Here is a 109347-nt window from a genome sequence, read left to right on the forward strand (position 1 = left end):
GTAAAAGAAATATATAAATAAACCTCACTTACTGTGTCATTCGACAACTCAACCAAGCTCAACACAACGATGAAAAGTGTAGGAAAATACTTCACTACTTTTATTCATTGATCTACATTAGCATATATATGGATGCAGAAGAAATATTACAACTAAACTTGGAAATTAAATCTCCACACAATTTATGAGAAAAACCACAATTCAACTTGAAAATCCGAGAAATGCAATTTGGAAATGTAGAAACTTAGTCCAAGTATCCAAAAAACAACTTGAATAACAAAATTTCAGTTCTATATTGGTCAAAACTATACTATATTAGCATATATTAGCTCTGAATTGCACTGTTTCAACCAGTATAGGCTTGAAACCAGCCTATATCGGGTTTTTATTGAGTTTGTATTGGCTGGTAATGGTTTTTATCAGGTATCGGCCAAAACCTACTTCAACCTATACTCAAAACTAGATTAGGTTATCCTCAATGAGTATAATTGGTCTGGGAATTACATTATCCTTGTTACCAAACAGACTTTATTCCAGATTAAGAACAAGCTCTTACTCTAAGTTGGGGTTATCCGCACTTGAGGATGGGATTGGTTGTCCTTGCAACCAAACACTACATCTCTTTGATGTTGTCAGCAATAGGTAGCACTTCTGGCAAGTGCTGAGGACGGGGAACATGCTAGAATGCACAAACAACGACGAGGAACTCATCCCTGATGTCCAATATTGGAGACGACATCGGAAACTTGCAGAAAACGACTTCTGTTGTCCAGATGACTAACATAAGAGGGAGGTGAATTAAGTTGTATTAACAAAAATAACAATTATAAATCAAATATACAATATAAAATATAAACAAAATACGAAATAACAATAAATATAAAGAGTAAGGGTAAGAGAGAAGTAAATTCAGTATGTTAACGAGGTTTGGCCCCACTGCCTACGTCCTCGTCTCAAGTTACCCCTTGAGGATTCTCAAATTCACTATTCAACCTCCTTCAAGTGGAGATAGAAACTTATTACACCTTTGAACAACACCGCTACAAAGGATTCGTGTAGAACACCCTCTACACTTACAATCACCTTACACGTGGTGATTCAACTATTCCCTGTGTAGAACACTTTCTACATGCACAAGAGTTATACACAGCCTTTTACCGATACAAGAGCTGATAGTGGGTAGGTTATCAGAAAACACTCCTCAATGAGTGGAATAAGAACAATACAGCACAAACTATATCTCTCAAAATGAACAAGAATTCAGGCTCAATACTTAGAGAAGAGAGAATGAAAGTTTTGAATGAATATTGTATGCTCTGGATGTTGTAAATGTGAAGCTCTCAAATGATCTATTTATAGGCATATGAGACCTCATATTCAAATTTAAAAAGATTTACATGTCAAAAATAACATCATTCACTTTTTCAAAAAATTCAAATAAAAGGTTCTTCTTTTTCAATTGTCAAAGACAACATCATTCATTTTTCAAAAATTTCAAACTTAATCTTTTACTTTTGGCATATAACAAAAGGAACACACTTTTACTTTTCAAATATTTCAAACAAAATCTATTTTTTACATAAGTAAAAAAAAACATCAATCACTTTTGAAAATATTTAAATAAAACATGCACATGTGAAAGATGACAATCAATCATATTTAATATTTTCAAAATTCAACCCTTTAATCAAGGCATGCACATGTAAAAGATGACAATCAATCATCTTTCAAAATTTTTCAAATTTAATTTTCAAAATATTCATGCACATGTGGAAAATGAATTTTAATGCTTTATGATAAAATATTAATTTTGATCCTTAATCCTAATTTCGAATTTTTAAGAGATTTACAACATTACTCTATAATTTTAATGTGAACTTGTTCCCTTCTTGCTAATGCTTGTTTCCTTGATTTGCTTGACTCCATTGTGTAGACAACTTGAGTTTGAGACTTCTTTATTCTTTGAATTCATTTGTTATCATCAAAATCCATGTGTAGATATATAATTATATAAAACTTGAAACCTTGGGTTCAACAATCTCCCACTTTTTGATGATGACAAATAATTGATAGAGCCTGAAACCTGTATTAATACTTAAGCTCTCCCTGAGAATGTTTGTTAGTTTTTCAAGCAAAAGTATAAATATAATTCCAAGCATATATAACAAGTTTAGCAATTCAAACAATGTTAATGTTCTAGTCTAACACTTCTCCCTCTTTTGGCATCATTAAAAAATGATCCGCAACAAGTAAATGGACTGAAGAAAACGGTGCGTTAGTAGACACTGTAGATAGTTGAAAAGAAATTGGATTCGTCCGTGACCCGACAAGTGCGGCTGGAGATTTGAAAAAATCATCTGATGTTATTGACAAACGAGATTGAAGGCTCCGAGTTTCTAAAAAATGTCATTTTCACCGATCGGGAAAAAATCACATTGCTCTTTGACTTGGATGATAGCTCGTCTGGTTCTTTATGCTATCTCTATAAAATCAGTCTTAAAGTTCATCCAATCCGCATCAAGTTTTCTTCTCATCTCTATAACTCATCTGCATTCTTTCAACATTCTCGTTTTAAGCCTTCTATTATATTCTCAATGGCTCATTCTTCTAACATTTCTCTAGATCCATCCATGAGGCATTCTGCATCTCAACCTCCTGTCCTTTCTGCAGCTGCCATTGGTGTCATGTTACAGTAAGAAAATAATAATCTGACTAATAAGTCAGATTCTGATGCTATCTATGACTTGGTGAGTCTTGGGACTCGCTACTCTTTCTCTATTGTTGCTTTTTTCCAGCGGCTACAAGCCAGAAATCATGAAGTTTAAAAGCTTAAAGAACAAATTGTTGTACTTCAACGAATTGTTCAAGAGTTTCACACAAGGGAATGAATCATTCTGCAAAAGAATAAACAGTTGAAATCTTTATTAGATTCTTCATTCTGCTTGTCGGCTCCCATGGATAAGAATGACATGATATTGTATGAAGAGAATGAGCGTCTCAAACATGAGGTTAAGAATCTCAAGTTTATGTAAAAGTATTTAAAAAATTTATCTCTATTTTTATTGACTCTGGTCTATCTTTTAAGAGATATCCATAACATGCATCATATCTATTTCTCTTCTGATCATACATAATCTATCTTCTGGTAAAGGTTTTGTGAAAATATCTGCTAACTGATCGTGTATGTCTGTGAACTTTAGTACTATATCGCCTTTTTGCACATGATCTCGAAAAAAATGATATCTTATTTCAATATGTTTAGTTCTAGAATGTTGTATTGGGTTCTTTGAAAGATTTATAGCACTTGTATTATCACATTTGATTGGAATGTGATTATAAATGAGTTTAAAATCTTCAAGTTGTAGCTTCATGTAGAGAACTTTAGCACAACAACTACCCGCAATAACATATTCTGCCTCAACAGTAGATAATGCAATAGAATTTTATTTTTTACTAAGCCAGGAAACTAGTGCATGACCTAAAAAATGGCATGCTCCACTAGTACTTTTTCGATCTATTTTACAGCCAGCATAATCTGCATCTGTGTAGTTGATTAGATCGAAAGATGTGTGCTTAGGGTACCATAACCCTAGGTTAATTGTACCACTAAGATATCTAAGAATGTGCTTAACTGCAATTAAATGTGATTCTTTTGAAGATGATTGAAAGTGTGCACATAAGCACACACTAAACATAATATCTGGTCTACTGGCTATTAAATATAATAAGCTACAAATCATACCTCGATATATTTTCGAGTCAACTGGCTTACCGGATTCATCTTTATTAAGTTTAGTTTATGGGCTCATTGGTGTTCCAATTTCCTTAACACTTTCCATCCCAAACTTCTTTAGTAATTCCTTAATATATTTTGATTGATTGATGAATGTCCCACTTTTTGCTTGCTTAATTTGCAATCCGAAAAATAATGTAAGTTCTCCCATCATGCTCATTTCAAATTCTTCCTGCATAGTCTTAGCAAAAACTTGACACATATTTTCATTAGTAACACCGAATATTATATCATCAATATAAATCTGAATCAAAAGAATATCATTATTTTCATATTTAATGAAAAGAATTGTGTCGATTTTTCCTCTTGAAAAACCTTTTTCAATCAAGAAACCACTGAGTCTCTCGTACCAAGCTCTAGGAGTTTGTTTGAGTCTATATAGTGCTTTTGTGAGTTTGAAAACATGATTTGGAGAAATATGATTTTCAAAACCTGGAGGTTGTTCAACATATACCTCTTCATTTATAAAACCATTTAAGAAAGTACTTTTAACATCTATTTGAAAAAGTTTGAAATCTTTATAACAAACATATGCAAGTAGCATTCGAATAGCTTCTAATCTTGTGACTGGTACATATGTCTCATCATAATCGATTCCTTCTTCTTGATTACAACCTTGGGCTACAAGTCGAGCCTTATTTCTAGTAATGACTCCAGACTCATCTTTCTTATTTTTAAAAACCCATTTTGTTCTAATAATAGTAAGATTTTTGGGTCTAGGAACAAATGTCTAAACATCATTTCTTTCAAATTGATTTGACTCTTCTTGTATAGCCAGAATCCAAGATTCATTCGAGAAGTGCGTCATCAATATTTTTGGATTCAATCTGAGATAGAAAAGCAGTATGATTGTAAATATTTCTAAAAGATGATCGAGTACTTACACCTTGTGAAGGTTCTCTCAAAATTTGTTCTAATGGATGATCTTTTACAAATTTCCACTGTTTGGTTGCATCTTGTATTAAATTTTGATGATCTTTCCTGATGGTTCTATGTTGAACTTCTTCTATTGTGTTCTCTTTGTTGAAATTGAGACTTTCCGTGTTATTTATACCTCCTGTTTCTTCATCAATAGATTTCTTGGAGAGTGGAGAATTAGATTCATCAAATACTATATGCATAGATTCTTGTACAATCAAAGTCTTTTTATTGAATACTCTATAAGCTTTACTATTAGTAGAATACTCGAGAAAAATACCTTGATCAAATTGTGCATCAAACTTGCCTAAATTATCCCTGTCATTCAAAATAAAACATTTGCATCCAAATACATGAAAGTAACCAATGTTGAAATTTTTCTCATTCCAAAGCTCATAGGGGGTTTTATCTAATTTAAACCTTAGCATAACTCTATTTATAACATAACATGCAGTACTTACCGCTTCGGCCCAAAAGTAACTAGGCAAGTTGTTCTCATTGAGCATTGTTCTTGCCATCTCTTGAAGAGATCTATTTTTCCTCTCTACTACCCCATTTTGTTGAGGAGTTCGAGGAGCAGAAAAATTATGTACAAAACCATTTTCATCACAAAATGTTTCAATATTTTTATTAACAAACTCTTTTCCCCTATCACTTCGGATACTTGAAATAGTATAACCCTTTTCATTTTGAATTCTCTTGCATAACTTGGTAAAGTCATTATGTGCCTCATCTTTATGAGTAAGAAAGATGACCCAAGTATATCTAGAGAAATCATCAACAATAACAAATGCATAATATTTTCCTCCTAAATTTGCAACTCTATTTGGTCCAAAAAGATCCATGTGTATCAGTTGCAATGGTCTAGTAGTGGAAATATGTTTCTTGGTTTTAAAAGAAGTTTTTGTTTATTTACTAAATTGGCATGCATCACAAATTTTGTCTTTAAGAAAATATGTTTTTGGTAAATCTCTCACAAGATCATTTTTTGAAAGTTTGGAAATAAGTTCTATGTTGGCATAACCTAGTCTTCTATGCCATAACCAACTAGTTTCATTTTGAACTAAAAAATAAATTGCATCTTGTGAGGTAATTTCTTCAAAATCGATTGTATAAATATTGTTGCTTCTAAAAGCAATAAAACAAATATTACAATCATGATCATTCAAAATAATGCATTTATCCATTTTAAAAGTAACTATAAATCATTTATCACATAATTGACTTATGCTCAAAAGATTATATTTTAAACTTTCAACAAGTAGAACATCTTCAATTATGAGAGAAGATTCATTACCAATTTTACTTATTCCCATGATCTTCCATTTCGAGTTGTCTCCAAATGTCACGTGTCCTTCTTTAGATCTAAAATCAAATAACTTAGTTTTGTCTCCCGTCATGTGTCTTGAACATCCACTATCTAAAAACCATTTGCTTTTGCTTGTGGATGACTTTATGCATACCTATAAAAACAATTAAAATGATTTTTCTTGGTACCCAAGTTCTTTGGATCCTTTATTTATTAGTATTAGAAGAAACAAGATTTTTAGGTACCCATATGGCCCTAATAGTCATTGTATGATTTCTTCTAATAGGACAAGTATGATAATTATGACCATTTCTATTACAGAAATTGCAAATAGCATGTGACATATATGAAAAACTTGAATGATTATAATAATATCTCTTTTTGACAAAATTATTTTTATGAAAAGAATTTTAAATATTGGTCTTTGATATAGAAGGATTATCAAAGAAATTTTTATAAGGTTTGTATTTTTGTTTTGGCATATATCCCAAACCTGCATTGTCAAAAACACATTTTTGACTACCAAGAAGTTTTTCAAAATTTCTTTTTCCATTCGTAAAGTTTTCAACAATATTTTCTAAATCAATTTTCTTCTTATTCAACTCAAAATTTTCATCTTTCAAAATGATACTTTCTTTTCTTAAAATATCAATTTCGTTTGTTAAAGAAGAATTTTTCTTTTTCAAAGCAGTATACTTAATACCAAATTTTTCAAATTCCTCATATACATCTTCTAAAACATTTTACAATTTTTCATATGAAGGATCTTCAATATTATCAAGATTTGTTACCTCAATGTCATCTTTAGCCATAAGACAAAGATTTGCTGATTCTGCATTACTTGCTTCACTATCTGAGCTACTTGAATCATCATCCCATGTAGCTTTCATTGTCTTCTTGCCCTTGTTTCGATTTTTCTTTAGGAGAGGACAATCTGGCTTGATATGACCAGACTTATTGCATTTATAACAAATTAAAGTGTCATTTTTACTTGAATCTTTCTTGAAAAACTTTTTGAAGGATTTCCTCGGAGGAATTTTATTTTTCTTTAAGAACTTCTGAATTCTTCTCGTTATCATCGCAACTTCTTCATCTTTGTCTTCATTTTCCTCATCTTCATCACTTTCACTTTCATGAGGAACAGCTTTAAGTGCCAAGCTCTTCTTTAACTTTCCTTCTTATTCTCCTCTTTTCAATGTGTACTCATGGGTGATAAGTGACCCGATGAGTTCATTCACTTTGAGCTTCTTGAGATCTCTAGCTTCAAGAATCGCTGTCACTTTTGATTCCCAGCGTTTTTTTTCTTATTATCTCCACCTTGTAATAAATTTTGCCAAGAGCTGTCAAGCTGTTTATGATATTAGTAAAACGAGTGTGCATACTAGAAATAGATTCATCATCATTCATCTTAAACATTTCATATTCATGAGTAAGAATATAAATTTTTGATTACTTGACTTGCGAAGTTCCTTCATAAGTAACTTCCAAGTTATGCTAAATTTCTTTTGCCGTAGCACAAGTCATTATTCTATTAAACTCATCTCCATTTAGAGCATTAAATAATAAATTCATAGCAGTTAAATTCAAAGTATAAAGTCTATCGTCTTTACGATCAAACTCTTCTTCTTCCTTTTTGACCTTTACTCCATCAATCACTTTTGTTGGAATATAAGGTCCATTTACAATGCATTTCTAGATTTCTCGACCTTGAGTCTGAAAGAATATTCTCATTCTACCTTTCCAGAATGAGTAATTATCTCTACAAAATAGTGGAGGCCGACTGCTAGATTGACCTTCACCAAATGAAGTTGCAATGTTAGCCATAAGATTTTAACTCAAAAGATAGTTAATCATATAATAGAGCTCTTAACTCTGATACGAATTGTTGCCCAGATGACTAACACAAGAGGGGGGGTGAATTGAGTTGTATTAACAAAAATAACAATTATAAATCAAATATACAATATAAAATATAAACAAAATACGAAATAGCAATAAATATAAAGAGTAAGGGTAAGAGAGAAGCAAACTCAGTATCTTAAAGAGGTTCGACCCCATTGCCTACGTTCTCGTCTCAAGCTACCCCTTGAGGATTCCCAAATTCACTATTCAACCTCCTTCAAGTGGAGATAGAAACCTATTACACATTTGAACAACACCGCTACAAAGGATTCGTGTAGAACACCCTCTACACTTACAATCACCTTACACGTGGTGATTCAACTATTCCCTGTGTAGAACACTTTCTACACGCACAAGGATTATACACACCTTTTTACTGATATAAGAGCTGATAGTGGGTAGGTTATTAGAAAACACTCCTCAATGAGTGGAATAAGAACAATACAGTACAAACTATATCTCTCAAAATGAACAAGAATTAAGGCTCAATGCTTAGAGAAGAGAGAATGAAAGTTTTGAATGAATGTTGTATGCTCTGAATGTTGTAAATGTGAAGCTCTCAAATGATCTATTTATAGGCATATGAGACATCATATTCAAATTTAAAAAGATTTACATGTCAAAGATAACATCATTCATTTTTTCAAAAAATTCAAATAAAAGGTTCTTCTTTTTCAATTGTCAAAGACAACATCATTCATTTTTCAAAAATTTCAAACCTAATCTTTTACTTTTGGCATATGACAAAAGGAGCACACGTTTACTTTTCAAATATTTCAAACAAAATCATCTACTTTTTGCATAAGTCAAAAAAAGCATCAATTATTTTTGAAAATATTCAAATAAAACATGCACATGTGAAAGATGACAATCAATCATCTTTAATATTTTCAAAATTCAACCCTTTAATCAAGTCATGCACATGTAAAAAATAACAATCAATCATCTTTCAAAATTTTTCAAATTTAATTTTCAAAATATTCATGCACATGTGGAAAATGAATTTTAATGCTTTATGATAAAATATTAATTTTGAGCCTTAATCCTAATTTCGAATTTTTAAGAGATTTACAACGTTACTCTATAATTTTAATGTGAACTTGTTCCCTTCTTGCTCATGCTTGTTTCCTTGATGTACTTGACTCCATTATGTAGACAACTTGAGTTTGAAACTTCTTTATTCTTTGAATTCATTTGTTATCATCAAAATCTATGTGTAGATATATAATTACACAAAACTTGAAACCTTAGGTTCAACAACTTCAAACACCTACGAGCCGCTGATGACAAAGAGAAAAGCCAGTGGGATGGACGGAAGACGACAACAAACTCAAATTTGGTAGCACCGTCTGACAACTGTGAGCTCTGATACCATGTAGAAACTTATGGAAGGAAAATACTTCACTACTTTTATTCATTGATGTACAATAGCATATATATAAACTACATACAATTGACGATTATACCCTCACAAGTTACACTTATTACAACCATATCCTCTAACAATAACAAAAGCAAATTCTTTGGACTTTCAAAAAGAAATGATCCAACCAATTAGTTTGAGAGAGAGAGAGAGAGAGAGAGAGAGAGAGAGAGAGAGAGAGCTCATTAGCTCATTGATATTAAATGTGGCTATAATACACTATACAGGGTGTGATAGCTGAAGAATTACCCAGACCTATGTATCTGAATGGGGCTGCACTAGGAAATTAGAACACAACACCAAATACAAATATAATCCTTTCTCTTGCGTCCTCATGCCACCATGCCTGTAACATGCGGGGGAGAAAGAGGACACCAAACAAGACCCGGGCCGGGCATATCTAAGACCTTCCCACTAGCCTCTCCTGCAAGATCTCCCCAAGCTTTATGTATAGATCTTGCTGCTCCTTGAAAGTGAGGCTCATCATTATCTAAAAAACATTTTCTTATCAGCTTACAAATTCATACATATTGATTCATGCTATCTAAATGGATAGGCAAATTTTTATGCACAAGCATGTAAATGCAGTACCTGGTTCAAGATTGTATCAACTGAGAGGTTTTGTTGCACAACAAATGACTGCTGATAGATGTAAGCAAATACGGCCATCACCATCTACGGTAGCAGACCTCATTAGTCACAGAATAATGCACGACAGCCAAATTTTATTTAATTGATGAATCAACAGACTTATGGTTCAAGTCTACAATTTACAAACAAGGTATCAAGGATATCCAGCAAAACTCAACAAGGTTAAGAGTGAAATATTAATTTGTAAATTTACCATCATAATGCCTAAATTACCTAGCTGGCCCTCAAAATAAAGCAGATGCAATTTCAAGCAGCAGTTAAGGTACAGGTAAGGTAAGTCTTTTTTAGCACTTAACACAATAAAAAGAAAGGAAAATGCAGACAAAAAATAGATAACCACCAAAAATTTTAGACTGAGAAAAAGAGAGGCTTTTGTAATTGCCAGCTTTTAAGTAGCAATAGCATGACCAAAAGTGACATTTGAAGGAACCAAGAAGCCAGTACTCAAATCACGACACTATAACAACATTGAACAAGAGAGGAACAAGCTTATGCTTACAAGCAGCATCAGGAATCCTGCTCAATATGGAAGAATGCAATGTTATGCATCGAGAATCCTAACAGAGAAAGAATGCACCTAATGTGGAGGCCATCACTCTTTACAGTTTACACTGATTATACTAGTTAGCAAAAGCTGAACTTTCAGCATGTTAAAGCAGGCTCATGTAACTTTCAGCATTCATGGTTAAACTTTTAATCTGGGTTATTTCTCCCTTTGCTCAAGCAAGTAATCAATGTCTCCTACCTGGATTTGAAAAGTGCCATGGTCGAAATGCAACTGAGAAATTCAGATATATACTTCCAATTTCAAATCCATTACAGACATGATATCTTAATCAAAAGCACCTCAGTATATTCTTCACCACTGTTGTCACTAGGTTATCAATATGCTCTACTCCTGGCTTCTAAAGTATTCTGTGTATCTAGCCTTATTCATACGGCATTTTTATGTAGAGTTTCAGGCTCATCCTGGTAAACTCGTCTTTATCTCTTTTTAGGTTTTCAATAGAAGTTGCTAAGAGTAAAACATAATTTATGGTTACAAACAGCAATTAAACAAGCAAGGCATCATGATTTCCTGCCAGAAATGACATTATGAATAATCACACATACGTTAGGCATGGTAATCAACTTTATCTTGAGTAGAACAATTTACATAAACCAGGAAAGTAGAACAAGAAAGATTATGAGAAGCCATAATAACAAATCTTACAATTAGTAGTTATCGAAAATATATTACAATTAGTAGTTCATAGGAACATGCTGGATCCAAACTTCATCAAAGCTTACCTGGCAGTCCATTCTATCTGTAATTCCACCATGCCCAGGTATACTATCACCAAAATCCTGCAGGAAAAGGGGGAAATATAGGAAATAGTGTGTAACAACATCTTGGAAGCTTGATTGAATCACATAAATTTAGAATGTATAAGGGGCAGACCTTGATTTTAAAAGCTCTTTTGAAACCACTTGCAAAGAAGCCTCCAAAAGGTGCTATTATAGATGCAAACAAGCCAAGACAGAGAGCATGCCATTGAACTGGCAAAATCGAGACCTCTTTCCAAGGAAACTGTGTATGAGAAAACTTATGATGCATTAGATTTAGGTTCCATAATTTTCTAGAGACACAAGATCTACATCTCACTTACTACAACAGGAGTTCAGTACTTGGGTAAGCTTTTTGTAACTTGAGTTCTGTACAGATATTGAACTAATTCTTAACATCTCTTACCGTCAATTAAATTTTTGAAATGATGATTTAACATGATATCAGAGCAGCAGTTCTGAAATTGAATTTTGACTACCCTTTTTACCTTTTATTCTAATTAACAATATTCTACGTGTTGAACCTACTGAGAGTCTAACCTGCAAGTGAGAGGAAGTATTTGAGCATTTAATTAAATGATTAAGCTCAACTCTTCTCTCCAGTTTAAGTTTTTGGGACAATTGGTGATATAACAAGTTCCATAGTTTCAAATAGCTTGAGAGGTGGACGTGAGCCATGTTTTCAACTTCTAATAGCTGGAAAAAGCAGATTCACTAACATTGCGAGTTGGAACTTCAGCACAAATAAACCAAAATGCAGAAGTAAGACAGTATTAAGTTAAAACTAACATGCTTACACATGAAAGTAGATATATCTCACTCCTGTGAGTTGTAAGTGATATTTTCGGCCCTGCTTACTAACCAAGTCCAACATATGTACACCACACATGGAACGAATGCACAGGCCAGGGATGCATTACGATATACAGGTTGACTGTTAACTGTGTTTGTTCACAAAATGTGCAGAAGTGCAATGCTATTCTTGTGGATAGAACTAACAGCATTACAAATAATTTCCAGCAGGGAAAAGTCTGAGAAGAGATAGCACAAAACACACAGAGAAACAATCTTGAGTAGAAGAACAGCATTCCGGCAGTTATGGTTATGGTTTAGTTCCATAAAAGAAAAATCAAATTTGACAAGAACTAGATGCAGCATGGCCAGTCAAATTCAGATATTTGGAAGAGTGAAACAACCCCTTTTCTAGGCTCAGAAAGGATAAATTTATAAAGTCAACTAAATCATATCATACATATTATATGCCTACGGAGGACACTTTTCTCTTTGATAGTTAAAATAAGGATTACAGATAATACTATCAGAAACTTAGGACAATTTATGATTTACTTACTGCACGAGTAAAAATGCATGCTTCCAACTTACATAGAAGCAGATTCAATTGAATGCCACAACTCACCCATTGAGAAACCCATCCTGGTAAAGTGAAATGCTGAGGTTTAAATAATGGGCCCGGATCACAGTGAAGCCAACCGGATGATAAATCCTGCATGTCATCAACTTCATAAAAATAAGAATATAGTTTTTTTTTTCCCAAGACTAATGCATCTTCAAAGATCAATGACTCATGCTCCATCAAATTACCTTCCTTGGACATGTTAACCACGGAAAACGGCCCATGACGTTTGCAAGCTGCATAAACCAAGTGAACATATAAATGTTTATAGATATCCATTGGCCCTAATTTTTTGATAGGTAAAAGACATTTTATTAATAAGAATGAAAGAATAGGCATAGTCAAAGTACACGGGACGTATACAAGCGAAAGACACCTAGCAAGAGCTATAAACAGATACAAGAAAATCTTTTTTTTTATAGGTACAGATACAAGAAGATCAAGGAAGTTGCATCAAATTTTTGTAAAACTAGTAAACATCACTAACTAAAAGCTAACCCACAATTACTTTCCTGGTAACCAAACATGAATTTAAGAAACATGGTCAGAAGTTTAAAAACATGAATAGGAACAATTTAATGGTGAAATGTTTTACGAAGTGAAAATTCCATTTGAAGCGCAAAAAACACACTTCAGCCTTGCTAGAAGAATGAAAAGCTTTTCATATGCATATTTCTGTGAGTAGAGACAGTTCCATCAAATGAAGGGATGAGTATCCTCATCAACAGTTAGGTCCAAGGAGCAAGTTGCAATTTTATAAATTCATTTAAAAAATAAAAGCGGTAAGGTTGTGAGAAACAGGACACTATTATCAAATTCTGCCAAGTATAGGGTGAAATTGAGTAACCAAGAAAATACACACATTAGGCATAGGAGATAACCAAAACAAAGGAAAGACATAATTAAAGGAGACTAATCACTAATGTCTTATGACCATTTTGATAACATTATTGGCAAAGTAATCACTAATGCAAAAAAATCAAACCTACAAAACCTAAGCAGGATACATCATTCAACTTGACACCGATTTTTTTTCTTTTTCTTTTTTGATAAATCAGGTTATTATCGTGTTAAACCCCATGTTTCAGTCATAAGTGGATAAATGGTGACTTGACTTTAATAGAAGTAATGAATATCCTATCTATTTATACTCATAAAAAAGAATATCCTATCTGCTCATGCTATAGGAAACCTACACTTGGAAAAAACTACTATGACCATTATGTTGCACTCAGAACCCACTATAATGATTAATTAAATTGCAAGATCAGTGCAAGCCATATTGAGAGAACTGGTGGCCATTCACTGAAACGTATGTTTACTAATTGGATTTTTTTGTTAATAAGTACGCTATGTTTTTGCATGAGCAAAAATGGGTAGGAGAGGGCAACCAGAAATGGCCTCCGTAACACCATTTGAAATGCCTCCCAAAGTGGCTCAGCAATCGATATAAACATAATAGAACAGAAATGTGTTTACCATGACCAAGGGAAAAAAAAAACCTGTGCTTACCATAAATGCAGAGATGATAGTCGTAACAGACGCTCCAATGAATCCCTCCCAAGTTTTCTTTGGAGATAACTTGATTAAAGGAGTTCTTCCGAAAAAGAAACCAAAGAAATAAGCAGCAATATCATTGATGACTATAAGAGTTGCTGGAAGAAGAAACCTGCATAAGTAGCTGATGTGTAAAAACTCAAACGGAACATCAAAATTTAAAAAGTTGACTATCAGCCAGATGAACCAAGATAAAGAGCATAGAAGTCTTTGCATATCAATGCAATTAGTTATACATGAAAAATTGTGGTATGAGTTCCATTGCAGTGCACAAATTAAGGACTAAGTCCGTAACTGATAGCCCTTCAATTTATATTCTCAAAGTCGTCATATTAAAATCTAGGCTAGCTATTTAGGATGTGGGCATCATGAGATTTACCATTTCCATGAGCTTCTAAATTTTATTGATAGGAAATAAAAAAATAAGGTAAAGACACAATCCCTTCAAAGAAAAAAAAAACAAATAAAAACACCAGGTTGGAAATGTCCAAAAGCAAGTAAAGAATTACAATTATCCATGCACACTGTCCAGGGCACGAATTTTTTTTATAAGCAAGCACTTACCTTTTCAATCTGCCAAGCCAGATGGGAGAGTTGCGACAGAACAGAACAAAAGGACAGAAATAGACCTAGAAAATGCCTTCAAAGTACAAGCTTTCCTCCAGTAAAATATAATATCTACTGATAAAATACATCAGTAGATATTAGTCCTGTGTACTTGGGCCATGCCTATTTTCATTTCTATTAATAAATTTTCTTTTAACTACAAAAAAAATATATCAGTAGATATTTACTAATGAAACATGATAACATCTACTAATAAAATAGAAACTACAAGCCTTTTTAACTATTCATTCTACTCTAAAAAAAATATATAATTTTGATAAGTCCGTCTTAAAAAAGATGATAATATTTACTTATAAAAAAAGAGACGATAATATTTCCTTTTCGAATTCTCTCTAGACATTGAAATTTTCCAAAAGAAAATTATATGCTTCCTCAATTCCTATAACCCTCACCTTTTTTCAAAAAGTAAATGAGATTCTTATCACCTCTAAAAAAATTAAAGACATTCTAACAATTATACTTTTAACTTTTCATTATTTACCATATAATTTCATACCACCTTTCATGTTAGTTATCCACTTGCTGGAGGGAATGCAGACACCAATAATGCAACAAGCAATTAGGATTCTCAAGAGATCTAACAAGCAGAACAGAGACTCATTAGTCCTGCCGGACAAGTTTCAAATGAATTTATCACTAAAATCCAGTAAAAGTAACCCACTAAAATGCAAGTATCACAAAAGAGGTGAAAAAAGCCCCAAAAGGAGTCTACCAAAGAAAGGGGATAAAAGTAGCTCAATGGCACAAACGTCATCAACTTAGAATATATAGTTTGTCAACAAGATCCAAAATCAATAATTTATCACTCTAAAGAAAGTTACCAGAAAATTCCCTCAAAAATGCTAGCAACGGTGAAGGAGGACTGCGTAAACACGACAATTAGTATCATGTGTGTCCATGCGTACTGGCCAAACTGATACTTGTACATCTTCTTCTTTAAGGTAAGAATGAACCACATAAATCCTGACAAAACAAGAAACAAAACACCAATCAGCAATATCCCAGAAAGAAAAGCCACATGTATACGAAATATAATATTTTGAATTAATACGAGATATAAAATCATTTTATGATAATCACATCTCAAATGTTAGACAATCATTAAAGGGGTGTTTGATATCAAGATTGCTCAAAACCATTGTAAGATAACATGTATAACCAACCTGCAATATATAAGAAATAACAGATAGCCATATGATACTTGAAAAGGCTGCTCACAAGCTGATATAAAAATCTGTCTGTTGTTATGGTATTGACAAGCCGTTGACTGAGAAGGCGGCCATATACAAATAACATTGCAGTGAAGAAAAAGTGCCTGAGCACAGAAATTGGAAATACATAAATATTTATAATACGTAAAAAATGAAATCTTAATTTCAAATAACATCAGTTGACTCCCCTCCTAGAAATAAAAATCAGTTGACAGTGTCAATGAAATGCCATTCATACCAATTTAACAGCCGAAATCCTGGGAGACGTTTATCTTCATGAGCTTTCCTGAGTAGGTTGAACAGCTCTCTAGCCATAAATATTTGAATAACCACCACCATGGCCATTATGTAAAGATGACCCATGTAGACAACAAATGCAAAGCCCCCAATCATCCAAATAGATGAGTATGCACGGATCAACATTGACCTGTATTTATTATGATCATTAACAAGTAAATGGCTTCCATTTGCTTTGCCATCCTCTGGAATAACCTGACAGCCCAAGAAGAAAAAGAAATCAAATATATGTCATACTCACTTTTTAGTTATGATTTTTCACAAAATTGTTTATATTAACTTTCCAAATAGATTACTACTGATGGTTGCCAAAAGAGGTGAAATTGATATTAAAATTAACTTGTTCACACAGATTACAGAGGCCATATCATTGCTAAGCCCCCAACTATAAATTTAAGGAATTATTATTAAATAAAAACAAAAGGGCCTCATGATATGTAACAGATAATAAAATCTTGGGTTGTCTCCATTAGTAGTACAAGATGATTGCCATTTTGTCTGCCAATTTTATCAGAGCAAATAACACACACACACACACACACACACACACACACACACACACACACAAGACCCAATTTAGGCCAGATGCATATTCATTATGCAAACAACCTCATTTGAACGTCTACGGTGTCGAAGACGAGCAGGAGCTGGAGTGCCAGAACTATTATCTTTCTGCATGGCTCTTCTAACCAATTTTTACTCAGAAATAACAACAGCAATGTTGGTGATGCAGAAAACAGCCTCCTGAAACATCAAATGAGCAATACAATAATTAGGGAATAGATAGAAAATAGAGTTGCAGAGAAGAGAGAGGAATTTGATAAAGAATTGAACATTATCATAAAGGTAACTGATAAATAAAGTGGAATTAACAAACAGTGGGAATTAAATACTGCACCAGGCATGGGATCAGAAGCCATATTATTCAATAAACTAGGTTTTTTGTTTTAACGCAAAACACAAATTTTCAATGCAAAAGCCTTATCAGCTTCATCGAAAATTGTGCACCTCTCAAAGCAGTCAAACTTCACATGGAAAAGCCCTATTGATCCATTTGAATGAATGACTGAGAGAATCAGGCAACCACTTAAACATTGCACGACAACAACAAAATAGAAGGGACAAACTACAGAATTCTCAGGAGCCCCAACACAAAGGTCAACAAGGACATGTAACATAGAGTGTTTCCTAGCTAATTATGGTTGTAAGAGTCTCTAACATGTCAAAATATGTCATCACCAATTGATGTGGTCCATCACATGGCCAAACTACCTAAGAGCCTAGCCTAGTTGTTATTCTCAATTGACCATGAACTAACTATCTTAACAGACTGTCCCTATTTTTTTCTTCGATATAGATGACATAAACATCATATACACAAGGGAAGAGTTCCTTTCTCCATAGATCATTGATCAAATATACCACATATGAGCAAGAGCCTCATCTTCCAGGGATGCATGTGATTCTAGTTCACAAAGAAATAGGCAGTGATCCAGGAGTGCACCTATAAAAAAAGCTCTAATAGTCTATAACCAAAATTTTAACTAGGACTAATATCCATGGATTTTTCTGACAAAGTGTAACTTAATTTCCATAATTCAAGCATGCCTGTCACATGCCATGGTGACGTAAGAGTCATTTCCATGAGAAAAGGATGCCTAAGCAAGCAAACATAACTTTTAAAACATAATTAAAGGGGTGATCGGAGCTTCAAATCCTAATTTAGGCGATAGCATGATGAGAATCAACCCTTAGGCCAACAAACAGTCGGAGCGGCCTACACGGTTCCACAAGGACAGCAACACTATCTTAAGCAGGCGAGTTGTAGGCTGACCTAAACACCCAACACGGTCATAGTGGTGAGAAAGGATAATATGTATAAATCTCAAGCAGCTTAACCACCGCTGAGAGACTCAAACCACACTCTTTCTCTTCTTTATCATAAGATTCACCTCCAATTCAACCTGAGTGGGAGTAAGCTTTGTCACTAGAGGTCTAGAAGCAAGACCTCCAATTCACCAATCCACAGGAGAGTAAGCTTTATGACCTTTATGACTATTATTTCAGCTGGTCTAGCGCATACTCTGATTAAAACCCATTTTTTATGGAACTAATAACTTCTTTGCCGAACTACTCTAATTTCCGCTCACATTTACGTACACATGTTTAGCTACAAAAGAACAATAAAGTGTCAAACTGCATACAGCATGCATTTCCACTTTATTGATAATGAAGCAATATTTCACAAATAGAAAATCAATGAAACAAAACTCAGGACGACCGAATAATTTTCCATCAAACAAATTCTCAAAACAAGGAGACTGATCAAACCCACCAAAACAAATCTATAAAAAAAATGGCTAAAAAAACAGCTCGGCAATTCTAATTCCAGAACTAATATTACAGCGGAGTCAAAACAAAACGCTGAGAATCAAAATAAGCCAAATCAAATCGCAGCAGACCTTGCCGAAAGCGAAATTTGAACATAAAAATCGTTGCCAAAATAACATCAACGCATGCATGCATATGAGAGTGAGCGAGAGAGAGAGAGAGAGGAGATTGATACCTGGTTTGGTTTCACTGAGAGAGAGAAGGAAAAGGGAGGCGAATACGAATAATAGAGGAAGTGAAGCGAGGGAAGGTATCGTTAATTCGTCGGTTGTTGCTCTCTCGTTACTATCTTTGTGCGAAAAAGTAGAGAAATAAAAGATCGAAGTACAAATTCTTTAATTATTTCGGAATTCGGTTCGGTTCCCCCAAAATAATCGATATGCATATGCTAGAGCAACTGCTGACTCCAGTCTCCAGTCTCTAGATTGGCAGTTCGGATTTACACGTGGTGCGGAGATAACACTTGCCCGCACGAAATATATTTGAAACTCATTATTACTAGTGTGCCTTAAAAATAAAAAATAAAAAAAAAATAAAAAAAAGAAAGGAAAATACTAATTCAATCGATGTATTTGATCGATTAAATTTTTCATTTTATTTTTATTTTTTAATTTTACTTAATAATTAAAGAAATGAATATTAACAAATAATATACTTTTTGTATTTTTTAAAAATATTTAAAATTGTGTAAAAAATGATTAAAATAAAAGAAGAAAAAAAAAATTTACACTACATCGATCATTTCATCAGTACTTCATCGGTCTTAATAGCATCGTCCCTTTAAAAAGAGCACAAAATTTAAGCACTTAAAAATTATATTTAATATTATTTATTTTACACCTTCAAATTATCAATGATTTATACTTTATGGTAAAATTATGATTCTTTCGATTTATTGTATCAATCTAGTAGTCATTGAACTTACACAAGAAGACGAACAAAAATGAAGAAAATAATGCATTCTTCAAATTGTAATGACAACAACACAAGTGATGATGAGGAGAAACTGCAAATTAATAGTGCCAGTTTATATTTAAACGGATCCAACTTTAATTGGTTCTTTTTGACAATTGTATTCTCCTATTAGTTATACAAACCATCTCATATTATTATTATAATTTTTTTTAAATTTTTATATAAAATATAAAAAATAATTTAATTTTTTAAAATTTAAAATAAAAATAATATTTTATTTAATTTTTAATTTTTATTAACGTTATATTTTAAATGCACTTTGATCTTTGCAACATAATAATGATATTATTATTATTATTATTATTTTGATAAATGCAACATATTATTATGACCAAAGAATTTGACTCAGATTTTGAAAATCAGAACCCGATTATATCAAAATTGCGATCTAATCAATTAGCAATTCCGGTACCCTTTATTCAAAGTTGAAATCCAATCAAGCCTTAATATCCATCACAGGGCTAACATGATAAGCTGATAAGGGTATACGGCCAACACGTCTCAATTAAGTAGTCCGTATATATTCAATATTCCTTTCTTTCTTCTTTTGTGTGGACAGTGTATACGCACTGTTCAATATCTAGATTCCATATATATATATAAATTATTTTTATATATTTTTTACACACTTTATTGATATAATTAATTAAAGTAGTTATTTTATATTAAAAAAATAATGTAATCAATCACATTAACATAATACATAAATAAATATACAAAAATAATTACATATAAAATTTTTATTTCCATAACCTATATATATAGTTTATGCCAATTTTATTAGGAATAATTATTAAAATTCCGTGCATATGAGATGGAAAGAACCAGAAAGCGAAGAGTAGCTACGACTCTTGTTTTGATTTGGATTATTATAGATGCCAATATACTATTATACCTCTTAATTTATATTATTCATTTTGTCTTGGCACTGCCATGTGATTTATTAAAAAAAAAAATTTAAAAATATATAAAAAAAATAGCATCCGAAAATATATATAAAAAAAAGAGAGACTAAACTAGATTATCTCTAGCCTTTTATGTTTATATTTTTAATTTATAAATAAAACATGTGGTATATGAGAAGCAAGAAACAAAATGAATTATAAATTAAAGTGATATATATAATAGCAATTCTCATTCCTGATATACGAGAAGCTAGTCAGCTATAATATTCGACGTTGACAAAAGGAGTATTGAATAGGGTGCAATAAGGGCAAGCTAGCAAGATAGGTGATGAACGGAGACAAAAGTGATATAGGCCGCAAGCAGCTCCAAGCTAGTTAGAGGAAATGGAATCGAGCCAAATGGATTGCTGGACCATGAGATCAAAGGTCGTTTAATTGGTGTTAATTATAGCGTTTGATTATAGCGTTAAATCAGGTGATCGACAGAAAATGAATATTTGTAACGATTTCTTTATCATGAAAATGACTATATTGACGAGAATAACTCTATTTTAATATGAAATAGTTATTTTCAGTGTTTCGCAGAAAATAACTTACAATAAATAAATAGTTTTTTTGTAAGGTGAGCGGGAAAGTAAAGATACAAGTGAAATGAACTATAAGATATTAATATCGATACAAGGAATTATATTCCTCTAACAACAATATTGAAAACTACTTCTGAAACTTACCTTTTATATATATATATATATATATATATATAAAGCGCGCAAAAGACAGCTTCTGCTTGAAGAGAAGGGTGCTGCACAGTACTGGTAAAGCAAATGAAGGAGAATCAGAATCTTCTTTGATTATAAGCACAAACCAAAGTGGGAAGTTGAAAAAGAAGGTCAGTTTTAGATTGCCTGTGGAGGGTGACATTATCGTATTTCAGTCTAGTCCAGACAGTCATGATCGAGAATATTGTTCGAGATCATGATGTCCGTGAATTCGACTTTAATTTGAAACAAGTTGTTTTGTTTCATGCATGCATGTTGTTAATTAATGGGTTTTCTAGCTGGAAAATGATATATCTATGTTTATTCCGTTTCGAAGGTACTAAAATTTCTCTGCCATTTTCTTCACTTCAGATGGAATATTAATATTTTGGAGACATAGTTAAATTATTATAATCTGGTGATTATGAAATAATTTTTGCAAGCATAATCATTGTGACGATCGACGCAACTTTGTTAATCACTTAAAAACGCAAAGAACAAAACTACAACGGTTTTATAATTAATATGCATGCAGTCATGTGTGTCTTAATTATGAGTCATGTAACCGGTTTGGTTTAGTACTGTTTTGAATAAAATTTGAAACCGAACCGGTATGAACCTATTTTGTATTTTTAAGAATCGATTTCACAATACCGATTACCCTCCTAAATCGGTTCTTCCAATTTTACCAATTTCGATCCCTTTTTTGAGTTTTAATTTACTATATTATATATAATATTATAGTGATAATATATTGTAGTATATTATAATATATAATGATTTAGTATTAGTATAACTATTAATATGCATTATATAATATTAGTTTAACTATTAATACAACAAACTATAGTGATATAAGATTTTAAAATTTAATATTATATTAATTATTAATTTATCATATAATACAAAATTATTTTATATATAATTATATATAAAAATTATATACAGTATAAAATATATATATATATATATATATATATGAAGTGATCCGGTTCGATCTGGTTTACCAGTATATCGGTTTTTTTTACACTTCTAAAGTTAATCATTCCTTTTTTAAATAAAATTGGCAAATGGCCAATAACTGAGCAAAAATAAAAAATAAAAGTTTCAGAAGAGTATTATGTTAAAACTAATTAAGGTGACAATTAACTAGCCATAATAATGGAACAGGCGACACCACCCCCAACAAAATAATTCTGTAATTATTATAGACGTGTTTCACTGCCACTTACGCACACTCACCTGCAACTAAAGAATAGAGTGGGCTTGAGGGTTCGCAGGAACGCCTCCAATGTTAAAATCAGATATTTCAACAAGGAAGTTTTTTTTAATACCAATGAATTAGATAAAATCTCAATGTACTTGGGTTTTTTGTATATATAAAGCCCACAACTCATCTATTATTATCAGATGGCGGGCTTATCTACTGTTTGAGATTCAAATTCACTGATAACGGGTTTATCCATATTCAAATGATAGATTCCCCTCCCCGATAGGTTCTCAGGCGGTTAATTTCCCAATGATTGGGATAAATTAGATCCTGGAGATGGGTCGGGCTCTTAGTGGGCTGTGAGTTGGTGGTTTGATTCGGTTTCCCAAGTCTATTGGTAAGCCAACGGGCCCCAAAAGACATCGAGCCCTTTCCAATTACCCCGCGAAGTCTCATCATAAGTAGTATGATGGGACTTGAACTCATGTCGTCGTTTCTTCAACCGTGCCTGGCTGTTAGATTGCTGCTTTATCTTCACAAGGTCTCTAAATGCTCTACCAAGTCTTTAGAGCCGCCATACAAGTCTATAGAGGGGACTTTAAATTTTGGCGGCAACGACACTGGCATTATTTCTGTGCAAAACAGCAGATTGGTGTTGGATAATAATTGATCAATTGAGGAAGACGTCCTTATCTTCTTAGTCATCTCCTCATATTTGTCCATCAAGATACACAAATCGTAATCCATCTTCTTCGTTTCTTCATTCTCCTGGGGGGGCTTCCTGCCCTAGTATTGTGTGCCTCCATCTCCACTCTTTCCCCCTGACTGGGCGTTACATCCTTTCCTGATGTGTTGCCCAAATGACTAACACAAGAGGGGGGGTGAATTGAGTTGTATTAAAAAAAATAACAATTATAAATCAAATATATAATATAAAATATAAACAAAATATGAAATAACAATAAATATAAAGAGTAAGGGTAAGAGAGAAGCAAACTCAGTATGTTAACGAGGTTCGGCCCCACTGCCTACGTCCTCGCCTCAAGCTACCCCTTGAGGATTCCCAAATTCACTATTCAACCTCCTTTAGGTGGAGATGGAAACCTATTACACCTTTGAACAACACTGTTACAAAGGATCCGTGTAGAACACCCTCTACACTTGCAATCACCTTACAAGTGGTGATTCAACTATTCCCCGTATAGAATACTTTCTACACGTACAAGGGTTATACACACCATTTTTCTGATACAAAAGCTGATAGTTGGTAGATTATCAGAAAACACTCCTTAATGAGTGAAATAAGAACAATACAGCACAAACTATATCTCTCAAAATGAATGAGGATTAAGGCTCAATGCTTAGAGAAGAGAGAATGAAAGTTTTGAATAAATGTTGTATGCTCTGGATGTTGTAAATGTGAAGCTCTCAAATGATCTATTTATAGGCATATGAGACTTCATATTCAAATTTAAAAAGATTCACATGTCAAAGACAACATCATTCATTTTTTTTCAAAAAATTCAAATAAAAGGTTCTTCTTTTTCAATTGTCAAAGACAACATCATTCACTTTTTCAAAAAAATCAAACCTAATCTTTTACTTTTAGCATATGACAAAATGAGCACACTTTCCTTTTCAAAAAATTTAAACCTAATCTTTTACTTTTTGCATATGACAAAAGGAGAACACTTTCCTTTTCAAAAAATTCAAACCTAATCTTTTACTTTTTGTATAAGTCTAAAAAAGCATCAATCACTTTTGAAAATATTCAAATAAAACATGCACATGTGAAATATGACAATCAATCATCTTTAATATTTTCAAAGTTCAACCCTTTAATCAAGGCATGCACATGCAAAAGATGACAATCAATCATCTTTCAAAATTTTCAAATTTAATTTTCAAAAATATTCATGCACATGTGGAAAATGTATTTTAATGCTTTATGATAAAATATTAATTTTGAGCATAAATCTTAATTTCAAATTTTGAAGAGATTTACAATATTACTCTATAATTTTAATGTGAACTTGTTCCCTTCTTGCTCATGCTTGTTTCTTTAATGTGTTTGACTCCATTGTGTAGACAACTTGAACTTGACACTTCTTTATTCTTTGAATTCATTTGTTATCATCAAAATCTATGTGTAAATATATAATTACACAAAACTTGAAATCTTGGATTCAACATGATGGACCGTTCTTTGTCCTAAGGACTTCATTCTTTTTTCGAATGGACTCTAGTTCAGCGATAATTTTCCTTATTATCTTCTCTATCTCTGCAAGCCTTCCATCCATGTTTCTTGACGATACATCTTGGTCTCTAGTTACTTGTGATCGAGTAGTGGTGAGCATGTGAAAAGCATATTGGTTGTAGCATGTGAAAATGGATTGATGTCCTTTGGGGCCCATTGGACTGACCAACGGGCCTGGAAAACCAAATCGGCCCGAGAACTCATCAAGAAAGTAATCACCCGAGAACCCATCAAGGAGGGGGATCTATCATTTGAATATGGATAAACCCATTATCAGTGAGTTTGAATCTCAAACAGCAAATAAGCCCACCATATGATAATAACGGATGATGTATGAGCTTATATCTATATAGAAAACTCAGATACATTAAGATTTTATCTGCAGATTCATTGGTATTCAAAAGACTTCCTTATAGAGATATCTGACTTTGGCATTGGAGGCATTCCTGCAAACCCCCCAAGCCCACTCTATTCTTTGATTGCAGGTGCTTGTATGTGAGTAGCAGTGAAACACATCCACAACAGTAGCATGAATTTGTCAAGGCATACCTAATGAGAAAACATCCTATTAATACCACCTCTTAATCATTTCTTTGTTAAACAACTATAGAGGCCAGTATTTATCTTGAATTATTGATTACAATACTCTTTTTATCATGTCCTTGATTGCTTGCTTCAGTAAAGAGATATAATGGGTCTCGAGTCAAGTTGGGTGTCATTTCATAGATTGACTTTATGCTAGATAGAAAAGAATTCGAGCATCCAATCAATCTAACAAGGGAGAGATTAGCAACCAGATAGGTGAGTTTGTTTATTTTATACCCACCAATAATCACATTACACATATAGATTCTAGCAAAATATTGAATAGGACTTTATGCAGAGGATTCAATTAGTTTCATCCCCCCCCCCCCCCCAACCCATTTTTCACCTCCTCCCTCTCTCTCCTTCCTCCCCCACCCATCTCTCTCTCTCTCTCTCTCTCTCTCTCTCTCTCTCTCTCTCTCTCTCTCTCTCTCTCTCTCTCTCTCCCCTCCAATTCCCATGCCCCCCTCTATGTCTCTCTAACTAAAATATTCTCTCTCTTGTTTTGATGTTTTGATAGCTAAGGAGAAAGGCTAATGGTAGGAAAATATATGGGATTCTAATGTTTTGATAGCTAAGGAGAAAAGTTTACTCGAGGTTGTAGAAAAATAAAAGAGAGGAGAGATTGATTGAATAGGAGAAGGGGCTAGGGAGAGAGGAGAGATAGAGGTAGAACGGAGAGATAAGAAAGAATAGATAAATGATTGAATGAAATACACTCTACAGTAAAATAAGTAAATCTTCCACGTGTCTATTTCCTATTAAAGGGTGTAAAATGTAAAATGACATCCGTCCAGTTTGAAACTTTTCTCAATATCCAACAATGTTCCAACAAAAAGAGAAATCATGTGGGAATCGAGTGGTGATCCATCAGCTGGACCATTTGCAATTCTATAGAGTTCTAATATGTGCAAGGCTACTCACAAAATGGATAAAATCACTGGTCATGTGAGTATCCGTTTTCATTTTCTATCTCATAAAACGTAAATGATCATATGGACATGGTATACGACCCCTCATATAAGCAGTATTTTATTATTTATATGAAGAAAAATTCTATTATCAAGTCGGTATGTAAATCAGATTTAGTAAAATGCTTATATGATATAATTTAATTTAAAAAATAAATTTCAAAATTTAAATCTTACAAATTAAATTTTACTATTTAGATAATATGAAGTATGTAGTATGTACATGAACAACTCGAGAAAATAAGAACTCTCGGTATAAATAGTAAAAAGGCTCTTTGAATGATGCACTCTCATGTCCACCAAACCGTGTCCTAGCATTCCTCATCGTAAAAATTGGGACAATTTGTGAGATTAATGTACTCACTCATTAAAAACTGCATGAATAGGGTCCTACGCATACGAAACAAAGTGAACCAGATTAAACGGAGGATCCGTGGTTTTGAATTTGAGATGAGATGAGAGAGCAATAGAATTAGCTATAAAAATCAAAGCAAAATAATTTGTAATAAAAGAAATTAACATAATTTAAAAAATATAAAAAAAAAATTAATTTTTTATTATACTCTATTTATTTTATAAAAAAATTATCTATTTAGGTCTTATATTTAATGTTAGTCCATATATATCAAATATATCAAACAAGGAACTTCTTGAAGATAATGTCCTCTAAATAAAAAGGGTAGTGATAGGGTTACTTATTACTTACAATATATTTAGAATTTTTTATATTTTTATCATTTTTTTTAAAGTATTTTTTTAACATACTTAATTATTAAAAAAAATTAAAAAAATATATAATTTTATTAATACTTACTTTCTTAGTTATTAAGTAAAATAATTTTTTTTTTAAAAATTAAATATATATAAATAAATAATAGGAGAGCAGTTACCATCATTTTTCAAGTGAATAAAACCGTGAGACGAGGTCACCATCACGTACAATCCTCCATGATTAAAGGCAGATGAAAGCTTCTCAAATAAAAGGCAGCCCAAATACGACAAAAGATGGTACGTACCGTGGCTTGAAACCCATGCATGACGGAAAAGTACTTTCATGATCGAAAATTGACTAGGGAAAGAGCGGGCTCCCTTTCTTCAACCAGGATTTGTTTTGTTCTTACTAGCTAGAATGGAGTATCAGCATGGCTGCTGCCATGCACGTACCTTAAAAGACTGTAGTATGGCGTACCTTAAAAGACTGTAGTTACAACCCCTTCCAACCTCAAGTAACTGACCAAATGTCTCAACCAAATTGCATGCCTCTTGTAGCTGTTACAGTTCTTCAATGAAGGAATTAGCTAGCTAGCTAGCTAGTTTGTCCCTCAAAGTACAACCAATTATGGCTAATGCTTTCTGTTCTTTTCCCAAGTTGTTTTTTCAATTCTTAAACATCCTCGTCCTATTCTTCATCTCCATCCTTATAATTTAATTCAAAATCACTTTTCTTCAAAATTTTTCTTAAATTTTATTCATCTTTCAAAAATCTCCTACATCCCATTCTCCATCCCTATCTCTATTCTATTAAATAATATTTTTCTATTCTTTTTTTATTATTTTTTCTTTCACTTCTATTTACAAATTTAACTACTCAATATTTTTTCTTATTTTTTGAACTATTACTCTAGTGAATATTTTAAACAAAAATTTAAATTATTTTTTTGTGAATATAATAATATTTTTAAAATTAATTTTTTTATTTTTTCGTAATTAATTAAATTATTTTTAACATTATTATTTAAAACTATAAAAAATATGAGTATAAAAGAAAGTGTAGATGATTGAAAATTTTTTTATTTTATATATTAGAATAAAATATTAATAAAAATAATTTAGGGAATGAATAGTGAGTCTCCAAATATGGAGACTTACTATTTATTTCCTAAACTTTTTTTCTAAAATAGAGATCTGGATGTAGGGGATATTTCGATCAAAATTTCAAAATAAATTCTAAATTATGGAAAATATAGAGTTTTGGAAAAGCGGATGGGAATGCTGTAAGGTTTCAAATCTGAATGAAATTTGGACGATCGACAAACTCGATCCAGAGTTAACCCACCCGTACATGCCATCTACTCACAAGGGTACAAGAAAGTAAACAATGAATGTACGTTCCGTGAGAAACTCTCCGACTTGTATGATTGAAGTCATGTACTGCATGCATTGTACGTACTGACGAGAGGATCATGTGTTCTCAACAAATTTTAATTAAAATTTAATTAAAAAATTTATTTTTATAAATTTTAACTAATCATTTTATAACATTAAATAATAGCCTCTTCAAATCTATCACTATTCTATTAAAATTTTAATTTTAATTTTTTTAATTTTAATTGTAATTATTAATATTTATGTAATTGTAACAAACACTACAATTAATGGCAGAGGTTATAATTTTATCATACAGTTGGTAGGCGATCTTGCATTGAGATTAAATCTTCATACAGAAATCATCTATGAACACGAAGAACTCTCCTATCAACGAAAGTAGCATTTTCATGGTTTCACTGAAAGACTAGGAAGAAAAAACAAACAAAAGAATGTGCTTGAGCTTACTAGACCAGCTTCAAAGACATCTCAACAAGTCTATAGGGCAAAAGACATTTGATCAACGAGCAGTTTAACAAAACCCAATGGAATATACTTTGTTGGAATTGATACTCCGTTGATCCATAAATGATGGAAACAGAACCCGGCCAGTGGAATAATCATTGTGAAAGTGCAAAATGAGCTTCGTCTTTCTCTTCTTGCGCGGGTGTTTGTGGTATTTTCACAATGTTCTTCTTGCGCGGGAAAGCAGCAAACAGTAAGAAATGAATTTTTTAATCTCAAAATAATATTTAGTTGGGTTGGCCAAATTTGGCCAGCCAAATAATCTTTGGCTATATTCACTGTTAATTTAGTGAGTCTATTACAATGCATTAGTTGTACATCCTAGCTATTCTTTGACCAAAATTTAATTTTATTGAGTCCACTACTAATATTCTGAAAGTGAGATTCGAGCTGTATGGTTAATTAGGGACAATATCTCTAAAATAAAAGAGATTATATAGATATACCAAGTAAGTTTTATAACGTTTATATATAATTAATTAACCATGATATCATGAGTATTTCAAACAGCTTAGGTTTTTAATAAATTTTAAAAATTCACTTAACGTATTTACTTTCTTTTTTAGTAAGTCCTAATTAAATTGTTGTCTTTAAGGGATCTTTATATGAAAAATATTATTAATACTCCCATCTTATAATATCACAATATATCTAGTTGGTAGCCATGCATGATAGGTTAACCCCATGAAAAAAATATGCACAAATATTGCAATTGTTTTTAGATGTGGTGCGCGCATGATCTCTTGAAGTTCCTCTCGAGCGAGTGAGAACAAGACACATGAATGAACCTACAAAATCTATTAAACATGTAGTAAAAGGAAAAATCAATAGAACAATAATAAAACTATTTGATTTTAAGACTCAAAATTCATGCAAGAATTTGATAAGATGTTTAATTCCTTACTCTTAAGGTTATGTTTGGTTTGTGTGATGTGAAACTACCTCATTACTATTTATAAATTATTTATTATTTTTTTATTACTATTCACAAATTATTTGAGACCACTTCAAAATTCAAACGTAACTTTAACTGCACAGTCAAAATGCAACAAAGGTACACTTCTACACTATCTCATTACAAAAAAACTGTTTATTTGTGGTCAACTATTTCTTGTTAAAATTATTATTTCTTGTTAAAATGAGTTTGTTTTAATCAAAAATAGTTATTCTCAAATAATCCGTCACAAATAATCTTTTTTTTTATTGTTGCTGAACCAGAAAAATAGGGATCGATGACTAGTGGTAGGTTTAAGAGAGACTTAACTCTGTTTTTATTTTGTTTTTTCACCTTTTTTGATTTTCTCATTATTTAGTTTGAAATGTCGTAACTGTTGTTGACTGGGCGGGAGGGTTCTATTCGCATGGAAGATACATGTGGCCTTCTGGTACAGTGAGAAGCAATCAAGGGCATGCAGGTCATTGGGAACTTTTTCGTTCGGACGAAATCGAAAATAATAGAAGTGTATGTGTGCAGGAATAAAGCCAACGAATGCTCTAAGGAGTGGTTGAAATGAATACGCGTGTGGGCTCACACTCATCAGTCTCTTCTTCATGTAGGTTTGGGAAAGGAAGCTGCCTGGAAACCGTACGTTCCATATAGTGAGCTAGCTGAAAGTGCATCCTCTGCTTTTCCCCTTGCTTACTTCCCTCACCCACGAGTTTTAAAAGCTAAGAGAGAGGGAACGCTGTTTAGGGTGGTAGGTGTGCTAATTATGGCTGCGTTAATGAAGATGGTGGATGTTGCTCTGGTTCTCCTGATCTCCCTGAGCCTTGGAGGGAACTGGGTCGAAGCCCAAGTGCACCATGTGGTCGGAGACGACCGCGGCTGGGACCCATCTTCCGGCGTCTCTTCTTGGTCCTCCGCAAGAAACTTCAGGGTCGGAGACAAAATCTGTAAGCTCTCTCTCTCTCTCTCTCTCTCTCTCTCTCACAGCGCTTAATTAGGAACTAAATCACATGCATGCAGGGCTGGTAAGTAAGTAAAGGGAGGACACCAACGAAAAAGGACTTGCTAATCTTCATGAGCTATCTGTTCTACTGTCATTTAATTACACTTGTTCCTATGAAACAATCATCTAAAGCTAAACACTCTCTAGATTTAGTAAGCTGTGACCAGCACTGCTAGGTTTTGGTTGAAGAAAAAACTGCACGGCAATAATTAACTTATTCCAATTTTCCACCCCACCCCCTACAGCACTAGTATTGGTTTTTTCATATGCATTTTTAAAATTAGTCTTTTGAAAATTGATTTTGTATATCAAGAAAAACTCTCACATTAAATTATACATCTTTGAATCAAATAATAATAAAATATTATTTTTTTAATTTTTTTAAAATTATTATTTTTTATATATTTTACGATTAGTACCATGTGTTCAAAAATAGCAATTTCATATATCTAAATATTACTAATTTCATGTATCAAAATGATCAATTTTATCAATAAATATTAATATGTACTAAAAAATAATTTGTATCATCAACTTAATACAAATTTCATATATCAAAATCATCTTAATACAAATTCCACAAAGTTGATTTTAATGGGTAGAAAAGAGAAAAAAAATTAAAAATAATATTTGGAGAGTGAAAAGTGATTCTTCAAATTTGAAGAATCACTATTCATAACTATATATGCAAAAATTTAGAGATGCATAAGTCAATATAGATGAATTTAAATATATATTATTCAAATTTGAAGATAAAGATAAATATGAATAAGCCAATGGTTGTGCTCTAAGAACTTTAAAATTACATAGAAAAACATAAATTGTTCTATCTTCTCTTTTTCATGATTTTTTTATTATTTTATTTATGGGCTTTTGCAGCCGCAAAATATAAGCTTTGATTTGATTACTTATTATTTCATGCATCCATGAATATTTCATTTCTACATGATATGGACGTTGTGAATGGGCAGGGTTTACGTACTCTTCATCACGGGAAAGCATCGCTGAGCTGAAAAACAAGGAAGAATTCGAGAAGTGCGATGTAAGCAACCCTATCAGAATGTACACGGACGGCTTGGATAGCATCTCACTGGATGAGAAAGGGTTCCGTTACTTCGCGAGCAGTAACCCCGAGAGTTGCAAGAACGGGCTGAAGTTACACGTTGAGGTGCTGCCTCAGGAAGAACCTGAAATCCCAAAAGTAGCTACATCGGAGGGCTCCGTTCTAGATGTAGCTGATGGGCCCACAATCCCTTCTAGCTCGGCCCATCTTGTTGGAAGCTTTATCCTCTTGGCCTTCGGATTTCTTTGCTGCTATGTTGTTTGATGGGGGGACACCCTAAAATGTGAAAATAGAAAAGAAATGACTATTTGTCGTTTCGGTATGTTTTAACTTTTAAAATTAGGACTACTTCGGAGTTTCTATCTACAGTCAGTTTGATTCTTGCTTTATTATGGATTAAGGAAATTATAAGAACTTTGAGCTTTAAGAGCTTGCAATTGTTGTTAATGCCTTTGAATCTTGCAAAATATTATGGAATAAGCCATAATCTCTTGTTTAGGTAGGACATCTCTCTTCTATATCATCGCTTGGGTGTACGGTGTACCCAAAACATATATTGGATACATATTGGATCCAATCAAAGTCATGAAGAGGAAAAAGTATATTGGGAATGAGTAGTACAAGAGGTAAAAAAAAAAAAAAAAAAGAAAGAAGAACAGCTATTCTTGAGATTGAATTCGCTTAATTCAGATCCAAAAGAGAATTGATCCATTCTCCATAGAGTAACAGGAAGAAATGCTCCAGAAAAATAAATATACAGAATGCGATTAGTGCCCAACCACCGCAGAATAATACAGTTACACAGTAAATGCATAGACATGAGTAGAATTCATCAATCGGAAGAAAGAAACCCATGCTTATCATCCATAACCATAAAGTGACACAGCTCTTAGTCGGAAATACAAAACAAACTCTTTCTAATACCACCTTTTAGGGTGGGGAAGAGTTACTGGAAATGATCGAGATGGTTGGACTAAGCGGATGGACACCAACTGCAAATAAAAAGCAGATGTACTGGGATCCAATCATCGCTCTCTCAAAACAACATAATTAGATCCATTTGTCCTCTGTATCTTGGAAATTTTTCTCAGGATGTCTGCAAAAGCTTTCTTGTCCTGCACCATCAGCAGAAGCAATAAATAACACATCACACAATCCATAAACGAATATTTGTATAAGGGATCAAGCATGATTAAAGTGAGATGCCATAACTACTACATCATTCAGAAAATAATAGATATGGTGCCATTACATTGATTTTGAATTGAATTTATTAATCTGCGGATATGACAAAATGTACAGTGGCATCAAAATGTTGAGCATTCCATATCTTTGGTACTTGGTGTAAAAATGTGTGCATATGTGTGCGCATGCGCATGCACGCAAAATGTCTAGTCACTAATTGTGCTGAATTCAGGACAAAAAAAGTCTAAAAAATATGGTACATGTAACAATACTATTAAACAAGAAGTGCGGTGGCTTGTGTGCTCATTTTCCACCCACTGCAACTTCTAACACTTTTTTTTTCTCAAACAAAGAGGCAACCAAGTTGACTGGGCTGATTATAGAACCATCCATGTGTTCATGATTGGGAAATCTGACCATTTGAAACAGCCCAAGATAGGTTTAACTTGTTATGGTAAAGGATGTTACCCAGACCAGGAAAAAAGCAGGTTATGATTGACTGATTGCAGTGTTCAGTTCAAGTCTTAAGACACTGAAATAGCATACCTCTGGGGATCTTAGTCTTGCTTTAAAATTAGCAACAAGATCCTGTGTTGTCACAGGTGTCTTCTGTATTAAAACAGCTCTGATTTCTTCTTCAGTGACAGGCCCAGCAGATGATGTTGGCCCAGTTTTCGATGATGGTGTAGCTTTTGAAGGCACGCTGCTTTTAGGAGGAGGCACGGTTTCTTCTTTTAAAGAAGGTTTTAATTCCTAATCAAGAAAACACAAGTCAAATTAAAATGACAAAATAATTCAAATAAAACATTATCATCTTTCGGGAGCCTTAAAATAGAGGATAAACGCATCATATAGAAGAAAAACTTTACGCAAAATAAAAGGCATTCATCAAATATAGTCGTACATTTTCTGTTTTCACCTTCTTTGGAGGTGCAGCATTAGACACTTTCGCATCGTCGCCATTTAATTTTCTCTTCGCCTTTGCAGACTTAGAGGTAGATGGGGTTCCCCGAGCAGGTCCAGAAGGTATCGTTTTTACAGGACTGTTTTCAGCAGGTTCCTCTTTAGGTGCATCCTTCTGCTTTGGAGCCAGCACAGGATTAACACCAATCTCATCATCCATCTGGACAAAACAATACAAAAGCTCCATCAATGGAGGAAAACGAGTGCAAGCAAATTTAGAATACATTTTACATTGCTCGCACATCGAGGACACCTAGAAAAAGTGCATGCAGTTTAGATAAACAGTCTTTTCTTTTTCTTTTTTCTTTTTGTTTTGGTTTTTTTGGGGAAGGGGGGGGGGGGTGTTAAGGCCGTACATGGCAACTCTTATGAATCTCCGTGTACAAAACTAAATCAATGACTTCAACGTTGCTAAAGAAGGGGAAAAATGCCTCCCCATAATTCGACAAAATGCATTAAATGGAGGATCGTGAAAAATTAAATAAAACCATTGCCATAGTTTCACATCATCTCCTGCAAAGTAATAATAATGTACCCAAGGTGTTAATATAGCGAGTACTAGAATTAAGCATCAACTTACATCTTCCTCATCATCATCATCATCCTCTGCATCTGAATCGTTAAGTCCACCAGTTCGCCCAAGCAGCTTCTTCAACTCTTTTCCAGATTTGCTCAGTCCACCCTCCTCTCCATTATCTTCATCCTCATCATCTTCATCCTGCAAGAACAGGCAAAAAAATTATTTTCTTGGCATTTTTTAATGTCCAAAAAGGAGGGATTTTGTTGGTTCAGGATTTAGACTTGGTCCAAAAATAAACAGACAGATCTAATCAGACAATATATATATATATATATTTTTATATGTAAATGATTGTGTTAATAATGATAGGCATAGCATGAGTACACAAGATGATATACAAGAGATAAGCCTATCTAGGGCAAAGCAATGGAAACAAGAAAGTCATGAAAATCAAGGCCATTAAAGTCTACAGCTAGGGCCCATAGGTATAAAGTTCTAAAAAAGAAATATCTAAGTTCCTCTATTGAGCGCTCCTTGTCTTCAAACGTCCAGTCGTTGCGCTCCTACCACAAACACCACATAATGCAGATAGGAACCATCTTCCACACCGCTTTGATTTGGGGGATACCTCCTAGAGTCTTCCAGCTGGCCAATATTTTAAAAGAGTCTTCCAACATCAGACAATATTTTAAAAGAGATGCATATTTAGTTAGTTCAGGATTTCAACTTTGTTAAGTTATAGATCCATCCATAACTGAAAGTTTATTTAATTGTCTTCATGTCTTCTTTTACAAGTAAGATAAGCTTATGATCAGGAAAAAGGAAACAAAGGCATATCTTTTTTTGATAAGTATTTCACTTATCAAGGTACACAAGGAGTCTACTTCAGATAAACCTAATGAGGGAAAAAAAACAGAGAAAAAAAAAAAATTTAAAAAATCCTGGAAGCTAAAGCTAGGAAGACATAGGTGGGCTGCCATCCAATTGCAGAGTGATTAAAAAACAACACCTTCTAAAAAAAATAGTTTTCCAGACCATGTAACTGTGTATCGTAATACATCTTCAGCAACAAAAATTTTCCAGAAGGGTTGACCCAATAAGGAAGTCACAGAGTGTCCAGACAGACCTGCTTAATTTCTGGAGGAGCAGGAACTTCAGGGGCCAGTTCTTCCCTTTCTTCGGGATCATTACCAACGGCTTCATCATCATCAGTGAAAATTTCTTCATGCTCCCAATCATCACCTGGTACATTCAAGAGGGAACAGATCCACCATAAGCATGGATATGACTAACAGAGGAAGTCATCAGGTATGCTCAATTATTACTATGACAGGAACATTCTTAACACAAACAGTTGCTTAACATAGACACTATGGTAAAATCCATATCGTAATGCCTTTCCTTCATTCCACATTCAAATTGAATTTACTTGGGCTAGAAATAGGAAAAAATTGGTGCAGTACAAAAAAAGCAACCAACCAAAGACATGCAATTTTTTCAAGGATAGAAGTACGATGGTATAAATAATATGAACTGTGAAAGTATAAATTATACTGGGTTGAATCCAAAACAGATTCACGTTAAACACCTCCCAAAGCAGACCTCAGGAAATTGGATGAAAGGGGGCTTCAATTATGCTTTATAACATTTTTTTTTTTTTTTTTTTAATGACAGGGGAACCACCCCACAGCAGAGCCTTTAGGACTCACCCATGGAACCTAAACCCCTAGGGAGATGAGCACAGCAACCCACCACCATCCACCTACTTAAATCGCAGTTTTGATCCCAGGGGGAATTGAACCTGTGACATGGGGCTCATGCACACAAGTTTGCCCTTACCACATGGGCTACCCACAGGTAGGTGTTTTATAACATTAAAAGTACAATTAATCCTCTAAAACCAAATCACTGCATAAAAAGAGCAACCACCCTCCAAAGTCCAAGCTGCAACCCCCTTGAAAAGATTCCTTTCCAACAAGCATATGCCTAGCTCACATTCCTAGGAATCCACCACTGCATCCATAATAATGTGAGCCCAACTCCCACGCCATTATACAATCTAGAAGGAGATGGTCAACTGCTTTTTCACTCTTCTTGCACATGCAGGGCCCATCCACAGCTATCTCACTCCTCTGCTTAAGGATGTTGACTGTCAAGATTTCTCCCAAAGCAGTTGTGCAATGGAAAAATGGTACGTTCAATTATTCCTTTTTTTATAGGTAAAAGATTTTATTAGTATTAAGTAACAAGGCATTATCCTAGTACATGAGACATATACAAGAGAGTCATATAACATAAATGCCATCTAGAGTCATATCTTGAAATCATAGACAGCAACAAATACTCAGAAATCAAGTGACATCATAAAACATATGGCTAATAGAGATACACTTCAAGAAAGTGACACATAACAATTCCCTCAGCATCATTTAATTGTTTAACGGGAATGAAGACTCTTAACATCTCCACTCATTTATGTTATAGATTTTCCTTGAGGATAGAACCAAACTGATCTGAATGGTACTTTTGTGTATTTTGGCATGGAATTTCGTCACTTAAGGTGGCCCAACAGAAAATTGACCAGAAATGAGGAAAATAATCCATGGAGCTTCTTCTTTAGATGAAAAACAAGGTACAGTAAGGAAAAATGCTTACCCTTCTCAATATCATCATCATCTAAATCAAGATCACCACCTCTCGGACCTTCCTCGTCATCATCACCACTTCTTTTGTTGAGTCCCAATCTATTCTTCCTTGCGACCTCTTCCTCTTCATCCTCCTCCCCTTTATCTGAAACATTACCTTCTTCATCATCACCAGTCATCTTTTTACGTGCCCTACCACCAGCCACACCACTATCTTTGTCATCAGACCTCTCCACTCCACCAAATGCAGCAGATCCATTATTTGCAGCTTTCATCATCCATCTTTCATATCCATCGGCAGTCCTTTTCCGGTTATTCATCTTTTCTTCTGCTTCCTCCAGTGTAAGTTGCTTATATTGTGCAACTTTGTTGAAGTTATACCTAAAGATTTGATGGGTCAAACCACCATTACAAAAATAAATAAGAGTAACATTTAAGTTCACATTAAAATACCAACTTTCCAACATATGGAACACAATGCTTTATACTGAATGATTTAAGTATACATTTTCAACTAATATATCAACAGAACAATAAAACAAAAATAAAAAAGATCTTTTAACAATCACCCTTAAAAAAGGTAAAACAAAAACCATTATATTCATATTGACAAGAACTCTTGTATACATTGGGTCGTACATACCAAGAACCAGCAGGAATAGCAGCAAACTCCTTTCCTTGCATCATTAGTAAGTAGTAAGTAGCGGATGGTGCACCTTCCATCTGACCTTGGAACTGAAATTGCCCTGTTTCATCCTCCAATAACCATGGTTTATTCTTGTACTTCTCCTACGTGATGCAATAACAAATTAATAAGAATGAGTGAGTGAGAAGCCAATGAGTTGCAAGAGAGGTAGCATTTTGATCTGTCTATTAAACGGGAGCAAGGAAACTTCATGTGGTATCTGCTTTGCAATCAAGGTCTGGATGCAATTTGAGAATGGCACATTTTTCCTCCAATTATCACACAATGCTATGTTACTAGCCATATTAGATGCAAATTAGCATTCCTCTCATTTTAGATAATGGTGCAATTAAGGGCAAAATGAAAAAATAAATGCACACAAATGGCTTCTTTCACTTAAAACCCTGAACTTTTAACCTATGCAACACTCCGCCACCAGTTAAAACCAAATAATAGACCAAAACCAGCTTTATAATGGAATGAGAGATTTATGTATATTGTTTCAACTTTTAAACCATGAAGAATTAAACTAGACTAGACCGGGCACAACCACAACAGCAACATCATTACTGTCCAACTATTATAATTCTAAGAAGTCCAATTCCCAATATGAAGTGCTGGGATTCCCAATAGTACAAATGCAGGTATAGATGAGCAAAAAATGCCCAATAGGTCTGGATGAACTCAGTACCCGTAAAGCATCAGTAAGTTGCCGTCCTTGTAGACCTTCTTTCTGGAGAGACCATTTATTTTCCGCACTTCTCTTCTTTGAAAAATTTGGCAACCCGGTCACAAATCTACCAATAAAGTAATTCTTGTCGCTGCTAGAACTCGCACGAACATTATACTCCTATAATGAAAATAAGTAGATGAGCACATAATCCTTCAGATTACAACAAAATACATGTAATCTATAAGGTACTCAAAATCAGTAACGGAAGAAAACTGGAAACACCACCAATATGTGCTGGTCTACATGTAACTATATTACTGTTAAAAAATATAGCTACATTAAACGCTAAAAACTTATTAGGTTCAAATATAGCACGAGTCTCTTCACCTATTGTTCTGTCCTTATACCGACCTTTTCACAACTTAAACAAGAACTTGGGCAAACTCTCCACCGAGTAAAAGTTAATATCATATAAAATCAAAGCACTCACACGGCAAAAGAAAAAAGTTCCTCACTAGCATCAAAATTCAGAATTCTGTTTCAGAGAGCAAAACCTAATTATAATTGAATCATAGAAATTACGAACTTTCTTTTTGCCAATAGTAACAGCTTATATTGAACATTATAATGTAAGGGAGAAAAAAAACGCATGTAGACACTTAACAACAAAACCTATGGTGTGTGTTTGTGCGCGCGCGTGCGTGCTGTGTATCAGAGAGAGAGAGAGAGAGAGAGAGAGAGAACTCGAATCAAACGCGTCACTGTGGCACCACAGTCGTAGCATTTTTCATGGTTCTCGGCCTTGGTTTTGCCACAGCTCAAGCACAAAGTCATGTGCTTGCAATTGCTTCCGTACAAGTCCGTGGTCGATCCACACCCACTACACGACGGCTTCAACAGCAGATCGAACGACATGCTTCCTCCTTCGAAAGGACAACGACAACTTGTTTTCCAATGAAACAAACAGATATTCAGAGATGATCAGACACTACGAAAGAGGAGAGCATGAATGAATGATCAATAACCTAGCGTACGATCAACAATCAATTCAACCAAGAAATTTCATTACCTTTGGATCGATTGATACGAGAATTCAAGGAGAGTTTTAATTTTGGTGATAACGGGAATTAGTTGGCTTTGATTACTGAGAGTTGATTTATGATTCGGTTCGCTTAAGACTTAAAGAGGCCTTGTTCATGTTGATGGAGAATAGCCTGTGCTCAAGTGGGAGGGGAAGGATAATTAGAGAAAAAATGTTATTCCGTCGATATATATATAGGTTGACAAAAAAATAAATCATAATAAATTTAAACAGATTTAAAATACGTCATCAATTTACAAAACTTGAACAAAACCTATTAAAAAGAAAGAAAAAAAAAATGGACTTTCTATACAAATCGAGATTATAATCTTTCAGCCAAGTCTCATCGAACTCAAATTCCTCTGCATTATAATCTATGACTTCGCCCTCCCCATTGTTATTACAAATAAATGACGGACAAGTTCAAGTGCAAATCAACAATCCATAAACTCAATTTATTAATTTAAAGGATAATTTGTGATTACTAGAATCAATATTTTATCATTCTTTTTTATTTTTATCATTTTTTTTTTTAAAAGACGATGTTATCCCAATTTTATTTATGCCATCACTTGTGATAGAGAAAAACCGTAGTTATAACCAAATACTTAAGGGATACAAAGAAACGATAAAACCAAGATCTAAGCATCAAAGAAACTAAACCATCCAGAATCAAAGCACGATTACAATCAAGTACATGGAAAAACAAAAACCGAACCTAGACAATAAGAAAGAACCCTTCAAAAGAGACAAGCAAATCAAGATAACAATGACAAATAAAACAAATGCAACTTACCAGAGAAACCATTAAGAAGTCCACAAATAAGGAATGTTAATTATATCTATGTAGAAAAGACCTCTTAATATACTAGACAGTTCACCAGACCAGTAAGAATTTAAACCACTAGCTCCCATCTTGGCTAGGTAATCCACCATAGCATTACCTTCACGGAAAACATGATTCACTTTATATTTCATACAATTAAGATAACAATGTAATTCCTCCCAAAAATCTTCTAAATACCAGATATTACAACCACCCTTGATAAACCAGTTAACCAACAGCTGAGAATTAGTCTCAATTTCAACTTGAAAAAAACATAAGTGATAGCACCAACGAACACCTTCCAACAAACTTTTAAATTCAGTAGAATTATTATAGCCCTGGTCCAAGAAAATAGAATAAGCATCAAGTAACCTACCACTATCATCTCGAATGACATCCTAGCACTTGAAGGTCCAAGATTACCAAAGCTACTCCTATCAATATTAATCTTAACCCAACCCTGAGGAGGCCTAGTCTACCTCAACACATGAACCTTCTTAGGTCTAGGATATAAAATCACAATATCTAGTATTTGTAAAATAGCAACATCCTTGTTAGGAAGACTAGTAACTTTATCATTCCCTTTGCTAATACAAATGGAGAAAACATGTTAACTAAGTCACAACTCTCTTTGCTAATATTATATTTGTCAACCATTCGTCAATATTTTTTTTTTCACTTTTCTTAATTTTCTTACAACCATGTAACCCTAAACATGATTTTTCAATTCCTAGACATAATTTTCATCTAATCATTAGTAGACCCAATCACTTCAATAAAATTTTTTCCACTAAATTGGATAGTTCAATCTGTCACTTTCCGATCAACAAGATACCACATGCGCCCCACCATTGTGTTCGCTAGCTGCCGATCTTCAAAATTCCGATAAAGGAGCCGCCAAACGACCGCTATGTGGTCCGCACGGGCCACCAAAGTTATATGACTTTTCGACGCACCGGTGCGTTTTCCAACCTCCTATTACCACATGCACGACACAACTGGACTCCCCACTTTGAATCCTTTCGACCCCAATCTCTAGATTTCGTTTGCACCAGCGCTTGTAGAACAGCTGTCGACTTCGCTGCACATCCTCCAAAAGCTTGCCAGCGACCCTGATTGACCGATTCTAACTATTTGACTATATTACTGCCTTCCCTAACCGAGAATCTGGAGGAAAAGGATGTGAAGACCTTCGTCAACAACTTTGGATCATATGGTTGCATTGCTGCTTTCATGGATGTGGATCTCAACCGCATTCGAGAAATCCACCAATTGAATTTTAAAACCGCTATTGTAGCAGTCTCTTGGGTTTGGGTCCATTATTGGTCTCATCATCCATTTTTATTTTATTTTCTATTGTATGCATTGTAACTTCTGTTAAGGGATTTTTGTCAAGATCTTCCGCCCTCTCCTCTTGCATTCTCATTATTACTTGAATGTAAGTTTGATGAAAAAAAATAAAACATAAAACTCATCTTAAGAAACTACGATTGCACTTGCCCAAGATTTTTTTTTTCAATTTTTCTTTAAGTTTTCAATACAAACATGTTTTAAACTATAAAAATATTTTGACAAAATCTATTTATAAGTCTTTTTTACACACTCGATACATCGTTAATGTGAAAGCTTTCCACATTAGTTATGCTAAAAATTGATTGGTGTTTTGATTTTTTTTTAAATTATAATGAGTTATTTTAAGTGGTGTGTTAGCACATTGATTTATGTATAGCAAAACTCATATATAGATATATAAATATATATATATTTTATCTCTTCAACATAATGTGATCTAATCATGTGTAGAGCCCATCACTTTTACAACACGTAAGCAAACACTCTATCAACCTTTTTCTTAATTTTAAGTGGACATCACCAATGGTTACCAAAAGATTTACTTACTGGATAATTTTTTATTATTGAATTATGGTAAATATGTCACATTTTAGATAGTATGATGAATATTAGATTAAAGTATAGTGTATAAGATTACTATTTTTTCAAATAGACTGCACGAATCTACCGTACTCTAAGACTATAATTATTTTCCATAAATTTATTTGCAAATACATCTGTTATGATCAATGGCCATGTAACTTAAAACATCATCAGTGGCCTTTAATTCCAACAATTGCCATCACTCCAAAATTAGTATATAGAGCACGTTTAATAAAGTTTTTATATGTCATGATTTGATTCAAAAAATAAATTTTAAATTTTAAATTTTATAAATCAAATTTACTATTTAAATGATATAGATGATATGCAAGAGTGATTTTAAATTATTTGATCATAAACAATATACTTATTAATAACATTTTATGTATTTAAATGCCGATAAGAAACTAAAAAACAAAAAAAATAAGGAAAATGCTAGAATGCACTCCACTTATAAAACACAAATTGCACACCTTCAACATCAGCACATGAGAAAATGTCAAATTTACCCTCCTTTAAAACACAATCTTAGGTTTTTTCAGATCCTCCACACCTACGAGCATCAGCCACATTTCTCACCCACGAGCATCAGACCCTTCTCGGTCACAAGCATCACTCACATATGTTCAGTTGTTCAATGAAAACCATCCTCCCTTCCCTTCTCCTTCAGCTGTTCCCGCCATATGTTAGTATTTCATATTTCAACCTATGTCCCCCCCCCCCCCCCCCCCCGCGCCCTTACTCCAACTCTCATTAACCTCCCCCTACTAGCTCCCCTAATTCTTGAGGTTATTGAAGATATGTCAAGTTTTTGAAAGTGTTGTATATGACATTGTCGTTTTTCCATTTCTATATATTTAAGTTAATAGCATTTTTTTTTTAATATTGGTTAAATGGCAAACTTGTAAATCCCTGGATTTGTACATAAAGGCAAGTGCGCCTTCCTCGTGTAAATCAAAGAGAGCAAAAAGTCACTTTATCTTTCTTGAAGCCGCATTCATCCTAGAGAGAAACAAAATGGGTTTTTTCAAATTCTAATTTTTTCAAGATCAAATTGGAGCTTGAGAAGACGATCAAGTATGTTTATGATGTGGTTTCGTTAGAGAATAATACGAGGAAACCAATCCATATTTTGTATGGTGATAAATTGTTATAAGTGATTGTAAACTCAAGTTTTGATATTCTTCAATAATAAAGACTTTTAGACTGTTCATGCCGTGAATGTAGACCATTAGGGTTGAATCACGTAATTTCTTGTATTGATTTCGGATTTCTTTTATTATTCTTGCTTTTATTTTGATCTTACATGAGTATATACTGTGATTTCGAGTTTCTAAAGTGTTTAAAATAGAAAACTAAACTGATCACGTTAATCATATATTTTCTTAGAGTTTTGGTTGTCTCTTGTTCAATATTAATTGTATATTACAACCAGTTACATTAATTTGGTTCTTTAAGTATTTGTTTGTGAGAGATCTAAAAATATAACAAGTGGTATCAAGAGCTCGGTTCGATGGGGACTACAAGGTTCGATATCGAAAAGTTTGATGGAAAAAATGACTTTAGGTTGTGGAGGATCAAGATGAAAGCCCTCCTCACTCAACAAGGTCTCCAAGAAGCTATTATTGGATAAAAGAAAATGGAATCAAAGCCTCTACATGATAAAATCTCTGACCAACCGACTGTACAAGAAAAGAAAGCTCTACACATTGAAGATGTCCGCAGATATATCGATTTATGACCATCTCGATGGTTTTAATAAAATTATTTCAGATTTGGCTAATATTGATATTAAAATTGATGGAAGATCAAGAAATTTTATTGTTGAGTTCTCTGGATAATTCTGATGCTAGTTTGAAAGATACCATGATGTATGAGAGGGAAACACTGACCTTAGATGAGGTTCAGATTGTATTACACTTCAGGGAATTACAAGTCATGTCTAAAATAAAATCTGAAGTTGAGGAGGGCCTGAATGTGAGGGGGAAAGCTAAAAAAAGAGGTCAAAAGGGAAAGAACAGTAAAATCAACGCAAGGGGTAGGTCTAAGTCTAAAGGGAAGCAATTAAAATTCTTCTTATGTCACAAAAAGAGGCATTTCAAAAGAGATTACCTTGATAAGAGATCTAACAAAGGAAATGAGCTTAAGGAGAAGGGGAATGCCTCGGTTATGAGTGATGGGTATGAAAGTAACAAGGTTCTAAATGTGTCCGAAGTTGATTCAGGAAAAGAATAGATCCTTGATTTAGGATGTTCTTTTCACATATGTCCTAATAAAACATGGTTTAAAACTTTCACCAGTTTAGATTGGGGGTTTGTGATGCTTGGCAACAATAAGTCTTGTAAAATCTAAGATATAGGGTCGATGAAACTAAGGCTCCATGATGGTATTGAAAGACTATACATACCTGAATTAAAAAGGAACCTAATCTCACTAGGTGTGTTAGACCAATCCATGTACACTTTTAAATCTGAATCTGGATCTTTGAGGGTTGTTAAGGGTACACCTATCATGATGAAATGAGTCATTAATAATGGCTTGTATATCCTCATTGGAAAAACTGTTATAGGTGAGGTTTCTTCTATCCTAGAGAAGGGTGGGGATAGGATTGTTCTATGGCACAAAATGTTAGGTCACATGAGTCACAAGGGACTATTAGAATTTCATAAATAGGGGTTGTTAGGTGAGAAAAAAATTTGAAAATTTTACCTTTTTGTGAGGATTGCAACCTTGGAAAATCAAAAAAGGTAAGTTTTAAAACAACCACTCATACTACAAAACAAACCTTGGACTATGTGCACTCGGACCTTTGGGGTCCATCTCAGGTCAACTCACATGGAGGGAGAAGTTATTTCCTCTTTATAATTGATGACTATTCCAGAAAAGTGTGGCTGTACATTCTTAAAAATAAAAGTGACACTTTTGAGAAATTCAAGGAATGAAAGAAATTGGTAGAAACTCAAGTACGAAGGAATGTTACAAAATTAAGAACTGATAATGGGCTTGAATATCTCTCAAGTGAATCCAATCAGTTCTGTAAGAAGAAGGGTATGGCTAGGTATAAAACAGTAAGGGAGACTCCTCAACAAAATGGTCTAGTCGAGAGGATGAATAGGCCCATGGAGGGGGTTAGATGCTTACTGTCAAACTCGGGACTTCCCAAGTCTTTTTAGGTTGAAACTGCCACAACTGCAGTCCATTTAATTAATAGGAGTCCTTTAGCCATAGGGTTTAAGACTCCTCAAGAAATGTGGATTGAAAAACTTTCTAACTAAGACTACTTGAGGGTGTTTTGGTGTGTTGCATATGCTCACACCTGAACTAACAAACTGGAACCAAGGGTTATGAAATGTATCTTTGTAGGGTACCATGAGGGAGTAAAATGTTACAAGTTATGGTTTGATGATCCAGGGATACAAAAATGTATCATTAGTAGATATGTAGTCTTTAATGAATATGAAATGGCTCGAGTTAAAACTAAAAAACTTGAACACACTCAGGATACTAACCCTGAGAAGATACATCTTGAGGTGGAGCAACCTAACAATAATTTGAGAAAATTAGAAGGTCAGGATGCTGAGACTCAAACTTTCACTTTAGGTGATGAGGGCCAAGGTGGAATTAGTTCATACAACTTGGTCAGGAATAGAAAAAGGAGGGTTATAAAACCTCCAAAGAGGTATGGTCAAGTTGAGCTGATTGCTTTTGCTTTAACTGTAGCAGATGAGGTTGTAGAAAGGGATCCTAGATCCTATAAGGAAGCTATGAAAGGTATTGAATCTCATAAATGGGTACAAGCCATGGATGAGAAAATAGATTCTTTGAAAAAGAATCATACTTGGGAAATGGTTGTTAAGCCTGAAAATGCTACACTGGTAGGGTCTAAATAGATCTACAAAAGGAAAGAGAGCATACCAGGAGTTGAGGGTCCTAAGTATAAGGCTAGGTTGGTAGCAAAGGGATTCACTCAATGGGAATGGATAGATTTTAATGAAAATTTTCACCTATTGTTAAACACAGTTCAATAAGGTTAATTCTATCATATATTGCTTATGAAGATTTACACTTAGAGCAATTAGATGTAAAAACAAATTTTTTGCACGGTGAACTAGATGAGACTATTTATATGCAACCCCCTGAGGATTATGTAGATGAGTCCAATATTGATCATGTCTGTTTACTTAAAAAAATTATTGTATAGACTTAAACAATTCTCAAGGCAATGGTATAAAATATTTGACTCTCATATGTTGGAAAATGGGTTTAAAAAGAGTTATCATGATAGCTGTGTGTATTTTAGGCATTCTGGAGACCACATTATCTACCTACTCTTGTATATAGATGACATGCTTGTAGCATGTAGGGATGCTGATCTAATTGAGGAAGTCAAATGTATACTGAAAACAAAATTTGAGATGAAGGAATTTAGGCCAGCTAATATGATATTAAGTAAGGAAATAGTTAGAGATAGGTAAAGAATACTTCCCTATCTATCTCAGAAAAACTATATCACCAAGATCCTTAATAGGTTTGGTATATCTAATTTAAAACCTGTTAGCACACCAATAGGATAGCATTTAAAACTGTCCATAAGCCAAGTGTGACGCCCCCAAATTCCGTTTGGAATCGGACGGACATTTGAAACGTCGAGACATGCAACACAAGGTTACATGCCCCCGTTCATGACATATAAGATGCAATAATCCTAACATGCATCTAACATTATGCAATATTCGCAACGGATAATTTTTTTCTTTAGCAATACTATGCACCAAACTGAAAATATACCAATACTGAAAACTTACTTCATACATAAAGATCCATTGAATAACTAAGATCACAGCACTATTCCAAAATAGTTATGATCCAACAGTACTGGAGATGCAACTCCATCGTACAAGTAGTAATTTAACTACTATATTAACATTAACGACGCACCGTCGTTCAGTCGACTGTGTCTAGTTGGTTAGCTCCTGATCCTCCTTCAGGTCCTGTAACAAGATCTACCATTCGGGGAGAATGGTAGTTGGGACTACCACAGTGAGATTTGATTACAAATCTCAGCAAGTTAACAAAAAACTTCCATACAGACTAATGATGCATGGATGACAGTAAAAGCATAAATGCATAATCAAATTCATAAGTAATTAAAGCATAACTTAGTGTACAACATAGCATAATTGACATAGCTTAAATTGAATCATGAAGTGAACTTGACTTAGCATGAACTTGCTCTGAAACTTGAATTAACATGAAAAATACATACTCCACAGTTGTTGTGGCCCCATGTATTCTACGTGTAAATACATACTCCACAGTTGTTGTGGCCCCATGTATTCTTCACAAACTTGACTTAACATTAAAAATATATACTCCACAGTTGTTGTAGCCCCATGTATTCTACACAAACTTGACTTAACATGAAAAATACATACTCCACAGTTGTTGTGGCCCCATGTATTTTACGCATCATATTTGTAGTTAAATACATACTCCACAGTTGTTGTGGCCCCATGTATTCTACACAACTTGACTTAACATTTAAAAATACATACTCCACAATTGTTGTGGCCCCATGTATTCTACACATCACAATTGTAGTTAAATACATACTCCACAGTTGTTGTGGCCCCATGTATTCTATACATCACTATGCAGTTAAATACATACTCCACAGTTGTTGTGGCCCCATGTATTCTACATAAATTGAATATACTCAAGATGAAACGTGACTGGAATATGAAAGGACTGAAGCCCTGACGTAACATATCGTGACTTGAACATAATTTGAAATACATAACCAACTTGAGATAGTAACATTTCGTAACATGGCATAACATATAATAGACAACATATTTAACATGACATACTTGCAACAGTGAATATTACATGACTTGACTTACATGTAATAGATGACATACTTAGCATGACATACTTGTAATGTACAGTAATACATAACAGAATATATTGTGTAACAGATAAAAATTGATGACAAAATAAATTCTGTATAATAGACAATTACATGATATCTTGGCATGGCATGACATATATGATAACATACATACATACACTGTAATTCTTTTACTTAGCACACATACACAGTAGACTGCTAGTAAGTTAAAAGCTAACTTACCTCGATCTCCGCGTTTCTTATAAAACTTCAAGTGCGATCACGAGGAACTGTAATTAGTGATTCTAAAAGTTAGAACTAAATCACTAATAATTTGAAATATGGAAAATACTAACTTAAAGAGTAAAATTTTCATTTTACTCTCTACATGTGGGAAAATGACCGTTTTACCCATAACTTAAGGATTTTGCATACTAACTCCAAAAGTTTCCAAAATTTACATTCCTCATGTAAATTTTGTCCTAAACTTAAATATCAACTCAGAAAAATTTAAAACAAAACACAACTATGAAGAACACATTATGGCCGAAACATCCATAGGCCATTTCCCTTGATTTTTGTTGCAATTCCTTCTAATTTCAAAACTCATGCTTAAACCAAAATTTTGCAACAAACATCTTCCAATCCTAAGTTCAAAATCATACTTAAAACATCCATTTAGAAAAAGCTAATAATTAACACCAAACTTTTTTGTAAAAAGATCCAAGCACTTGAATCACAAGTTTTGACCTTAAATCAAAACATCTCCAAGAATTTCAAAAATCAAATCTTACTTCTAACATATTCATAATATCATCCTAACATCAACCATGCTTTAAATCATCAAACTAAAGTCACCAAAATCACAAAATAACATTTGGAGTTTTTGGTTTTATACTTAGTCCAAAAACAGAAACTTTTTCCTCAACTAGTTTTGATAAATCTCTTGATCTATGACTTATAAATATATGATCTTCAAACCAAACCATTACATGGTTTAAAAAGATGTCCGAAAACATATACAAGCTTCTAATTCAAGATCACATGGTTAGAAATTAATCAAAACATAAATTTAGCCAAGAATATCCACACTTTGGCTTATCTGAATATCTCTTTGCATAAAATTTCATATCTTTGAAACTAACATCAAATATCTTCAAAATAATAATATAACATGTATATAAGATGTTTAGGATCCTCCAATAAAATTATTAAAGTCATTAGAATAGGTTTAGACCACCAAAGAGTTAAACTTTCTCAAAACAGAAACTGTTTTTCCTCTTCCAGTTTCTAAGTTTCTAAATCTAAGAAAATCTTTCATCAAAACCTTTAATCATGCAAAAATCCTCAACCAATAGTCATATATACATGTTAAAAATACTCCATAAAAATTTCGGACCAATATCTATCCATTAGCTTGGTCAAAAACTCCAAACTATAACATACTCTCCAGATTCACGCCCAGAATGACCTTTCTATGGTTAAAAATACTTTTGACCGACCAAATGACCATGGAATGATACGAAAAATATATATACGGAAACTAGACTCAAAGAGGAACAACTTATATGAAGGAGACTTTATGATAAAACACTTACAAAAGCTTCGAAATGGGTGTGCAAAAGAACTCCTAAAAGCTGTCCGAGAGAGAGTGTTTGGTATTCTTTCAATGGAAAGCATAAATGAAGATAATTTCGTGGGGAGGGATGGCTGGAGATATTTTTGGATAAGATATGGAAGAGATGAGGCTGGAGTGAGAGTTAAGTGTAGGACTCTCTTACCCGAAGTGAGAGTTAAGTGTAGGACTCTCTTACCGGAGTGAGAGTGGAGTGTAGGACTCTCTTACCTAATAATATCTACAAAAATCAACTCAAGATATTTTTACCCAATAATATCCACGAAAATTACCTCAAGATATTTCTTTTTATCCAATAATATCTACAGTTTTAAACAGACGTTTTGACCGAAAATATGAAAAAATGTTATTGCGCCATAAGACTTTAAATAACCCTCCGAGTCTAATGGCACAAACCATAATACATTTTGACACTTCTAACTATCTCCAATAATCAAAAACACACTTCTGATACCATAGTAAATAATAACACTAACTATGTAGTTAGACAAAAACCTATATGATTAATGGATTCGTGAAAACTTATGGGGTTTTCACTAGATTCTTAAAGTTAATAGAAATTTCACAATTGAATTTCTAGCGGGCTGTTACACCAAGCCCCTAAAACCGAGAAAGACATTAGATTTATGCAAGGTATACGCTATGCAAGCATGGTGGGAAGCATCATATATGCTATGGTGTGCTCTAGACCTGACTTAACCTATGCTATTAGCATGGTAAGTAGGTTTGGGAAGCCACATTGGCATGCTATAAAGTGGGTATTACAGTACTTAGTTGAAATACAGTGTCTAAGTTTGAGGTTTAGAGGGGATGTGCAACAGGGGAGTGAGTTAGAGGGATTTTTGGATTTTGACTATGTCGCTAACTTGTTACAGAAAGTCATGACTTGGTATGTATTAACAGCATTTGGAGGGGCTATTGGTTGGAAAGCTAATTTACAATCTGTAGTTGCTTTATCAACAACTAAAATTGAATATATTGCTATGACAGAAGCAATACAAGAGGCTATGTGGTTAAATGGTTTTTCACATGAGTTAGACATATTTAAAGGGTTATCCCAAACCACTATACATCTTGCCAAGAATTCTATATACCACGAAAGGTCTAAACACATAGACATTCGACTTCATTTTGTGAGGGAAGTAATAACTTCAGGAGAGGTTAAAGTAGAAAAGGTTCCAACTGAGGAAAACCCTTCTGATATGATGACAAAATCCCTACCAGCTACCAAGTTTAGGCATTACCTAAATTTGATTAATATGGGGAGCTATTAGAGCTCAGATTACTTTGCTAATACAGTCTAGAGGAAGAAGAAGATCACTTTGCAAGGATACAAGACTCATCAAGGTGGAGATTTGTTGAAGATATGTCAAGCTTTTAAAAGTGTTGTATATGACGTTGCCATTTTTCCATTTCTATGCATTTAAGTTAATGACATTTTTTGTAATATTGGTTAAATGACAAAGTTGTAAATCCCTGGATTTGTACATAAAGGCAAGTGTGCCTTCCTTGTGTAAAGCAGAGAGAGCAAAAAGTCACTTTACCTATCTTGAAGCCGCGATCATCTTAGAGAGAAATGGAATGAGTTTTTCAAACCCTAGTTTTTCCAAGATCAAATTAGAGCTTGAGGAGATGATCAAGTGTGTTTTATGGTGTGGTTTCGTTAGAAGATAATACGAGAAAGTCAATCTATATTTTGTACGGTGATCAATGGTTGTAAGTAATTATAAACTCAAGTTTTGATGCATTCTTCAATAATAAAGACTCCTAGATTGTTCCAACTATGGATGTAGACCATTAGGGTCGAACCACGTAATTGCTTGTGTTGATTTCACATTTCTTTTATTATTCTTGCTTCTTCTTTTTTATCTTGCATGAGTATATACTGTGATTTCATATTTCTAAAGTGTTTAAAATAGAAAAATAAACTAATCACGTTAATCATATATTTTTTTGAAGTTTTGGTTATCTCTTGTTCAATATTAATTACATATTACAACCAGTTATATTAATTTGATTTTTTGAGTATTTGTTTGTGAGAGGTCTAAAAAATATAACATAGGTACTTCAATCTTCCCCATCTTTTACCGCTTTATGCATTTGTGTGTGTGCGCCGAATCCTCTCATTTTTTGCTCATCTATTTGATTCTAAAATTTTCTCTGATCTCTACGTCCGTTGTGTACACGTATACATGCATGTGATTTCAACAAACATTTCCGTAGAGAATCAAGCGACCTTGGAGAAATTGGGGGAAAATTTTAGCTTTAACCTAGTTTTTTTTTTTTAATCTAGATTTGAATTTGATAGGGGTGTGTAAATAAATAAGTTAACGATAAAATTGATGCTACAAGTCGATCATGTCCTTTTTTTTTCCTTTTTTTTTTTTTGAAGGATTCTTTAGATGAGACGTGTATCTTGCTGGTTTATTTTTTCTTGTTTTGTTTAATTTTGTAAATTTGGCGAATTGATTTTTTTTTTTTTTTTAGCTATAGGTTTTGTCGTTTTAGTCTTTAAATTATTGAGTAGAAAAAGCTCGCTTTTAAGGATATAAATGTCGGTTTGAATGTCTTTCTAATTTTTGTTTTATTGGGACCATGTACTGGTTCATTTGATGTTTGGTTAGTTTTCTGCATAATACATCATTGTCACTACTGTGTTTGTTTGTGGTGGCTCTGTTTGGATTATTTGCTTCAATCTTGAAAAATATATCTTTTTGCCTTTGAAAAAAATGAGTTTTATAAAGGATTTTTTTTTTCTTTTTTTTTTTTTTTCTACATTCTGATTTGTGGAGTTTTCTGACCATGAAGGGTCCAATTTTGAACGTTCCGTGAAGTTTTTTTCCACGATGCTTGTCTGAATTCTTGTTTAAACTGAAAGAGAGGGGTTCCAATAAAATGTTTATAATTTTAAAAATGCGTTATTGCCACAAGTTACGTTGGTTTGGAGGAGAAACAGAGTGCAGGTAATACATGGTACATGCATGCCAGGAAAGTGAAATCATGCTAATGTAATTTTGGTCATATAAGAATAATGAAATCATACTAATATTGTGGCCGGACGGAGCAAGACATTAAAAGTTGTGTTTGGATATTGAGCTGAGTTGAGATAAGTTAAGTTTTTTTATGAATAGTAATAAGTTGATAGGGTGGAGTGAGTTTTGTGGGATCTAATTAAGATGAGTTTAGATATGTTTGAATATTAAGATAAATTTAGAAATATTTATGGGAAGTTAAAAAAGGTTATAGGTCCCATGTATAAAGAGATGTTGAGTTGAAAAATGTTATGAGTCCCACTTGTAAAGAGGTTTTGAATTGAAATGACTTTGGTAATTTAAGAGTTGTGTGTTTGAATGTTAGACTTAACTTAAAATTAGATTGAATTAAGTTGATCTCAGTTGAATCTAACAATCAAATGGGGCCTAAGTCTCTTAAACCTAGTTTTGGCTATTAAATATATATGGAAAAATCTAGTTACAAGCACAAATGTGTACTAATATGTACACCAATCTAATGTGATTAGTCAAAAAGTAGATTTTATTGAAAATAGTGCTAATTTAAATTTTAAATATAACGGAATCAGTATTAATACGCAGATTAGTACACGACTTTACTTGTACGTAACAAAACTATATATATACTGGCTAAACTTTATTTGACATGATGAGAGTTCTTGTTTGTTTTTTATTTTTTTGTTCATACCAGTATCACATAAGCATATCAAACTCCTAAGTAACAATGACAAAATTACCTTTATTTGACACACTAGGCTTGTGGATTTAGTTTATTTTTTATGAACCTGCGAATGTATATATGTTAAGAAAATAAAATTCAGTTCATACCTTCATTTTATTCTTTATCTTTGAGCAACTCCTTCAAAACTCCAAAGTGAATTTTGTACTTGGCTGGGATTGTCATGAGCTACCCATTGAGTTGAAAGGCGAAGAGAGAGCCTCAATTTCATAAAAAGGATGATAAAAGTCTTGAAAAGATAAGTAGAAAATGCTAATTAATGTATTGTATTAGGCATATTTTGTACAAATAAGTTTCAGACTGAGGACTCATGATCATTCTCATCACTGTAGAAAGCTCTAATTAATGTATGGAAAAATATAGGTACAAGCACAATTGTGCATTAATCTGTGTATCAATATGATGTGATTGGTCAAAAAATAAATTTTATCGAAAACAGTGTTGATTTAAATTTTAAGTATAAATAAATCAGTATTAGTACACAGATTAGTGCGCGACTGTACTTGTACGTAGTAAAACTCTTAATGTATTGTATTAGGCGTATTTTGTACTAATCAGTTTCAAACTGAGGACTCATTAGTTTTAGACAATCATTGTACTTTTGTAATTCACCTTTGTAGCGCAAGCAAACCAGCTGTTCATGTTACAACAGACTTTCAAAAATTGTTTCCTCACAACCCATCATGCTTAAATAACAGTTCAATAAAAGTTTCAATTCTAAAAACACATCAAATAACAAACTTTTTATTGTTCAATACAAATTCCAGTGAGACAACCAAAAACCATCCAAGTGATGGAAACATATACGGGCGATCTCTGCTAGGCACCTGTGGGTGTTGAATCAGTCTCTGCGAGCCTGCGCTTAATATCCCTTGCTATTGAGAAGAAAACCTCCTCCACTTCTTGACAGCTTGTTGCCATTTACAGTTTCAAAAGCTTGACGCTTTACTCATCAGCAAGAGCTTGACCCTTAGAGGTGGGCACAACCTAAGAAAACAAAGAAAATTTCTTCCGAGTCAACAATATAGAACACATTTGCTTTAATCCATGTAGCGATCCATGCAGTTCTATGCTCAATTTATGAACTCAAAATCCAGCCCAACAGGTAAAAAAGAAGCATTTTTTTGCTAATTGAAGGAAAACATATAAAAAAAAGGGTCTTTGTCCAAAATCATTTATTTCATAAAAGCAACAATTAGATAACCAACAACAGAGACCAATCCATAAAACACATTTTCTCAGTCCAAAATCAAACTAAAACCAGATCTGTTTTTACCTAATCCATTGGTCTAAGATCTATTTTTAACACTTCCTTCCAATTTCACATCAAATCCACAACCAAAAACTATCAAGTCAACTTTAAACTTCGAGGATGTACATAAAAAGGATTTCTTTAAGAAAAAAAAAATACTGCAAATCTTGGTCATGGCTGCTGCTCTGCATTTTTCTTTCAATTTTTTTTTTTTTTAGCTGCAGAAGGTGAAAGTATACACATACAAATAAAGATAAAATGGATGCTATCAATTTTGTTAAAATGACTAAGTACAAATGAAGAAGATTACCCAAAAAAAATATGTTTACAGATCTCTTACACACGTATTTTAGCCAGAAAAATATGTTTATAGATCCCTTCTCTTACACACGTATTACACAAATCAGGGTGAGAGAGAGGTGATTACCTTCCCTTGAGCGCGCACAATGCTACTGTGAGGATGGGCGAATCAGTAGAGCGTGAGAAACTTTTATTTGATTTATTTTCGCGAACCTGGGCGGGAGAGGATGGTAGAAGTTGTTCAGGAGGAGGGAGACGTGAGAAGTTGTACAATAAGTTTCCGTTTTGACCTTTTTTTTGTTTTTTTGTTTTCTTTGGAAAATGATTCTTTTGTGCACGAGCGTATCATGTTCCTTAGTATCACTCTCAAATATATATATTCTATATTTTAAAAAAAAAAATTATGAGTAAGAAAGTAACTATTACTAAAATGTATTCTTTTCTTAAAAATTAAAGATATTTTAAAAATACTTTTAAAAAGGAAAAAAAAAAAAAAACCTATATTGATGTGCATACTTAGATTTTAGAGTACTGTTCAAATTTGGTGCGCATCATTATCCCTTTTCTCTTGTTTTTATGCACTTATCCCGCCTCGGCACCATTCGTGCGTTTTCGACTTTCGGTGCAATACAGGGGGCTTCCCTGTAGCAGGATAATAAGCCCAAACCTTGCTGCGAGCCGTGGTTACTCATCCAAACTCCAGAAGGTAACCTTCACCCTCCAGCCGTGGTTACTCATCCGAGCGTCGAAGGTTTTTTCTGGGCCAGAATGGCTTTGAAAATCTTTCATCAAAGTCCATCCCGACTCCCACTTCCCATCCAAAACCTCCCCTACGGAGTGTTCAAGCCACAACCCGCTTCGGCGGCTTGACCGGGCGTGGCGATCGGGGACTACGTTCTGGATTTGTCCGTGATCGCCTCTTCCGGGCTCTTCGACGCCCCAATCCTGAAGAACCCCGATTGCTTCTCTCAGGTTCGTATTGCCAGTGTATCAGTGCTCATGCATGCATGTTATTGTGGAATAAAGTTTTCGAGAGATGAAGTTTTGTACAATTTCTGGTGACATGAACGTCGGTACAACTCTTTTTGTTGCTCCGAAACCGGAGGATAAGAAACGAAAGCAAACATCTACTAGTTAGTGCTTTTTAGAGCTATTTAATTTAGTTTGAAGTTTCCAATTCATTAAGAGATTGGCCGGGGATTTTAAGAGCCTTCTGAATTTTTTATTTAATTATTAAAATTTTTTCGATTGCGGTGTTAAACTTGGTGCTAGAAAAGGGAAAACTCACTGCAAGAACAACATAGACGACGGCTATAGCTAGCTGATGATTGCCCGTATCACCACATTTTTGTTGCATTACCATGAATTGCAAATATTCGGTGCAGAATATATGCTCTTTATCTCCTGCTATGTAGAAAAGTTAACTAGACTGTTTGGACAGAAAGTGTTTACGAATTGTTTGCAATTTGCCACGTTCTTATTTCCAGCCTGATTTAAACAAGTTCCTGGCTATGGGACGTCCTGCTTGGAAGGAAGCTCGTGCTTTGCTTCAGAGACTATTGTCATGCATGCCAACTATCAGTTAGTGGTATTAATACCCTTTGGTGCTTCATTTCAGTGGTCTTCTTTGTCTGATATTTGATGCTATATTGATAAGAGGTTGGTTTTGACAGCTACAGACATTAAGGCATGGGAATATGTGCCTCTCGTCCCTTTTCTTGGAAACAGTTTTGGTAAAAAGATGAAATTTTATTACTCCAATCTTCAAAATTCATCTGGCAAACTTGAAGGTCAGGATACACACACTATGCCTACCTGCTGTCTCACTAAGGATTGCACGTGTACTTTGCTTACCAGTGATTCTTTAGTCTATGGAGAACTGAATCAATTTAGTTTACATACTCTTTTTAGGTACTGCAATATCCTCATGGATTGTAACGTTAGATGCTCTTGAACCTTTTGCTTGTGATGCTCCTAAACAGGTAATTTTTAGTTCATTCTATTTTCTCCTAATTTCTTGCGCTGAATGTCTTCTGGTGTGGCAACATGCTATATGACGTGTGCTTTAAATTGCAGGACCCTCCTCCTTTGCCATATCTGGCTGAAAAATATCCAAGAACTATGACATTGCATTGGAGGTAGTATATACTTCAATGCTCTCGTTTTGCAGATTGTCTGCCTTCTATATCATGATACAGTGTTCCTCTGTTTCAAGTTATCAATTTTCTGTTCCAAAAATGATTGCATTCTCAAGAGAATGATCAAACTGTACTTTTGCTGCAAGGTTCAAATTAAACCTGCTGGACACAAAGATTCATGTGTGGTCACAAAAAGCAATTTCAAAAATTTGTAAGGAGTTACATTACATTCATCCTCTCTTACAATCAACAGAATGTTCATAACTTCCCAGTAAATAGAAAGCTTTAGATAGTTCCTTTTTGGTATTCTATATACACATATTTTTGCAGTTGTGTATATTATGAGTTGGTGCTTCTGTTAGGCATCTTGAATTATTTTTACTTGTATTTAGTTATTGGACATTAACTCAACAGCTTGCTCACCACACCATTAATGGTTGCAACTGAAGGCCTGGCAATCTCCTTGGAACTGGGACCATCAGAGGACCTGTATGGTTTCATCTTATCTGTTATATTTAATTTTACTTTCGTACAGTCATAATGCTGAAGTTTTTTTAATTTTGTATTCAAATGACTGTAACTTAACTTTGAAGCCTGCAATTCCTGGTTTGTACAAAAGATAAGTTCAGCCACTACTTGTGCCTCCCATGACAGGAGCCAGAATCTCTTGGATGCTTGCTAGAGTTAACGTGGAATGGACAGAAACCACTATCCTTGAATGGGACACCTCGAAAATTCCTAGAAGATGGAGATGAAGTCATTTTTACTGGATTTTGCAAGGTTCTTAAAATCATACAGTTTCTCTAGTCCTCTTAATTCTGACTATCATACTCTTTAGAATTCATGCATCATGTTCTTTAAAGCATACTAAATTTAAAAATTTGTAGAACTAAATGCTTGAACTTTACATCATTTCAGGGAAATGGTTATAATGTTGGGTTCGGTAAAATCTCTCATCACCTCAATGTGAATTGGATTTGCCGGAGCTGGAATAGATTTGATGCCATTTTGTCACTGGTCATGTAATCTTTGTTTACTCTACTTGATGAATCATGAAACAGTTAAACTGTTTGATGAAGATGCCTTTTAGTGGCGTGCCATAAATCATGCATTCTTTGGCTTTAGGTTTTTACTGGAATTGTTAGGATTTGGTTTTGATTTTGACTCGTGGAATATACTACATCTCATCGCAGGCGCATTCTACTAATTGTTAGCATCGTGTCAACATATTGTGGATGAGAGGGATGATATTAGAGTGGTTAGCATTTCTCTTTTACTAATAATATGGAGAAAGTTAATAATATGTATACTATCGTCCAGACAAAACATACCGTTTAGAAAGAGGCTAATGGGATGTATTAGCCGCAAAAGAAAGTGAACTTTGCATGTGATAAAAGCAAGTTCATTGTCCATTGGTCAAAAAGAAGAAGAACGCGGGTCCCGTTTCCAAACGGACGGTCGTCACGCCACTGATTCGTGTTACGCGCCAACAGAGTTCAATAAGCTTTTACTACCGTTACAGTAACAATACATTCACTTTTATTTTTTTCGTTTTTTTTTTTTTTTTTGCAAAAATAAAAAAATATATATTATATTATATTAGATCCTTATATTTATAATACTTAAATTCGATCGCACCCACGCTTCAATATCTGTCACTTTCCCTTCAACTTCAGATAATCCTTTGGCAAGAAATGAAATCCTCTCGCAAGGGCAGCTTCTTCTCATCCTCTTCTACCACTGTAACCTTTGCCTTCCATAATGAGGACCACTCTACTTCTCCACCCCATCACACTGTCACTGAGATTCCCATCCAGTTCTCCGAAGCCGCTCAAATCCCCGTCACCGTCCATCTTCCCCACCAATTCCAATCCAACGCCGCCGCCAAGATACAATCTACCTACCGTGCCCACACCATCCGCAAACTGTACAAAAAAATCTCGGCCGTAAACTCCGAAGCCGACCAGCTACAACGCTCGATTCAACTGCAGGAGACTGTGGACGCCGTCAGGAGCGACGAACGCGCGAGGCTGAGGATGAACGAGGCGCTGATGGCGCTGTTACTGAGGCTGGACTCGGTGCCCGGTATTGATCCGACGTTAAGGGACGCGAGGAGGAAGGTGAGCCGTCGGATCGTGGGGTTGCAGGAGATACTGGACGCGATTTCGGAAGCGAAGGTGCCGGGCGATGATCACTATTGTCATGCGTGGGGTACACCTTGGGGTTATGGATACGATGGCTTGATGAGGAATTGGGACGACCTTGTGGCGGAGATGGAGGAGGAGGTTTGCAGGGAAAAAGGTGGTGACGAGATGGAGAGGTTTTGTGCGCAGCATTTGGGGTTTCGGTGCTTGCAGAGGTTTCTGAATGAGCCCTGAATCCATCCTTTGGTTCGGTTTCCGTCGGGTACAGCTTTTACCATGTGTAAATGCATATATACATAATATATATATAAGCTTTGTGTTCTGGAGGTGAATTGTTATTGTGGTGGATGGCATATATATGGGTTCTAAGAAAATTAAAATTAACAGAGCAACAAGTGGTAGGAAATTCATCTCTCTCTCTCCCTGCCTCTCTCTTACTCAATTACTGCGCCGAAGGAAGAAAATGCTAATGCGAAAAAGAATCTAATTAAAAACGAGAAGGAGATGTTTCTACAGATTGGAAATACATATGATTAAGGATATGGTTATACATGATCTAATTAAACCCCAGAGAGACCGGTGGTCTAAGCGACACAGCTGCACTTGCAGCGTGACATGCATCTCTTGCAATCGGAGAGTTTTGGGCTCCCACCGTTGCAATCACACCTCTTCACACAGTTGGACCTGGAGCTACCACCCCACAAACACCGTGCCATGCAGCGTATTAGTGGCACGCATGATGGGCAACCATACTTCATCTGGCTAATAATACAGTCTTTGCATTCACCGCCGTTTGGTGGGCAGGCCGGCATCCCCACCGGCGAGATCACCAGCAATATCATCAACAGCATCAATGGCACCGGCACCTCCATTTCTTTCAGGCTGGGTATTTATTTCTTTTTGCCATTCTCTTCGTAGATTCTTCATTTATAGACCACCATTTTCTATATAAAAATAAAGTTATGGGCCTCTTCGAGACTCATCTTTGGGATATGCATGTAAGAAAGATATTCAATGCTTCATATCAGCACCCAACTCTGCTGTGGAAATTCTTACAATTGTTCGATGATGATCCAAGGGTCATGAATGTGAGAGAAACGCATTTATTTTTTGAGCTGGTTTGGGTTGGGTTGCTTGCTCTAGGCCTCGGTAACCACTGAATCAACTCATTTACTGTCATTAAATGTCTGCCATTTCTTGGTTTGCACAAAATGCCTTTCTCATCCTTTACCTCTATAGATACCTCTTTCTTTACTGTAAGACAGACTTACTCAGAAGCCACCGCCCTGATAGTACCTCAAAAGTAATCATCTTTGGCATGCCACCGATTTTTACATTGAATATTCGTGTATCTTACAGTCATTATTTGCGGGGCACGTTTGAAATGTAGAGTTGCGAGACCCAACAATTGATTTTAAGTACTAAACTGCATGCATGAGGAAGCCCTAGCAATCACGTGTCCAAGTTCTTGATCGAGTTTCCTTTTTAGTGATTGAACTCCCAAGGTCCTTTAGAAATCAAAATTATATGAAAAATGACTTTGTAAGTTTAAGGTGTCCAAATTCTGTATATACCTTTCGAAAAAAAAAAAAAATTAGGATTCCCTTGAAGAAATTCTCTCTCTTTTTTTTTAATGATATATACTTTTTTATTTTTTCATATGCCTTACAGAAGATTTGTGCACCCTGAATTGGCATATACCATTATTCAAATTAAATACGCGTGGCTCCCCCACCTTGCCATCTGGAATTTCAAGCAATTGACCATTTGCTTCATTGAAATCGGAGCTGTGCCGCACTACTTTCTGTCTCGCACCTTACTCCCCTTTCTCATAATTACTAGTTGAGGTACAACGTGCGATGCACGTTTGCTTCGTTGTATTGTTAATCTGTTTAGTTAAGTTATAAAAATTTGTCAGCAAAAATATTACACAGATATAAATAACAAAATAAGTTATAGATTTGTTTTTTTTTTTTTTTTTGTGTCATTCTAGTGCAGGCCCATATTGGACAGGACCGATGGAGATAATATTAAAGTTTTTGTACCTCTATTGGTTGAATATTTATAGGTCTACAGCAAGTTGAATCATCTCATTCTGTAACTAAATTGAGTTTTATAAATTTTAATATTCTTGTAAATTTTTATTCTTGTTTTTTTATTTTAAGTTTATTTGTCCATCAATCCTAAAATTTATTGTAATGCATTTTTTTTTTGTAAATTAGTTTGTAACAATTAAATATTATGTATAAGGAAATAACTAAATAAATAAATAACTGAATAAATTGTCATAAATCTTTAATTCAAAAGAACTAATATTAAAAAAGATTACCTGTTCAAGTTGAAACCCAAAATGCAAATTGAGATGTCAAAACTGAAGCAGGAAATTTCAAAAAGTTAAAACAACAGGGAAAAATAATTTTACTTAATAGTAAATAGTACAAAATGAAGAAAATAAATATGAAATCAATCTTATACTAACATATAGGCATTGCAAATGATGAAACAAGAAACCAGAATCTGATAAAAAATAAAATAAACAAATTTGAGAAAGTAACAAAAAAATAATATTATAAAAGTATTGAGATTAGATTTCTTGTAAAATTCTATTTAATTTAGCTAAAAAAGACATTATATCAAAATTTTTCCCAAAATTTACTTATTTTTTAAAAATCTCAAACATTTCATTTGTTATTTTTTACCTATTCTATTAAAATGATATTTTTCTATTCCTTTTTTATTATTATTTTTTTTTACTTCTGTTTACAAATTTAAGAACTTAATATTTTTTCTTATTTTTTTAATTGTTACTTTAGTGAATATTTTAAACAAAAAATTAAATCATTTTTCGTGGCTATGATAATATTTTTATAATTAAATTTTTTATATTTCCATAATTATTTAAATTATTTTTAAAATTATTATTTAAAAATATAATAAATATGAGTATAATAAAAAGTGTAGATATTCCTTTTTTTTTATTATTTTTTTACTTTTGTTTACAAATTTAACAACTTAATATTTTTTCTTATTTTTTTAATTGTTACTTTAGTGAATATTTTAAACAAAAAATTAAATCATTTTTCGTGGGTATGATAATATTTATGTAATTAAATTTTTTATATTTCCATAATTATTTAAAATATTATTAAAATTATTATTTAAAACTATAATAAATATGAGTATAATAAAAAGTGTAGATAATTGAAAGTAAATAAATATAATAAAAAGTTTCAATGATTAGAAGAAATATTAATAAAAAAATAATATTCAAAATTAATTTTATACTATGTATAAACGGTGTAAATGATGAAAAAAAAGAAACCAAAATCCTATAAAAAGCAAAATAAAAAAATTTGAGAAAATAACAAAAAAGTAATCTTATAAAGGCATTCACATTAAGTTTTCCAGAATTTTTTTTATAATTTAGCTAAAAATGAGATTTCCTAAAATTTTTCTCTAAATTTTACTTATTTTTTAAAAACTTGTAACATTTCATTCCGTATTTTTTATCTATTATATTAAAATAATATTTCTCTATTCTTTTTTTATTATTATTTTTTAACCTCAATTTACAAATTTACCAACTCAATATTTTTTCTTATTTTTTAAATTGTTACTTTAGTGAATACTTTAAACAAGAAATTAAATCATTTTTTGTGGGTATGATAATATTTTTATAATTAAATTTAATTTTTATATTTCCATAATTATTTAAATTATTTTTAAAATTATTATTTAAAACAATAATAAATATGAATATGATAAAAAATATAGATAATTGTAAGTAAATAAATATAATAGAAAGTTTAAATGATTAGAAGAAAATATTAATAAAAAAGTAATATTCAAAATTAATCTTATATTAACATATAAACGGTTTAAGTGATGAATAAACAAATGAAAATCTTAAAAAAAGCAAAATAGACAAATTTGGAAAAAAAAAAAAAAAAAAAAAGTAATGTTATAAGGGCATTCAACATTAAATTTGTCATAAAATTCTTTATAATTTAGGAAAAAATGACATTTTTGAAAATTTTTCTCTAAATTTTACTCATTTTTCAAAAACCTCCAATATCTCGTTATCTATCTTTTCTCTATTATATTAAAATAATATTTCTTTATTATTTTTCAGTAAATATTTTTTACTTCTATTTACAAATTTAATTATTCAATATTTTTTCTTATTTTTTGAAATATTACTCTAGTGAATATTTTAAACAAAAATTTACATAATTTTTTTGTGGGTATGATAATATTTTTATAATTAATTTTTTTTTATATTTCCATAACTATTTAAATTATTTTTAAAATTATTATTTAAAATTATAAAAAATATAAGTATGACTAAAAGTCTAGATAATTGAAAGTAAATAAATCTAATAAAAGTTTAAATGATTATAATTATATAAATATTTATATAATATAACTATAAATATATAAATATTTATATATATAATATAATTGAAACGTCTGTATATAAATAAATGTACATATATCTAGATATATAAGTAAATAAATCTAAATCCTAATCCGGTAATAAACAAAACACAATAGGGGCAGAAAAGTAATTTTTACTCTAACCCTAGACAATCCTATATAAGCATCTTTAACACCAATTCTCTCATTTTTCCCCCTTTCCGTTTCAGCTGCCGTCCTCTCTCTCTCTCTTTCTCTCTCTCTCTCTCTCTCTCTCTTAAAGCTTTCATCTTCTCTTTTGATCTCTATTTGTATTTTCTTCTCCTTTTAATCTTTTGCACTTTCGTCCTCATTACTCATATCTTGCGTTTATTTGATTTATTTTTTGTTCATTTTTATTGGTTTAGATTTAGATTGTTCTTTACAGTATAATAATTTTTTTTTAAGCTTTCAGATGTGAACCGTTTATTTCACATATTTTTTGTTGCTTTTTTATACATCTAGATCAAGATTATTCTTTACGATTTTTAATTTTTTTTGTTTTTATTTTCAGATCTGAACAAATATATTTTTGTTTGATTTTCTTTGTCGTTTTTTGTTTTTGTTTTTGTCTCTTCTCTTATCTTGTTCTTGTTATGTCTTATTTTGTTGTTTGATGTTTGGATTTTTCAGATCTGTACAACAACTTATCCCTCACGGCCTCTCTCTGTATATTTCGGCATCTCGTGTCTATTAAGGCACTGTGTTTGGGTCTTTTTTTTTTCCGATGGATATTTTCGGATTTTTTGGTTGGATTTGTTCTTTGTTGGTTCTTTCTTGCATCGTGGCTAAGATCCGCTACCTATGGCCGCGCGTAGCAGCCCACGACCACGACGGAAGGTGAGATCTTTCTCACTTGTGTATTATTTCACCATTGTGTGTATTAAAGCACTCTGTTTGGGTTTTTTATTTTTTTTTTATTTTTAAATTTTTTATCTGATCGATATTTTTGGTTTGTTGGTTGGATCTGTTGTTTGTTGGACAAACTTTTTGTTTTTCCTGATGGATATTTTTGGGTTTCTCGGTTGGATCTATTGTTTGTTGCATCTCCCTCGCATCACAGTTCACATCCGCTGCAAATGGCCACCCGTGGCAGCCCACGACCATGCCAGAAGGTGAAATATTTTTCATTTGTGCATTATTTTGGAGTATTGATATATATTATCAGTATAAATATTTTTCACATCTAAGAGGGAATTTTTTAAATCCGAGTTTTTTTTTTTTCAAAAATTTTGGAATCGAGTTTTAATTTTTTACTCTTAACTGCGGTTTTTTATTTTTGTGTTCTCAGTACATACGAAGAAATCAGAAGATGAAATTTCAAAAGATCGAATTTGTTTGATGGGTTTAATTTTTTTTGTTGGCTCTACTCTATGTAAAAACATATGTAAATATGCAAATATAGTTTTTATCTTTCAATTTTTTTTTGCTGTAATACATATGCATATCATGTAATTACATAATGTAACAAATTCATTCACACAATACAGTTAATTTTTAGAATACTAAGAAAAACAATAAAAACGTACCTACAATTCCTGAACGAGAGAGCAGAACGCACAGGAGAACTCAACAGATGAAATGAAACAAATTCTAATATTTAAACTACAGTTCGATTCACTTTCTCAGATCAAGAGATAAACATTAAGGGTAAAAACAATAAAAACGTACCTACAATTCCTGAATCAGAGAACAGAACGCACGAGAGAACTCAACAGACGAAATGAAACAAATGCTGATATTTAAACTACAGTTCGATTCACTTTCTCGGATCAAGAGATAAACATTAAGGGTAAAAAGACAAAAACATCAAGCCAGCAAAACAAAACGACACTAAGGAGAAAGAAGTAAACAATAAAATTAAGGGCAAAATCGGAAATACAATAATAAAAACCAAACTGTCGGTGGGAAGGCAGAAAGACCAAAAAAAATGTCGGTGAAATAAAAGTAAAATGCAAACTACTGTAATTGCCAAATAAAACTAAGGGTAAAATGAGAAATAAAATATTTACTGTTCCTAACACTGTAGCTTTCGGATTGCCGCTTATATTATCACTATAGATAACACCCGAACCCGATATCAAGAACTAGGAAAATGTTTCGGATTCTCATCCAAAATCTAGTTGCCATATCCAAGACATTGCTCAACCACATTTCCAGCAAGTATCCTCAAGGAGGAAGACAATCAAATAGACAATTCTACTGAAAGCATTTCCTACCAACTGTAAAAACGAATAAAGATTGTCCACTTCTTGCAAGGACGTTTCAAACAAATCCTCTCCAAACAATGATAGATACTCGTACAGGACTGCCGAAAATTCCAACACAACAATATTTTGCCTTCAGAATTCTTTTGAATCATGCTAGCCTCAATTTCTAGAGAACCAAATGACTTTTTCCTTCTGTCAGGAAGCTTCCTAAATATAGACACATCGCCCACTTCAGAAGGTCAATTACATCTATCTCTCCCATCATGTATCTGTCCGTAAAATTTACAATACCATTGCTTAAACTTAATAAATAACCGATGCGCATCCCACACTGGAAACTTGAGCCCCTATATTACTGCTGCCGTTCATAAATCTGCATATAAGCCTCAGAGAGCGCAATCATTTGAGGAAATGTTTCTGAAACATGCAGCTCCTGCATTTCATACCTGAAAATATTGAAGGTCACAAGTGTTGGTTGCAGTATTTGTTATGTGTACGTTCATATTTACGCAAATATACTAAATATGCAGTTACCATAGTTCTTCTGAGTTCCATTGTACAAATACCCTGTAGAACCCTTCCTCAGGTTTACCATCATGAACAATATTGGCAATCAAATTATACTTTGACGTAATTTTTCACTCTCTTTGGGTGTTGGCAAAGGAATGTAATCCTTCAACTCCAGGTTCTTCACAGGAAAGTTGACTGAGTTAAACATAACATCAGTTAGCACAAGGTACATGAGCTGGACAAGTTCCACATATTCTGATAACCATAGATTCAGCGTACATCTCTGATATATATTTATGAAATCTTACCTAATGTAGGGTTCTTTTCCACGAAAAAAGTTGTTCTTTGTAAATCGATGCATGCGGAGAATTACATACTGGGGCAATCTAGTAACACAATATCTCATTCATGCAATACGAGGTTGGACAACTTCAGTGACAGTTTCGCCATCAAACTTCTTCAGGATGTTGAAGAGTGGAACCTATAACAAAATCAAATGAAAATTTTGGTCCTCGAGAAACACTACTAAATGCACATAAACCTGCAAAAGTTTTCTCTAAGGTACAATAGAAAGAAGGCCACATTGATCGAGGAATAAAAATAATGACGCAGATGCTAGTGTTTCAGTCAATACTTTTTTAAAATTCATATTTTTTATGGGAAAGTTATAAAAACATTGATGAATCTTGAGCCCATGTACTCACTTTCCACCCCTTGTGAGAGAAGGCAGCTCACTTCAAGCCAAATTAATTCAGTGTGACAATAATATAACTCCAATTAGTTCTCAGAATATAAAAGAAAACAAAATGGAAAATGCTTCAAAATTCTGTTCTTATTCCTAAAAGATGATTGCATTGTTTAAATAGGGCCATAATAGGATTGGCCAATCTTGAGCAATTTTTAAACAGAGCCAAAGCAGTGCAGAATGCAGCATATGTAAATCATGAGAAAAGAACCCAAGTTAACCCTCTCTCTCTCTTCCCTTCTCTGTTTGTGTTATTTTCTGAGAACTGAACAGGGCCTTAAAAGAACTCATCGATTCCAAGTCACCCTAGAGCACTATTATTGCCTCTCTAAATTTTACCCACCAATCAAAGTCGCTCTAAATACTGCTTAAAAGACAGAAAGCATTATTTAAACCCCTCTCTGCCCTTCACCCCATGACTATAATCAACCTTTTTCAATATATATATACACAAACACACGCACACGCTATGCGAGCAGAAAATATATCCCATTAATGTTGCAATCATACTAACAAAGAAATCAAAATCTACCTGGGGTAATATGTTTTTCTCCATGACGTCTTTGAAAAGAGGAGGTGGGGGCAAATCCAGTCCCAACATTAAGAATGGCATTCTGGAAGTTTCAGTCACAACCACTTCATGTTTGGTTCCACCATCGGTGAAGTTGGAAACAAAATTCTGGTAGTCACCATTTTCATTCTTCTCAGTGACAGCTTTGTTTTGCATCTCTTTCACTACCTCCAATTTGCCCTATCAAGTATATTGTACATTTTGGATAAGCACTGGTGAAATCCAGCGAATCCAACCACAAACAACAAAGTGAACAACAAGAAAAGAAGGATAACATAGACAACCTGAAAGCAATCATAGATAATGCTTTTATTTTTCTTTGTTTTAAGATCGTTATGAAAAGTGTTAAGAAACCATGACATGAATTCAACCGGGTCTGACTTTGCACCTATCCGAAATCGTTTTTTACCGGCTTTCATTACTGCCTGCAGAAACTAATGTGGGCTCACCTTTAAACATTAAAAAAAAGATTAAGATGAATCTCGTGTCAGGAAGAATTAATTCATTGTGGAAATCACTGGAAACAAACCTGTCCTTTGAAGTTCCGTCTATGCCAAATCTTTCGTGTGAGTTCTCCAAATCAATGAACAAGTAGAAATTTGCGTTGTCTATAATTTTCAGGGATAAGGAAAATTTTTCTTAAAGGAGTAACTCTCATCAAAGATTGTATTATGACATTCACAAAATCTGTATCTTTAATGTTGTTAAGACCCACCTGAAATTTGCCAAACTCATGATTAACACTTCAAAGAGTCCAATTAACATCTTTACAACAAAATATTCTTTTTCCATACAATAAATCTCTAAAACAGAACATAAATGCAATTTTGTACGAAACCAAAGATAGGTATCATTCCTGGGAGGTAATCAGAACCATCAAGTGCCCTGGACCATTGCTTGTTCTTGTCAAGTTGTTCAACTTGTTCCCTAGTAAACCTGCATATATGGTAGCCGGAAAATAATAATAGAAAATGAAATCAATAAGTTATAGGCAATAGAGTGTGACTGAAAACATTACATATCCTTACCACAAATATCACTGAGAAACTTAATGGACACACATGCAGTAGAATTGCAAAGGATGAGTGGGGGACAATGTAAAATAGAGAAGGTATAAATTTCTTTTTGATAAACTAATTCATAGCACACCTTGGACTCAGTACACATCGAATGTCATCCAACGAGAGGTCGTCAATTTCATATCCATTGGGAAGGCAATAAACCTGCTCGGTTCAAAGATTGATGTAAACATGATGGCCTGCTTCGAGGCTGTGAGTATATATTTTTTCTTTATAAGTAATAAGAAATTTTATTGATAGGCTGTGAGTATATGTGTGATACATTTGCACTCTTCCTTGATAGTACTTCCCACAGACCAAACATGCGAACACATTCAAGTTTGACAGAGAAACAGAGCGGAACTTCTCAAAATCAAAATCCAAAACGTGCAAAACATAGAAGAACAAATGAAAATAATTTTTTAAAATGCTACTATGTAATTGAGAAATGACACACACACACAGAGACAGACTAGAAATGCATTTAAATGGATATGTGCCAATTGCTAATATGCATTGAAAAGAAATCCAAGACACTTGCACACATCAAGATATAAAGAAGCATTTTACATAGAAATACCCCCATAGAGTTGTTAAATTTTTTAGTATCCAAGACGGGTAGCATACGTGGCAATTCACAGTATCAAGATAAGGACAGTCCCTCCGGCGCTCAACCTCCCGGCTTCACTTTCCTTGACTGTATTCTTGCTCATTTTGATCAGCATCATCTTCATCAGCTTGTTGATCACTTCAATTGCCAATTTGCTCAGCCAGTTGCCTATACTCTTTCTTTCTGTCTCCATTTAGATCAGCCTTCTCCATTGCCTTTCGTCGTCATCCTCCTCATCATCATCGTCATAATTTGCTAGTCCAGCAAGAGGATTCGCAATGGGATGAGAGGCAGTGATGGAGACGACTCCTCCACCACTCTTCGCATCTTCAATTCTGATGTGAACACTTCCTCATTCCCCAGCAAACTATCATGTTCCCTCTTCGGTTTCATTTCTGTTACAGTTTCACTAAGCTTAAATGGTGTATTCACTCAGTTTTCTCAAATGTATTAAATCTAAAAATAGTATTAAATCATAAAAAAAAAAAATATAACAAAAAAATTGCTGAAGACGAAGAAATAATTCTTCCAAGTTTTAAGCGCAAAACTAACTCCGCTTGATTGCAAAGAAAAGCTATAAGTTTTCTACGCATTTGTTTTCCTAACCTTTCCTGGAAACTAAGCTAGAGTGTTTCAAGGTTATAGGGTTTTCACGACAGAAATACCAATGCAAATGGAGCAACCAAAACAACTCAAACAAGTGATTCATAAACCAAAGATAACTCTTTGACAAACCTGAAAGCGATGCTGGAAAGCTGAATGAAGTGAGAAGCTCAGAAGCAGCGGTATCTCACCGCAATTCGGTCACCGGACACTCGGAACGAGTAGCGAGTCAGGAATCGGAAACGGTCCAGGTGGCGCTCGAGAATGTGCTGCTAAGATCGGTCCGTAAGACGGAGGGGCATTGAGTGGGCTTTAACTCGGGCGTTTATCTGTAGGAAACGGCCCGTTAGTGCCTTTCTAAAGATCGAGGGGTTTGGATTCTTATTCAGTGCTTCTAGAAGACGGCCCATTATATATTTATTTTCCAATTATCTATTTTTCTACATATTTGAAATGAGAAAATATTTTAGTCATAAGAGGTTATATAAAAATAAACCCACAAACTTATGTGACTTGATGTGGTACGTCAGATTATAAAGTTACTTTTATTATAAAACAGATCTAACAGATTCCATGAAGTCACATTAGTTTGTAGGTTTATTTTGTATAATCCATTTATATCTGTAGCAGTTTTTTATGAAATATTTCTAATCTCATCTTATCATATAATTAGAAATTCATTGTATAGAGAGTGAGAGAAAATTGGATGGTATTTTGAGAGGAATTTGTGTATTTTTCTTGCATTCTAAAGTTTTTTTGGATTGTGTTTTAATTAATTGAGCGCATTTAGAAAAATCAGGCAAATTGAAGAACATACGTACTACTTTGGGTGTAACTTGAAAGTTTTTAGAAATTACAATCTAAAGTGAAAAATAAGGGAGAGTTTATGGATAATAAGAGTAATTCTCAAATTTTTTTTATTTTTATTTTTACTTTTAATACGAAAGAATTTAGGACAAGCAAGAGCAGCAAAACTGTTTGAATTTGAAAAGTAGCCTTAGAGCCATACGGCTTCAAAAGAACTCTGTAACGGCAGTTAGACTGGTACATAAAAAGCTCTTAGGTAAGTTTTTTTATTTTATATTTTATTTTATACATGTGGAGGAGGGGGTTTCAAAATTCGACTTTTATTTTGGAAGCTGACAGTTATGCCAATCAGACCACGTAATTTTAACTTTTGGATTAATTTAAAATTACTTTAATATAATTAGGAAAGAAAATATTTTCCGATCGAGTTGGAACACAGTTTGCCTCTAATAAAAGAACATAATGAGTCATTGAAAATATAGTAAATGATATTTTTTGTCAAGTAAATTTTAAAAAGTCTAGTAGTATTAATTATAAGTTTTAAATAGATAAATTTTATATAAAAAATTTTTTTACTAAAAAGTAAGTCTTATTAATATAAAATAATTTTTTTGTACATTTTCTAAAGGGGGAAATACTTTTTACAAGAGTTTAAATATAATTTTTGACTTTTACAGATCATTTCTCGTAGGATACAGGAGGTCACGCCATTATTACTTTGTAATCACATCTCCTACAGTCACGTGATCAGTAGATATCAAGCTTAAAATCGTCCACATGGTACCAGCTGGCAGCTGCTGTGGTCCTCCTACCTTCTCTTCATTGCATCAGGGGCTGCGTTTGTCCTATGTTTTCACACTCGCTGTCTAATTCAAAACTAAAAGCTTGGCATCCTCTGTTACGGAGATAAGAAGTCTTAAATCTCATTTCAAAAGTCATTATTCGAATCCGATTATCTTATTCATTCTTTTTTTTTTTTTTTTGGCTAAGATATCAATGATTATTACTTTTTTATTATTATTATCAAAGCACAAAGACAATGATCAAAGTCCCAGGTGAGATAACAAGACTGCAATCAAGATGAAAATAACAGGACAAAGAAGAAAGGAAAAAGTTACGTGCTTTGGCGAACTTTAGCAGCTGGGAATTCACAGAGAATAAAGAAATAACAAAAAAAGTACAACTATGAGATAGCCTTTTCTGCAATTTGAAATCCAAAAGCCCCCTAATGAGGAATTGTTAACAAGTACATGAATAAAAGCTTAACATAACCCGAACTAATGACAATTTAAAAGACCAGGAGGGGGAGAGAAGGAGATAGAGACAAGAGACATTGCCCTCAAAAGCTCAACTTTATTAACAAATTGCCTACCAAATTAACAGGTAACAAGCAATAACACTGAGACAAGAGTTCTCAGTTTAAGCTCCCTGCCATTCCTTGCGGATATCGAATGTGTAATTGATCTCCAAGTAGCACTTGTCATCATCGTCAACAAACTGAAAACAGAGAAGGAAAAGAAAAAGGATATGAAGGATATCAGAGAGACAAGCCCAACTGAGTAAGAAAAGTGGTCCATGGTGTTCAATTTTCCAACACTGGATGGCCCACAATTTCGAATTTCACATGTATATTTATGATGCAGTCAAAACCTTCATTCTTTTCTCGAGCACTAATTTGGAGTAAACAAATTCGTATAGGCCAAAAAGTAAACCACTTTTATAGCAGAATTCTCACAGATAATTTCACAGAATAACCAAAGGTAAAAGGCACCATTGAACATTATTTGGTTGAACCAACCTTACTTCTAGCAGAGTACGACCCTCTGGCAAACATTCCTGATGGTGTAGTCTCTTCATGCATCTCATGTGTGTAAGGCTCTGCCTGAGGACTGAAGGTTCCAATCATTTCTTTTGCGCTGTCCACTGGAGCAAGAATTTCAAAACACAGAACAAGTTGAATCCAGTGATTATAAGTACCAATTATTAGCACAAAGTCCAATTACTTGTGGGGAAGAGAGAGAAGAGTAGAGAGAATTACCCTTCAGACCAGCTTTCCACACAGTGTTAGTGTATCTGAGACCCGAAACGATGTTATTGCTGACCTGGAAGGTGAACTGCAGGCTGTACTGGCTTCCTTCTTTCAAAGTAAACCACAAACCCTTGGGTTTCCCACTCTCGGGAATCGGAAGAATGATATCAGGTCTACCAGTCGACTTAATAGCAAGGCTCAGGATCTTAACATCTGGCTCTAGAGTCTCTATATCAACAGAAAAAAATAAAAAAACAAAGCAAAAACCAAAAATAAAAATAAAAATAAAAAAGCCAAAAAAAACGTCAATCACAAACAAACTAGAAACGTTCGTTTAGTCAATGTATAACGTTTCTCACTGACACACATGCACTCAGGATTCATAAAAAACAACGTCCTAATTGTTGGACATTGAGGAAGAAACTACAGATTCGGAAGCAAAAAATTGTCTCGAGATTCTGTACCATTCTGGAAATCTTGTATTATTTCCCACTCTTCTCTGGGTTGATCTCTATTAACTTAGAGCTTATGGGTAAGTTATGAATTCTGGTTTGAAGGGGGAAAAAGAAAGAGGAAAAGACAAAAAAAAATTGGGACCTCACAATAATGAAAAAACTCCAAATTTGTATTTTTCTCACTCCATTTTTATTGCAACCACACAAAGTTCCCGTGTGGTTCAAGGCAGGCAATTTGGAGAAAAACAAAATGATTACCTCCAACAGAATTGAAGTCTACACTCCCAAGAAGTTGTTCCTTCCATCTCCTCAAGCTCTCGTCATCCTGTATGACCACGAAACAATGAGAAGGCTTATACACAATTTATAATTAAAAGGCTAAAATAAAGGAGTATTTAATTCATGTAAATGCATGCAGAAATAAACCTTATCCTTTTCGATTTGTTCCTTCAGAGTGTATTGAGGACCCAACTCTATCTTCTTTCCTTCCTCATCTTCCTCATCCTCAGTTGCATAAATAGAACTCTCACTCATTTTCCGTACCAGCTCTGCGGATTCGACAGTATTTCCTTCATCTGTAGCCGCTTTTCCAGTTATCTTTGTTTTTGAAGCTTCACTGTTTTCCTCACCCTCGTTGCTTTTCTCGTCATAACCCATGCTTTTGGAACTTGAAACCGCTTCGGCGGCTAAAGACATTAACAACCCATAAACAGTGACAAAAAGAACAAAATGGCACAGGGACGAGAGTCGCCAAATGAAAGAGCAACTCAAAACATAACGAAAATGCTTACAAAGCTAGAAAACACAAAGTGAAAGCCAAACAAAATCCCACTAGGAAAAATCTCTAATGAAAACCAAAAAAAAAAAAAAATAGGGAACCCCAATAGAAAATGGATAATAATGATAACTGTTTAGAAGGTTGGTTGGGTCAGAGAATCCCAGAAAGGTCAGTTGCAAAAAATAAAAAATAAAAAATAAAACCCACAACAGGATAACCCTTGTAGCAAGAAAAGAAGCCAAGAAAAAGAAGGTGAAGGGAGAGAGAAACTATTCGGGAAAGTTGAGGCAGAGAAGGAAATGGTCATGTGGTGATCCGAAATTCCGAACTTTCTCAGTGAAAAAAATACGTGTGCGAGAGAGAGAGACAGAGAGAGGTGGGAGAGATCGTGAGGGTCACTCCTGCACAAGGTTCCACGAAGACCAAGATTCGAGGAGAGCTTTTCAATTAGTTAAATTCCACACACTCAGACATAAAGAGATGAGACAGCCTAGCCTAGGATTGGGGATTGGATGGACTGAAGATGCCCCTTTGACCCTTTCCCTCACGGCTCATTTAGGCTACTTGGGATTTTTTTATATGATTATAATTATTATTTTGGGTAAGTGGGTATTATTATCATGAAATTAGTATAGTTATAGAGTTCATAATCATCATTTAATTGTTTTAAAAAATAATAAAATTTATTATTAAAAATTAATTTTTTATATATATTTCATATTTATTTATTTTTTAAAAAAATTATATGATATTTATACATTTTATGATTGTAAATATAATTTATTATTAAAAAATTTATAATTTGGAACATGCCTCAACTCATACTTCCTTTTTAACCTTCCAAGGGAGAAATCTGGTTTGTGATGCAGATGGTTGTTTGTAGTGCCTACTTCTGATCCTGCTGTCCTCCTCACCTAATATAGTAATGAATTGTACAAATTTGAATCTCAAAGCTTAAAAGGATTCAAATTTGAATCTCAAGTTATTAAATCTTCTTAAATGAGAATATAATGCGTGCATGGTCTATAAATAGAAAAACTATTTTATCAAGTTCTTTTTTGTATTCCTTTTAAAAAGAGAAGTTATATATATATATACACGCGCGCTAAATTTATAAGCTACATACAAGCGGATGTGTTGTCACATTATTTATTATAGGATCCATTATAAATTTAAAAAATTAAAATATTAATCATTTTTTAACGTTATAGCTCATGTAAAAAACTTTCAAATCAGCAATGTGTTATATATGCTAAAAAAGAGTTTTGTAAATAGAATTTTTTTATATACTATTTTGTAAGATGTTATATGACATCTATAATCTCATTATAATACAATTGCATGCCACGTATTTTTCTCTCTTCTTTCATCACTCATCTTTTCGTAACACATACGAATAATTCCTTGCATCAATAAGCTAGTAAATATAAAATTTTCAATTTAAAATAGTTCCAAAGCATAATTGAGGTGATATTTTTAAAAATCACGTGTTTGAAAATTACATGATCATTGCACTAATTTCAATTGATAATATAATATCCACATTGTAGTGTGCAACAAACGCCTGGTGAAGGCCCACATGAGCGCCATTAAATTCTGTACCAATTGATGGAGTAAGCATGGTTTTCGGTTGATTGAAATGATGGTCAGGGGTCCACACCTGCTCGTGCAAACCTTCCAAAGAGTGGCTGAGTCCTCAGAATGATTAAGTTTTGGGGTACATTCATGAATTTGCTCCAGCATTGCTGCAGCAATTCATGACATAAATAATGTCTGCCAGATCAACTCTGCCATGCATTTCCATATTTCTATAAAATATATATCAGCAGAACATTGTACAGACTCATTTTCTTCAATTTCCCTGAATGATTCTCGAGGGTCGCGAGGATATGTTGGAGTTTACTATACCTTTATATTAGCTAATGTTACAGAAGCGAGTGATTAGAAAGCACGCAACTACGTGAAATCAAATCCTGATTCCTGGATGCAGATACAAAAGGAGATCATCATAAAACTTTACCATAAACAGCACCTTTTCTACAACCAAATCCATGCATAGGGGGACACTATCACCATGGGGATTGAGCTGTGATGGCATAAGTGTTGCATCCTTGTTGCATAATTATTGTCCTATTAAGGGCGAGATTCTTTGGAGATTGTATGAATTGGGTAAATTTTTTTTTTTGAAAACCAGATATGTTACATTGCCATTACAGTTTCATTTCCAGTGGCAATTAAGGGATGGAAATAAATTTATTTAGGTCTTTCACAGACATATTGTTCAACTCCCATGTTAACTACGTAAGATTGTCATGCATTATGCAGGAATCACACGAAACAGGATAGCTGAGAATGAAAAGAATTTGAAATGACAGCACAGTTGAAATCCAGTGAATCTGTAAATGAATTTGCTTCTATATGGCATAAACCGAGCCCATTGTATTTTTCTTAAATAAAAATGAAATGTTTAAATGGAGCCTTCAAAGCCTTAAAAGGAGTATTATAGAACTCCCTTTATAAAGCAAAAATGTCATTGAGAGAAATACAAATTATTTGATATATTTTCATTGAATTGCCCCCAGTTTTGTTCTCACAGAAGCTAATGTCTAACTGGTCCAAGTATTTGGGCCATTTTATAGAGGAACTTCATATATCAATGTAATGAGAGCCATCACGATTCACAACAGTGGGCCTTCCAAACAAACTCATGTTAAAAGAGAGAGAATAACCACTGACCAACTCGGATGGAAAGGACTGACCGAATTGGATAAAAAGGGAATACCCAAAAAACGAAACTCATAATAGGGGTAAATAACTTTGCTTTGTTCAAAATTCAAAAGTCATGGTGTACAAAACAATTGCCACACATGAAATGCATGGGGGGCTGAACTGGTGTAAAAAATGAAATAACATTATCACTGGCTCCCCCATTTTCTCAAAACTCTCTCTTTAGCAGAGATTTGGCTGTAGTCACCCTTCTTTGATGTAACAAAATCAACACGACTATCTGGAGATGTCTTTCCCAAGATTCTTGATGTTATGAAAGCGAGTGCATTTCTTGGTCCTCGTAAAGCATACAGCAATGGGTTGATGATGACAGCAAGCAGCACTTCACCCTTTGCAACTATAAGATACTGTGAAAACATACAACAACATTAAGTGTGAGAGAGAGAGAGTGAGTACATGCTCAATACTCGTATTCTTGACAAAACATCATTTTGAAAAAATTTAGAAGGCAGAAGAAGGAAACTTCTTACCATTACTATGATACCCAACACAGTAAGAATTGCTGCTCGTGCTTCTTGCCAGAAATGGTCATCATTGGACCAACCAAATCGTCTGCCCCATCCAAACCAACCACCTCCACCACCATCACTAGCTCCACCCACCTCCTCTCTCCGTTTAATTTCCTTGTTCCATTGCTCAAATTCATCTCTCTTTCCACCAAGTGCACTGTCTAATGCTTTCCTAGCTTGTTCCTGCAACCATAGATACAGCAAAGCTAAATTGATCCTAGAACAAACCTTAATTTTAAGTTCTCAAGCTTTTTTGTCCACCAAGAGATGGACCACCAGCCAGTTTAATGCAGACATTATCATAAGGAACAAGCTCCAATGAGATCTACACAATGACAGGAGACCCAAATGGTCTCTTAATGTATATCTAATACCACTTCCTCATCATGTACTGATCTTTGACAACCCCACCCAAGTGGTGAAGTCCTTGGTCTTGGGGTATCTCTCCCCTCGAGGTCTAAGGTTCAACACTTCATGGGTGCAAACAATCCTTGAGGCCACACCCCCTGGTGAAAAGCTAGCGATTTAACCAGTTCTGTGTAGGGAAACTTCCAAGTGTGTGGTGCATGGGACCGGGGTTTACTTTGCAAGGGTGGGTCCGAAGGGCCCTGCCTTGGAGAGGTTCTCCGACATAAAAAATAAAATAATAATTAAAAAAAAAAAGAAAGAAAGAAAAAGTACTGATCTTTGACAAAACCAAAGAAACCTCGTTCCAACTACTTTGGGTTGGCTACATGTTGACCGTTCAATCCTATCTAAAACCATATTTTGTGTAACAACCTAAGGAAAAATTAAACTGGGCTCATACTTCCAAAGGAATATTTGAGCTTACAATTGGAGCACCTTGAATCATTATAATCCCAATTGCACCTAGTAAAGAACCAATGTATGAATTGACACTCAATGCACCTTTATCATACTCATTATCTTCTATCATACTTCTCCTACTCAATGTGAGACTTAGTATGACATTACAACCTCTCCCACTCAAATCCCTGATGTGCTCATCATGGCCCGTGTCCAACTGAGTGTCCAATGTCACATAGTATTATTAACTCGTCTCTTCTACCATTTGAAATGACCTAAGAAAAGCCCAAGATGCATCTGGACTGATACTCTAAAATGACTGGAAAAGGTTATAATTAGAGTCCCTCGAATCATTGTAAACCATTAATAGTTGTTATAAGAGGTCCAAAATAAATTTTGAGCAATCAAGAGAAAACTGATGGAGATTATTCTGGAGTTGGTTGGGGTAATTGATGATTTGAGTGGCGACCACTATTTTGTATGTCAAAATCATGATCATTATATATCATGTTTAGAACTTTATCCACTGCCTTAAAACCCGAAGGGCAATATCCAAGGAGTCAAGCAGTTCGTGTGCAAGGGAACCACTAGATAGGGCTTGATCCAAGTTCTAACCAGTTCACGCACAAGGCAAGAACCAGCACAGACATTACAAAGCAGGCCAAAATTCTCATCAGGATTTGCCATTTAGACTTCTTTGCTTTAAAAAAATACCCAGTTGGGTTTACGTAGCTCAAATTGTCTCTCTTTTCCAAAATCACACTTCAATAATCCCAAAAAGGAACCAGGGTTCTCATTTCCAAGTGAAATAAACGCTTGATTTTTCGACTTCTTTTATTGGAGAAATAAATAACCACTTTGGCTTATATAGCTCACTTTTTTTCCATTTTTCAAAACCACAATTCAAGAAGCCCCAAACGGGACCAGGGCAATCATTTCCAAGCGAAATGAACAACTTCACAAAACCCTACTGAACTTACAACCAACATCTTTCAAGCTTTCGCATTATCAAATATGCCAAGAGATTCCATTAAATATACAAAACTTAAGTACCTCTTTCCGGCTGTCAGAAAAAATGCAAGAAACTCTGCCGTTACAATGAAGTTCCTTTTGTAAAGAGCTCCAGCTCCGGCTTGTATTCTCGTGGCGAGTCGACAAGGTGTGTCGGGTACGAGGTAACCCTGAACGAGTCGACGATGAGACGGTTGGATTTGGTGCGCTAAGGCTCAGAAACTGCGCCATGGTTTTCGCGTTCCACAACGTTAGAACTTAGGGAATACCATTTGTTCGGGTTCAAATCCGCGTGTATTATCCTGCACTCTGCAGTGTGCTTTCTGTTGTCGTTACTCTGAATCGCCCAATGGTCTACATCCCGAGCCCTCTAATTGAGTAAGATTACGTGTGTAATTTTTTTACTAATTATGTTATTATCAATTAATATAATCAGTTTATTTTTTAAAAATAAAAAATAACCTCATGTATAAACTTCAAATAGATAAATCTCGCACGAGTTTTTTTATTAAAAAGTTGGTCTTATTAATAAAAAATTATTTTTTATAAAAGATTTTCAAGATAAAATTTAATTTTTTACAAAGATTTACATAAAATTTATCTATTTAAAACTTAGTTTCAAATGATTATTTTCCTTTATAAATTTTTAAAAAATGATTTAATTAATTATTTTACAACTATAATTTTATAATAATAAAATTTATTTTTGATAAAATGACATAATTGCATTGATTGATTGAAGATTAATTATAAACTAATTATAAGTGTATCATTACTAATTTTCTTCTCTAACTTATGTTTTCAAATTGAATTCTAATTATCTCAATCTCACAAAAACAAATATTGGAACTTCTAATTTATTATACCAAATAAAATCATAAGACTAGACTTAGGTTTTAGTTCTACTTTCATTTCATTGGATGGAAATATATCCTTTTTCTTGGGTTTGTTTGGATATAAGAAGTATTTCATTTTATCTCATTAGCTTTTTTAAATATTTATACAAAATACAATAAATAATTTAATTTTTTCAAATCTTAAAATAATAATAATATTAAAAAATAATATTATAATATTTTATTTAACTTTTAATTTTTATTTCAACTCATCTTATCTGAACTCACTATTTAAACTGCATCATAAACTTTAAAGTTAAATAAAGTTTCAAAAACTTTAAAGGATCAAAATTTGTCATTTTCCGCCTCAATCGTATGCTTAGTCATTTTATAATGGACTTGCAATGGTTGTAAATATTCTTTTTTTAAAAAAGTGTTACAATTATAAAGTGATTGTAAATTTATAAATGAGAAATGATATTTGCAGTCGTGGTTGTGCAAGCGGCATGCAGTCGCTTTAAAAAAAATGAATTAATATGGGACCCACATGAAAAAAAAAAACTAACTTTTTAATCGTGGACTCCACTCTTTTTCAAAGCGATTGTGCGACGTTTACAATTCCACAACTGTATGTAATATTACTCTTTATAAATTGATATATTATATCAATTTAAAATTTATTTTTATAAAATTTCTATATAACTAAACATTTCTCATTCAAAAAAAGATTCATGCCAAACTTTCATCTTTTCGGTTCGGCAATGGTTTTGGCAGCCTTCACACGCGGCCGTGAGTTCATGCTCATAACGATCCAGTGGGCTCTTGTTGGGCCTTTGTTTAGATGGTTAAACGCGGATGGATTTGCCGAACAAAAGCGACAATCTTAAATTGAAAGATAAGCATATTAAATTAAAAGAATATTAATTGAAACTTATAAAAGATTTTACACAACATCTATAATCTCAATTTTTTTTTAATGGAAACAGACTTAATTTCATTTAATGAATCTGAAGTTACATCTGTGACTAATCAATATAATAAAAATTCAAATTATCAGTCAAACTACTCATTTGTTAGGGGCTCATCCGTCCACAAATTTCTTTGTGACGGACATTATCTTAATTTCTATAAACTCTCTCCTGAAAAATGTCAAAATAAAAATACTTTGTAAAAGCAAAAATAAACGATCCCCCGCCTTCAAATGAGGCAAGGTACTATCACCCTTCTTCCTCCAAATGAGGCGATGTACTATCACCCTCCTTCCAAAGGAGGTAAGGTAACCCTATGTCCTCCAAAGAAGGCAAGGTACTCTACTTCTATGGATACCAAATTTAATAGCCAATTTCTTTTTATTTTTAACTAAGACAGAACAGAAACTGCATAACAAAAACTAAAAAAAAAAAAAACTACAAACAAAATAAAACATTGGACTAAACAAAAACACTGGGCAAAGGGCTGAAAGTGGCATGTGAAGGACATGCACCACTCTAGGAGTCAGCCCAACGATCGATCTTGAAATTCCGACGTCGCTGACCCTAGAAAAGATGTGCGTGGCATCTGCAAAAAGCCTATGAGTGGCGTGTGGAAGTCACGCACTCATTTTCAACCCACGCGTGCGTGCTACGCTCTATTCCTCCTACCGCCGCATTCAGCAAACTGGAAGATCTGCAGCTGAAGAACCCTTTGGTAGGGTGCGTGTAGTCTATTGGTAGCTAGAAAATATCATATTAGCATTTCTCCCTTATTTGACGTTAAAAAAAAAAAAAAAACACAAAATAAAACAAACACATAAAAATAGCCACTGGGAAGGGAGGAAGGGAGGGGCTCTCACCCCCCTCAAACTGGCTTCATTTTTTGATGATGAGTTTTGCTATTTATATCCTCGCACACTACACTTATTTTTATTATTTTTGGTTTTATTCTTCATAAACTAATTAATTTCTTTTGCTCATTATGTAGACACTACACATGTAGTACTAGAAAAAAATAAAAATAAAATAAAATTTGAAAACTCTATGTGCTGTCACTTTTGCGTACTCATTGCACATTCCGTTAATGTGATTGGTTGCATTACTTTTTTTTAATAAAAAAACTCTATGTACAATCACTTTTGTATACTCTTTGTTCACTCCACTAATGTCTATTTTTTTAATATAAAATAATTATTTTGATCAATCACATCAGAAAAAGTGCATAAAGAATACACAAAAGTTACTGTATATAACAAAAATTTTTTTAATATAAAATAAATACTAAGTTCCATCACATTAGTTAAGTGTGTAAAAAATATGTAAAAATGATTGTATATAATAAAATTATTAAAAATTATGTGTGAGGTGTGATGTAAGGATAATGAGTAGAAGAATATTCTCTAAATGAATTGGTTATATATTTCTCCAACCATATTCGCGGTGGTTATATCACTCTGAATTTGTTAATCACAATTTCTCCCCTCTATTACTGCAAAAGATTACTTGTCATGACTATATTAGACATAATGTCTCTAATAATTAATTCCATGATGTATTTGTCTCAATTAATTCTACAAAAAAAGGAAAAAAAAAATGGATGTACCAACTGAGAACTGAGATCAGATAGAAAGCGAAGAGAGAGATTGACTAGTTTGGTAGGTAAGGGTAGAGGGAGGTTGGACGAATTTTTTAACTAAGCAAAGCCAAATCCATTATCAGCCGTTGGATAAATCCACTCTCATCCCTCACCCTCCCTCACCCTCACACTACCAGCACCAATCTCTCCAGTTGTTGACCAAATCGCCCCACTAATCCTTTTACTAATCCTTTATCCAACGGTTCAAAGTCAAAACAAACCAAAATCTATCTATTTATACTGACCAATATGCCCATCTTCCCTTCTTGTGACGGGGCGGTTTCATTTCAGTTCCACGTCTTTATCTTTTCCCCTTTTTTATTTTTAAAGAAAATCTCGTCCATATCCCTTTATCTTTACTCTTTATTTAAAAAAGAGATGCCACCCTGCAACTTTTCGATTTACATCTATGCCCTTATTCTTCCCTATTTTGGGCTTGCCTCATTTCTTCAATGCATTGTGAACAGGCTACGTATAGAAGGGGTTGTTTCGTCATTTTATGATTTCAAAGAGATTTTTATGATAAAAGATATACTTCATTCATACTTGAATAATCAAGAATAAGTTACATATGTACAATGACAATTAAAATGAAAAAAGAATTAGTGATAAGCTTCCCACTACACTCTATTTAATACAATATCAGGAGAGGTATGCCATATTTGAGCTGTATCATCAACTTTGTGGACATTTCTAGCTACGAATGTGCTACTTCATCACTCTGTCTAACAACATGGCAAATGTCACAAGAAGTGTTGAAGAAGCTGCTGTATTTCCATAATAAGAGGCTCTTGTGCAGTAAAATTTGATTCCCAAGATTTAATAGTATCAATTGAATGTAAAGAATCTCCTTCCAAGATAATCTCATAAAAACCCATATGGAGTATCATTTGTAACCCTCTCAAAGCTGTCAAAACTTTAACTTCATCAACATAAAAAAACACCTGTTTCCTTTCTACTTAGAGCAAACAAAACCAACCTAGCACAATTCTTTGGAATAACTAAGATTGTTCATCCAGGCTGGATTTTACCTGACCCGGTCTGGAACTCGGATAACCCGGATTCCGGTTATGGTTTTTAGTCTGGACAGGCTGAAACTCATATTATAAAAATTGGATATATCCGGTCCGAACCTGGGTATGAAATCCGGGTTTTGTATTCATAACTTGGTATAATCGGATTTGTATAAAAGACAAAAAAAAAAAAAAAAAAAAAATCTCATTCCTGATTCGGGATCCCCGTGACCCCATTTCCGCCTGGACCCTCTCTCTCTCAAACCTAGCTACGAAACCCTAACTGCCACCATGATGATCTCGATGGTTACTTGATGGAGAGGAGTAGCAGATTCGAGTACACTCTCTCAGCGATGGCCTATGGAAGCTCAGCTTTGAGAATCATCTCTTGATTGACCAAACTAGCCAACCTAAGATCACAATACACCTCTTCGCCCACCAACACACTCATACCCATCAAGCTCTCAAATCCATCTCTCACTGACATCCATTCGAGCCTTCTAGACCGGTAATTAGTTCTCACTTGTTCGGAAATTTTTGTGCTACAAAATCAGAGTTTTTGGTTGGATTCTATCTAACCCTTTTGGTTTTGTCTCCCTTTTGCAGCCAAAGTCTAGTAACTTCACGTGTACAAGTTCAACAAGCATGATCATGGAAGCCTTGCCTACCTACAATTGAGCCATAAATCGGTTAATGCCCTTAGCGATCAACAAGGTAATTTTGATGACCTAGCTTTTGGGTATGTTTTGTTCTCTCTTCATTGATTTTGGATTTATTTTGATGTGAATGTTTGAATGGAATAATTTTTTAGGAGTGTTTTTATGGGTTAGATATGAATTTGTGAGACCTAGATGGGAGAATAATGAAAATAGCCATAACCACAGTTTCTTTGTGAGATTTGGATCTAGATTTACTATTAATAAATGGTATTAATAGTTTGACTGTTTTTATAAAAGGGTCTCCTAATAAGATTGGTTAGCAAAGAAGTAGTTTCAACAATGTACACATGCTAAGTGCAGTAAATTGTATAAAGCTTTTGCTTGAATTCATCACCCTTTACAATTTTTTGGGTGCCATTTCCTGATTCAAATTGTCAGGTTCTTTCTCTAAAGTTTTATGCATTGAGATATGCTTTATCTAGATTCATTGTTGGATGATTGTGTTTCTAACTTTCTACTAAAGAAAAGATAGCACTTGGGAATTTAGGATGTCCAAATTTTAAGCTTTGCTTACATGCCATTTTTTCATATTTAATTATCTGGTTTAGTAATGGAGTCTTCCATGTAGTCAACAAATTGCAGAAGGAAAAGAGAAAAATTGGAAGCAAGATAATGAAAAATAAGAAAAATAAAATAAAAAGGAAGAAGGTTTAGTCGTTGCCTCACTACATTCCTTCATCATATTGGATAAGGCGGATCTAAGAGGTATGGGAGAAATTTCTTCTGCCCTTCCAACCACAGCCAAAACAAAACCTTCAATTTACTGTAACATAGAGAGAGGGGGAAGGGAGGGGGGTTTGTTGTTTCTTACAAGAGCTCTAATAACTACTTCTCTCTGCAATGTTGTGTTAACTTCGAGTGTTCCCATTTCTTTAGATAAAATCTCTCCACATCCCTCATCATCTCTGCCATTGACATGAATATGTTATGAATTAGAAAGCATGGAAGCACTAGGTTTTTGATTGATTTTTCTGTACTTATTCTGAATGGAAGCACTAGGACTACCAGTACTTGAGACTGTAGGTTCATCTCCTAGCTCAAATAGAAGATGTCAGGTAATACATTGACCTTAATGTGGTTGAGTAAGAAAAGATGAAGGGTCCTAGTTTTTTCTTAAACCATGTGTGCAGTGGGCGAATGTATATTTGTGTTCATATATGTTTCCAATTTCTTTGATAGAAAAGAAAATAAATTAACATGCTCATTTAATTTGCATGCTAACAAACATTGCCAAAAAATTTGCTCTTACAAAATATATATATATTTTCCTTGCTAAGTAATATGGTTTTGTGATTTTAGGAGATTAAAAAAATTGTGGTCTTTGAAGGTGCATTCGAGAAGATTTTCAGCATAATCAAAGAGGAAGGAGGTTCAAAGGAATGAGGCCTAAAAGATTTTTTAAAGTTGTGTTTTGTAATTCATATATTGTAATTTTATGTTTTGTAATGTAATGTAATGTATAAATACTAAATATTCTAATATGTAGTGAATTGCATTGTATGTTGCATGTAATGTGGATATAGTTTCTTTAACATACATTTAGTTAAAAAGGAACTTTAGTTTCTTTTACATGATTTTTTGAAATATATGCTTTTAGACAAACAAATGTCCTTTTTTTTTTTTTTTGTAAAAAAATTTAACAATGTTCAATGTTATTATGCTTTTCAGCATAATTTCTTGAAATATAGACTTTTATGTAAAAAAAAAAAATGTTTTCGACATTATTTTTTTATTTAATAAAAATTTAACCAAAGGTTTGAGGTTTCTGTTATTAAAAAAGAAAAAAAAAATGGTTGAACTCAAAACCTGAAATACGGGTTTTAAAAAACCAAGATCCATTAGGGTTTTGGACCTGGTCTGACTTGGGTTCTGGTCCGGATTTGACACTTAAGTTTCATTCCAGGTATACCCAAATTCCTAAGTTGAAACCCGGATGAACAGTTCTAAGAATAACTCCAATTCCAACAAAATCTGTACCATGATATAATGCTTCATTAAAATTCAATTTTATCTTACCACATGGTGGAGGTTTCCATTGTTAATACCTTTTCCTTCCAAATGATCAATTGGGCCGTTTTGATAGAAATAAAATTGGCTACATAATCAATCTAATTATCAATGAGTTTTGCTACATATAATTATTTTACTTACTCTTTGAACACTCTATTTATGTGATTACTTAAAATAATTCTTTTATATTAAAAAAATAATGCAACTAATCACATTAGTGAAGTGCGTAAAGAATATGTAAAAATAACTGAATATAAAAATTTTTATTATAAAAAATGTGCAGTTATTTTTACACTCTTTTATATATTTCACTGATATGATTGATTGCTTATTAAAAAAATAAATATAAATAATTATATTAATAGAGTATATAAAAAACATGTAAAAGCTACGGTATATAATATTACTCTTTTCATTATTCAATAACTTGCAAAATTGGCTCCAAGGTTCTGCTTGGTAAATGAGATGAAAATTTTAAGTTTAAGATAAAATATTAAAATATTATATTTTAATGTTATTATTGTTTTGGGATTTGAAAAAGTTAAGAAAAAGTTAAATAATTTATTATATTTTGTATAGAGATTTGAAAAAGTTGTAATGATGAGATGAGAATTTTAAATTTGAGATAAAAATTCTTATTTGCCAAACCGAACCTAGTCAAACGTGTTGAGATTTCTATACTTTCAAATTTCTCAAGAGAGAGCGGAGGGGGGAGAGGAAATTTTTTCAGATTACGCATTTATACATCCACTCTCGTATAGACCCTGTTTCGAAACAAGGGTGATGCCGTCTTTTGAGCCTGCGTACCTTAAGGGCACTATAGTCTTTTCGATATTATAAAGAGAGTAGACGTAGAGAGAGACAGAGAGAAAGACAGGGAGAGAGAGATAGGCGAGGAGAGAGAAAGAGAGAGAGAGCAGAGAGAAGAGAACCGTTTGAGTCCGTTTTTTCGGTTATTATATGAAGGTGAAACCATGGTGTCCGACCAAGAAATAGCAAAAGGGGTGGAGTCTGTACTCCTTCAATCCGACCGTAACACTGTTAACACAGTAGATGGCGTCATCCAGCAGCTGGAAGCCAAGCTAGGGCTAGACCTATCCCACAAGGCCGGCTTCATCCGGGACCAGATCGACCACCTCATCCGTTCCCACTCTCAGCCACACCCGCAGCCACCGCCCCAGCGACAGTCCCACCACCTCCAGCCCCCCAAAGACCATTTTGCCCTCCGAAACCACCCTCAGTACCCCTCCACCCACCCCCAACAATTTCCTCCCCATTTTGCCCTCCAGCCCCATTCTCACCACCGCCCAGACGAGCTCACATTCCGGCAGCCCCAACCTCCGCCACCTCAGCCCCGTCCACTGCCTGCACAGGTTCCGCCTCAGCCGCCGCCTCCGCTGGTGACCAAGCCCGAGGCTTTCGCTCCAAATGCCACCCCTGAGACCCCGAAGCAAAGGTTCTCTTTTTTGCTTTGGTTGAGGGTTTTAGGGTTTTTTTTTTGTTCAATTTCTGGGATGGTGTTATGGGAGGTTCCAAATTTAGCGTTTTCTGGGGTAGTTTTTTATTGGTATTTCTTTGTGATAATTATGTTTCTTTTGCCCAATCTAGCATCCATAAGTTGCATATTTTTAATTATATGCCAACGACGCTCATCTTATTATTTTGAATTGCTATGTTTGCCTTTTCTTAATATAATATGTATTGTGAATAATAGAGAATTGTAAGTGTCCTGCCACAGTTTTTTGGGCTGTCATTAATTGTGATCGCCATTGCTGCACGAGGTGACATGAAAGCTTTTGATGTAGGAGAAAACAAATAGGCTCAGGTTCCATCTACTGACATGTTTTAATTTCAAGAGTCATTTTCAAAATCATGCACCACTTTTTTACGCACACCTCTGGGTTCGGTCTTCCATTGGTTAGGACGAGAGTTATGAGTAAGGTTCAAAGCAAAATGAGCATCACTCTCCCATATGTGGGATTTTTTTAAAAATTTCTTTTGATAAGTAAAAAGAAAAAAGAAAAAACAAGTTTTCTTAAAAACAGTTTGATAAGTAAAAAGAAAACAAGTTTTTAAAATTTTTTTCTACCTAGCAAAATGCCAGTCAAACTACTATCTTCTGTATTTGAATGTAAAAACAGTAATTCTTTGAGTGCATGCTTTGGCATATTAGAGGAAAAACTTCTAATAAGTTACGACAACAACTAAAGTTTCTTCCCAAAATGGAGGCCTTATTGGGGTTAGGAATGGCTTGCTTCTGCTTTGTGCTAGTAAAAGTTTGGAAGATTAAAGGTTTTCTCTTCCCCCCACCCCGCCTGAAAATGTGTAAGTACTTATGAAAGTTATGTTTATATACATATAGATATATTTTTATAAGTTACATATATATATATCATCTTGCATTCTGTGGTTTGAGTAATCTATCTGATTTCCATGCCAAGGGAATGTACTTTGTACTCTCTTTTCTTTTTTGGTTTTGAGAGAGAGAGAGACGTCCATATGTTGTCTATTTTGGAAAATTTAAACTTTCTTGTGATTACAGTTTTGTGATCCATGTGCAACATTTATCTATTTGATGGATGGCCTGCAGACATGCATAAATAGGAGTGTGCAACTCCGCTTGCCTTTGCAGACATGTGTAACTCCAATCCTGCTTCACTTGTATCTACACATGTATGTCTGCAAGCACTTTATGTCACATCCCTCATAGGAAGAATAGCTTTCATGGTGACCCGAAGTGTTGTGTGCATTGTGTTTCATTTTATTTCAGTGCCCTGTTACTTCTAAAATGTAAATGTATTTTGTTGCAGTGCTCCGGTGGGAGCCAAAAGAAGAGGTGGCCCAGGGGGTTTAAACAAAGTTTGTGGGGTCACTCCTGAACTTCAGGCAATCGTTGGTGAGCCAGCATTGCCAAGGACTGAGGTTGTCATCTCCTGATCTGTCATAATCCTCTTTATTTGGCTTTTTTATTATCAGTTTGCTGAAGTATTGGGGTTTATGATATAATCTTGACATAGATACCTAAGAAGCTCTGGTTTGCTTGATTCAGATTGTGAAGCAGCTGTGGGCATACATAAGGAAGAATAACCTCCAAGATCCAAGTAACAAACGAAAGATTATTTGTAATGATGCTCTGCGCTTGGTATTTGAGACGGACTGTACTGACATGTTCAAGATGAATAAGCTGCTAGCCAAACATATTATCCCACTTGAACCTACAAGTATGTAATGTGGCACAAAACATAAATTATTTTCTCTTATGATGTTTTTTATTTCTCAGTCTTGCCTGTTTGTTCTTGATGTATAGTTTTTTTAAGAGCTCTTGAGGCCTGAGATGGAGATCCTCTATCTCTGGATCTTTTTTCTCTTGGCAAAAGTTCTGAGTAAGGCTTGAGAAGAATATTTTAAGATGCAAATTATTTTGGCTTATGATGCTTTTGATTTAGTGACTTTTCTCCCACATGATGTTTGCAGAGGAGTCAGGCCAAGCTAAACGATTGAAGGTAGATGTTGAGTCTACAACTGAAAGTACCGAACCGGGTTCATCTCCTGTCATTATATCTGAAGCACTTGCCAAGTTTTTGGGCATTGGAGGAAGGGAGATGCTTCAATCTGAGGTTTTAAGGCGTGTTTGGGAGTACATTAAGGTTAACCATTTGGAGGTAGGTAGCCTGGTGCAAAAATTCGCCCTACCCCCCACCTCTGAAGTATAAAATTTACATTTTAAGTTAGCCTCTCTTCTCCGTCTTCACTCTCCAACCAGCAGCATACATATGAGAAGATTGTTCTGATAGATTGATTTTGTTTCTCAATTTTTATACACATTATGATTTTATCTGTTCCCTATAATTAACATCCTGTTCTCACCCAGCTGGCCTTTTCCACTACTTAAAATTATTGTGTTTTGTTTTTGGTAGTTTTCCCATTTGGAAATTAAATCTTAGTGGCTTTACTTGTATGGTTGTAGGATCCTTTAAATTCAATGGTGATATTATGTGATGCAAACCTTCATGAGCTCCTCGGATGTGAAAGCATTTCTGCACTTGGGATAACGGAGATGTTAGCACGCCATCATTTATTCAAACGGTCATGATGCCTGGTAGTTGTATTAACTAACTCCATGCCATTCTGCCTTTTACGTCCAATTTATTTATCTGCAGAATTTCTGTAATTCTCCCTCATGCACTTTTATATGCGAATATTTCACATTCAGAATGCCTGATGCCACGCCTGTTGACTCTCTGTTTCACTTTGGATTTCTCTATTACAGCATTTTTTTCTCTTTATTGAGAACTATTTTGATGAGGCGTTCAGCCCCATCAATCCTTTAGCATTTGTGAGTTTCAAATAAAAAGATCTGATCATTTTTTACTGACACCGAGTGCCCGAGAACAGAGTCCCGACTAATCTCGGAGTGCATAGGCTCTCGACAAGGAGTTTCCCGCAAGTGTACCTCGGGTAACTTAAGGGAAAAATCCCCCAGTCCGAGGGGCCCTAGAGGTTGTTTGCACCTAAGGGGATTTGAATCTTAGACCTAGCCCAATGCCTTTACCACTTGAGCCAACCCTTTTGATGACGAGGTATCTGAGAACTTTCATTGCCCTAGATAAGGCTCTAGTTCTCGACTAATCCCTAAGGTAAAAGATGTCTCTGCCAGCAAATTTGAGCCAACTCTTAGGGGTTTTAACCTCAAATATCTCAACCCTCAATGAATATTTTGCATAAAAGGGGGCTTATTTTTGCAGTTATTGTGCAGCTATGGCTGTCTCTATTGACCAATGTATCCATTATGGTGGTTAACCAATATATATCTTGCTTGCTGTCTACTTATAAAAAAAAAAAAAAAAATATCTTGCTTACCGTCCGTTTTGTGCCAAAAAACTGATGGAAAAGTTTATTTTTCTTTTATAGGTGACCTATGGCATGTGGCCTCTTGTGATGGAAGCACAAATAGTGAAGACTCGTTATCTTTATCCTTCTTTTTTTTTTTTGTTGGGTGCTATGACATGGTTAGATGACATGTTTTGTTTTACTTCGTAATTTCTGAGAATGAATGTGCCGTGGGTTAGTGGCAAGTAGTATCTTGTAGTTATGCCATTGCCATGGAGTTAGGTTTTTCTATCTCATTGTATGGTCTTTTCTTTCCATTCGACGCTAACCTCTGAACTGACTGAAGGAGACTGTTTAGAATGGTAAATACTATGTACATCCTTAAGGATCACTGTATATCGTGTTAGATGGCAGAAATGATTGTTGCATTTGACTTTTAACTTTTGTTATCTTGTTAAGGCATCGCTTTTTCACTGCAGTCTCTTGTGATTTGAGTGGACAACTAGCTAAGAAGATGATTGCAAATGGTCTTTTGGATCATGAGTTAATGTAAAGATAAAAGTTATTTACCCCTGGTTTCTTCTTTAGTTGTGATGTCAATGTTCAATTTCAACTACTACAAAAATCACATCACTTTGATCCGTACCTAATGGCTTTTAGAATTTAAATGAGAACAGAAAGGCACCAATGAGGAACACATTTGAGTAAAATATATACAACTATCTTGGACCCTTTGTGAATGTGCATCAAGTCCAATACCGTCATCACATATGCCATCAATTTCTGGTGAGGAAACAAAATAAAAGGAAATGAGAAGAAGGAAAGAGAGGCAAGCAAACAAAAACACGATTTCAATGTTATATACCCAGACTCCCAGTAATCAAAGAAAGAGTAAACAAGAAGGTCCAGCCACCGAGTCTCGTACCAGTCTTAACGGTTCAATATGAAGAAGCTGCTCCGTGAACAACTCTACATTTCGGTATTGTTGAAAACTATGGTATTAACATAACGTCATAAACAGTAAAAGTGGGACTATAAACAGTTCTAATGTAGAATAATGACAGTGTCTATGACAAGGTTGGACATAATGCAGAACAATAATCATGTGACAATTCCATATCTCACAATTTATTAAAAAAAAAAAAAACTCTATATTATCATTAGTCACAATGTAGAATATTGATGATAATGGTATTACATTTTATAATAACTCGTATAAATTCTTATTGTAATATCTTATTTTATTTTGTCCTTACATGTAATTACACTCATTTTCACTTTACCCTTTGTAGTATAAATACCTTGTAATATTTTACAATATGAATATTTGGAATATACACAGGAGTATTTCTTTCATGTGTTTTACATTTAATATGGTATCAGTTTTCTAGAGTCTTCTTTTACTTCCGCACGTCTCTTTCACGATTTTCACTTTTCTCTTCTCATGGCTCCAAAATCTTCTTCTTCCATGGACGAAGCATCTAGTCCTTTCTTCCTTCATCCAGGAGATAGTCTTGGTATTGTTCTTGTTACGCAATCTCTAATTGGAGATAACTATCACTCATGGTGTCGATCGATGCATATGGTGCTCTCCGCGAAGAATAAGTTAGGGTTTGTCGATGGATCCATTCTCAAACCTTCATACCCTGTCAATACAATGCTTCCTTCTTGGTTGTGCTGTAATAATATGGTAATTTCATGGATTCTTAACTCTATTTCGTTTGAGATTTCTGCTAGTATTCTCTACATTAATACGGCACATGAGATCTGGAATGATCTCAAGGAGCGATTCTCTCAGAAGAATGGCCCCGTATTTTTCAATTGCAAAAGTCAATTTCGACTCTTTCTCAAGGCCAGTTGACTGTTAGTGCCTATTTTACTAAGTTGAAAGATCTTTGAGACGAATTAATCAATTACAAACCGATTCCGGTTTGTTCTTGTGGAGCTGTTCACACACTTAATTCCTATGTTCAACAAGAGCGCATACTTTAGTTTCTTTTTGGTTTGAATGAGTCCTATACCTCTGTTAGGGCTAAGGTCCTCTTAATGGATCCTTTGCCTTCTCTTAACAAGGTTTTCAGCCTTGTCTTACAAGAGGAATAGCAACATGTGATTTTTATATCTCCTGCATCTTCACATGACAATCATGTTTTTACTGTTAAATATGATACTAATCGATCTATGAAGCTTGTGTTCAAGAAAGAACATCCTGTGTGCAAGCATTGTGGCCTTGTTGGTCATGTTATTGAGAAATGCTTCAAACTACACGGTTTTCCACTTGGATACAAATTCAAGCCACGGCAGCAGTCCATGGTCAATCAAGTTGTCTCTGACAATACTTCTTTGGCTTCATCTCCATTTTCATTAACTGAGTCTCAATATTAGCAATTACTGGCTATGCTTCAGCCATCTAATCTGTTACCTCCTCTGTCAACCACACATTGCTAATGCAGTTTCCTCTATTTCAATTGCTGGTATAGACGCTTATTATATTCCATCTATTTTTTCTTCCAATTGTATTGTACCTACTAATCTTTGTTTATCTTCTTGGATTCTTGATTCGGAAGCCACAGATTATATGGTTCCATTAACATCTTTTTTTTTTCTTCCTTTATGCCAGTTATTAACACTACTGTCTAGCTTCCAAATGGCCAAAGTGTATCTGTTACACATATCGGCACTGTTCACATTTCTAAGGATCTGATACTTAGAGATGTTCTTTGCATTCCAGCTTTTTCATTCAAATTGATATATGTTAGCAAGTTAACCTTGACTCTGACTTACTATTTGTTTTTGTTCTTTAATTTCATTTTTATACAGGATCTGAATCAATGGAAGCTGATTGGAGTGGGTAGATACAAGGGAGGCCTTTACTTTCCGCAACAATCAAGCTCTTCTACTAGTGATTTATTTCAAACTCCTTCTTTACCTGTAATAGCATCCAATTTAGCTAAACAGTTGTTTGTTTGTTCCAAATCCTCGAAACATGCCTTATTTGAACTGTGGCATAATAGATTAGGTCATCCTTCTGTTTCTAGGATGAAACTTTTACATAAATTTGTGCCTAATATGTTAGATACTGACTCTCTATGCCTTGTTTGTCATTTGGCCAAACAAAAGAAATTATCATTTCCTCATAATTCTCATATGTCTACATTTCCTTTTGATTTGGTTCATTGTGATATATAGGGACCTTTTTCTACCCCCACTGTTGAAGGTCATAATTTGTTTTCAACAATTGTTGATGATTGTACACGGGCCACATGGATTTATCTTTTAAAATGCAAGTCTGAAGTTTCTTCTCTTGTTCCTCAATTTCTCAAACTTGTTAAAACACAATTCCATACAAAAATTTAAAAAATTCGTACTAATCATGGTACTGAATTTTCCTTAAAATCTTTTCTTTAGTCTAAAGGTGTTATCCATAATTTCAATTGTGTTGAAACTCATCAACAGAATTCTGTTGTTGAGCGTAAACATCAACACCTTTTAAACACTGCTTGACCCTTAATTTTTCTATCCAATTTACCTATTCATTTATTGGGTGATGCCATTCTTACAGCCACTCATCTTATAAACAAATTACCTACACCTTTGTTAGGTAATAAATCACCTTGGGAACTACTCTTTCAATCACGTCCCACTTATGATCATCTTAGAACCTTTGGATGTCTCTGTTTTGCATCCTCTCTACTTTGATCAAGGTCTAAGTTTGATCCTAGAGCACGACTGTATATTTCTTGGTTATCCCTTTGGCATTAAGGGTTATAAACTATTAGATCTCGCTACAAATAATACATTTGTGTTAAGACATGTTATTTTTCACGAAATGTCTTTCCTTTTAAATCTCATTTTTCCATTGTATCACCTTCAACTTCAGTGCATTTCAATATTGTTCCAAGTCAATCATCAATATTTGCACATTATAATATGCCTTCAATTGTATCTTCACTCCCTAAGAATATAGTACCTGTTGATAATTTTTTTTCACCAAATACAGCTTCTCCCAATACTTTTCCCATCCATACAGATACTGAACCACAACCCTCATCATCCATAGAAATTCATTCAGATTCAGACTCATTCATAGAATCTGAAACAGCCCTCGAAACAAAATCTGAAACAATTTCTCTTCCAATTTGTAAATCATCTAGACATAGAGGAGCTCCTGGTTATTTGCAACATTATTATTGCAACTCTCTTGCTACACACTCTACATCAAATTCCATAGGTTTTGTTCCAATACCAGCAAGTATTCCATATGATCTTAATCATTTTCTTTCTTATCATAGACTATCTCCTAAGCATAAATTCTTTGCTTTAGCTATTACTGTTGATATAGAGCCTAAGTTTTATTATCAGGTAGTCAAACACTCTCATTGAAGAGATGCTATGGCTACCAAGATTCTAGCCTTAGAAAATAAAAATACCTAGACTGTTACCTCTTTGCCTATTGGACAAAAATCCATTGGATGTAAATGGGTTTATAAAATCAAATATAGAGCTAATGGCTCTATTGAGTGTTACAAAGCTCGATTGGTTGCTAATTGATATACTTAATGTGAATGATTAGATTATTCTGAAACTTTTTTCCCTGTAGCAAAAATGGTTACTGTTCGTACACTCCTTGCCATAGTTGCTGTTCAGAATTGGTCTTTGGTTCAACTTTATGTGAATAATGCTTTCTTACATGGGGATTTACTTGAGGAAGTTTATATGACACTTCCTCCTGGTTTTTTTATACTAAGGGGGACTCTAAAGTGTGCAAATTAAACAAGTCCCTCTATGGTTTTAAGCAAGCATCTCATCAATAGTTTTCTAAGTTTTCTAATACTCTTCTTGAACTTGGTTTTAATCAGTCTAAAGCTAATTATTCCTTGTTTACTCGTTCCAATGATGCTTCTTTTATTGCACTTCTTGTGTATGTTGATGATATCTTAATTGCCAATAATGATTCACCTGCTGTTGATGACTGAAACTGTTGCTGGACACTAAATTTAAGTTAAAAGATCTGTGTTAGCTTAAATACTTCCTTGGTTTGGAAGTTATCAGATCTCCTGAGATATTACAAGATGCTGGATTTCTTAGTGCTAAACCAGCAGCTTTTCCAATGGAACAAAATTTGAAACTCAATAAAGACAGTGACATTTTATTGGTTGATCCTTCTGTTTTTAGAAGATTAATTGGTAGATTGTTATATCTTACCATTACACGGCTAGATCTCACCTTCTCTGTTCATCGGCTTAGTTAGTATATGGATAAGCCCCACGAGCCTCATTTACAAGCTGCTCATTGTATTCTGCAGTATATCAAGTCCACTCCAAGACATGGTTTATTTTTTCTAGCTGACTCTTCTTCTCAGATAAAAGCTTTTATAGATTCGGATTGGGCTTCATGCCCTGATACTCATAGATCTACTACAGGCTACTATGTCTTTCTTGGAGATTCCTTGGTGTCCTGAAAATCTAAGAAACAATAAACAGTTTCTCATTTATCAGTAAAGGCGGAATATCGTTCTATGGCCACTACAACTTGTGAAATTGTTTGGCTTCTTTCCTTACTCTCAGATTTTAGAGTTTCTCATTCTAATAGTGCTAATTTGTTTTGTGATAACACAGCTGCACTTCATATTACTACGAACCATGTCTTTCACGAGCGCACAAAACATATTGAGCTTGATTGCCATTTTGTACATGACAAGCTTCAAGCTGGGATTCTTAAGACATTTCATGTTGGTTCTCAACATCAACTTACTGATGTTGTTACTAAAACCTTGGGCAGTCACCAATTCTCTACATTGATAGCCAAGATGGGAGTTCATTCCATTTACTCTCTATTTTGAGGGGGAGTATTACATTTTATAATAATTTGTATGAATTCTTATTGTAATATGTTATTTTATTTTGTCCTTACATGTAATTACACTCATTTTCACTTTACCCTTTGTAGTATAAATACCTTGTAATATTTTACAATACGGATATTCAGAATATACACAGAAGTATTTCTTTCATGTGTTTTACATTTAATAAATGGCAACCTCCAATTATATGATAATTCGAGGTTACCAATTTTACGGTTTAGGATCCATTATCACACGTCTATATATAACTCAATGTCATTGTCGTTAAGGGTGAAAGTCGGTCGGTCCGGACCGGGAAAACCAACCGGACCGGATCGGCCTTAGAGCCGGTCGGTCTCGGTCCAAGAGATCATCTAAATTTGGTTTTCGGTCCGGTCCTGGTCCTTGTTTTTTTTGGACCGGACCGAACCGAATAGAAAATTGTTATTTTTAAATAAATTTTTAAATATATTAAATATATTATTTTATATAATAATTGTATAATTAATTATGCAATTTTCATCTAAAATATTACCATAAAGTTTAACAATATAAAACTTTAAATTTAAATTAATGTTCTAGTAATTAACTAATGTCAATTAGTTATTATCAATTGATTAAATTCACCATTAACTAATTAGTAGGTGAATTAACTAATTACTAATATAACTATTATCTATGATATGATTAAAGTTATTAGATAAACAAGTTACTAATATAAAAAAATTTGCATCTATAAGTTTAATATAGCTCACTAATTCATTGACATACTATAAGTCTATATCTCTAAGTTAGTAATAAAATAGTAATTAATATATTAATATAAGTTTAATTAATTATTTTTTGAGTTAATGAAATAATCTACATTATTAATTTATTACATCAATTAGTTTACTTAACTTTAATTATATTAATTTAAATATTTTTTAATTTAAATGCCAAGAAGATAAAAGAATTGGATGAACATATTAGACATTATAGAAAACGGTGCCGTTTAATGTAAATTTGGACCTAAACGACGCCGTTTAGGTCCAGGGGAAACCAATTTTAAAACCGGTTTGTTAAACGACGCCGTTTAGAGTTATTTTAACCCCAAACGGCGTCGTTTTATCCCTAAACAGAAGGCAAAAGCCTTCTCCCCCCTCAGCTTATCGATTCCCAATTCCCAATTCCCCCCTTAGCTCCTCGATGCCCTAACCTTTCAAACCCATTCGCCCCCTTCCATCGCAGGCCTTCGCCCCCTTCCATCGCAAACGGCGCCATCACAGCCCCTCCCGTCGCACCCTACACCTTCCGTGGCACCCTTCCAGTTCCCACAAACCAGCCGGTCCAGTCCCTCCAAACGGTGATTCCCACAAACCAGTCGGTCCGGCCCCTCCAAACGGTGATTCACACAATCGCACCCTTCCAGTTCCAGTTCCCTCTAAAGGTAATAAATGCCTCTAATTTCCAAATGTAGTATGATTTTTTGGTTAGGTTAGGTATTTACCGTATTTTACAGTTTTACTATTTTCTTCATGTTTTTTTGTTTTTGAAATCATCATATTTTCTTCAAGCACAACTTGGAATGGGAACTTGGAATGGGAATAAGCAAAGGCTGCCTAATTTTTATTTTTTATTTTTATCTTGTTTGTCATGTAATTGATTTCAATTTATGTTGTTTTAGTTTAGTTGGTTTTTGTTGTAGTTGGGAACAATATTTGGCTTGTATTTGAGTAGTTGGTTACATTTTTCATTTATAATTTATTCAGCAGTAAATGATTGGATAATGGACATTGCCTGTGAATCGTGATGGCTCATGCTTGCTCTTACTTATTAGTTATTATTTGGGACATTGAGTGTAAGCTTAGGGCTTGGCTAGATATATAGTTGAACAATCATTTTATTGTTTTTAATTGATCTGAGACTCTAATGTAAAATTATGGTTGATACTATATCGAGAATAGTCTAAATGGCCTACTATATAATTCTAATATTTTTTAATTTTTTCAAGTTTGCATATCATATGAAATGCTTTTAGTTATATTTTTTTATTTTTTCATATAAAAGAATTTTTTTTTTTTTTTATATCTACCCTTTTTAGTATAATTGAAACTTGAATAAACTACCCAAAAAAAAATCTATTATATGTAAAATGAGCTAAATAAAAATTAAAAAAATTAGAAAAAGAAAACTTGAAATTTCCCAATACTAAACACTTATCTTACATTTCCAGGGGGTTCCAAAGTTTAAAGTAGAAACCCATATGCTTAACCACACGGCTTTGAGAGCAAACTTTTTTTTTTTTTTTTTAGCAAATTTGCTATTTCCCTAAGTTTATGTTCTTACTTTAGGCCATATACTGATTTTTTTTTTTGTGCAGTTTATAATATTTACTATTTTTATATAATAATAACATTTATGCAAGTTCATTTACTGACTTTTAGTATTTTTTTGTAGATGGACCAGATTCAAGATTCTACTACAGATGATGTATTGTCAAGTATGCCTACACAAAGTGGTACAACCCTACCTCCACCCGCACCCAATGTAAGTGGTAGACATAGGTCAATGGTTTGGAATCATTTTACTAGAATACCAAACGGTGATCCTAGTAAACCTAGGGCTAAATGTAATTATTGTACTGCTTCGTATGCATGTGATACAAAGACCAACGGTACAAAGTCTATGAAATATCATATTGAAAAACAATGTAAGAAATGTCCTTTTAATAGGACGGATAAGTCTCAAACTACCCTAGCTTGGAAGGCGGATGGAGGAAGTGGTAGTGGGGAACTTGTGTCTATAGCCTTTAGTGTTGAGGCTTGTAGACAAAGCTTAGCAGAGATGATAATTCTTGATGAGTTACCCTTTAGGTTTGTTGAAGGAGAGGGTTTTAAGAAATTTATGCTTATTGTTTGCCCTAAGTGGGTAACGATTCCATCCCGTGTTACGGTTGCAAAGGATTGTTTTAGTGTGTATATGAGGGAAAAAAATAAGTTAAGAAGTGCTCTTCAAGGGCAACGAATTTCCCTCACTACGGATACATGGACATCCGTGCAAAATCTCAATTATATGTGTCTTACTGCACACTTTATTGATGATAATTGGAATCTACACAAGAGAATTCTTTCTTTTTGTTTGGTTGAGATTCACAAAGGGGATACACTTGGTAAGGCCATTGAGATGTGTTTGCATGATTGGGAGCAACCAAAATATCTTGCTATCACACTTGATAATGCAAATTCTAATAATGGTGCAGTTTCTTATTTAAAGAAAAAAACCAAGTATAGGAAGGATACTATTCTGGAACATGAATTTTTGCATGTTCGATGCTGTGCCCACATCTTAAACTTAATTGTTCGTGAGGGGTTGAGGGAATTTGATGAGTCTATTGCGAAGGTGAGAGGTGTTGTAAAATATGTAAAGTCTTCACCTCAAAGGTGGAGTATGTTTAAAAAATGTATACAGTTGGAAGAAATTACGTGCAAAAGTGGCATTTGCTTAGATGTACCGACTAGGTGGAACTCCACCTATCTTATGCTAGAGAAAGCTTTAAAATTTTGAAGAGCGTTTGAACGGTTGGAAGAAGAAGATTCGGCTTTCCTTACTAGTATTGGAGATGATGATGAGGATGATGAGGACGATGTGGAGCAAGTAGTGAATAGGAGAACGTCAAAAAAGTTGGGGCCTCCTAATAATATTAATTGGGAGAAGGCAAGGTTGTTTGTAAAGTTTCTTAAACTATTTAATGATGCAACTTTACGCTTTTCGGGGGGTTTGTATGCAACTTGCAACTCATTTTTTTCGGAGTTAGCTACAATATCTGATGCAATTGATTTGGAGTGTCAAAATCAAAACCTTGTGGTGGGATCAATGGCCACAAATATGAAGAAAAAATTTAACAAATATTGGGGCAACTTGGATAATATGAATATGTTGTTGTTTGTTGGGATTCTTCTTGATCCTCGGTACAAGATGCGATATCTTGACTTTGAGTTGGAAGGGATGTATGCCCATGATCCCACAAAAGCAGTTGATTTGAGTTGTGAAGTGAAGAATACTTTAACCCGCATGTATGAGGCATACCTTGCAAATGAAGAAGTGAGCAACTCTTTACAACAACAACAGGAGCCTAGAAGTTTCTCACGTGAAGATGTACATCTTACTGGTGAAGATGGTGCAAGTACAGACGTGGATGTTCGTGCACAAAGAATGACCATATTTAAGTAGCGGTTGCAGTCGGAGGACTCTCTTGAAAGTAAGTCAGAGGTTGATAGATACCTAGATGAAAAGTGTGAGACAGACAGTGCAAGTTTTGACATTCTAGTTTGGTGGAAGGTTAACTCATTTAGATATCGTGTGCTTTCAAAAATTGCACGCGATGTACTTGCAATACCAATCTCTACAGTTGCCTCTGAATCTTGCTTTAGCACGGCAGGTCGTGTTCTTGATCCTTTTCGAAGTAATTTATCTCCGATGATGGTTGAGGGCCTCATTTGTACACAAAATTGGCTTCGTTCTTCATCTACTCCAATCAGCCTTAGGACTATAATGGATGATGTGGAGGATTTTGAGAGGCAGTTGGATATGGGTATGTTTATTATTTACTTCATTTTATAACTTTTATGATCTATATATGTAGTGAAAATTTATATAAATTGTGACTTTTTTTTTCCTTTATTGTATAGCACTTGCTCAGGAGGGTGAAAATTCTATGGAGGCGTCAAATACAATGTCTACATCTAATGCAAATTCATGAGGTGAAAACTTGAATTCTTTACTTTAAAATTTCATATTACTTTATTCAATTGTGACTTGTTCAATTTAGTTTTAATTTTGTATTGTCTCTCATTGAACTTTTGTGTCCTATTTGGCAGTATTTCGTTTGGTGATGAAAGCTTTGACGAGATCAAGTGTTTGCTATTTAGAGATCAAATCTATGTTATTTGTTATTTGTATTAGTTATTAACTTATTATTTAGTCATTTGTAATTCGTAATATCACTTTATTAGTTATTATGGCTAGAAGCCTAGATGCATGGATTGTGAATTGTAATATTTTTTGTGTCATTTGCTTAACTTTTTTTGGTTTCTTATTTTTTTTTTTCCCCTTTTATATGAAATTTTGGATGTTTAGTTGGATGTTTAGTTAAGAATTAGATGTACTCTTCAACTTTTTTCTTTTTCTTTTGAAATATGGATGTTTAGTTGGCATAGAATTAGATGTATTAAATATCATTTGATATAAAATATTGCTTGTATGTGAGGATTTGACATGAATTGTTGGATTTTTTATTTTTGGATGTAAAAGTGGTGCTCTTGAGGTTTTAATGAAGTCTTGGGTCCTTTGCAAGTCATTAATTTAGACATTAAGTCATGGTTCTTTAACTTCTTTTGCAATTTATGGGTCTTTTTTTAATTTTTCTTATTTTTTTTCCTTGTAAAATCTTTTATTCAAATTTATTGTATATAGATAATTTTCTTTTTATGCTTAATTTTATTTTGCATCCAAATCTTTTTTTTTAGGTATTTTTTGACTTAAAATTAGATAAAATATTAATGTGATTTCACTGTTGGGCTGATTGGGCCCATGGGCCACATGGCCCATATGTGGACCGACCGGACCGAACCCCCCCGAAAGGGACCGACTGGACCGGTCCTTAGTGCATTTCGGTCCGGTCCAGGGTGGGACAACCCTGGACCGAATTGGTCCGGTCCGTAAATCCCCCTGCAGACCGACCGGACCGGACCGAATTCACCCCTAATTGTCGTGCAAAGCTTTAATCAAGCTTTAAATCTTGTCATCTAAATGAGGGGAAAAAAGCGAAGCAAAATATGTATTATATAACACTACACCTTCCCCTAGTAGTCTTGTAATATTATGGAAGTTGAATGTAAGAATTTTATTTAAATTTCATGTTCCATACACCTATTTTAATAGAGTTTGAAATAGTTCAAAACTTATCAGTTAATAGATGAGTTATAATGGGATAAGAAAACTCCTAAAATATAATATTAAAATTCTATATCTCTAATTATAGTCAGACACAAAGTCTGAGATTTCTTGATGACCAGAAATCTATAACTAGCACAGAGGGGATAAATGGTTCCCACCTACAACATTAGAGTGCCTTTTGCCATCGTGAGACACTTAAGAGGTGAAGTTGCTAGGATGATCCTTCCCTCATAGCCAGATTTAATTCTTCATCGAACTGATGGAGAAAAGTACATATTTATTTATCATTGTTTATTATTGTAGATCATATAAAATCAAAGATTCGATTATTAATGTTCATGTTAAAATATTTAACATATGGTATCAGAGATTTAGGTTATAGATTTTTTATGATCTCAATAAAATATACAATGAATATATATGTTTTCGTGTATTGTGATATTGTGAAAGACTAAAAATATTACCTTTTAATCTGACACGTAAAATTATGATGATGCTTTGAAACATCAACTCTGTGTTTTTTTATGAAAGTACCATGTAGCAATACACTGACATTGCTTAATGTATTTCTGTTTTGAATGTATCGATTTCTCCCTTGTCGTATTTTGCATCTGCCTTTGATTGAGTGTTAACTCATATTTCCTCTATTGTGTTATATGGTTTTACACTGTATTTGAGATGGAAACCGAATGGGTGTTGCACGGTAGTTTTCCTAGGGTTTGTTTATTTCGAGAAAAAAATTGAAGGAGAGTCCAGTGTTGTGAGGAGGCTGAGATTCTCTTCACCGGTGTCTCTATAAAGGTGGCAGAGGGCTTTCAAACCCATTGGCCACAGTTCCTACTATTAAAAAAAATGGAAGGATTAGTCTTTGGCGCCGGAAGGAGGTCGAGAACCTCCTTCGTGACGCCACTGTGATGGCGGCACAGAAGGCTTCAAAGCCCAATGGCCGCATCGTTCGGTTCAAAAAAAAAGAGAGAGAGAAGAGGATGTCGACCTCAACGGCAGGTGGAGGCTAGGGATGCCTTGCCGTTCTCTTCCAGCCGGTGAGGACTACTGTTGAGATGCCATGAAAAGAAAACTGGTGAGGCACTGTGTATGTGAAGGGAAGAAGAAAAGAAATAACTCATGTAGTGCGGCGCTGATGGAAGAACTTCAAGAAAGTAGAAAGATGCTTAGGGTTTTATTAAACATGTAAAGGATTAGGCAGTGGGCCAGGTGTGGGCTTCGGCCCAGTCAAAGACTTAAATTTTGTTTTTTTTCTTCTTTGCTTCTGAAATGCAAATCTTTAGTGGCTATGGGCTAGGATGTGGGCTTTGACCCAATCTGAGAGAAATGGTAAAAGTGGACCCAAAAAAAAAAGGAAGGGAAAGGGCCTGAACAGTAGGCCCGACCCAGGTCAACATATTCAGTTGACCATTTAAACCAGGTCTCAGCCCAGTTTGTTTGCTGAACCGGTTCGGTTCAGACCTAGATCGGTCAGATTAAAATAATAATATTATTATTTTAATATTATTTATTTATTAAAAAATTATTTTATTTTATATATATGTTATTATTGTTATTTACATGTATGAAAATTTTATTGTTGTTAAATTTATATGCATGTTATTATTGTTAAATACATGTATTAAATTTTATTAAATGTCATATGCATGTTATTATTACATACATAAATCTTATATACATATATGAATTGGTTCTTATTATTATGCTATATATAATTGTTTATCCAATATGGATAAGTGATTTACATCAAAATTAAAGAAAAACTTGGTTGCCCAAAGGTACAAGATTTTCTTAAATTTTGGTGAAAAATCATTAAATTCCATAGTAAGGTGGATATGATGGAGTGGACAATTTTGTATGTCAAGATCTAATCACAAAGGAGAATTTTGATGACACTAGTTCATCTATCAAATTAAGGTTGGAGTGAACACTTTGTCTGTCAAGATCTACTCCCAAAGGATAGTTTTGATGACACTACTAGTTCATCCATCAAAAAAAAGTTGGAGGGAATATCTTGTATGTCAGAGTTTACTCCCACAAAAGAATTCTGATGATACACCTAGTTCATCCACAAAATTTAATATTGGTAGGAACATTTCATGTATTAAGATCTACTCCCAAAGGAAAGTCTTGATGACACTATTAGTTCATCCTTAATTATTTAAATTCTGATTATTGTTTATAAGTGTCTAACTCAAAGTATTATGTGACAAATATTTTCTTACAGTAAATGCACGGACATCATTACATTCACAAACTTCATAAGTTATTATTTTGAATGGCTCTAATTTTTCTGAGTGGGTTGAGCGAGTCAGATTCACCTTAGGGGTCCTTGACTTGGACTCATCCCTTACAAGTCTAAAACCATCACCCCTCACTGAAAAGAGTAACAAGGATGAGAAAGAGTCATTTAAACAACGTGAGAGATCAAACATGCTGAGTCTAATGTTCATGAAAATGACCATAGTTGAAAATATTAAAAATTCACTCCCTAGTGTTGAGGATGCCTAAAATTTTTTGAAAAATACTTAGGGGAGATTTAAGTTTGCAGATAAATCTTTAGTAGGAACACTGATGGCTAGACTTACCACCATGAAATATAATGGAGCCAAAGGAATGCAAGAGTATATCCTTGAAATGATAAATATTGCTGCTAGATTACAAACCCTAGGAATGAAAGTAGAGGAGTCATTCATTGTTCAGTTTATTCTGAAGTCATTGCCACCTCAGTATGGTCCATTCCATATGTATTATAATGAATGGTAGTTCAGGAGGAAGCAAGACTGAAATAATAAGGGCATTACTCTGCTAATTTTGTGACCAAAGAAGCTGGAAAAAAAAAGTACCATTTGATAAAAAGAAACGAATTGGACCATCAAGAGGAAAGGAGCCTGGAAAAGTTAATCAGGTTCAACATAGTAGTACCAAATGCTACTGGTGTGGAAAAAATGGACACATGAAATTTGAGTGTTAAAAATGTAATGCTTGGTTTGAAAAGAAGGGTAAGCCTCTTGCCCCTGTATGTTTTTGAATCAAACCTTGTAAATGTTCCTACTAATTCTTGGTGGTTAGATTCAGGTGCTAATATTCACGTCTCTATAACCATGTAGGGATACCTTACAAGCCAAACACCAATCCCCAGTGAGCGATTTATTGTTATGGGAAATGAGAATAAGGCTGAAGTTTTGGCCATAGGGACTTTTCGTTTAGTTTTGAGTGCTAGTCATTGTTTAGACCTTCATAATACAGTTTTTGTGCCTTCTGTGAGGCGTAATTTAATTTTCCTTTCTAGACTGGACATTGATGGTTATTCTTTTTACTTTCATAATTGTAGTTTCAATTTGTTCAAAAATTCTTTATCTATTGGTTTTGGGTTTCTTTCCGATGGTCTTTATCAACTTTGTCTCGATTATACATTTGTTCATAATACCTATACCCATAACCATGAAATGTGCATTGGAACTAAAAGAAATATGATGAATGAACATTCTTATGACTTGTGACATAAGAGATTGTGGCACATCTCTAAAGAAAGGTTACAGAGATTAGTAAAAGAATGAATACTTCCGCATTTAGATTTTATTAATCTTGAAGTACGTGTGGATTGCATTAAAGGAAAGTAAACCAAACATACCAATAAAGGTGCTACAAGAAGTAAAGAGTTTCTTGAAATAATTCACACAGATATATGTGGACCATTCTCCACTGAATGTTTTGGTGGAGAAAAGTATTTTATCACCTTTATAGATGATGTTTCACGGTTTTGATATATCTATCTGCTACATGAGAAGTCTCAAGCTGTTTCAGTACTTGAGGTATTTCTCATGGAGGTGGAAATGCAGTTAGATAGAAAGGTGAAAATTATCAGGTTGGATCGAGGTGAAGAATATTATGGAAAGTAGGACGAATCGGGTGGTAACCCTGGCCCATTCACCAAACTTCTTGAACAGCGTGGCATTGTTGCATAGTACATAATGCCAGGGATGCCATAGTAGAACGGTGTTGCTGAAAGGCATAATTAGACTTTATTAGATATGGTCAGAAGTATGGTAAGCAATTCTACCTTACCCAAGTCATTGTGGGGTGAAGCCATTAAAACAGTAACGTATATCTTAAACCGAGTTCCTAGTAAGTCAGTTCCAAAAACTCCTTTTGAACTATGGACTGGTAGGATACCAAGTTTAAGACACATGCATGTTTGGGGTTGCCTAACAGAAGTGAGACTTTACAATCCATATGAAAGGAAATTGGATCCTAGAACAATAAGAGGGTACTTTATTGGCTACCCAAAGAGATCCAAAGGGTATAGGTTTTACTGTCATAATTACAATCCGAGAATAGTAGAAACAGGGAATGCCAAATTCATTGAACTTGGTGAAATCAGTGGGAAAATGGAATCTAGAGATGTGATTATTGAGGAAGTACGAGTAGATGTCCATATACTTATACCCTTAGAATAGATAATGGTTCCTCTAATTGATTATCACAATGATATATTGGAACAAGTAAATGATCACCCATATCAAAATGATAATACCACTGATGAACCAAGTTCGGATTCACCAAAACAAATAGTCTTACGTAGATCTTAGAGAGATCACAGACCTACTATTTTAGCAGACTATGTGGTATATCTCCAAAAATCTGACTTTGACATTGAAACAAGTGAAGATCCACTAACTTTTTCACAAGCCATAGAGAGGTGTGATTCTAGTAAATGGATCGATGCCATGAAAGTAGAGTTGAAATCCATGGATTAAAATCAAGTTTGGGATCTCGTTGAGTTGCCTAAGGGGTGTGAAAGAGTTGGGTGTAAATGGGTCTTTAAGACCAAACACGACTCTAAAGGCAATGTCGAACCACATAAGGCCATACTTGTTGCTAAGGGTTTCACCTAAAAAGAAGGCATTGATTACAAAGAGACATTTTCTCTAGTATTTAAAAATGACTATTTCAAGATCATTATAGCATTGGTGGCTCATTTTGATTGATGGATGTGAAAACAGCCTTTCTAAATGGAAGTTTGGATGAATTGGTCTACAAGGAGCAGCTAGAGGGCTACTTAGAAAAGGACAAAGATCACCTAGTATATAGGCTTAAGAAATCAATATACGGGCTTAAGCAAACTTCCCGACAATGGTACTTAAAGTTCAATAATACCATTACTGCCTTTGGATTTAAAGACAACATCATTGATCGATATATATATGTAAAGGTCAGTGGGAGTAAGTTCATATTTTGATCCTGTATGTTGATGATATGTTATTGGCTAATAGTGATCTTGGCTTACTTTATGAAACCAAAGGTTTTCTATCTAAGAACTTTGAAATGAAAGATATGGTTGAGACATTCTTTGTAATCGGAATTGAAATCCTCCAGGATCGAAAACAAGAACTGTTGGGATTGTCTCAGAAAAATTATATAGAAAGAGTTCTTGAAAGATTTGACATGAAAAGTTGCTCATCACTCGATACTTCGATATCAAAAGGTGATAAGTTTAGTCTATCACAATGTCCTAAAACTGAGTGGGAGTGTAAAGAGATGGCAAAAATCCCCTATGCTTCGGTTGTGGGGAGCTTGATATATGCACAGACTTGCACGAGACCAAACATTAGTTTTGTAGTTAGCATGCTTAGGCGTTACCAGAGTAACCCAGTGATGTCTCATTGGAAAGCAGCAAAGATAGTATTGCGATATCTGCAAAGAATTTAGGATTACTAGCTTACCTTTAGGAAAACTAACAACTTAGAGGTAACTAGATACTTAGACTTTAATTTTGTCGGTTGCTCTGATAGTAGGAAATCTACTTCTAGGTATATTTTTCTACTAGCCGGTGGAGCGATCTCATGGAAAAGTATGAAGCAAACTATCACTGCT

The 109347-nt window shown here is 34.0% G+C and overlaps 9 protein-coding genes, 1 long non-coding RNA gene, 1 other non-coding gene and 2 pseudogenes across 15 annotated transcripts; 5 read left to right on the forward strand and 8 right to left on the reverse strand.

Moving 5' to 3' along the window:
- Positions 1-9308: 9308 nt before the first annotated feature.
- On the reverse strand, positions 9309-19253 carry LOC122276557 (phosphatidate cytidylyltransferase 1-like). 2 transcript variants are annotated; one of them, XM_043086379.1, is made up of 12 exons: positions 18995-19253; positions 17038-17172; positions 16370-16623; positions 16084-16235; positions 15742-15883; positions 14249-14405; positions 12925-12972; positions 12740-12826; positions 11438-11566; positions 11287-11343; positions 9937-10020; positions 9309-9835 (listed from the first exon to the last, which is right to left on the reverse strand). In XM_043086379.1, exons 2-12 carry the CDS (start codon positions 17104-17106, stop codon positions 9746-9748), a joined length of 1269 nt encoding a protein of 422 aa, XP_042942313.1. In that variant the 5' UTR covers positions 17107-17172; positions 18995-19253; the 3' UTR covers positions 9309-9745. The 2 variants fall into 2 exon arrangements, with proteins under 2 accessions (XP_042942313.1, XP_042942314.1); XM_043086380.1 differs by lacking the exon at positions 18995-19253 and adding an exon at positions 18891-18990.
- Positions 19254-29016: 9763 nt separating this feature from the next.
- Positions 29017-29123, reverse strand: LOC122277919. The gene has a single exon (XR_006229223.1). It is a non-coding gene; the product is annotated as a small nucleolar RNA snoR77 (small nucleolar RNA).
- A 1472-nt stretch (positions 29124-30595) lies between these two features.
- On the forward strand, positions 30596-32549 carry LOC122276360 (early nodulin-like protein 2). Its single transcript, XM_043086007.1, has 2 exons — positions 30596-30983; positions 32011-32549. Exons 1-2 carry the CDS (start codon positions 30803-30805, stop codon positions 32364-32366), a joined length of 537 nt encoding a protein of 178 aa, XP_042941941.1. The 5' UTR covers positions 30596-30802; the 3' UTR covers positions 32367-32549.
- Positions 32550-32767: 218 nt separating this feature from the next.
- On the reverse strand, positions 32768-40029 carry LOC122276359 (transcription initiation factor IIF subunit alpha-like). Of its 3 annotated transcripts, none has more exons than XM_043086006.1 (10): positions 39843-40029; positions 39518-39716; positions 38792-38950; positions 38059-38204; positions 37426-37796; positions 35897-36012; positions 34831-34968; positions 34207-34410; positions 33834-34040; positions 32768-33217 (listed from the first exon to the last, which is right to left on the reverse strand). In XM_043086006.1, exons 2-10 carry the CDS (start codon positions 39686-39688, stop codon positions 33128-33130), a joined length of 1602 nt encoding a protein of 533 aa, XP_042941940.1. In that variant the 5' UTR covers positions 39689-39716; positions 39843-40029; the 3' UTR covers positions 32768-33127. The 3 variants fall into 3 exon arrangements, with proteins under 3 accessions (XP_042941940.1, XP_042941939.1, XP_042941938.1); XM_043086005.1 differs by having other exon boundaries at positions 34192-34410; positions 39518-39761; XM_043086004.1 differs by having other exon boundaries at positions 34192-34410; positions 39843-40028.
- A 14442-nt stretch (positions 40030-54471) lies between these two features.
- On the reverse strand, positions 54472-55743 carry LOC122277723. Its single transcript, XR_006229102.1, has 2 exons — positions 55571-55743; positions 54472-54878 (listed from the first exon to the last, which is right to left on the reverse strand). It is a non-coding gene; the product is annotated as an uncharacterized LOC122277723 (long non-coding RNA).
- A 255-nt stretch (positions 55744-55998) lies between these two features.
- On the forward strand, positions 55999-58788 carry LOC122275621 (annotated as a pseudogene).
- Positions 58789-59218: 430 nt separating this feature from the next.
- LOC122277773 (BAG family molecular chaperone regulator 5, mitochondrial) lies at positions 59219-60131 on the forward strand. The gene has a single exon (XM_043087905.1). It carries the CDS (start codon positions 59276-59278, stop codon positions 59957-59959), a length of 684 nt encoding a protein of 227 aa, XP_042943839.1. The 5' UTR covers positions 59219-59275; the 3' UTR covers positions 59960-60131.
- A 61-nt stretch (positions 60132-60192) lies between these two features.
- On the reverse strand, positions 60193-60818 carry LOC122277774. Its single transcript, XM_043087906.1, has one exon. The coding sequence runs from the start codon at positions 60595-60597 to the stop codon at positions 60310-60312; it is 288 nt and encodes a 95-aa protein (XP_042943840.1). The 5' UTR covers positions 60598-60818; the 3' UTR covers positions 60193-60309.
- A 5447-nt stretch (positions 60819-66265) lies between these two features.
- On the reverse strand, positions 66266-70825 carry LOC122276611 (annotated as a pseudogene).
- A 1647-nt stretch (positions 70826-72472) lies between these two features.
- Positions 72473-75058, reverse strand: LOC122275603 (rho GDP-dissociation inhibitor 1-like). Of its 2 annotated transcripts, none has more exons than XM_043084726.1 (5): positions 74205-75058; positions 74037-74103; positions 73333-73551; positions 73098-73217; positions 72473-72791 (listed from the first exon to the last, which is right to left on the reverse strand). In XM_043084726.1, the coding sequence occupies exons 1-5, from the start codon at positions 74472-74474 to the stop codon at positions 72784-72786; spliced, it is 684 nt and encodes a 227-aa protein (XP_042940660.1). In that variant the 5' UTR covers positions 74475-75058; the 3' UTR covers positions 72473-72783. The 2 variants fall into 2 exon arrangements, with proteins under 2 accessions (XP_042940660.1, XP_042940659.1); XM_043084725.1 differs by having other exon boundaries at positions 73093-73217; positions 74205-75054.
- Positions 75059-77358: 2300 nt separating this feature from the next.
- On the reverse strand, positions 77359-80002 carry LOC122275605. The gene is made up of 3 exons (XM_043084728.1): positions 79713-80002; positions 77814-78035; positions 77359-77690 (listed from the first exon to the last, which is right to left on the reverse strand). The coding sequence occupies exons 1-3, from the start codon at positions 79899-79901 to the stop codon at positions 77472-77474; spliced, it is 630 nt and encodes a 209-aa protein (XP_042940662.1). The 5' UTR covers positions 79902-80002; the 3' UTR covers positions 77359-77471.
- Positions 80003-87712: 7710 nt separating this feature from the next.
- On the forward strand, positions 87713-92125 carry LOC122275602. The gene is made up of 6 exons (XM_043084724.1): positions 87713-88311; positions 89666-89777; positions 89905-90076; positions 90330-90517; positions 90823-90954; positions 91767-92125. The coding sequence occupies exons 1-5, from the start codon at positions 87830-87832 to the stop codon at positions 90946-90948; spliced, it is 1080 nt and encodes a 359-aa protein (XP_042940658.1). The 5' UTR covers positions 87713-87829; the 3' UTR covers positions 90949-90954; positions 91767-92125.
- Positions 92126-92925: 800 nt separating this feature from the next.
- Positions 92926-97698, forward strand: LOC122275606. The gene is made up of 3 exons (XM_043084729.1): positions 92926-93375; positions 94506-94616; positions 97304-97698. The coding sequence occupies exons 1-3, from the start codon at positions 93130-93132 to the stop codon at positions 97484-97486; spliced, it is 540 nt and encodes a 179-aa protein (XP_042940663.1). The 5' UTR covers positions 92926-93129; the 3' UTR covers positions 97487-97698.
- Positions 97699-109347: the final 11649 nt, after the last annotated feature.

This window comes from Carya illinoinensis, chromosome 9, assembly GCF_018687715.1.
Source record: "Carya illinoinensis cultivar Pawnee chromosome 9, C.illinoinensisPawnee_v1, whole genome shotgun sequence".
In the NCBI taxonomy this organism is placed as follows: Eukaryota; Viridiplantae; Streptophyta; class Magnoliopsida; order Fagales; family Juglandaceae; genus Carya; species Carya illinoinensis.

Bases quoted from the DNA above. Each gene is read 5' to 3' on its own strand.
- LOC122277774 (XM_043087906.1), bottom strand. From the start codon at position 60,597: ATGGAGGTGCCGGTGCCATTGATGCTGTTGATGATATTGCTGGTGATC.
- LOC122276359 (XM_043086005.1), bottom strand. From the start codon at position 39,688: ATGTCGTTCGATCTGCTGTTGAAGCCGTCGTGTAGTGGGTGTGGATCG. The intron at 37,797-38,058 runs GTATGTACGACC...TCAAATCTTTAG, and splicing joins GCTATTCCTGCTGGTTCTTG to GTATAACTTCAACAAAGTTG. The intron at 34,969-35,896 runs GTCTGTCTGGAC...CTGTTCTTGCAG, and splicing joins CTCCTCCAGAAATTAAGCAG to GATGAAGATGATGAGGATGA.
- LOC122275603 (XM_043084725.1), bottom strand. From the start codon at position 74,474: ATGTCTTTAGCCGCCGAAGCGGTTTCAAGTTCCAAAAGCATGGGTTAT. The intron at 74,104-74,204 runs GTTTATTTCTGC...GTGGTCATACAG, and splicing joins AACAAATCGAAAAGGATAAG to GATGACGAGAGCTTGAGGAG. The intron at 72,792-73,092 runs GTTGGTTCAACC...CTCTGTTTTCAG, and splicing joins CGTACTCTGCTAGAAGTAAG to TTTGTTGACGATGATGACAA.
- LOC122275606 (XM_043084729.1), top strand. From the start codon at position 93,130: ATGGCTCCAAAATCTTCTTCTTCCATGGACGAAGCATCTAGTCCTTTC. The intron at 93,376-94,505 runs GTAATTTCATGG...ATTTTTATACAG, and splicing joins GGTTGTGCTGTAATAATATG to GATCTGAATCAATGGAAGCT. The intron at 94,617-97,303 runs GTAATAGCATCC...GTGATAACACAG, and splicing joins TTCAAACTCCTTCTTTACCT to CTGCACTTCATATTACTACG.
- LOC122275602 (XM_043084724.1), top strand. From the start codon at position 87,830: ATGGTGTCCGACCAAGAAATAGCAAAAGGGGTGGAGTCTGTACTCCTT. The intron at 89,778-89,904 runs GTTGTCATCTCC...TGCTTGATTCAG, and splicing joins CAGCATTGCCAAGGACTGAG to ATTGTGAAGCAGCTGTGGGC. The intron at 90,077-90,329 runs GTATGTAATGTG...TGATGTTTGCAG, and splicing joins TATCCCACTTGAACCTACAA to AGGAGTCAGGCCAAGCTAAA.
- LOC122277773 (XM_043087905.1), top strand. From the start codon at position 59,276: ATGAAATCCTCTCGCAAGGGCAGCTTCTTCTCATCCTCTTCTACCACT.
- LOC122275605 (XM_043084728.1), bottom strand. From the start codon at position 79,901: ATGGCGCAGTTTCTGAGCCTTAGCGCACCAAATCCAACCGTCTCATCG. The intron at 78,036-79,712 runs GTACTTAAGTTT...CTATGGTTGCAG, and splicing joins TTTCTGACAGCCGGAAAGAG to GAACAAGCTAGGAAAGCATT. The intron at 77,691-77,813 runs GTAAGAAGTTTC...ATGTTTTCACAG, and splicing joins TGTTGGGTATCATAGTAATG to TATCTTATAGTTGCAAAGGG.
- LOC122276557 (XM_043086379.1), bottom strand. From the start codon at position 17,106: ATGCAGAAAGATAATAGTTCTGGCACTCCAGCTCCTGCTCGTCTTCGA. The intron at 11,344-11,437 runs GTCTGCCCCTTA...CTTTTCCTGCAG, and splicing joins AAAGAGCTTTTAAAATCAAG to GATTTTGGTGATAGTATACC. The intron at 10,021-11,286 runs GTAAGCTTTGAT...CTGCTACCGTAG, and splicing joins CAGATAGAATGGACTGCCAG to ATGGTGATGGCCGTATTTGC.
- LOC122276360 (XM_043086007.1), top strand. From the start codon at position 30,803: ATGGCTGCGTTAATGAAGATGGTGGATGTTGCTCTGGTTCTCCTGATC. The intron at 30,984-32,010 runs GTAAGCTCTCTC...GTGAATGGGCAG, and splicing joins CAGGGTCGGAGACAAAATCT to GGTTTACGTACTCTTCATCA.